This window comes from Equus przewalskii, chromosome 21, assembly GCF_037783145.1.
Source record: "Equus przewalskii isolate Varuska chromosome 21, EquPr2, whole genome shotgun sequence".
In the NCBI taxonomy this organism is placed as follows: Eukaryota; Metazoa; Chordata; class Mammalia; order Perissodactyla; family Equidae; genus Equus; species Equus przewalskii.
The window spans coordinates 20,945,655-21,089,833 of NC_091851.1; the positions used below are offsets into that span (position 1 = coordinate 20,945,655).

Below are 144,179 nucleotides of genomic sequence, written 5' to 3' on the forward strand. Positions count from 1 at the left end.
TTATTGAGGTTACGTTGGTTTATAACACTATATAAATTTCATGTGTACATTATTATATTTTGACTTCTGTATAGACTGTATCCTATCCACCACCAAGAGTCTAGTTTCCATCCATCACCATACATATGTGCCCCTTACCCCTTTTACCCTCACTCCACCTCTTTTCCCTGTAGTAACAACCAATCTGTTCTCCATTATCTATGCATTTGTTTGTATATCTCCCACATATGAAGGTACACAGTAATTGTCTTTCTCCATCTGACTTACTTCACTAGCATAATATCCTAAAGGTCCATTCATGTTGTCAGGAATGTCATGATTTCATCTTTTTTATGACTAAATAGTATTCCATTGTGTGTGTGTGTGTGTGTGTGTGTGTGAGTATAATTTTTAAAGAACTCTCCATACTGTTTTCCATAGTGACCACATCAGTTTACATTCCAGTCCTTGTGTATGAGGGTTCCTTTTTCTCCACATCCTCTCCAACACTTGCTATATCTCATTTTTTAAATAATAGCCATTATAATGGGTGTGAGATGATATTTTATTGTAGTTTTGATTTGCATTTCCCTAATAACTAGTGCTGTTGAACATCTTTTCACATGCCTGTTGGCCATCTGTATATCTTCTGTGGAAAAATGTCTGTTCATATCCTCTGACCATTTTTTTAATAGAGTTACTCATTTTTTGTTTTGAGTTCTGTGAGTTCTTTATATATTATAGATATTAACCCTTTGTCAGATATATGATTTGCAAATATTTTCTCCCAGTTGGTGGGTTGTCTTTTCATTTCGCTGATGGTTTCCTTTGCCATAAAGAAGCTTTTTTGTCTGATGTAATCCCGTTTGTTTATTTTTTCTTTTGTTTCCTTTGTCTGAGGAGACATAGTATTTGAAAAGATACTTCTAAGACAACGTCAAAGAGCATACTGTCTATGTTTTCTTCTAGCACTTTTGTGGTTTCAGGACTTACCTTCAAGTCTTTAATCTATTTTGAGTTAATTTTTGTGTATGGTGTAAGATATTGGTCTACTTTCATTCTTTTGCATGTGGTTGTCCACTTTTCCCAAAACCACTTATTGAAGAGACTTTCCTTTCTCCGTTGAATGTTCTTGGCTCTTTTGTCAAAAATTAGTTGTTCATAGATGTTTGGGTTTATTTCTGGGCTTTCAATTCTGTTCCATTGATCTATATGTCTGTTTTTATGCCAGTACTATGCTGTTTTGATTACTGTAGCTTTGTAGTATATTTTGAAGTCAGGGAGTGTGATAACTCCATCTTCATTCTTTTTTATCAAGATTGCCTTGGCTGTTCAGGGTCCTTTGTTGTTCCATAGGAATTTTAGGATTCTTTGTTCTATTTCTGTGAAAAACGTCATTCGGTTTCTGATTTGGATTGCATTGAATCTGTAGATTATTTCAGCTTTTAAGGACTTTTTAACTATGTTTATCATTCCAATCCATGAGCCCAGAATATCTTTCCGTTTCTTTATGTCTTCTTTAATTTCTTTCAATACTGTCTTATAGTTTTCTGTGTATAGTTTTTCATCTCCTTGGTTAAATTTATTCCTAGATATGTAAGTATTTTGCTTGTGGTTGTAAAAGAGATTGTATTCCTGATTTCTCTTTCTGCTAGTTCATTTTTAGTGTATAGAAATGCAACTGATTTTTGTATGTTTATTTTGCACCCTGCAACTTTACTCGTCATGTTATTTCTAATAGCTTTTTGATGAATTCTTTATGGTTTTCTCTATATAGAATCATGTCATCAGCAAATAGTGACAGTTTTACGTCTTGCATTGCAATTTCGATACATTTCATTTCTTTTTCTTGTCTAATTGTCTTGGTGAGGATTTCCAATACTATGTTGAATAAGTGTGGTGAGAGTGGGGATCCTTTTCTTACTCCTCTTCATAGAGGAATGCCTTTTTCATCATTGAGTATGATATTGGCTGTGGGTTTGTCATATTTGGCCTTTATTATGTTGAGGTACTTTCCTTCTATACCCATTTTATTGAGAGTTTTTATCATAAATGGATGTTGAATCTTGTTGAATGCTTTCTCTGTATCTATTGAGATAATTGTGTCATTTTTTTCTTCCGTTAGTGCATCACATTGATTGATTTGCAGATGTTGAACCATCCCTGCATCCCTGGAATAAATCCCACTTGATTGTGATGTATGGTTCTTTTAAAGTATAGATGCATTTGAGGATTTTTTTTCCTATGTTCTTTCATGATGTTGGCCTGTAATTTTTCCTTTTTGTGGTGTCCTTGTATGGTTTTGGTATCAGGGCAATTTTGGCCTTGTAAAATGAGTTAGGATGCTACCTGTCCTCTTTAATTTTTTGTAAGAGTTTGAGAATCATAGGAATTATATCTTCTTTGAATGCTTTATAGAATTCACCAGAGAAACCATCCGGGCCTCTGTTTTTGGTTTTTGATTACTGTTTCCATCTCTTTACTTACAACTGGTCTATTCAGGTTCTCTATTTCTTCTTGATTCAGTTTTTATGGGTTGCATGATTCTAAGAATTTATCCAATTTTCAAGGTTATCCAACTTGTTGGCATATAGCTTTTCATAGTTTTGTCTCATAATCCTTTGTATTTTTGTGGTATCCTTTATAATTTCTCCTCTTTCCATTCTGATTTTATTTATTTGATCCTTATCTCTCTTTTTATTAGTGAGTCTAGCTAATTGTTTGTCAACTTTGTTTATCTTCTCAAAGAACCAGCTCTTAACTTCATTTATCCTTCCTATGGCCTTTTACAACTCTATTCCATTTATTTATGCTCTGATTTTTATTATTTCCTTCCTTCTTCTGACTTTGGGCTTGATTAGTTCTTCTTTTTCTGGTCTTTTTAGGTATAGTGTTATATTGTTTGTTTGAGATATTTCTTGTTTTTTCAGGTGGGCCTGCATTGCTCTGCACTTCCCTCTTAGTACCACTTTTGCTGCATCCCATAAGTTTTGGTATCTTGTATTATCATTTTCCTTTTTCTTCAGATATTTTTTTATTTCTCTTTTTATTTCATCATTGATCCAGTGGTTGTTCACTAGCATGTTGTTTAGCCTCCACGTAGTTGTGACTTTTCCTGTTTTCTTCTTGTAGTTGATCTCTAGTTTTGTGCCATTGTGGTTGGAAAAGATGTTTAATACCATTTCAATGTTCTTAAATTTATTGAGACTTTTTTTTGTTTCCCAATGCATGGTCTGTCTTTGAGAATGTTCCATGTGCACTTGAGAAAGATGTGTATTCTGCTGCTTTTGGATGGAATGCTCTCTATATTTCTGTTAAGTGTATCTAGTCTAGTGTTTCATTTAAGGTCAATGTGTCCATCTTGACTTTCTGTTGGATGATCTCTCCATTGATGTAAGGGGGGTTAAAGTCCCCTACTATTACTGTGTTTCTGTGTATTCCTCACTTTAGGTCTGTCAATAGTTGCTTTATATACTTTAGTGCTCCTATGTTAGGTGTATACATATTAATAAGTCTTATGTCTTATTGATGAAAGGTCCATTTTATGATTATATAATGTCCATCTTTTTGTTATGTTCTTTGGCTTGAAGTCTATTTTGTCCAATAAAAGTAGGGCAACAGCTGCTTTCTTTTGGTTGTCATTTGCCTGGAGTATCACCTTTCATCCCTTCACTCTGAGCCTATGTTTGTCTTTAGAACTGAGATGGGTCTCCTGGAGACCGCATGTTGTTGGGTCTTGTTTTTTCAATCCATTCAGCTATTCTGTGTCTTTTGAATGGTGAATTCGATCCATTTACATTTAGAGTGATTATTGATATATGAGGGCTTAATACTGCAATTTTTTCTTTTGTTTTCTGGTTGTTCTATATTAACATTGTTACTTTTTCCTCATATGTCTGACTTCCATTTCACATTGGTGGTTTTCTATGATGTGTTTCTCAGTTTCCTCTTTTTATATATTTTTGACTCTGCACTGATTTTTTGTTTTGTGGTTACCATGAGGTTTCTATAAAAGATCTCACAGATGAGATAAGTCTTTTTTCTGTTGGTAGCATCTTATCTCCATTACCTATACAGCTTCTGTCCTTTTCATCTTCCCTTTTTATGCTTTTGTTGTCACAAATTATCCTTTTCTGTATTTTGAGTTTGTTACATTGTTCAAGTGGGTATAGTTATTTTTGATGCTTTCTTCCCTTTAGACTGTATGTTATAATTGTTTACTAACCTATTATGATGTAAAATTGCAATTTTCTGATTCTGTCTGTCTATTTATCACCATGCACAAAGGTTTGTATACCTTTGCCTTTTTGCTTCAGGTAGGAGGGCTCCTTTCAACGTTTCTTATAAGGTAGGTCTCATGCCAATGAACTCCTTCAGTTTTGTTTGTCTGGGAAAGCTTTTATTTCCCTGTCATATCTGAAGGAAAACTTTGTTGGACAGACTATTCTTGGCTGATAGTTTTTGTGTTTAATATTTTGCATATATCATTCCACTTTCTCCTGGCCCATAGAGTTTCTGCTGAGAAATCCAATGGTAGCCTGTGGGGGTTCCTTTTTAAGTTCTTTTATTCTCTCTGGCCACCCTTAATATTCAGAGTCACCACTGCCAGGGGAAGGGGCAGGGGCTGGGTCACCACCAATGCTGTGTTTCTTGAAGCATCAGGTGTAATCACCACCCACCACTGTTGAATGAGGGGTATGCTATGGCACGAGTGCCATTACTGCTCCTATAACTTCTAGTCTTTGGCACCTGTGCACCTTTTGAAACCCCAGATCAGGGCACCACTGCCAGTGCTCATGGTACCTGTCTTCTGGATCACCACTGTTCAGGGACTGGGAGGGGGTTGCTTCCCTGGTTCCACTGCTTCCCAGAAGTACAGTCCAGCCACCTTCAGATGTGTAAATGTATGGATCTTTCAGGCATTCTGGTTACCATGCATGGAGTCCTTTGTTGGTCAATGGATGCCCCTCTGGTTGTAGCTCAGAGGAGAAAGACAAAGGTGACAAGTCACTCCACCATGATGCTGATGTCAGCCAGTTTTTCTTTGGCTTTGAGATTCTTTTTGAAATCAGAGCTGGGAATCCAGCAACTTTCTTTTGTTTTTAGAACCTGTCTGGATCATAACTAGGACTGGAAACTTTCTTGGGTAGGAAAGGTCTGGAGACCCAGTTGGCCTGATACCACAGCCATTGCCTTTTCCAATCCCAATCATACCTTTGGTTCCAGGAACGAGGGAACTGAAAGTCTGAGTGACTCACCCAGTCACAAGGACAGACCTGACTACAGCCTCCAGAGATTGTTGGTGATAAAACTCTCAGGCATTCACCCTCAAATTCCACTCCTCCTCCCTCCTCCACTCCCCTAGAAGAAGGAGTGGGACTTCCCTTCCCAAATGCCATACAATCTTCAGGTTGAAAGATCTCTGCCTTAACACTTGACTGCAGGAAATGGCAGAGATTAAGGTCTGCTGGGATCCAAAGTCCCATCTAGGAAGGCTATTAATCAAGACAGCTTCAGCTGAAATTTCCAGAAGTCAATTTTAAAGAGAGACCAGAACTATTGGCTGAGCTGGGAACAGGTTGGATCCAGCTGCAGGATTCTTGTTCTCTCTACTACTCAATTCTCTCTCTCTCTCTCTCTCTCTCTCTCCTTTCTCTGCCTGTTTTTTTCTCTCTCCTTTTCATCCTCCTCTTCTTTTGCCTCTTTCCCTTCCCCTCATCCTAATCCTCTTTCCTCTCCTCCCTCCATCTCACCCTTTGTTTCCTCAGATGACTTTCTCCACTAGTGGGAGCTGCTCTCTAACAGTTCAGACCCAGCGGAGAGTGTTGCTGTTCTTGGTCCAGCTGGATCAACTTTGGAAAATGAATGACTGGCTGCGAGGAGATTAGGGGCAGGGAGGGGAGAAGTGAGGATTAGGGTTGGCCAGGCCTGGGTGAGCCAGGGGTAAGCAGGGTGTGGACTTACAGCTCTCCAGAACCACGTGAAGTAGGCAAGGACAACCTCCCACAGGAATGTGAGCCTCTGTGCCTGCCTGCGTGTTTCATAGCCCATGCCACTACCAGTGAAAGGGTGGGTGGGATGCCAGACTGGCGAAATAACACATCTTCACAACAGCGCCGTGACCTGCATTCTGTCTCTCCCTCACAGAACTGGCCTTCACCTGCCTGCTGTAAGAATTCTCAGGGGACGATCCCACTCCCTATTCAATTTATCTGTGCCCCTTTTTTGTTGTCCAACAGAAATATGAAAAACATTCACTCTGGTGGATATGCGGATCTGAGTGAAAAACTCCAGACTGGTCCTTCTGATGGGAAACAAATAACATTATTTCTTCACTGACTCACTCTGATTTTTTTCCTCTCTGTCTCATTTTTCTCCTGGCCTCTATACAGTATACCTGGCCCACTGCTGCTGGCGATGCAAACTTGGGCTGAGTGTGACCCCAAGGCTAAGCTCCTGACCTCTTCTCTGTGCCATCTGCTTTCACATGACCCGGGCTGCCAGCAGTGAGGGGCTTGTCCCTTTTCAGGGACTGAGGGCAGAGCTGAGCAGTGGTCACAGGCACAAACCCTGGGGCCAGACTGTCTGGCTAAGAACCCCAGTTCTGCCACTGACTAGTGTGGACCTTGGACCGTTTACCGATCCTGCTTGGGCCTCAGCTTCCTCCTCTGTGAAACGGGATGGTAATAGCTCCCCCTCCTAGGGCTGCTGTGAGAACTCGGTGAGTCAGGCAGAGCCCACAGCAGTGTCCTGGGATATGGGTGTTTGCCGTGAGCGGAGGGTGGGAATCAGCCCCTTACAAACTGCAGTGTCCCTGTAGTTCACTGTCTGGCCTCTGATATCAGCTTCAGAATCAAACTCCTATCAGACGTAACCCTTAAACCCTGTGGAAGATGAGGCACTGGGGCTTCTCGACAGAGACACTGAGAATTTGTTCACAGGGATTGGGGCAGTTCCTTGCCCTCTCACGGGAGGGGTAGCTCCTTGCAGGCAGGAATGGCCACTCTTACAACTTGCAAGGCCCCTTCAGTGATCTGAGCCGGGCACAAGCATCCAACTGAGGGACGCATCCTCAAGATGCCCCACACCTCAGGCTCCTGTGACCTGGCTTAGAAACAACCACAAGCTGACAAAGCCCCAGACCAGCGTCACCCTAGTGGAGACACCTGTGATGTGACCAGCATCATGCTCGTCCTGCTGCAGGCTGGCTACGTGCTCTGTCTCCTCCTCTGCCAGGTCAAGCACAGGTCAACACAGATTTTCCAGAAAAGCATCGGCCTGGACCAGTGCCTCCAGGGAAAGGACTTTCTCTTTGCTCAACACGGTTAGTGCACAGTTGGCTGTGGACATCTCTGAGCCTCAGTTTCCTTGTCTGAAAAATGTCATAGCCATCCCTTTTGTGGCAAAGATTCAATGCCATGATTCCTGTAAAGGACTTAACACATGACTTGCTCACGCTAACCACTCAGAAGTGGCAACTGTTGTTGTTACTATTCATTATTATTACCATTAACATCACCTCTCAGAACTCAGTTATTTCAACTTTAAAATGATGACAAAATATCTACCTGGGATTTAATTTTATTATCATCATCATCATCATCATCATCATTATTATTATTATTATTTTATACAAAGAGGTTGTAAAGGTCTTTGAAACATAAATTTTAGAGAATAAGATGTCTTTTGATCCTTACTCATACCTGGGTCAGAGCCTAATTTCTCATCTCTTTTTTTGTTGTTGATTTTCCTGGCCTGGACCAATGAGTAGCAGGTCTGTCAACTCAGTGAGGTCGTGACGTATCATGTCCAAAGGAATCCTAGTGATCGTCCCATTGTTTATGACAACTCTGAAGTCAGAGAAGGCAAGTGAGTGGCCCAAGGTTAGACAGCAGTAAAATTAGTTCCTGAAGTGTATATGGGACTTTAAAGTGTACAAAATGTTTTCCTCATAATTTGCTGTGTGTATATCATGGAAGTAAACACATTATTTTACATGGATAAAATATTGATGTTAATGTCTCTAACGAGCCCAGCACATGGTCAGTGAAGCACGGTCGTGTGGGTTGACTCAGTTACTGTGCACCGCTGCCCTCTGCTGTTTCCCCCATTCGTGGTTTACAGAAGGAACCTGGGATTCAATGATAGAGGGCTGCCCGAGGTTGTAAAGCTGGCGACTAGAGACTGACATGAATTCAGGCTTCTGACTCTGCCATTTACCAGCTGTGGGATCTCCTGCTAGTTGCTGAAGTTCTCTCAGCCTTTGTACATTTGACCATAAAATAGGAAAATGATAATTCAGGGGGTCCATTTTATCTCAGTATTTTTTATGTAATTCCCTCGGAATTAGGACAATTTTGTAGAGAAGCAAAAATTATAGAAAATACAAATATTCACAAATGAATTGCTTACTAATAAAATTAGCCCCCACTCAGAACCCCTCCCTGGTCTACACTGCAGGCATCTCAGTTGGGTCTCCAGTCACAGAAACATCTTTGTGGGCATCTGTATTTGGATTCCTCTGAAACCAGAGTCTGAACCTAGGACTTGGGTGCGGGTTTTTGGGAGATGATTCAGAGAAGCTGGGAGAAGGGATGGGGAGGATGAGACAGGAAAGGTGGGACACCCAAGAACCGGTGAGTTATTGAACTAGATGCCCCTGTGAATGACTGAGGCTCAACACTCTGGGGGACCCTCTGAGGAACTACATAGACAATTCCTCAGGATTGTCCCAGGCTGGAGGAAGGCTCGGATGTTCCTGCATGGGCTGGTGACATTTTAAGGTTATGGGGAAATCCTGAAGCAGAGCATCGGGCAAGTGTTTGGGAATTTGAGGTGAGATGTGGCACCGCCCAGCACCACCCCCTGAGATCAGGCACCTGGGGCAGGTGGTGTGGAGCCCAGAAACCTCTGCTCTAGGAGTGGGTCTTGCTTTGATTGAAGTGTGGCAACATCAGGCCACACAGTGCAAATGGAACCCACACCCCCTGCAAAGCAAAATCAGAGATCTGGCAAAAGTTGCTTTTAGAGAATCAATGCAAATGATGTTGGGGAATTGCTGGAATCACAGGTGGAGACTCCGAGTGGTTGAAGATGGAAGAAGAAGAGAACAATCTCTGAGCCTAATGATTCTGTGGGCACTTCAAAGGGGAACACTTGGATTAAAGGAAACCCCTGTGAAAATTGTGGAAACACTCAAATTTTTTCAAACCATTTTTCAAAATTACCTTGTAATAATTGTACTGTGAATGTAAACGTCCCATAGTGGATGTCCCACAGTAATTGCTTTCTCTGGGTTGTGTCAGTGCGCCCTGCAGTGAGAGTGTCCCAGTTTTCACTCTCCTCAGATTTGGTGGCTATAACCTGCCGCGTGCAGAGGTTCTATCCACAGAGTGTGCATCTCACCAGACTGGAGAACCGTCATATGTTCAACAGAGCTGAGCAAGCCACACACAAGCAGAATAGCGATGTGACCTACACCCTGGAAAGTTTGCAGTTGCTCAGTGGGTTGGTGCAGGGGTCTGAGTGAGTGCTCATGTGTAAAGTACAGCATGAGGCACAGACACTAATCTGGGCCAATCTCATAGTGTCCGCAGCAGCCTACACACATACAAGCCCACTGGGAGCTCAGGCAAGCGCACCTCTATTCTCATGAGCAGTTGGTTCACCTCTGTCCCCTGAGTAGAGTCAGGTATTTAAACTCACAGAGCACCATTTGCTGTCTCCTTCTGCCCATTGGTTTTTAGGTCCAAAGATGCCTGCCCTTATTTTTGTGGCTTTCCTCCAGGGCTTCAAGGTGCTTCTGGTGATGAGTTTTTAGTCACCTACATCCACTGGGGGCTGAAGCTGTAACAGGTGCATTGGGGCAAGCCTTATTCCTTAGTGAGGGAGGTCATCCCATCATGGGCTGGCAAGAGGAGTAAAGAGGGAGCCCACAGAGTCACATGGTACCTACAAAGGCGATCCAGCCTCAAGAAAAAGTTGTAAACATTCTTATTTTCTCCAAATGTCTCTTAGAATTCTCAGAGCCTTCCAACTCTCATGCATTGGTAGTTCCCTGAAATTTGAAGGGTTTCAAATGAAGTTCCTTGGGACCCTGAACCTGGGGGTCCAAAGTGTAGAGGTGGGATGAAAGTCAAAGCTTTGAGAGCCACACTCCGTAGTACACCTATAAACTGTTATGTATTTCAGTTTTTATATGATATGTCTTTGGAATGAATAAAGAACCTATTACTAACATCAACGACTAGAACTAATCTAAGGAACGTGGAGGTGCTGTCTAGCAGCAAAGATGAATGTGAGTATGGGAGAGAGTTCAGAAGTGAGACAGACGTGTTGGAGTATAATGAGCAGGGTCTTCATTTCTGATCCATGCCATTAACCTAAGACAAACAAAAATCCCTGCCACATAGTAGGTACTCAATAAATGTTTGTGGAATTATTGTTTGCATAAATGAATGAATGAATGACTATTTTTCCCTAAAACTCCTGCATGCCCTGTGATCCATTGCTTCCTGCCCTCTCCAAGGGGCTCAAGCGAGAAGAAGCTGCAGGGACCTGTAGGTAAACAAGACCCCTGACCTTCACTCTGCCACCCCCACCTCCACCACGGACGTGCTCCCTTCCACACACCCTCTTCATGTTCCTTCTCTCTGATATTCAGAGATGAGTCAAGGATGGACTTTGGTCATGGAGACTCTGGGATGTCTAGACCCTGATGCATTGAGCTTTCAAACTGACCCTACCTCCACCCAAAAGATAGGCAAGTAGATGAAGAAAATAAGTTTCCATCCTGCCCCCGACCATGAGGAACCCTTAATTTTCAGAGCAGTTTTTACTTTTGTCCAGAGCTTTTGAAGCATAATTTCATTTGAACACATACGTATTTTGAAATCACTAAGTCGAATAAGCAATTTTCTATTCTGAAATATATAAAGAATAATATAAAAAATATCCACAGACCTACCAATCTATCTTTGCAAAATACTAACATTTTTCCACTTTGTTCTTCCGGTCCTTTGAAAAACACTGTCTTCAATTAGCTGTTTATCATTCTCAAGTATGATTTTATACTTTTACAACATGTGTAGGAATCCTTAATGAATATTTAATATTACTTTGCATGTTTTGAATTTTATATAATTGCAGTTCTACTGTATTCAGCATTCTGGAACTTTATTTTTTTGCCTAACACAGTTTGTGAGATTTACTCGGGTTGATATATGTAGCTCCATTTTATTAATTTTCCACCACCCTATAGGTTTCTTTTGTGAGAATATCCCACAATTTATCAGTTATTCTCATGATGGATATTGAGGCTTTATCTGATGTTTTGCCAGAACAACTTCGCAGCAAACATTCTTATCTTTGTTTCCTTGGGCACACAGGGGAGAGTCCCTCTTGTTCCTCTAAAGTGGTCCCCAAAAGCAGCAATATTGGTATCATTTGGGAGTTTTTGTTACAGAAGAGAAGTTTTCAATTTTTTCATCAAGTTTTGTTCTTTCCAATTATGCCTTTTATCTAGCTGTATTTTTCTGCTGTGTGTGTGCCTGTGTATTATAGATGGTAATAGTCTTATTTCTTTTCTTCCACAATGATAAATTATCCAGCATCACTGATCTGCACTGCCGCTTTTGCCATACATCAGGTTCCCATAAATTTGTGCTCCTCTTTATGAGGTTTCTCTTCCATTGAGCTTCTTGTCTATCTCCCTGTCAAAACTGTACTCTCAATTACCATAGCCTTATGATAAGTTTTGATATCTCTTTTGGACAAATCTCTTCTGGTTATTCAAAATGTTGTGGCTATTCTTTGCCCAAGTGCATTTTTCAATTACTTTGTCAAGTTTCATGAAAGACCCAATTTTTTATTGCATTGAATTTATATATTAATTCTGGCAAATTGACGTCTTTCCAGTATTGAGTTTTCTCATTCATGGACATGATATACCTCTATTTATTTAAGTTTTCTTTTTTGACTTTCAATTCACAGTTTTACAGGCTTTCCCTCCCTATAATGGTCATATGCATCCCTAGTTAGAGCTATCTTGAATACTTTCTAGTTTATAGAATCTTTAAAAATTATTATTGTTTTCAGTAGTTTGTGACTTCTGTATAGGATTGTAGTTGCGTTTTGAATATCAATCTTATATCCAGCAAGCTTATAAAACTCTCTTACTAAAACTAATAGTATGGACATTATTTTCATGTGTAACTCTGATAACATTAATTAAATTACCTAAAATTAGCTTCAATTTTATCAAAGCTACATATACACATGGTTTAAGAATCAAATAGTTCTATATATGAAAACTAGAGTCTCCCTAAATTCTCATCATTTTCCACCTCCCAGAGGCAACCATTTTCAACTCCTTTAACTGATTATTTTAGATTTTACTGCCATATTGCACACAGCATGCTTATATTGCTTCTTCTTGATTACTCAGTCTTAGGCATTATTTACTGACTTCCCACCATGTAAGGTGCGGATATAATGTTCTGTTACTCCTGACCTCACGCCACACATGCACACTTTCTATTTCCCATCACCCTAATATAATTATAGCATAGTTTTGGATAACTTAATAGTCAGCATCTATGTTATAATGACTCTGAGAGAGTTATTTATACCTGAATATTGTAACATTCCCACCTTTTAGTTACAGTGGTCCTCTCATGTGTGTGTCTGTGTAACCACCACCCTAATCAGGATGCACAATTCTGTGCCCACAAGGTCTCCGTGGTGCTAGCCATTTAGAATGACACCCATCCCCACCATAGCAGATCTCTGATAAATGCCAATCTGTTCTCTGCTCTATAATTTAAAGAACGTTCTACAAGCAGAATCATACAGTATGTGACATTTTGAGATTGATTCTATTCACTCAACATAATGTCTTCAAGAAACCTACAAATTGTTGCACATGTAAATAATTCATTCCTTCTTATTGTTGAGTGGTACTTACTTGTAATGGATGCAGCACAGTTTGTTTAACCATTCCCTCATTACTGAACAATTTGGCTCTTTCTAGTTTTTTGACATTACTAAGAAAGCTGCTATAAACATTCATGCATGGGTTTTGTGTAGATATAAGTTTTTAATTCTCTGAGATAAATGCCTGGGAGTGTAATTGCTGGGTCAGATAACCCACTTCCTCTCCTGAGAGAAGTCAGGAAATGATTCCTTTTGTTGATGGGGAGGAAACATTATTTCTGCTAGGCCTGTCCAAGTCTCTCTGAAAACGGAAGATGAGTGACTCCTCACTTGTAGACACCTTCTCTGCCTGATTCCTATTTCACAATCTAGAAGCAGGAACTGTCTGAGGTCTAGAAGCTGGTTGCTGTCACAGCTGTGTCACCCCATCATAGGCGCTTCCTCTTATGTCTCAGGAGGCGGGCCTTTCCTCCCCTCCACAGAGCGCGGAAGTTGGGGTTCTTCCCAGCACACCCACTTAGACAGAGCAGCTCCTCAGGCCTCCAGGATGCCCGTCCCTGCCTCCCGGCCCCACCCCGCTCCTCCTTGCCTGCTGCTGACTCTGCTGCTGGGACTCACAGGTGAGCATTCCTTGGGGTAGAATCCCCTCCCTCTACCCCTGGACTTTTAGGGCCTCCAGGTAAACACGGGTACACCACCCAGAGCTACCACGGAAGGCCAAGGACTGGGCATAGTCTGAGAGCAGGAAATCAGGGATCTGAGCGTGTTTTCTCTGTGGATCCATCACCTGCAGCTGGTTACCAGAGGCGTCAAAATAGATGATGCTTCAAACAGCAGCAAGGAGAACTTTGTGCATATTAACTTGCCTAATCCTCACAAAAACGCTGTGCGATAGCTGAGACTTTATCACTGATTTGTAGGTGGGGAAACTGAGGCAGAGAGAGTAACTTGCCCAATATCACTTGCATGAGGCCGTGAAGCAGCTGGGATTTGATTCCAGGCCGACCAGCTCCAGACTTCATTCCTTTAACCACGTTATACTGCTCAGCTTCTCAGAGGAACATAATTGTAGAAAAACCAGAAAGCACAGAGAAGCAAACAGAAGAATAGCCATCAGCATCCTGGCACTGAGCGGTCAGCAGAGTCCAGTTCTGCTGTGTGCGCTCGCAGACCTGTGTTAGTGATGCCTGGGGTGGTTCCAGTGTGCCAAATTTATTACTGATTTCTTAATATGTATTATAATTTAATTTAATTCTGAAAACAACCTTGTATACTAGCACTAGGCCATGCTTTCATATCTATTTGTGAATGCATGTATTGTGTGTGTGTGTGTACAGGTGTGTGTGAGGAAGTGTACACACACAGACTCACATGAGATTTTTGAAATCATTTTTGAAATGATTTTCTTCAAATCATTTTCAATCTACCTGACATGCACACTGAACAGATGTTTAAATGTTTTTGTCTCTCAGCTGACATCCCTCCTTCTTCTCTAAATTTACCCCCTACCCTCCTCAAACTCTTAAGAGAAGCAAACTTCTCTCTTTCATGCATTACTATCTTGGAGTCCTTCTTCCATGTTGGACAAAGGTGAAGTAAGAGAAGGGGATAAAACATACAGAGACTCCTGCCTATATGATCTGTATCTATAATTATATCCATATCTGTGTCCATATCTATATCATCTAATGTCAGCTGAAGCCCCCATACCTCAGGATCTAATGAGTAATAACTTTAATTTCTTGAACATTCCCCGTGTCCATACACTGTTGGAAATACCACCAGCTGTTATCTCACATGATCATCATATCCAAGGTAGATTCTCTTGTCCCCTCTACCTTACAGGTGAGAAAACGGGAGCACAGAGAGTTTCACGGCCACTCAATGGTCAATGGAGGAGCCATGATTTGAAATCAGGCAGTTGAGTCTAGAGCTCATGGGTTTAACCATTACCCCACCTCCATCCCGTGAGATTTCTGCAGCTGCTGCCACTGCCTGTGGGGAAGGAAGGTGTGGGGAAGCAGGTTTGGGGTTTTCTTCTCCTGGCTCCACTGCTTCCTGCATATGCACAATTTGCTCTTGTTTCTCATAAAGTCGTCTATACGGGAAACTCAATTTCTGACAGAATTTCCATAAAGGTCACCCATTTAAAATCACCTTCAGGGTCTCAGGGAGGTGTCATACTGGGTAATTCACACATCATACAAACATTTATTGTATACCTACTATGTGCCAGGAGCTGCTATAGGAACTTGGGGTGTAGTGGAGAAAGAAAGAAACAAGGTAATTGCCCTCATGGAGCTTATATCCTAGTGGGGAAATGCTAACAAAGAATAGACATAATAAATAAGTAAAGAATATAGTGTATTAGAAAGTGATGTGTTAAGGAAAGAATTAAATTATTACTAGATAAAGAATTGGGAGAATCTGTAGGTTGGGGTGTATTTTAAATGGAGTAGTCTTGGTGGGCATCACCAAGAAGAGGAATTTAAGCAAAGAAAAAAGTAAGGGACAGACGTGAGCCATATGGTGATCTGGGGGACGAGCCTTCCTGACAGGGAACAGCATGTGCAAAGGCCCTGAGAGTAAGATCTTCCTGTTGTGTTCAAGGATTTGGGCTTTTGCTCTGAGTGACATGGCTGTAATTGCAAAGTTTTGAAGAGAGAAGTGACATGATCTGACATGAGTTTTAAATTATTCTAGCATTTGTTTGAAAATAGACTAAACAGGACATAAAGCAACTAGAACATTTAAGAGGTCATTGCCTTCATGCAAACAAGAAAAAGTGGCTTTCAATAGGACAGTAGCTAGTAGGGATAGGGGAAAGAGGCCAGATTTTGGATGTATGCTGGAGTCGAGGCAATACAATTTCCTGATGTGCAGAATTGGGGGTGGAAGAGAAAGACTCCAAGGGTTTGGGCCCTGAGCATCTGGAAGAATAAAGGTGCCTCAGCTGGGACACACAGGGCTGTGGGGAAATTCAGGAGCTCAGTTTGGGACATGTTAACTGTAGATGTTTACTTCTATCCAAGGAATATATCCAGTAGGCGGTTGACATACAAGTCCAGAGTTCAGAGAAAAGCCTGGGCCAAAGATGTAAATATGAGAATTATAGATACACAGATGACAGATGGATCTTGACCTCATCCCTATTCTGTCTCATCTCCTCCATTCCCTCCATTTCTCCCTCCAGGATTCATCCGTATTTCTTCCCATTTTTGCCTTAGCTTCCAATCTTCTTCTCTAAACTTAAAAACCCAAACCACCTGATGTTCTGGGCACACCAAAGGACCTGTCTCTAGTAGCGTGTGCCCTCCTGAGGAGGCAGGTTTGGGTACAAACAGTGCTAAGTGGGTGGGTTTCACCAGCTCACACTCTGCAAAGGTGAACCATAAATTTCTTCTGAGGAGAAGCTAAGAAGTAGAAAAGAACAAAGGATTCATTTGTGGTGCCACAAAAGCCTGCGCCTCTGATTTATGTCCCTGCCATGAGAACCCCTTCCTGATTTTTAAGACACTTCAAATAAGAAGGAATGTTTTTGTATTTCTCTATGTGTCCATGAACTGATTAGTCACCGAGGCAGTGAAATCGAGGTGGGAATTCTTGCACCTGCAGTTCAGTGATTGGCCCAAAGGTGACTTGTGTCTCTTCAACTCACAACTCATTGTCCAAACACAGTCAACCACCCACAATTCTTTTCAAAGCACAAGTTTGAAGTCTGCTGTTTCCTTGCTTGCTCCCATGGTTCTATCTTCCCATTCAAGCTCCGGTTTCTCAAATCCATCAGTCTTTGGAATCAACATTTTCTCTTTTTCCTCGAGCCATTTAGTTCAATTCAGAGGCTCTACATGAATCACCAATTTGTGTTAGTACATATTTTTGATTGTGATAAAATACACATAACATAAAATTTACCATTTTTAAGGATACAATTCCATATCAAGTACATTCACGATGTTGTGAAACAATCACCACCAGACATTTCCAGAGCTCTGTCAGCATCTTGAGCAGAAACTATTTCCATTAAACAGTAAGTCCCTTTTCCTCCTTCCCTCCAGCCCCTGGTAACTTCTGTTCTACTTTTTGTATCTATGCATATGCCTATGCCAGGTACTTCACATGAATGGAATCATGTATTTGTTCTTTTGTATGTGGTTTATTTCACTTAGCATAATATTTTCAAGGTCCATCCATGTTAGAGGATGTATCAAAATATCATTGCTTTTTAGGGCTGAATAGCATTCTATTGCGTGTGTGTGTGTGTGTGTGTGTGTGTATACTGCATTTTGGTTATCTTCATCTCTTGATGGAAATTTCGGTTGTTTCTACTACGTTTTGGCTATTGTGAATAATGCTGCTTGAACATGTGTCTGAGTCCCAGCTTTTAATATTTTGGGGGTATATACTAAGAGTGGAATTGTTGTGATCCTATGGTAAATTCTATGTTTAACTTTTTAAGAAACTGCTGCTGTTTTCCTCAGCGATCACACCATTTTATACTCCTACCAACAATGCACAAGAGTTGCAATTTCTCCATATTTTTGCCAACATTTATTTTCTGTTTTTTATTTTGTTTTTGATAATAGCCATCCTAAGAGACGTGAGGGAGTATCTTATAATGGTTTTGGTTTGCATCTTTCTAATGACTAGTGATGTTGAGCATCTTTTCTGGTGCTTACTGACCATTTGGATATCTTTCCTGGAGAAATGTCTTTTCAAGTCCTTTGTCCATTTTTTAATTGGGCTGTTATTGGTTGGTTATTTTGCTGTGCAATTGTTAGAGTTCTTTTTTTCAATATATTCTAGATATTAATCCCTTATGAGATATATGCTTTCCAAATATCTTCTCCACTCTGTGAGTTTGTCTTTTCACTCTCTTGATAGTATCCTCTGAGATATATATATCTTTTTTTAATATATTCTAGATATTTAGATTTAATATAGAGTTCTATATTCTATATTCTAATAACATAAATAAAAGGCATTCAAAATGGAAAGGAAGAAGTAAAACTATCTCTGTTTGCACATGACATGATTTTATACATAGCAGCTCTAAAGATTAGACACAGAAACACACACATTATTAAAGCTAATAAATGAATTCAGCAAATTTGCAGGATACAAAATCAACACACAAAACTCAGTGGCATTTCTATATACTAGTGATAAACAGCCTAATATAGAAATCAGGCAAACAATTCCATTTACAATAGCATCAAAAAGTATAAAATACTTAAGAGTAAATTTAACCATGGAAATGAAAGACTTGGACATTGAAAAGTATAAGACATTGAAAGAAATTGAAGAAGTCATAAATAAACGGAAAAACTTCTCATGTTCATGGGTTGGAAGCCTTCATATTGTTAAGATGAGTGTTGAATACTACTTAAAGCAACCTACAGATTCAATACAATCCCTGTCAAAATTCCAATGGCAGAAATATTTTTTGAGGAAATAGAAAGACACTTTCTAAAATTCATATGAAATTTCAAGAGACCCCAAATAATCAATCTTGAAAAAGAAGAACACAGTTAAGGGACTCACACTTCCTGATTTGAAAACTTCCTACAAGGCTATAATAATCAAAATAGTTTGGTATGACATTAGAACAGATATATTTATAGACACCAATGGACTAGAATAAGAGAGATTTGAAATATATCCTCATATATATGGGCAAGTGATTTTCAACAAGGATGCCAAGATCATTCCATGGGGAAAGGATAATCTTTTCAACAAAGGACACTGGGAAACCTGGATATCCATATTCAAAAGAATGAAGTTGGACCTTTACACCATATAGACAAATGAACTCAAAATGGCTAGAGGCCTACATGTAAGAGCTAAAACAATAAAATTCTGAGAAAAAACCATAGGTGAAACTCTTCATGACTTTGGAATTAGCAATGATTTTTTGGATATGACACCAAAAGTATAGGCAACAACGGAAAACATATGTAAATTGGACTTCCTCAAAATTAAAAACTTTTCTGCATCAGAGGATACTATCAAGAGAGTGAAAAGACAACTCACAGAGTGGAGAAGATTTTTGGAAAGCATACATCTCATAAGGGATTAATATCTAGAATATATTAAAAAAAGAACTCTAACAATTGAACATAAATAATATGAACAAAAGTCTAATTGCTTTTGCTGTAACGTCCAGTATTGTGTTGAATAGAAGTGGTGAAAGTGGGAATCCATGTCTTATTCTTGATCTTGGGGGGAAAACTTTCAGACTTTCTCCACTGAATATGATGTTAGCTGTGTGTTTCTTAGATATGATTTTATCATTGTGAGGAAATTTCCATCTATCCCTAATTTACTGATTGTTTTTATCATGAAAAATGCTGACTTTTGTCAAATGCTTTTATTTTATCAAATTAGATGATCATGTGTCTGTTTTTCTCATCTTTCTAATAATGTAGTACATTACATTCTTTGATTTTCATATATTGAACCATTCTTACATTCCAGGAATAAATCCCACTTGGTCATGGTACATAATTATTTTCATATGTTGTTGGATTTTTTTTGCAAATATTTTGTTTTGGATTTGTTGCATCAGTATTTGTAAGAGATATGTGTATGTAGTTTTATCGTAGTGCCTTTGTCTGGCTTTGGTCTCAGGATAATGCTCGCCTGAGAACGAGTCTCAGAATAACTCTAAATAAGTTAGGAATTCTTCCTTCCTCTTTAAATTTTTTTTGAAAGAGTCTGAGGAAGATTAGTGTTAGTTCTTCTCTAAATGTTGGTAGAAGCCACGTGGTCCTGGGCCTTTCTTTGTTGGGAGGTTTGATGATTGAATCAATCTCCTTCCTAGTTGTGGATCTATTCAGATTTCCTATTTCTTCATGATTTGGTCTTGGTAAGTTGTGTTTTTCTAGGAATTTGTTCATTTTATCTAGATTATCTAATTTATTGGTGTACCATTGTTCACAGTATTCTTTTATGATCGCTTTCATTTCTGTAAGATCATTAGTAATATCCTTCTTTTGTTTCTCATTTTAGTTATTTGGATCTTCTCTCCTTTTTTCTTAATCAGTCTAGATAAAGTTTTTTCAGCTGTCGTGATCTTTTGGAGGAACCACTCTTGGTTTTATTAATTTTCTCTTGTTTTTATTCATATTTTATTCATCTCTGCACTAATCATTATTATTTCCTTCCTTTTACTAGCTCTGAGTTTATTTTGCTCTCCTTTTTCTAATTTCTTAAGTTATATAGTTAAGTTATTGATTTACGATCTTTCTCTCTTTAAACGTATGCATTTACAGCTATCAATTTCCCTCTAGCACTGCTTTCAATGCATCTCATAAGTTTGGGCATGTCGTGTTTTTGTTTTCATATTTCCTGGGGTATTCTCTAATGTCCCTTGTGATTTCTTCTTTGGCTATGGATTTTTTAAGAGTGTGTTGTTTGATTACCTTGTGTTTGTGAGTATTCCGTCCCTCCTTCTCTTAGTGATTTCTAGTTTTATTTTACTGTTTCACCAGGGAACTGCTTGAATAGCCCTTTTTTTATATTCCAATACGTTGCCTTGTCGTTCAATCTGTGTCAAGGCCATATACATAGGTTTTTGTTGTGGAAACTGGTTTCTGAAACGGTCAGAAGAGATCTATGTGGTAGACACAATAATGGCCCCTCAAAATGGTCAATTTCCTAATACCTAGAAAATGTGAATATTTTGCTTTATATCACAAAGGAGATTTTGCACGAGTGATTAAGACTCTTGATATGGTGAGATTATTCCTAGATTGTCAATGTGGGCCCAATTTGATCACAAGGGTCCTTATAAGAAGGAGGCAGGAAAGTTAAAGGTAGAGGAAAACAAGTGACAACAGAAGGAAGAGCTTGGAATGATAAGAAGATGGGAACCATGAGGAAAGGAGTGTGGGCAGCCTCTAGAATTTGGGAAGGCCAGGAAGAGAGTTTCCAGAAGAAATGCAGCTCGGCTGACGCCTTGATGTTAGCCCAGAAACACCAGTTGTGGACTTCTGACCTCCAGAATTATATAATAAACTTCTGTTGTTTTAAACCACTAAGTTTTTGGTAATTTGTTACAGCAAGATTAGGAAAATAATATAACAAAATTATGCTATGGATAAAAAAATCCCAGGAACTTGAAACAATGTTTTAAATCTTATTTAAACTACAAGTTTATTATGTTTTGTGAGCTCTGCTCATCACTGTCTCTCAAGTATCCAGGCTGATGGAGCAGAGCCCATCATGAACATGTGGATCTCTGCATATGAGGGAATTGATGCACAGAGGATCTTGCAGATAAATGCATATCCCACAAAATTCCTTCCTCACTTCTACATGCAACTCACTGGTCTAAAAAAGTCTCATGGTCCCACTCAATGCAAAGGTCAGGAAATGCAACACATCGTCTGGCCAGAATGTGGACAGCCAGAAATATCTGGTGAAGCATGAAACCCCCAGAGAGGGCTCAGGCACGCAAAGCAGCTCTCTGCCACATCATTTATCCTCACTGTGCCTCAGTTTCCTCACCTGTACTAGGATCTCACATTACAGGCTTGTTGTGAGGGTTGCATGAAATGATGCATGCAGTGTGCAGAGCTCTAGGCCAGCTCATGACGTGCACTCAGTCAGTGAAAGCTGTTATTGACAAATAATTGAGAAAACCTACAGGATCACATAAGGATGGATAAATAATGGATTTGTTTCCCTCCAGGAGCGGCAGGTGAGGAGCTTCAGGTGATTCAGCCTGACAAGTCAGTGTCCTTCACAGCTGGAGAGACGGCCACTCTGCGCTGCACCATGACCTCCCTGTACCCCGTGGGGCCTGTCCTGTGGTTCAGGGGGACAGGGCTAGACCGGGAATTAATCTACAATTTCAAAGGAGGCCACTTCCCCCAAGTAACAAATGTTTCAGACAACACAGAGAGAAACAACATGGACTTTTCCATCCATATCAGTAGCATGACCCCAGCAGACACTGGTACCTACTACTGCGTGAAGTTCCGGAAAGGGAGCCCTGATGATGTGGAAGTTAAGTCCGGACCAGGCACCCAGCTCACCGTGAGTGGTGAGTACAGCGTGGGCCTCCTTTGTCCCCTGGTGTGTGACAGCAAGTCAATGATAATACCCTCCATTCTTTGAGCAACAACAAGAATCACATGTGGCAGTGAGTGCTTATACTCATGATCTGATTTCACCCCCTTCTATAGATCAGGGAAGTTGAGGTCTACAGAGGTCATGCTTGTTTCTCAAGGCCCCACGGCTGTTAAATGAGGGGAAGTCTGGAACCACCATCTGCCTGGCTCCACAGCCCCTGCCTCTTCCAATCCCATCCAGCCCTTTGGAGTCAGGGACGAGGGAACTGAAAGTCTGAGTAACTTGCCTGGTCACAAGGCCAGACTTCACTCTGCCTGCAGAGAGTGCCCCTCAATTTGGCTGAGTCTCCCTTTACTCAGCATTTACTGAGCACCTACTGTGTGTCAGGCTCTGCTCTGGGTGCTGTGGAAGCCACAGTGGACACAACAGGCAAAGGATCTTCTCCCTGGAAGCTCACATTCTCTTCCCTCCCTGTGAGGGAAATCCATGCAGGGCAGGAAGGGGAGGGGAGAACGTGTGTTTCTTCATTTCATCTTCAAAACATCAAACTGAGAAGAATCCATGAGAGCCACAGACTCTCTGTTTACTCTGACAGCCCGGCTGGAGGAGATGCACAGGTTGGGTGTTTGCTTTGTGTCTGTCCAGAAAACCCTTAGGTGATTCAGGGATGGAATCACACAGCCACCGAAGGCTCAGGGCTGAGCCGGGTCATCTCAGAATGTCCTTCACCCAGCGAAGAGGTTCCTCACGTGAATGACTTAGGGTTTCCCCGTTGAGGCAGCAAAGATGCTCATTTAGGGTTTTCTGCCAGAGGCCCAGGATTCTGAATCCTGAAATGTCAGTGCACAATGGACATTTAGACCCATCCATGCCAAACTTCCATGTATACACGTGGAACCTGAGGCCAGGAGATGACAGGTGCCTTGCCCACAGTCACATGGCCAGGCAGTGAGGGGATCTTTCCAGAACCCAGATCTGATTCCAGGCAGGCTCCTTCCTACCCTGGCATTGGACATTCTTTCCTAGAAGAACTTGGCCCACAGCAATTGCTGAACAAAAACTTGTTACAGCAAACCACTGAACAGGGAGCCAGCATTTCTCCTTTTTGGCGGTTTCCTAAAGGTTCAGAATGCCCCTCATTCAGACCCTGAGGCCCCAGGTGATTGAGAAACCTTGCCTCATCGTCAGGCACATCATCCCCAAGCAGGCATTCCATATCAGCGCCTAGAGCTGGCATTGTTTCCACAGCTGCATAAAATCCATCGTATGGAGACAGCATCCTTCATTTTACAATCTTCTGTCCATGGATATAAGCTGTTCCCAACTTTGGGATATTAAACCAGTGCTGCACCACTCTACTGAAGAAGGAGATGCCCACTGGAAGTGGCACTGCTAGGTCACTGGGTGTGTGTATTTCAATTTGTGTGGATGTTGCCAAATTTCTCACCTAGACGCGGTAGCAACTGAGTCTCCCCACAGCACTGCCCCTTACTCAGAGTTCACCTCTGGAACCTGTGCATCCTCTTCCATAAGACGAGGATAATGACCCACCCTCCCAGCACCATTAGAAGGAGTAAAACTAATATATGTGAAATTTCTTAACAGTGTCACCCACTTATGATCAGTGATGTAATCACATCATGTTTATTGTTTATAAATGCTCCTTTTGTAGCCAAACCCTCTCCCCCCGTGGTATCAGGCCTCACGGCGAGGGCCCTGCCCGAGCAGACAGTGAGCTTCACCTGCGAGTCCCATGGCTTCTCCCCCAGAAACATCACCCTGAAATGGTTCAAAAATGGCAATGAGCTCCCAGCCTCCCAGACCAACGTGGACCCAGAGGGAGACAGCGTGTCCTACAGCGTCTCCAGCACAGCCCAGGTGCTGCTGGCCCCGGGGGATGTTCGCTCCCAGGTCATCTGCGAGGTGGCCCACGTCACCCTGAAGGGGGTCCCTCCTCTTCGTGGGACGGCCAACTTGTCTGAGACCATCCGAGGTAGACGCCTCTCACCCCCAGCCCAAGCCCGCACCTGCCCCCAAGCCCCCAAGCCAGCTCCTCCCCCTGCTGTTTCCTCCAGGCCTGAATTGCCTGGAACCCAATTCCTGACAGTCCTTCCCAATCACCAGGCTCCTGGATGTGCTGGTCATTCACTCCTGTTTTAGTGGTGGCTGCCAAGTGAACACCTACTATGTGCCAAGCTCTGTGCTAGGTAGTGTCATCTACTTAGCAATAGCAGCTCCAGTCACTGAGCACCTACTCTAAGCCTAGTCCCTGTCTGCTTGGTGATTTCATTTACTTTGCTACAATTATTATGCTTCCAGTGTATGCCAAGGGCTGTGCTTGTTGATTTCACTTATTATGACCCTAATAGGAGCTACCAGTCCCTGAGCACCTACTGTGTGCCTGGCCCTGTGCTCATGATTTCATTCATATGCAAAGATAGCCTCAGTGTTTGAGCACCTGCTGCATGCCTGGCACTGTCCTGGGTGAGTCCCATCTGTGGTGGTGGGAGCTAAGCTATGGAGCCCTCCTCTGTGATCTGTCTGTTCCATAAGGTCAGAGCTTCTGCCCTGTGCTGTTTCAGTTCCGCCCACCTTGGAGGTTTCCCAGCACCCCATGGCAGGGAACCTGGTGAACATGGTCACCTGCCAGGCGAACAAGTTCTACCCCCGGCACCTAAAGCTGACCTGGTTGGAGAACAGAAACATGTCCCGACAAGAAACAGCCTCAACCCTCATAGAGAACAAGGATGGGACCTTTATTCAGATGAGCTGGCTCCTGATGAACTCATCTGACCACAAGGAGGATGTGGTGCTCACCTGCCAGGTGGAGCATGATGGGCAGCCGGCGGTCACCAAACACCTTACTCTGGAGGCCTCTGCCCACCAGAAGGTGCAGGACACAGGTGGAACCACTGGTAAGGCCTCCACTCCAACTGACCTGGTGCTTTCTAAATTTTACCTTTTTTTAAATGTTAAAAGTAGCAATTAATGCTTATTATAGGATAATGTAGAAGTCTATAAATATAAAGTAGAATTTAGAAGTGAGCTCTCCTCCACCAAATCCCACCCTCCAAGAGTCAGCACTAGTAAGAGTGGTGCATATCTTTACAGATGTTTGGACATAAATGCACATTAAAGGAAGAAGAAGGGAGGGAGGGAGCTCACTTGTTCACAGCATCCTGCCTCTTACTTTCTTCACCTGACTATGATTACGTCACCATCCATGTCAGCCCACCTCCCACCTCCTTGCTCTTTCTAACCTCCGCCAGTCTCTATTCCATACTAGACTTTTCCATCCACATCAGTAATGTCACCCCAGCAGATGCCTACACCTACTACTCTGTGAAATTCTGGAAACGGAGCCCTGAGTACAAGGGGTTTGAGTCTGGACCAGACATGCAGGTGATCCTGAAGGATCACACACAGGCCTCCTTTGTCCCCTGACTTCTGACAATGGACCAAAAATAATCACAACCGTTCACAGCACATTTACTATATGCAATTCCAGTTCACCTGTGATCTCCTTTCCTGCTTCAACCACCCTGTGAGTCTGGAGTTTTACAGATGAGACTCAGGGAGCAATGGCGGGATGTTGTTGAAGACATCTTGCCATTAGACCAGGTGATTGGGCTAAACTAGTCGGGCAAATCTGAGTCCCCAAGGACAGGGACCACAAGCATGTACAAGGAATATGTGCTAATTAAAGATACCTTCCCCCTCAGCTGGACATTGTCTCAAGGACCTACAGAGTCCCCTTTTCTATGAACAAAATATGTGTTGTTTCTCTCTCATGTAACATCAGAGGGAGTTGAGTCAGGTTTCTAAGAATCTTTACTCCAGAAGTCCTTTCAAAGGCCAACGTTCCTTCCATCTGCCAATTGTGTTGCCTCATCTGATGGGACAACCCTGGGACACCAACTGTCCATGTCCCTGCCTGCTGGAAGAGGAAATATAGGAAAATGAAGACAATCTTCCTCAAAACAAAAGACTACCGAAGTTGCATAATTGTGTCCACTAATATCCTAGTCATGTATGTGCATCCAAATGCAACTGGAGTCCACTATTTTGTGGTCATTTGACCACACATTGGTTTTTCTACAAAGCCAATGCTATTACACACATAATAAAAATAACGATAATTCCTTCATATGGCCTAAAATGGAGTATATGTTCACATTTTCCCAAATTTCTTTTATAGGTGTTTTTTTGCACCAAAATTGCTTTTAACTCATCTGTAAATGTTTGGTACAATATTCCTGTGAAACCATCAGGGTCTCAAGAATTCTTTTTCATTTGTTTTAAATTATGAACTCAGTTTCCTTAATAGATTAGGGCTATTCAAATTATTCATGTCATATTGGGTGAATTGTGGTTGGTTGTGTTTTTTGAGGAATTTGGTCCATTTTCTCTAGGTTGTCAAGGATGCCTGTAGGGTTGTTCACAATCTCCCTGTATTATCCTTCTGATGTCTGCAGGGTCCGTAGTGATGTCCCCTTATCCATTCTGGATATCTGAAATGTGTCATTTCTCCTTTTTTCATCGTTAGTCTTGCTAGAAGTTTCTTCAATTTTATTGCTCTTTTCAAGGAATCTGCTTTTTTATTGACCTTTTCAAACAAATGGGATTTTCTCTATTACTTCTCTGTTTTCAGTTTCATTGATTTTTCTCCTTTTTTCTTTACTATTTCCTTCCTTCTGCTGTGTGTATATTTTACTCCTCCTTTTCTCATTTCTTGAGGCAGGAATGTGATGACTGATTTTACACTTCTCCTTTGTCTAGTGCCATCCTGGTCTCCTCCTCTGGCGGGCAGTCCGGAGTGTGGAATCTAGACCCCCAGCCACTGTGTTTCCCCTCCAGTCCTCAAGTGCCAGCCAATCTGCTTCCTCGTGCTCTTTCAGAGGCCCTCTGTGCTTGTACCTCATGTTTCTAGGGGTCGGAGTTGTACTAAATGAGGAGAGCAGGGAGAGACAGGTCTATGCCATCCTGTCTGGACCAGCCTGGGTTTGCTCCTTTGTCTCCATCTCCCACTGAGGCTCTGACCAGGGTTGTTAGTTCTGGGTGCTCTCAGTGTGCGTGACTAAGCATGTACACTAGTTTACCAAGGCCGGAAATGGTTTTGGGTTGTCATGATTGTCAGGCTGGAGCAAAGTGCCAGATGCATATGTGACCCTGCTGCAGCGGGATGCCCAGCCTGCCCTGGCGTCTGAGGGCTTCAGCCACTGCAGTCCTGGGTCCAATGGGTCTGGTGTTAGGATGCATATTTTTGTGTTCATTTCCATGGTGTTGGGGTGTTTTACAATATTTCTAGCTTAATAGACCTCTCTTCTCTAGGTATAGCATAACCCAGATATGTTCATGGAGTTTGGGTGAGTCGGTTTTGACAATGGGAGAAGGGTTCTGAGAACTCTAAGCTCTTCAGTTCTCTTTTTCTTTCAGAACCTTAAATTTCCCTCTTCTCTTTTTCCTTTTTCCCATCACTACTCAATTGCCAAACAACACTTCTTCCTTCTCTTATGGCTTTTCAACCAAGAAGTTATGCACTTTAAATTGAGCCTATTCAGGGCCGCCCCGTACTGAGTGGTTAAGTTTGTGCACTCCACTTTGACAGCCCAGGGTTGGGATCCCGGGCGCGGACATAGCACCTCTCATTAGGCCATGTTGAGGCAGTGTCCCACATGCCACAACTAGAAGGACCCACAACTAAAAATATACAACTATGTACTGGGGGGACTTGGGGAGAAAAAAGCAGGGAAAACAATTGAGCCTATTCTTTCAGCAACATCTATTTGTTCTTTTAAAATACCACAGCCTCCTTGGTTAGGTTCTTATTGCCACCATAAAGAATTGCCACACTTTTAGTTATTTAAAACAACACAAATTTATGACCTTACGGTTCTAGAGGTCAGGGGTCTACAATGGGCTCAGGGCTGTGCTCCTTCTGGAGGCTCCAGGGGAAAATCCGTGTCCTTGCCTTTTCCAGCTCCTAGAGGCTGCCCACCTTCCTCGGTAAGGGCCCCCCTCACTCTGACCTCTGACTCTGTCTTCACATCTCCTTCTCCGACTCTCCTGCCTCCCTCTTTCTCTTATGACGATCTTTGCGATCACACTTGCTCCACTCAGATAACCCAAGATGGTGTCCCCATCTCGAGATCCTTAATCACCAAGACTATGCCTTTTACCATGTAAGTAACAGATTCACAGATTCTGAGGAGTCTGTGCCAACTTTTTTCAATCGGGTGGACTTGAAACTCCTTCCTGTGATCTGTGCTCTGCTCTGCAGGACACTTTTCCAACTTTTCAAATTTAGGGTGGATTTACTCTTGGTGGTGGGATTTCCAAATAACTCTCAGGCTCCTTTGCTAGCAGCCCTGTCGTTTTTCCTGGTAGCTGGGTGAGGCTGAGATGACAGCCTAGTGACCAATTGTGCACGGGGGTTTGGTGATTCTTCTCTTTTGACTCACAGTTATTTTGAAGTTTTAGCATTTTCTCTTCAACTAATACTGAGAGCCAGTTTTGTGTAGAATTTAACTTCCCCTTTTTGTTCTTTCTTCTGGTTTGGAGACGCCGTTTTTGGAAACAAGGAGCTGTGCTGCTCTTTGTCCTCAGTGCCCGGAGCTCAACTGAAGATTCCTGAGTGCTTTGTCCCATATGACCCTGTCCCACATCTCAGGGTCCATCCTTCCCCATTAGGGCCCAATTCTGGCAGAGCAGGCCACTGAAGCTGAGAATTCAACCTCCTCTGCAGCTCTGCTAATGTAATGATGTCCTAGGCCCATCCTCACTTCTTCTGCCCTCTGGCTCTAGGAGATAAGACTCTAGGAGATAAGGCTGCCAGGTAGTCCTCTGGCCCTCAGACTTGACCTTCAACTTGTGATTAATTGCTCTTACTTTTCATTATCTTTCTCCGAAGGATTGATGCCCCAGCAACAGCCATCCAACTCCACAGTGCTTATAATTACAATTTTTCAGCTCAATTTCAAATGCCTGATGCCAAGGTATTCCCTTCCTCTGGTTACACCTTCCCAGTTCAACACTGGTGAAGTATGAACATTTGCACCACGAGGGGAGGCCAGGGCCTAACCTGTCTCCACTTCCCACCAGTGCTGGGGTCCTCTTGGCCAGCCAGATGATGAGTTATCCAGTTCCATATTTGCATTTAGAGTTTGCTTTCCAGAGCACTCCCAGAGGAACTCCCTTAGGTCAGTACTCTGGGAAGCAGACTCTGAAATAGATATAAGAATGTAGAAGCTTATTGTGGAGTGCTGCCAGGATCAACATGCCTGTGGGAGTGAAGGAGCGGGACTGGGAAAGGGAGCTGTTCACCTTCAAAGCAGGCACAACAAAGGCTGGGCTGCTATCACAGAGCTGTAGAGTCAGGTGGCCTTTCAGCGCTGTTCTCAAAAGAGGGGAGAGGGCTGAGCCTCTATACTCCAGTTCAGCCAGTCCTTTGATGGGAGCTGCCCTCCAGAAGGAGGTGCAAACCTGGGCAATGCAGCTCTCTTCACCTGAGAGAAAATCCCAGAGAGCCGGTCAGTAAGCACTGTCATCCTGCAACAGCCAAAGGAGCAAAAAGGGTGAAGTCTCCTCTCCTTCCTTTAGGAGAATTTTATTTATAAAAATTTATTTTAATATATTTATTTATTTAATTTCAAAAGCAAAGCTGCTCATAGTAAATACAAAGAACCCAAAAGTGTGCTTCCCCAGATACAATTTTCTGGGTCCAACAGAAAGATTTCACCTGCCATCTTTGCTGGGATCAAAGAGGGCTGGATGGTATTGGAAGACCCTCCCCAGTGTGAGACCCCATTTTCTAGACTCACCTGGGTGTTCTCCAGCCAGGCCTCATGAGGTCAGCTCACCCTGAGGGCTCCCTCAGCTCCTGAGAACTTGGGACCACCCAGCCTCACCCCTGGTACAAACGAGGGCAGCCTTGTAGCTCTCTCACCCACCGTGAAACCTGTCCTCACTCCACTTGCATGCTGTGTGGACATTCATTCCTATGGCCGTAAGAGACTGAACTTGTCTTGGTCCAAATGGCAAAGTCTCTGGGTCATTCTACAGGACAACAATGATGAATTTCTCTGGGTTTGAATCCCTCTAATATCGTGACCCTCCCTAAACTCTCTGAGCCTCAGTTTCCTCATCAGAATGAGGATAATAGTACCTGTTCCATAGATGTACGAGGATCAAGTACACACTTACAGGTCACTGAGGACACATTCTCTGCCCTTCCCTCAAGCCTTCCTGGCAGCCTGAGAAGGAGGTTGGTGAGAGTGAGGAACCTCTGAACCCTGATTTCTGCCTCGAGCCTGAGCACAGGGCAGGACGCAGGTTCAAAAGCTTCAGAATGCTGATGGCCCAGGTAGCCTCAGATGTTGTCAGTGGAGACCTGGGAATGACTCCTGTGTGGCCCCTCTAATGGCTCCCCCTGTTGCTTGATTTCCAGGCCAAGAGCTGTCCACTGCACCTCTGGTTGTCCTCCTCCTAGGCACAAAGGTGCTGCTGGCCATCGGGGTCTCTACCATCTATGTCCACAGGAAGCGGAGGGCCTGACTGTAAGTTGTGGGGCAGGGAGGGCAGGACAAGGCCTATTCCATAAAGGGCAAGGTAAATAAACGGCTCAGCCCACAGGTCACACACGGTCAGGGCCCACATGGAGTTAAGAGACAGTGATACTCCTCCCTCAACACTCAGGAGTATCATGGGTCCCTCTAAGAGGTTCTCAATCCCAGGAACCATGTGGGGTCCTGCAGGGGGTCGGCTGGATCAAGAGTTTTCAAAGGGTGTCCCCAGAGTCCTAGGGGTTCTGTGGAGGAAGTGGGCAGAAGGGGGCCAAATGAGGGGCACCTGCGTGGGTGGCTCCCTTGGAGACCATCTCTAGATTATTAGAACACTGTGGCTCCATGGGGCAAAAGGACTCCACATTTTAGAACAAGGCTGAGAAGTCTCGGATCTGCTGCTCTGAGGGCTGTTCCCACTCTGACCCTCTGAGTGACAGAGTGGCAGGGCTGGGGAAGGGGACCAGGTCTTGGGAAGGAAGGCTGAGGCGGCAGGATCCTATCTCAGGGGCTGTCTGTCTTCTCATAACAGGTGTCCCAGGAGACACCAGGGACAAAGGAGGCACGCAGGGAACATTTTTTGAATGCTGAGCAGATAATTCAATGAGCACATGTTTCCCACAGCTCCAACCTTCCTTTCCTGCTACCTGCCGGCCTCAGTCTCTGCTGCTTCCCTTCCTTCCTGAAGTGCCCAGCCTATGAGAAGGGACTGACTAGAACCTTCCACGACTCTGCTCCAAATGCCTCCCCTCCCTGGAGACCTGCCTGCTCACATGCTCCTCCTGCTCCTTCTTATAGTCCTTCATGTCTCCAGAGCTGGGTCCTGAGACCCATGGTCCTGAGCCAGAGCCATGGGTACTAGCTCTGGGGACTCTATCTCCCTAGAATATAAGAAACAAGTCAAACCCACACATATCAAGATGTCTCTCATCCATTGCCTTGAGTCTCGGCCATGAATTACACACTCATGTCCATGCTCTCAAGAGTTATTCTGTCTTCTGCATTCCTGCCTACCTTCGACTCCCCAGCCTTGTTGAGGTTCTCTATTGCCTCCTGAGTACAAATGAACCCCCATCCTGATTTTAAGAGGAAAATGTATTCTCTTTCCTCTTTGCCCAAATATCCTACTCCTCAAACCCAGAAAGAAGTTTCCCCCTCTCTCTGTGGTGAAAACATTAATGCTATCGTCTTGCATCCTTCACAACCCTGTTGCTCATGGTACACATGCTGTCAGTCCAAACAGCTTGGAGACATCTTTGATTTCTCTTTCTTTTATATCCCATACTCAATTCTACCTTCGACATGTTTATATCTAGTGATGAAATGGCAAATGTTTAACCATTGAGTCTCCAAAAGAGAAAGAAAAGCCTGATTTGTAGCGTTTGATCATTTCTGTGGTGTAAACCCTCCCAGGATGGCCAATTTCAAGCTGCCAACAGTTTACCAACCAGTTTGCAAAATTCCTGAAAATATAACTATCGGCTCTTTTGAGCCTGTCCAGGCCTTCCCCTGCACGCCACTGAGTTATATCCATAATCTGCACACTTCTCGCCCACCACTGCTCCCTGGTCCCAGCCTCCATCATCTCTTCCTGCACCATCGCTATGTCTCTAACTGGCTTTCATGTTTCAACCACAGAGAGTCTTTGGAAACGTAAGTCAGATCCTGTCACTCCTCTGCTTCTCCCCCAACATACCTGCAGAGTTCACTCTCTCCCTTCTTTCAAGCCTCGGCTCAAATGTCACTCCATTAAAGGCACCTTCCGTAAACCACCCTATATAGAATATCAATTCCTCTCTCTCATCTGGCATTCCAATTCCTCTTGACCTGATTGATTTTGTTCCTTAGCACTTGCTACCATCTGACATACTAAACACGGGCAGTGCTCACTTTGCATGGGAGTGCAGGACCGTAAAAATGACCCTGCAAACTGAAACCATGGAAAGTGACCTCAATACTCAATGGAATTAATAATGATTGTGCTATGACCTTTAACGTTTCTTCCAAATATTAGAAACTCTCTTACTGTCAGTTTTAAATATAGAGGGAAATTAAAAAATAGAAAAACTAATATTTGTTTATATACTGTCATTTGAAACATGAGAAATATTGAGAATTAAAGGGTTTTGTTAATTTGTTTAAACTTTTCAAGAGCAGTTTGAACAGTGTTTGCCTTCTTGTTGTGTAATTTACGATACAGAGCGAGCATCTTTTCTGCGCCTTGGTGACATCATCACACTCCTTTCTAAGTTTCCATCAGCTTCCAATATTTCATCCCTTGTGCCCTCACTGTTGTGAAATCTTTACAAAGTTCCTTTAATTTGAAGTATTTGCTGGTTTCAGTGCCTCTGGGACATTTTCACCCTTTTTCTCACCACCACTTTCCTCATTTATGTGGTAAGTTTGCCTTCACTGAGTTCCTCTGGCTGCACACCTAGAATCTTTCTAACAGCATCAGTGTCAACATCCCCACGGCCAGCTGTTTCTTCTATAACTCCGCTTACCTTCTATTTGAATTTCACTTCCAGCATTATCACTTTTCATGTCTCCATTGCATTTTCATCTCTCTTGCCCACTTTCTTTTACAATAATTCGTTTTTGTAAAACGTCATTTGGAGTCATCACGTGGTGACAAGGAGGTAACACAACTACTTGCTTTGCAGCCTGTACATAAACTGAGTAACAGTCGTAATAATGAATCACTAGAATGGGAGGAAGTCATGTGATTGGTTACTGATCCTGATAAGCATCTGTTTGTTACACAGTGATTTGTGGACTGAAGAACAGCTAGCAGCAAGTCTGTACTTATGCAATTGCTCACCATAAATATATTGTGGTAAATGGAATTTGAACCGTGTGTTGGGGACTCATTGTTTAACTGAGGTTATGGTAACTGAAATTCATGCTTATCAGCACCAGGCAAAGTGAGATCTGCCTGGGTGTGTGTCTCTTCCCCAACAGCATGTCAGTCCTAACAGAAAAGGGACTACCTGTGTCCTCAGCAGCCACAGTGTTGACTGCCACACAGTAGATCCTCACATTTCTTTTTTAGATAAATTAATGACTACTTCACTGAGGACACTAGTTTCTACTAGATGTTGGGTTTCAAAATAAAATTTGTCTTCATTCAACCACCTGATTCTTGTCTTCTGAAGTCCTTTTGTTAAAGACTACTCTTCTTTGTGTTTCTAAAGTGCCATCAAACATTCAACATTGAGGCCGGCCCCGTGGCTTAGCAGCTCGGTTCGCGCACTCCACTTCGGCAGCCTGGGGTTTCACCTGTCCAGATCCTGGATGTGGACCTAGCACCGCTCGTCAAGCCGTGCTGAGGAAGCATCCCACATAGCAGAACTAGAAGGACCTACAACTGGAATATACGACTATGTCCTGGAGGACTTTGGGGAGAAGATGAAGAAGAAAAGAAGATTGGCAACAGATGTTAGCCCAGGACCAGTCTTTAAAAAAAAAACAAAAAGTCAACATCCTCTAGAAAATAAGGATGTGCCAAAAAAAAAAAAACTTCATTGATTGGAGTATGTCAAAAGGGTGCAGAACCAACTGAAAAAGCTCCCAGAGGCCAAAGCTGGAATAATTTGAGCAAGAAAATAAAATTGCATTCTTGTATTGTCTGAATGTTTGTGTCCCCCTGAAATTCATGTGTTAGAACCCTAAGGCCCAATGTGATGATGTTAGAAGATGAGGCTTTTGGAAGGGGATTAGGCCATGAGAGCTCCATCCTCATCAATGGAATTAGTGCTCTTATAAAAGAGACGCCCCCTAGCCCTGCCCCCAAGAGATTCCTAACTCTTTCCACCATGTGAGCATACAATGAGAAATCTGTGACCGGAAGAGGGCCCCACCCAACCATGCTGGCACCCTGCTCTCAGACTTCCAGCCCCCTGAACTGTGAGAAATAAATTTCTGTTGTTTATAGCCATCCAGACTATGGTATTTTGTTATTGCAGCCCCAGCTAAGACAAAATCTAAATAAACTGTGGACTTTGGTTAATAATAATGTGTTAATATAGGTTCATTAGTTGAAATAAATGTACCACACTAATATAAGATGTTAATAACAGGGGAAAATGTGCACAGCAGTGCATGGAACTCTCTGTATTATCATCTCAGTTTTTATGTAAATCTAAAATTGTTAAAAAGAATAAATCTATTTTAAAAATTCAACATCTTTTGCTCAACTGGATCTCTGCTTCTTGCACCCTCTAGGGGAGCAACACAAGGAATGCGTGTTGGGGAGACTTCCGTGTTAATATATCCAAGTTTTATCTCACTCCATAGATCTGAGCTTCCTTCTCCTCCTTCCTCTGTCCTCTGCTAGACCCAGACCCAGGCACTCAGAGATCCCAGAGGAAGCTGCTTCTCAGTCACCCATGATACTCAGCCTAAATTTCTCCAATTAGTAAAGCCCAGGTCAGACCAAGTGGGGTCAGAGAACTTTGGGTTACCTGGGTAAGGTGAGGTAGCTTTGAGGACCTAACTGTGGGTGAATTACTACCTGTCCTGATGCCAATGATTCCCAGATGGAAGATTTTCTGAAAAGCCTGATGGATGTTGTGACACAGGAGGCTGGAAAAGATGGCCCTCAGCTGTCAGCCCTCTTTGGAATTGCCTCAGCTGAGGAGAACCACCTTGCCCAAGGTCATGGCTGGTAACACGCCACATCCAATGACTCATCCACATGGTCATGTAAAGGCCCCGCCCTCTGACTCCAGCTCAGGACACTCTGAAGGAGCATCCTAGCACCAGAGCTCCATGGGGGTCAGCTGAGGTCTTCACTGGGACTTCATTGCAGCTCAACTCCTTCTATCCAATCCGCTTCCTTCTCCTCCCTTTCATGGATGTTGATCCTAAATATACTCCCCAAAAATGATCTGCTTGTTAATCTTCAACTCAGAGTCTGTTTCCCAGGGAACCCGACCAGGGACAAAGAGGCTGAGTTCTGGAAGTTGTGGTTATCGCTTTGTCTCTAGTGGCCAGACTGTGATGGAAGGAGGGATTGTTTATACTACTACACACCATAGACCATATATTCTTACTCTACCCAGAGCAATCAGAATCCACATAAGTGTTTATGCAAGAGACGGGTGTAATTAGATCTGTGTTGTAAAAGGTCACTCTGGCTGAAGCAGGAGGAAGAGATTATGGGGGCGGGGGGAGAAGATGGAGGTAGCCTAGTTAAGAGGTAATTGTTTTCATTCAGGCAATAAATGATGATGGAGATGGAGAAATAGATTTAGGAGGTAAAATGAACAGGGTCTGGTAGGAGATAGACACAAGTGGATGAGCGAGGGTGTAGAACTTTGATCCCTTCTTGGTTTTACCCAATGGTTAGATGATGTGCCACATACTGAACAGGGTGGGGTGGGAGAAGAGAATCACTGAATGCAGATTTTGAACTCAGTTTTGAATATTTGAGGTATACAAATGATTTCAAGGTCAAAGGATATATAGGTCTGGATGATGGGCTCAAGGTTATTCAGATACTAGGAAGTAGATTCAGATTTTGAACGCAGTTTGCATCTTGACATCTGGTCAACGTCTGAGGAAGAGGCAGGGGTCTCAAGGAAGCAATGGAGAAACAGCCGTAGCAGCTTGTGCCTGGCTGTGGAGGCTTGGACATTAAAGGGTCTCCAGCTGAGTGCTTGGGTAGAGTCCTTTTCAGAGGTGAAGAGAAGGAGATGAAAAAGAAGGAGGCCAACATTCTGGTTCCTCTCTCTTTCTGAGAGTGTTTCTCCTTCCCTTCTCTCCCTTCCTCCAAAGCTGGCCCCAGACCCAGCACAGACAGGAGAGGCAGCCATCACCTTCCCAGGTATATTTCTAGGTGTGTTGCTTTCCCTCTCAGAGAGTGTTCTCCCAGTCTCACCTTCCCTGTAGGAACCCTCCATCCTCTAAAGCACAAATCATCATCATTTCCAAAGCTCTAACCTCTTCCACAAACATAATTCCTCTGCAGGAAGGAGAAGGAGGCAGCTTCCAGTATTGTATGCAGGGATCCATAGCAAAGCCAGAAGCCCACAGCAGACATCGCATTAGGGATGATTTTTGCCTCTGACAGCTCTGGAGTCGGGGGAAGGGGTCTCCTGTAAAGTTCAACTCTACTGCCAGAGACTGAGGCCGCAGAGATCCAGTGTCTTCCCTGCAGCTGTGCAGCTCAGTGAGGCCCAGACATCGGGCTCATGCAGAAGCTAGACCACATCTGCCCATTAGGAGGTCCCAGAAGCCCCTGGCCCAGACCATGTCTCTGGGGCTCCTAGATAGGCAAGGACTATGGGGTTGGGGAGAACCTTAGATGGAACAAGTCTCGAGAAGAAGCAAAAGCCTGCAGGAGTTGCACTCCTCCACTCTGGAAACCCCACACATTTCCCGCAGCAACTTCTCAGCTTGTAGCAACCTTCTCTGTGCAATTTATGATTGTAGAGAAAAACTGTCAGAGTCCCATGGCCTTTCCTCTCATCACAATCCCCTTCCTCTGACATCATGCTGGTGGGAACTGTCCTCTCTCCTCAGAGCAGAATCCAGGGCATCTCCAGGACCACGTTCCGACAGAGCAGGCTCCAAGGGCCACAAGGATGCCTGTCCCTGCATTCCTACTCCACCCATCTCTGCACTCCCTGCTGCTGCCTCTGCTGGTGGGACGCGAGGTGAGTGGGACCTCAGGTGTGCTTGGTGGAGACTCCCTCTGCCTGTTTACTGCGTTCTCCCCACCTGTTCCTCTAGAATTTCTTTTGGGAGGGTTTCCCCTCCCATCCCAGAACAGGCAGAAGTTGGAGAACTAGACCTGGATGGCCCCCAGCTCACAAAATCTCCCAGTGGCCATGTCTGTCCCACACCCTCTGTGCAGAGAATGGACTCACCTCCATGGTCACAGGGCTGAGCAAGCACACACATCACAGATCTCATCCCCAAACCCCTGGGGACCAAGATTCTGTCTTTCAAATTTATTACCACCACACAAATGCTCCCTGCTCAGTGGAGAAAGACATGTTGGAAACATAAAATTATAAAGAAAGAAAAGAATGCACAATGCCTCCCTCCAGAGAGAATCACTGTTAACATTTTGCAGAGGTTTGAGTGCTCATGGAACACTGGCCAGCAGTGGTCGCTAGAGGTCTCTTTGGGTCAGTGATGGAAGCTGAGCCCCGTAGGGTCCCCGACAGAATTGCACAATTCTGTCTCTACTTGCTGAAAAAGCTGAACAGGTATGTGGAGTCCACTCCCCAAGGCCACTGGTCCATGTTGGACCAGATGGTTTGAGGGGTTCAGGCCAGATGACAGAGGAAGGAGGACCGTTGTCTGAGCTTGAGGACGGAGAAGGAAGGTGTGGATGTTCGAGGAGAAAATAAAAAATCTGAGACATCCAGGCCCGCTGGAGAATTTTAGCAAACACTTAAAAAAGAATTAACACCAATTTTATACAATCTCTTCCAGTACATAGATTGGGAGAGAACACTTCCGTATTCATTTTATAAGGCCATTATTCCTTTGATAGCAAAACCAAATGAAGACTGTATCAAAAAAACAAAACAAACAAACAAACAAAAAACTAGAGACCAATATCTCTCATGAACTTAGATGCCAAAATCCTCAACAAAATATTGGCAAATAGAATTTAACAATGCGTAAAGTTATACACTATGACCAAGTCAGATTTATCCCAGGCATACAAAACTGTTTCTGAAAATCAATCATTGTAATCTATCACATCCACAGGTTAAAGAAGAAAAATTGCGTGATATAGCAACTGATGCAGAAAAAGCATTTGACAAAATCTAACGCCCATTCATGATTAAAACTCTCAGCAAAGTAGAAATAGTAGGGAACTTCCTCAACTTGATAAAGAACATCTACAGAAGAACCTACAGCTATCATTATACTTAATTGTGAAAGAACGAAGGAAGGGAAGAAGGAATGAAGGAGGGGAGGGAAGGAGGGAGGAAGGAAGAAAAGTGTGGAAATTGATACAACAAACCTCAGCTAAATTGGAGCAGTGAAGGCCTGTACGGGGAGCTCTCAGGTCCTATCAGACATCGTTAATTACTCCAAACAGGAAGAGACTTACCCTTGCATCTTACACAGAAAGTAAAACTACTTTACTACTGAAGGAGGATTTCTCTCTCCACCCAGCAACAGCCCAGTCAACGAAAAACTTACAGAGTCAATGTATGTAATGTATACATAAGAGTATACATATTTTTTATTTATTCTTATGTATGTTTAGTAATTTGTGCATTTGAAGATGTCCATTTTATCTACATTTCTGATATATTAGCATCAAATTGTTTTTAATGTTCTCTTACTATCTTTTTAAAGTCTATAGGATTTGTAGTGCTGTCTGCAATTTAATTCCTTGTACTTGAAATTTGTGCCTTCTCTCTTTTTTTCTTGCTCACTTTGACTAGGTTTTATAAGTTTGACTAACGTTTTCAAGAATGAACTATTTTGGCTTTATTGATCTTTATTTTTTTGTTGTCCTCATTAGTAGCTAGTCATTATTATTTCCCTCCTTCTACCCTAATTTAGATTAATTTGCTGTTCTTTTTCTAAATTCTTGATATAATACCTAAGATCACTGATTTTTTAGGCTTTTCTTTCTTCAAGTAATTTTTTTTGAGATCATAATGGTTTATAACATTGTGTAATTTCAGGTGTACATTATTATTTATCAATTTCTGAATACACTGAATTTCTGAATATACATTGTGCTCACCCCCAGAAGTCTAATTTTTATCCATAACCATAAACATGTGCCCCTTTATCCCTTTCACCCACCTTCCAACCCCTTTCCCCTCTGGTAATCACTAATCTGTTCTCTTTATCCTGTATTTGTTATCTTCCACATATGAGTGAAATCATGTAGTATTTGCCTTTCTCTGTCTGGCTTATTTTGCTTAACATCATACCCTCAAGGTCCATCCATGTTGCTGAAATTGGGACAATTCTGTCTTTTTTATGGCTGAGTAGTATTCATTGTATGTATATACACCACATCTTCTTTATCCATCCATCCGTAGAAGGCACTTGGGTTGCTTCCACATCTTGGCTGTTGTGAATAATGGTGCAATGAACATAGGGGTGCATAAATCTCTTTGGGTCATTGAATTCAAGTTCTCTGGATAAATACCCAGGGGTGGGACAGCTGGGTCGTATGGTATTTCTATTTTTAATCTTTTGAGAAATCTCCATACTGTGTTCCACAGTGTCTGCACCAATTTACATTCCAACCAACAGTGTATGAACGTTCCTTTTTTCCCACATCCTCTCCAATACTTGCTATTTCTCATCTTTTTAATAATATCCGTTCTGACAGGTGTGAGGTGGTATCTCACTGTAGTTTTGATTTGCATTTCCCTAATAATTAGCGATGTTGAACATCTTTTCATGTGCCTGTTGGCCATCTGTATATCTTCTTTGGACAAATGTTTGTTCATATCCTCTGTCCATCTTTTGATCAGGTAGTTCATATTTTTGTTGTTGAGCTGTATGAGTTCTTTACATATTTTGGATATTAATCCCTTATTGGATATATGATTTGCAAATATTTTTTTCCCACTTGGTGGGTTGTCTTTTCATTTTCTTGCTATTGAAGCTTTTTAGTTTGATGTAGTCTCATTTGTTTATTTTTTCTTTTGTTTCCCTTGCTTGAGGATAAGTGATATTCAAAAAGATGCTGCTAAGATCCAGATCAAAGAGCATGCTACCTATGCTTTCTTCTAGGAATTTTGTTATTTCGTCTTACATTCAAGTCTTTAATCCATTTTGAGTTAATTGTTTGCATATTAGGTATAAGATAATGGACTACTTTCATTTTTTGCACATGGCTGTCCAGTTTACACAACACCATTGATTGAAGAGGAACACCATCAATGTTCTGGCTCCTCTGTCAAATTTTAACTCTCCATAGATGTGTAGATTTATTTCTGGGCTCTCGATTCTGTTCCATTGATCTGTGTGTCTGTTTTTCTGCCAGTATCATGCTGTTTTGATTAACATAGCTTTGCAGTACATTTTGAAATCAGGGAGTGTGATACCTCCAGCTTTCTTCTTTTCTCTCAGGATTTCTTTGGCTATTCATGGGCTTTTCTTGTTCCGTATAAATTTTAGGATTCTTTATCCTATTTCTGTGAAAAATGTCATTAGGATTATGATTGGGATTACGTTGGATCTGTAGATTGTTTTAAGTAATATCGATATTTTAACTATACTTATTCCTCCAACCCATGAGCATGGAATGTATTTCTATTTCTTTATGTCTTCTTCAATTTCTTTCAATAATGTCTTACAGTTTTCAGTGTATAGTCTTTCAGCTCCTTGGTTAAATTTATTCCTAGGTATTTTATTCTTTCAGTTGTGATTGTGAATGGGATTGTATTCTTGATTTCTCTTTCTGCTAGTTCATTGTTAGTATACAGAAATGTGACTGATTTTTTATGTTGATTTTGTACCCCACAACTTTACTGTAGTCATTAATTATTTCTAATAGTTTTTTGTGGATTCTTCAGGGTTTTCTGTATATACAATCATATCACTCACCAATAATGACAGTTTTACTTTTTGCTTTCCAATTTGGATCCCTTTTATTCGCTTTTCTTGCCTAATTTCTCTGGCTAGGACTTCCAATATTATGTTGAATACGAGTAGTGAAAGCGGGCATCCTTGTCTTGTTTCTGTTCTTAGAGGAATAACTTTCAGTTTTTCACTATTGAGTATGATGTTGGCTGTGGGATTGTCATACATGGCCTTAATTTGTTGAGGTAATTTCCTTCTATACCCATTTTATTGAGAGGCTTTTACATAAATGGATGTTGAATCTCATCAAATGCTTTCTCTGTGTCCACTGAGATGATCCTGTGATTTCTATTCCTCATTTTGTTAAGGTGGTGCATCACATTGAGAGATTTGCAGATGTTGAACCATCCCTGCATCCCTGAAATAAGTCCCAATTGATCATAGTGTATGATTCTTTCAGTGTTTTGTTGTATTCAATTTGCTTATAGTTTGTTGAGGATTTTTATTTCTATGTTCATCAGCAACATTGGCCTGTAATTTTTCTCTTTTGTGTTGTCCTTGCCTGGTTTTGGTGTCAGGGTAATATTGGCCTTGTAATATGAGGTAGGAAGCATCCTGTCCTCTTCAATCTTTTGGGAGCATTTGAGAAGGATAGGTACCAAATCTTCTTTGAATATTTGGTAGAATTCCCCAGAGAAGACTTCTGGGCCTGAACTTTGTTTCTTGGGAAGTTTTTGATATTGTTTCAATCTTTTTACTTTTAATTGGTCTATTCAGGTTCTTATTTCTTCTTGACTCGGTCTTAGGAGGTTGTGTGATTCTGATAATTTATCCATTTCTCCTAGCTTATCCAACTTGTTGGTGTGTAGCTTTTCATAGTCCTCTCTTATAATCCTTTTTATTTCTGTGGTATCCATTGTAATTTCTCCTCTTTCCATTCTGCTTTTATTTATTTGAGCCTTCTCTCTTTTTCTTTTAGTGAGTCTAGCTAAGGATTTGTCAATTTTTTTTGTCTTTTCAAAGAACGAGCTCCTACTTTCATTTATCCTTTCTTTTGTCTTTTTCTTTTTTGAGGAATATTAGCCCTGAGCTAACAGCTGCTGCCAATCCTCCTCTTTTTGCTAAGAAAGACTGATCCTGAGCTAACATCCATGCCCATCTTCCTCTGCTTTATATACGGGATGCCTACTACAGCATGGCTTGACAAGAGGTGTGTAGATCCACACCCAGGATCAAAACTGATGAACGCTGGGCTGCTGAAGTGGAATGTATGAACTTAACTGCTGCGCCATCAGGCTGTCCTCTCTTTTGTCTTTTTAGTCTCTATTTCATTTATTTCTGCTCTGACTTTTATTATTTTCTTCCTTCTACTGACTTTGGGCTTCACTTGTCTTCTTTTTCTAGTTCTTTTAGGTATAGTGTTGGATTGTTTACTTGAGATGTTTCTTCTTTTTGGAGGTAAGCCTGCATTGCTATATACTTCCCTCTTAATACCAGTTTTGCTGCATCCCAGAAGGGTTTGGTGTGTTGTGTTTTCATTTTGTGTCCAGGTATTTTTTTATTTCTCCTTTGATTCCTCCATTGATCCAGTAGTTGTTCAGTAACATGTTGTTTAATCTCCACATATTTATGACTTTTCTAGCTTTTTTCCTGTAGTTGATTTCTAGTTTCATACCATTGTGGTTGGACAAGATGCTTGATATGATTTCAATCTTCTTAAATTTGTTGAGGTTTTTTTGTTTCCCAGTGTATGATCTATCTTTGAGAATATTCTATGTGCACTTGAGAAAGATGTGTATTCTGCTACTTTGGGATGGAATGTTCTATACATATGTATTAAGTCCATCTGGTCTAGTGCTTCATTTAAGACCAATGTGTCCTTGTTGATTTCTGTCTGGATGATCTATCCATTGATGTAAGTGGGGTGTTAAATTCCCCTACTATCATTGTGCTGCTGTCCATTTCTCCCTTTAGGCCTCTTAATACTTGCTTTACATATATTTTGGTGCTCCTATGTTAGGTGCATTTATATTATTAAGTGTTATATCTTCTTAGTGGAATGTCTCTTTTATCATTATATAATGTCCATCTTTGTCTCTTGTTATCTTTTTTTGGCTTGAAGTCTATTTTGTCTGATATAAGTATGGCTACACCCACTTTCTTTTGGTTTCCATTTACTTGGAGTATCACCTTCCATTCCTTCACTCTGTGCCTGTGTTTGTCCTTAGAGCTATGATGGGTCTCCTGGAGGCAGCATATTCTTGGGTCTTGTTTTTTAATCCATCCAGACACTGTGTCTTTTGAATGATAAGGTCAATCCATTTACATTTAGAGTGATTGTTCATCTGTGGGGGCTTAATATAGCATTTCTTCTTTTTTTCTGGTTGCTCTATATTATCATTGTTTCAATTTCTTTGTATTTCTGTCTGCCATTTCAATTTGGTGGTTTTCTGTGATGTGTTTCTCAGTTTCCTCTTTTTTAATATTTTTTGACTCTGCACTGACTTTTTGTTTTGTGGTTACCTTGAGGTTTGTGGTAAAGATCTCATAGATGAGACAGGCCTTTTTCCTTTGGTAGCATCTTATCTCCATTAGCCCATGCAGGTTCTGTACTTTTCTTCTTCCCCTCCTGTTTTTGTTGTCACAAATTATCCATTTTTGTATTGTGAGTTTGTTACCATATTGAAGTGGTTATTGTTATTTTTGATGCTTTCTTTCCTTTTAGCCTTTATGTTATAATTAAGTGTTTACTAACCTATACTGATATAGAATTGCAATATTCTGATTGTGTATCATTGTGCTCAAAGCTTTGTAAACCTTTGCCTTTTTGTTCCAGTTAGGAGGGTTCCTATCCACATTTCTGGTAGGGCAGGTCTAGTGTCAATCAAAGCTTTTATTTCTCCTTCATATCTGAATGATAACTTTGCTGGATAGAGTATTCTTGGCTGATAGTTTTCATCATTCAATACTTTGAATATTTCATCCCATTCTCTCCTAGCCTGTAGAGTTTCTGCTGAGAAATCTGCTGATATTCTGGCTGGGGTTCCTTTGTAAGTTATTTTCTCCTCTCTGGCTTCCCTTAATATTCAGATTCCCCACTGGTAGGGGAGAGGTCAGGGTTTAGGTCACCAGCACTGCTGTTTTTCCTGAAGCCTCAGGTGTTCGTGCCCCCCTGCTGCTCCAGGAGGGGCAGGTGCTAATCCACGAGTACTGTAAATGCTCCTCCAGCCTCTGGTCTTTGGCACCTGGGCACTTTTTGAAATCTCAGGTCAGAGTACCACTGCCACTGACAGAGGTATCCATGTTTTGTATTACCAGAGCCAGGGGAATGGAAGGGGGCTGCTCCCCTTGTTCCACTGCTTCCTGGAGTCCAGTCCACCCACCTTCAGATGTATAGATAGATAGATCTGTCAGGTGTCCTCATGTGCTGTGCATGGAGTCCTTTGTTGGTCGGCTAATGTCCTCCTGGTTTTAGCTTATAGGGGAAAGACTAAGGGTACAACTCATTCCATAATTATGCTGATGTCACTCAGGAGGTATTCTTTGACTTTCAGATTCCTTTTGGAATCAAGGCTGCAAATCCAGCAGCTTTCATTTTTAGATATATGCAGGGATCAGGACTAGGACTCTAGCAGCTTTCTTGTGTGCAAAAAGTCTGGAACCCCAGTTGCCTGGCTCCACAGCCCTTGCCTTTTCTAATCCTATCCAGCCCTTTGGGTCCAGGGATGAGGAAACTGAATGTCTGAGTGACTCATCCAGTCACAAGGACAGACCTTATCTCCTGCCTGCAGAAAGTGCTAGCAATAAAGCTCCCAGGCATTCACCCCTAGATTCTATTCCTCCTTCACTCCTCTACAGCTCCACCAAGAAGAAGGGGTGGTACTTCCCTTCCCCAATTCCATACAATCTTCAGGCTGAAATATCTCAGCCTTAACACTTGACTGCAGGAAATGGCAGAGATTAGGGACTGCTGGGAGCCAAAGTCCCTCCTAGGAAGGCTATTATTTAAGACTGGTTCAGCTGGAAGTTTCTGGATGTCAACTTTAAAGAAAGCACAGGATTCTTTTTTCTTTTTCTTTAAACCTTTTTTTAAACGATTGGCACCAGCACTCACATCTGTTGCCAATCTTTTTCTTCTTCTTTTTCTTCTTCTTCTCCTCCTCCCCAAAGTGCCCCTCCTCCCCTGACCCCAGTACATAGTTGTATATTCTATTTGTGAGTGCCTCTGGTTGTGCTGTGCTCTATGGGATGACACCTCAACATGACCTGATGAGCAGTGCCAAGTCCGTGCCCAGGATCTGGACCAGTGAAACCTGGGCTGCCAAAGCGGAGCACGTGAACTTAGCCACTCAGCCATGGGGCCAGCCCTGAGAGAGAAGAATTCTTGACTGAGCTGGAAACAGGCTGGGTGCAGGTGCAGGGTTTTCATATTCTCTACCTCTCTCTCTCTCCTTTCTCAGCCTTTTTCTCTCTCCTCCTCCTCCTCTTTCTCCTCCTTCCATCTTCTGCCCATCTAATCCTCTTTCTTCTCCTCCCTCTGTCTCACCCTTTGTGTCCTCAGATGACTTTCTCCACTAGGAGGTGGTGCTCTCTAGCAGTTCAGACCCAGACGAGCGTGGAATCCCAGGCTCTCAAAATAACATGTCTTCACAACAGGGCTGTGACCTGCATTCTGTCTTCCCTGACAGAACTGGCCTTTGCCTGCCTGCTGTAAGAATTCCCAGGGGATGATCCCACTTGCCATTGAATTTCTCTGAGCCCTTTTTTTGTTAACCTGCAGAAATAAGAAAAACCTTCATCCAGCGGGATATGCAGATTTGTGAGAAAACATCCAAACTGGTCCTTTCTCATGAGAAGCAAGCTACATTGACTCTCTGAGTTTTCTCCTCTCTGTCTCATTTTTCTCTTCGCCTGCATACAGAATATCTGGCCCACTGCTGCAAGGATAGCCCCGTGAGCACATCACTTTGATTCCACCTCTCCTATGCAGCTCTTCCAGGCGCCCTGTGCTCTGCACCTGGGAAGGGCCACTTCCCTGCCTGGCCTTCAGGCCCCCTTCTGTTTGGTGTTAACCTACCTTTGCAGCTCCATGTCCCAATCTGGCCCATAAAACCCTCCTTCAGCCCCCTTTCCTCATGCGCTTCCACCTCTGTGCCTCTGCTTATGTTTCACTGACACCTGTAAATTGTCCTGTGTCCCAGGCATCCTCACATGTGTTATCTGACATACGACAGCCGAGAAAGGCAAAAGAGGAACCAAGGTCTCAGAGGTCTCAGAGCTAGGATTAGAAGGCAGTGCTGTGTGTTCACAAATTCAATGTGCTATTTTGTGCTATTCTCTTCCATCCTGCCTGAGAATACAAACCTCAGTGTTATCTCAAATTTCACCCTTAAATACTCCATTTCTGATGTTTATTTCTTCCTGAACAGTCATATCTGTCCACATCTTTCAGTTCTCACAATTGCCACTTAACTTATGGGACTTTCTGCAAGCCCTCGACTAGGGGTTTCATCCTGTTTCTGCGTCTCCTCCATGAGGAGACCCTCACACCCTCGAAGCAGACACTGGCTCTTATGTCTGGAGGTGGCCAAACTTTGGAGTCAAACAGATCAGTGTCACATGGCAGAGCTGCAATAGGCCATCTGTGACCTCAGGCAAACACTTCCCTTTCTGAGCCCAGTGTCCTCATCTGTGCAATGACAACTGCTATGCCCACCTCATGGGGACCTGCTGAGAATCCTCCTTGACTCCTGCTTGACATCTGGACAATGGGCACACAGTTGGTGCTCTGTGATGACTGATGTAGTCTACATGGTGCCCAGCCTGGGTTGGGCTCAGACTAGGAAAATGCTGAATTTCACTGGTTATTATGGGGCCAACTGTGGAGAAGTCAAGACAGCTGTGATGGAACAGAAAGAGCCTTGACTTGGATCAGAAGTGCTGGGTTGGAATGTGGGTTCTGTTCACTGTGAGGCCCTTGGGTGAGTCACTAACCCTTTCTAGTTCTGTTCTTTCTCTGTTAACCTTAGAAATATGATTAATAACAATTCCTCAGATGGTTATTGTGAGTATATGATGCTGATAGTTAGCATTAATAGAGTGATCACTCTGTGCCTCATATTCTGCACTAGTTACTTTACTAACTTACGCATTAACTCTGAGAATTAAGAATTTTCCCCATTTTACAGAGGAGGAAACTGAGGCATAGAGATTTGAGTTGCTCAGGCTCGCCCAGTGGAGGGGCTGGGGATGCAAATGAGCTGAGTGTGACCTGCAAAGCTTGAGCTCCTGACCTCTTCTCTGTGCCACCAGCTTTCATGTGACCCAGCCTGTCTGCAGTGAGGGGCTCATCTCTTTCCAGGGACTGAGGGCAGAGCTGAGCAGTCTTCATGAGCACAGACCCTGGGGCCAGACTGTTGGGCTAAAAACCAGCTCTGCCACTGACTATGTGGACATTGGACAATTTACTGAGCCTGCCTGGGCCTCAGTTTCCTCATCTGTGAAATGGGATGGTAATAGCTCCCCCTCATAGAGCTGCTGTGAGAACTCAGTGAGTCAGGCAGAGCCCACAGCAGCGTCCTGGGATATGGGTGTTTGCCATGAGGTGAGGGTGGGAGCCAGCCCCTTACAAACTGCTGTGTCCCTGTAGTTCACTGTCTGGCCTCTGATATCAGCTTGAGAATCAAACTCCTATCAGACGTAACCTTTAAACCCTGTGGAAGATGAGGCACTGGGGCTTCTCGACAGAGACACCGAGGATTTGTTCACGGGGATTGAGGCAGTTCCTTTCCCTCTCACAGGAGGGGTCTCTCCTTGCAGGCAGGAGTGGCCACTCTTACACCTTGCAAGGCCCCTTGAGTGATCCAAGCCAGGCACAAGCAACCAACTGAGGGACAACTTCTCCAGATGCCCCACACGTCAGGCTCCTGTGACCTGGCTTAGAAACAACCACAAGCTGTCAAAGCCCCAGACCAGTGTCCACCCTAGTGGAGACCCCTCAATGTGACCAGCAGTGTGCTTGTACCACTGCAGGCTGACTATGTGCTGTTCCTCCTCTGCCATGTGGAGCACAGGTCGACCCTGGTTTTCCAGAAAACATCAACCTAGACCGGTAACTCCATGGAAAGGACTTTCTCTTTGCTCAACACGGTTAGTGCATAGTTGGCTGTGGACATCTCTGAGCCTCAGTTTCCTCGTCTGAAAAATGGCACATCTCTCACTTGGTTGTGGCAAAGCGTCAATGCAATGATTCCTGTAAAGGACTTAACACATGACTTGCTCACACAAACCACTCAGAAGTGGCAATTGTTGTTGTTACTATTCATTATTATTACTATTAACATCACCTCTCAGAACTCAGTTATCTCAACTTTAAAATGGCGACGAAATATCTTCCCAGAATTTAATTTTATTATTATTATTTCATTATGAAGAGGATGTAAAAGTCTTTGAAACACAAATTTTAGGGACTATGATGTCTTTTGATCCTTACTCATACCTGGGTCAGGGCCTAATTTCTCATCTCTTTTTTTGCTGTTGTTGATTTTTCTGGCCTGGACCGATGCTTGGCAGGCCTGTAAACTCAGGGAGGTTGTGATCTATCATTCCCAAAAGGAATCTTAGTGATCGTCCCATTGTTTATGACAACTAAAAAGCTCAAAGAAGGCAAGTGAGTCATCCAAGCCTACACAGGCATAAAATTAATTCCTTAAATGTATATAGGACTTCAAAGTGTGAAAAATTTCTTCTTCACTTTTGTACCTATATCATGGAAGTAAACACATTATTTTACATGGAAAAAATATTGATGTTAACATCTCTAACGAGCCCAGCACACGGTCAATGAAGCACGGTCGTGTGGGTTGACTCAGTTACTGTGCACCACTGCCCTCTGCTGTTTCCCCCATTCGGGGTTTACAGAAGGAACCTGGGGTTCCATGACGGAGGGCTGCCCGAGGTTGTAAAGCTGGCGACTGAGAGACTTTGACGTGAATTCTGCCATTTACCAGCTGTGGGATCTCCTGCTAGTTGCTGAAGTTCTCTCAGCCTTTGTACCTTTGACCATTAAATAGGAAAATGATAATTCAGGGGATCCCTTTTATCTCAGTATTTTTTATGTAATTCCCTTGGAGTTAGGACAATTGTGTAGAGAAGCAAAAATCGTAGAAAATAGAAACATTCACACAAGAACTGATTTCTTATAAAATTAGTCCCCACTCCGAACCCCTCCCTGGTCTACACGGCAGGCATCTCAGTTGGGTCTCCAGTCACAGAAACATCTTTGTGGGCGCCTGTATTTGGTTTCCTCTGAAAGCAGAGCCTGAACCTAGGACTTGGGTGCAGGTGGATGGGAGATGATCCAGAGAGGCTGGGAGAAGGGATGGGGAGGGTGAGACAGAAGACGGACACCCAAGAAACGATGAGTTATTGAACTGGGTGCCCCTGTGGACGACTGAGCTCAACGTCACAGGGGACTTTCTGAGGAACCACATAGACAATTCCTCAGGATTGTCCCATGAACGAGGGAGGCTGGGATGTGCCCGCATGGGCTGGTGACATTTTAAGGTTATGGAGAAATCCCGAGGCAGAGCATCGGGCAAGTGTTTGGGAATTTGAGGTGAGATGTGGCACCGCCCAGCACCACCCCCTGAGATCAGGCACCTGGGGCAGGTGGTGTGGAGCCCAGAGACCTCTGCTCTAGGAGGCGGGTCTTGCCTTGATTGAAGTGTAGCAACGTGAGACCACACAGTACAAATGGAACCCACACCCCCTGCAAAGTGGACTCAGAGATCTGGGAAAAGTTGTATTTCAAGAATTGATGCAAATGATGCTGGGAATTGCTGGGCTCATAGATGGAGCCTCTGAGTGGTTGAAGATGGAAGGGGAAGAAAACAATCTATGATCCTAATGATACTTGAGCACTTCAAAAACGAACACTTTGATTTAAGGAAGGCCCTGTGAAAATTGTGGGAAGAGTCAAATTATTTCAAAAAATTTTTCAAAATTACCTTGTAATAATTGTGCTGAGAATGTGAACTTTGAAAATAAGGAATTGTTGGTACCATAGTATAAGTTTATGGAAAAATTACAGCAACTTCCGTATACTCCCAACATTTGTTCCTTCTGAGAGTTGGTGTATTTTGTGACTATATTCCATATTTAATTAAAACATAAATTAAATGAAATTATTTTTGTTATTGAAAGGTTTTTCAAGATGGAGTTTCAAGAAATTTATTTCTGACAATTTTATTGAAATTGACACCTGATCTTGTTAGGTTCCCTCGAAGTGGCTTTTTCTTGTTGCTGTTTTCTGATACAGTTGCTGTCTGTGTTTACTTCATTTGGTTTTGTAAGGATTAAATGAGATAACACGTGCACGTTGCCTCAAACACCACATTCAGGGCATGGAAGCAGTTATCATCAGCTGTGCCTGGGTCTCCCTCTTCCCGACACCATGACACTGCCCTGGAGACACTGCCCTGGACACCATACAGCCAGGAGAGCTCACTGGTGCTTGGGATGGGCAATCTAAGCCTCTCCATCCTTCTATTGGTCCTTGCCGCCCTCTAGAGCCCAGGACACCTGCTTGGTGGTACCTGACCCAGGCCTGTTCTCCATGGGAACCACCCTAGTTACCAGGCCTTCATCATCTGGGGTCCTTCCTTCTCAGGGTCCTGCTCTTTGCTTGGTATGAATACCTGCCTGAGTGCTGAGGGGGAAAGACTGAGTACAGAGAGTGACCTTCTGGGGACAATGTTTTGCCCTGGTTGTCCCACCCATTAGCAGCAGCATCAATAGAATTTTATAGGTTTTGGTGGGTTGAGTATGGAGAAAGGATTTTGGGGTCAGATGTCCCTAGGTCCTTTAAATAGCACTATATAAGGAGTTAGTTTCTCTTCAGTAGACAAAGAGCTGAAGTCTGTCTTAAGTAGACTGTGAGAGCTGTTCCAACTTTAGACAATCTCATAATTTAAGAGTCTTGGAAACAGAGCGAAACTGAGTTTGACAAGCTCTCACAGTTGGTTCTGGCGTCAGTGCAGGGACCAGAATCTGGATCTCCCAGCCCTTGGTTTAGTGTTAGTATGGCACCACGGTGTGTTCATATGAATTCTGTTGAAATATTTAATGTTTTAAAGTATTTAAATATCTCCCAATTTTCCTCCTTATGAATACATTCTATTGCATGGCTGAAAGTCTGGTTGAAAAAATTGTAGAAGTCATTAGACCATGATTTCAGACACCTGGAATCATAAATACTTATAGCCTTTGTTTTCGGTGTCAGAATAGCATATTGGTAAACCATACAATCTCTAGCATAATCCCAGCTTTGCTACTTGTGACCATGAGCAAACTACCTACCTCTCTAAATCCAAGTTCCTTCCATGTAAAAATATCAGTGTTTTGAAGTCATAAAGATTAGAATCTACGAATCTTCATCATTTCTTAGAGTGAGTTGACTAATTCTTATGTTCTTATATGGAATTCAAAGTGTACCTTTTCATCTATAATGGTCAAAGTAGAAAACAAAAGATTAATATGGCCTTATCCATCCCACCCATCCACCCATCCATCTGTCTTCCGCCCATCCATCCATCCATCTGTCTATCCGTCCGTCCATCCATCTGTCCATCCATCCACCCATCCGTCCATCCAAGAATGCATTCACTCACGCATTCACACTCTCATTCAATCATACACTTACTTATGCAACTGTTAACTGATACCTAAATCCTCTTCTGTGGCAGGCCCTGGGCAGATGACCATATCCTCAAGGAGCTCCCAGGCTCCCACAGTGGACTTCCCACACTAATTGTCTGCTATCTCTGGGCTGTGTCAGTGCCCCCTGCAGTGACAGTGTCCCAGTCTTCACCCTTCTCGGACACAGTGGCTACTACCCACTACATACAGAGATTCTATCCACAGAGTGTGCATCTCACCTGGATGGCGAACTGCCATAAGTTCAAGGGAGCTGAGCAACACACATTCAAGCAGAATAGCGATGGGACCTATGCCCTGGAAAGCTTGCAGTTGGTGAATGCATCAGTGCAGGTGTCTGAGTGGGTACTCACCTGTAAGGTGCAGCATGAGGCACAGATACCCATCTGGGCCAATCTTATACTGTCCTACACCACATACAAGCCCACTGGGAGCCCAGGAAAGCTCACCTCTACTCCTGTGAGCAGCTGGTTCACCTCTGTCTCCAGAGTGGAGTGAGCTATTTAAACTCACAGAGCCCCATTTGGTGTGTCCTTCTGCCCATTGGTATGTAGGTCCAAAGATGCCTGCCTTTATATTGTCTCTTCCTCCTGGGCCTTAAGGTGCTGCTGGTGATGAGTTTCAGTCACCTACTTCTGCAGGTGGCAGAACCTATAACAGGTAAGTTGGGAGCAGGTCTTATTCCTTAGTGAGGGAGGTCAGGGCCACCATCATGGGCTGGCAAGAGGAGTCCAGAGTGAGCCCACAAAGTCACTTGGTGCCAACAAAGGTGACCCAGCCTCAAGAAAAGGTTGGGAACACTCATTTTTCTCCAAATGTTTCTTGAAATTCTCAGAGCCTTCCAACTCTTATGCATTGTGTAGTGCCATGAAGTTTGAAGGTTTTCAAGTGAAGTTCTTTGGGACGCTGGAGGTGAGATCCAAGGAGTGGAGGTTGGATGAAGGTCAAAGATTTGAGACCCACACTTCAAAGAATCCCCTCATAAATTGTTTTCATATGATATATCTTTGGATTGAATAAAGAAACTATTACTAAAATCAACTACTAGAACCTGAGTGATTTGGAGGTGCTGACTAGCGGCAAAGATGAATGTGGGTATGGGAGAAAGCTCAGAGAGAGGTGTTGGGGTGTAGTGAGTAGGGTCTTCATTTCTGATCTGCACCGCAAGCCCAGGCCAAGTAGAGTGCCTGCCACATAGTAGCTGCTCAACAAATATTTGTGGAATGAATACATGAATGAATGAATGCCTGTTTTTCCCTACAGCTCCTGCGTGCCCTGTGACACATTGCCTCCTGTCCTCTCCAAGGGGCTCAAGTGGGGAGAAGAAGCTGCAGGGACCTGTATGTACCCAAGACCCCTGCCCTTCACTCTGCCACCCCCACCTCCACCATGGATATGCGCCCTTCCACACACCCTCCTGGTGTTCCTTCTCTCTGATGTTTGCAGCTGAACCAAGGAAGGGCTCGGGGAGATCTGGACTGTGATGCGTCGAGCTTCAAACCGGCTATTCCTTCACCCAAAGGAGAATCAAGCAGATCAAGAAAAGGGGTTTCCATCCTGCCCCTGATGATAAACAACCTTTAATTTTCAGAGCAGTTTTTACTTTTATCCAGAGTTTGAAGCATAATTTCATTTGAACACATATGTATTTTGAAATCACAGAGTTGAACGAGCATTTTTCTATTCCGAAGTATATAAAGAATAATATAAAAAATATCCATGGACTTGCCATCCTATCTTTGAAAAATATTAACATTTTGCCATTATGTTCTTCTGTTCCTTTGAAAAACACTGTCCTGAATTTGGTGTTTATCATTCTCAAGCGTGATTTTAACTTTTACAACACAGATATAAATCATTAAGCAATATTTAATATTGCTTTGCAAGTGTTAAATTTTATATAATTGCTGTTACACCATATGCAGCATTCTGGAACATTGTTTTAATTTTTATACTTAACACAGTTTGTGGGATTTATTCAGGCTGGTATATGTAGCTCCATTTTATTGATTTTCCACTGCTCTATAGTTTTCTATTGTGAGATTATGCCACAATATCAATTTGTATCATGATGGATATTGAAGCTTCATCTAATGTTTCATTTGTACAACTTTGCAATAAACTTTCTTATCTTTGTTTCCTTGGGCACATATGAGAGAGTCCCTCTTGTTGCTCTAGTGTGGACCCCAAAGCAGGTGTTGTTATCATTTGGGAGTTTTTGTCACAGAATAAAAAGTTTTTAACTTTTGATCAACTTCTGCCTTTTCCATTTATGCCTTTCATCTAGCTAGACTTTTCTGCTGTGTGTGTGTGTGAGTGTGAGTGTGTGTCTGTATATTAGAGCTGGTAAGGGTCTTGTTTTTTTCCTGCATATGATAAATTATCCAGCACTTACTGACCTGCCTACCACCCTTGCCATGTAGCAAGTTTCCATAAATTCGTGGTTGTCTTTATGAGGTCTTTGTTCCATTGAGCTTCTTGTCTATCTCTCTGTCAAAACTACACTCTTAATTAGAATGGCCTCATGATAAGTTTCGATACCTCTTTTTGGGCAAATCTTCCCACCTCTTCTGGTTGTTCAAAACTGTTGCGACTGTTCTTGGCCCAAATGCATTTTTGAACCACTTTGTCAAGTTTCATGAAAAACACTTTTAAAATTATAACTTGATTGCATTGAATGCATATATTTATTCAGGCAAACTGACGTCTTTCCAATACTGAGTTTTCCCATTCAAGGACGTGCTATACCTCTATTTATATAGGTTTTCTTTTATGACTTTCAATTCACAGTTGTACAGGGAGTTGTTTTTCCAATTAACGGTCTTACGTGTCCCTAGTTAGAGCTATCTTTAATACTTTCTAGTTTATGCAATCTTTAAAAATTATTATTACTGTTTTCACTGGTTTTTGACTATCGTACGGGATTGTAACTGAGCTTTAAACATCACTCTTATATCCAGCAAGCTTATAAAACTCTCTTACTAGTGTTAATAATGTGGACATTATTTTCATGTGTAACTCTGATAACATTAATTAAATTACCTAAAATTAGCTTCAATTTTATCAAAGCTACATACACACATGGTTTAAGAGTCAAATAGTTCTATATATGAAAACTAGAGTCTCCCTAAACTCTCATCATTTTCCACCTCCCAGAGGCAACCATTTTCAACTCTTTTGACTGATTATTTTAGATTATACTGCCATATTGCATACACCATGCTTATATTCCTATTTCTTGATTTCTTACTCTTAGTCTTTTTGTGTGTGTATGTGTGAGGAAGATTAGCCCTGAGCTAACATATGCGCCAATCTTCTGTCACTTTGCATGTGGGTTGCTGCCACACCATGGCTTGACGAGTGGTGTAGATCTGCACTAGGGATCCAAACCCACGAGCCAGGCCGCTGAAGTGGAGCATGCTGGTCTTAACCACTACACCACTGGCCTGGCCCCTCTTCAGCATTTTTTATTGACTTCCCACTATGGAAGATGAAGATATAATGTTCTGTTACTCCCGACCTCATGCCACACAAGCATACTTTCTATTTTCCATCACCTTGATATAATTATACAATTTTGGCTAACTTCTAGTCAGCGTCTATGTTATAGTGACCATGAGAGTGTTATTTATAGCTGAATCTTGTAACATTCCCAGCTTTTGCAAATATTGGTGCTCTTATGTGTGTGTTTGTGTAACCACCACCATTATCACAATGCAGAGCAATTGCATGACCGCAAAGGTCCTCCTTGTACAGGCCCTTTTGAGTGACACCCATCCCCACCACACCAGATCTCTGATAAATGCCTATCTGTTCTCTATCTCTGCAATTTCTAGAATGTTATATAAGCAGAATCATACACTATGTGACATTTTGAGATTGATTCTGTTCACTCAACAAACTGACTTGGAGAAACTTACAAGTTGTTGCACACATAAATAATTCATTCCTTCTTATTGCTGAGTACAATTTCCTTGTATGGATGCACCAAAGTTGTTTAACTATTCACTTATTATGAACATTTTGGATATTTCTTGTGTTTTGCTATTAGAAAGAAAGCTACTATAAACATTCATGCATGGGTTTTTGTGTGGACATCAGTTTTCATTTCTCTGAGATAAACGCCTGGGAGTGAAATTGCGGGATCATATAACCCACTTCCTCTCCTGAAAGAAGTCAGGAAATGATTTCTTTTGTTGACAGGGAGGAAGCCTTATTTCTGCTAGGCCTGTCCACGACTTTCTGAAAACGTAAGATGAGTAACTCCTCAAGCGTAGCCACCTATGCCTGATTCCTATTTCACAATCTAGAAGCAGGAACTGTCTAGAATCTACAAGCAGGTTGCTGTCACAGCCACATCACCCCATCATAGGCACTTCCTCTTATGTCACAGAAGGCAAGCCTTCTCTCCCCTCCACAGAGCAGGGGCGTCAGGGTTCTCCCCAGCACACACACTTGGACAGAGAAGCTCCTCAGGCCTCCAGTATGCCCGTTCCTGCCTCCTGGCCCCACCCCCCTCCTCCTTGCCTGCTGCTGACTCTACTGCTGGGACTCACGGGTGAGCATTCCTTGGGGTAGAATTCTTTCTCCCTGACCCTGGACTTTTAGGGTCTCCAGGTAAACACAGGTACACCACTCAGTGCTATCACAGAAGGCCCAGGACTGGGCACTATCTGACAGCATGAAATCAGGGATCTGAGCGTTTTCTCTGTGGATCCATCACCTTCAGCTGGTTGCCAGAGGCATCGAAACAGATGATGCTTCAAACAGCAACAAGGAGAACTTTGTGCGTGTTAACTCATCTAATCCTCACAACAACTCTGTGTGATAGCTGCGACTTTATCACTGATTTTCAGCTGGGGAAACTGAGGCAGAGAGCATAACTTGCCCAATATCACTTGCATAAGTCAGTGGAGTAGCCCAGATTCAAACCCTGGGCGACCAGCTCCAGAGTTCATCCCTTTAACCACGTTATGTTGCTCGGCTTCTCAGAGGAGGCTAATTGCAGAAAAACTAGAAAGTACAGAAAAGCAAACAAGATTAGTTGTCAGCATCATGGCGCCGAGAGGTCAGCAGAGTTCAGTTCTGCTGTGTGCGCTCGCAGACCTGTGTTAGTGATGCGTTGGGCGGTTCCTATGCAACATATTTTTACTGAGCTTTTAATATGTATTATATCTTCATTTAACCATCAAAACAACCTTGTATACTAGCATGCCAGGCCACACTTTTACATCTATTTGTGAATGCATGTATTTATGTGTGTATATGTGTGTGAGGGGGTGTGAGGAATTATCCACACATGAACAGGATTTTTGAAAAGACTTTCCTTATTGCTCTCTTCAAATGATTTTCAGTCTACATGAAATACACATTGAACAGATGCTTAACTTTCCCTTTCTCTCATCCAGCATCCTTCCTACTTCTCTAAATTTACCCCCTTTACACTCCCCCAAACTCTTCAGAGAAGCAAACTTCTCTGTTTGTGCAGTACTGTCATGGAGCCCCTCTTCCATACTGGATAGAAGTGAGGGGAAGAGAAGAGGATAAAGATACAGAGACTCCTGCCTGTATGATCTGTGTCTATAATTATATCCATATCCATATCTGTATCTATGTCATCTAATGTCAGCTGAAGCCTCCATACCTCAGGAAGCTAATGAGTAATAACTTTAATTTCTTGAACACTCACCATGTCCAGACACTGTTGGAAATACCAACAGCTGTTATCTCATAAATTCATCACATCCAAGGTAGCTACTCTTGTCACCTCTACATTACAGATAAGAAAACGGGAGCACAGAGAGGTTCAGGGTCACTCAGAGGTAAATGGTAGAGCTATGATTTGAACTCAAGCAGTCTGATTCTAGAACTCATGGTTTTAACCATTACCCCACCTCCATAACATGAGATTTCTGCAGCTGCTGCCACTGGCTATGGGGAAGGGTGGGGTGTAGGGAAGAGGGTTTGTGGTTTTCTTCTCCTGGGCTTTTCTGCTTCCTGCATATGTGCAATTTGCTTTTGTTTTTCACAAAGTCATCTATATGGGAAACTCAGGTTTTGACATAACTTCCACAGAGATTACCCACTTAAAATTGACTTCAGGGTCTCAGAGAGGAGTCACATGGGGCAATTCACACATCATCCAAACAATTTTTAGATACCAACTATGTGCCAGGAGCTGATATAGGAACTTAGGGTGCATTGATCTATAAAAGAGACAAAGTAGTTGCCCTCATAGAGCTTATATCCTAGTGGGGAAATGACAGTTACAATAGACATAGCAAATAAGTAAATAATATAGTGTATCAGAAAATGATGTGCTAAGGAGAAAATTAAATTATAGTGTGGGGGATCAGACTTGGCCACCCCAAAATGTGTCTCTTGCCTTGATTATTTTTAAGAACAAAAGACTGTGAAAGAAACTTTGATCTTCCCCATAACTGCCTAAAATAATTTAAGATAGAAGACCTGTCCCCAGGACGGGCTGTCACCATAGATAACTCTGGGTATCAGTAGACAGACTGTGAGGGTCCTTGCTAAGCTCATTCTTATCAAAGTTCTGTCTACCAAACATTTGGATTTTCCATCTCCACGTAAATTTCTTTCCTTCCCTTTGAAGTCCCAAACCACTACCCTCAACATTCTCCTTTGTCTTTAGCTGAAGATGCTACCTAATGTGACAGCTTTGGCCATTCTGGAGAGTTACTCAGTTTTCCTGGGTTTCTGCCATGTATACATGTTATAAAGCTTTGTTTGATTTTCTCCTGTTATTCTGTTTCATGTCAATTTTAATTTGTAGACCAGCCAGAAAGACCTAGAATGGGTGGAGGAATTGTCTTCCTCCCCTATAAGAGGTAGAAACAGAACTGGGAGACACTACAGGGTGGGACATGCTTAGTATGACAGTCTGCATGGGCATCAGTAAAAAGAGGAAATTTGAGTAAAGAGAAAAAGAAGGTGCAGAAGTGAGCCTTGTAGTGGTATGAGGAAGAGCCTTCCTGACTATGAACAGCACGTGCAAAGGCCCTGTGAGTAGGATCTTCATGCTGTGTTCAAGGATTTGGGCTTTTGCTCTGAGCGACTTAGGGGCCACTGCAAGGATTTGAAGAGAGAATAGATGTGATCTGCCATGAGCTTTAAATTATTCCAGCATTTGATTGAGAAGAGACTAAACAGGACGTAGATAGAAGCAACTAGAGCAAGTAAGAGGTCATTGCCTTCACGCAAACAAGAAAAAGTGGCTTGTACCAGGGCAGTAGCTAGCAGAGATGGGGAAAGAGGCCGATTTTGGATGCCTGCTGGAATCGAGCCAACAGGATTTCCTGATGCAGAGGATTGGGGGTGGGAGAGAAAGAGTCCAAGCCTTTGTGACCTGAGCATCTGGAAGAATAAAGGTGCCTCAGCTGAGACACAGAGGGCTGTGGGGAAATTCGGGAGTTCAGTTTGGGACACGTTAACTGTAGATGTTTATTTCCATCCAAGGAACAAGGTCAGTGTGCAGTTGACATACAAGTCCAGAGTTCAGGGGAAAGGCTTGGACCAGAGATGGAAATATGAGAATTACAGACACACAGCTGGCAGATGGGTCTCGACCCTCTGGTCCCTCTTCTCTCCTCCATCCTCTATTCCCTCCATTTCTCCTCCAAGATTCATCCATGTTTCTCCCCATTTTTGTCTGAGCTTCCAATCTTCTTCTCCAGACTTAAAAACCCAAACCACCTGATGTTCTGGGCACACCAAGACCTGCCCTGTAGTAGCGCGTGCCCTCCTTAGGAGGCAGGTTTGGGTACAAACAGTGCTAAGTGGGTGCGTTTCACCAGCTCACAAACTCCAAAGGTGAACATAAATTTTCTCCTGAGGAGTCGCTAAGAAACAGAAAAGAACACAGAATTCATTTGTGATCCCGCAACACCCTGCGCCTCTGATTTATATTCCTGCCACCAGAATCCACCTGTTTTTGAGAACACTTCAAATAAGGAGGAATCTTTTAGTATCTCTCTCTGAGTCCAGATACTGGCTAGTCACTGAGGCGGTGACGTGGAACTGGAGAGTCTTGCACCTGCTCTTCAGTGACTGGCCCAAAGGTGACTCGCGTCCCTTCAGATAATAACTCATTCTCCAAGCACAGTCAACCACCCACAATTCTCTTCAAAACACAATTTTGAAGTCTGTGGTTTCCTTGCTTCCTCCCATGGTCTTATCTCTCCATCCAAGTGCACGTTTCTGAAATCTATCAGCCTTTAGAACCACACATTTTATCTTTTTCCTTGAGCCATTTAGTCCAATTCAAAGGCTCTACATGGGGCGATCAGCTTGTCTTAGTACATATTTTTAACTGTGGTAAAATATACATAACATAAAACTTACCGTTTTAGCCATTTTTAAGGATACAATTCAGTGGCATCAAGTATATTCACAATGTTGTGAAAGCATCACTACTATACATTTCCAGAACATTTTCAACATCCTAAGTAGAAACTCTGTTCCCATTAAACAGCAAGTTCCCATTCTTCCTTCTCCTCAGCTCCTAGTAACCTCTGCTTTTTTGTTACTATGAATGTGCCTATTCTAGGTATGTCATATAAGTGGAATCAGTGGAATCAGTTATTTGTCCTTTTGAATGTGGCTTCTTTAACTTAGCATAATATTTTCAAGGTTTATCCATCTTATAAGATATATCAGAATAGCATTGTTTTTGAGGACTGAATAACATTCCATTGTATGTATATGACCACATTTTGTTTATCCATACATCTCTTGATGGAAATTTGGATTCTTTCTACTACTTGTTGGCTATTATGAAAAATGATGCTATGAACACTGAAACACTGATGTACAAGTGTCTGTCTGAGTCCCAGCTTTTATCATTTTGGAGTATATACCTAGGAGTAGAATTGTTGTGATCATATGGCAAATTCTATATCTAACTTTTTAAGAAACCACCACTGTTTTCCACCGCAGCTGCACTATTTTATATTCCTACCAACAGCGCACAAGGGTTTCAATATCTCTACCTCTTGGCAAACACTTATTTTCTGTTTTTATTTTGTTTTTGATAATAGCCATCCAAAAGGATATGAAGGACTTATCTCATAGGGGTTTTGATTTGCATTTTTTCTAATGACTAGTAGTGTTGAGCATCTTTTCATGTGCTTGCTGACCATTTGTATATCTTCTTTGGAGAAATATTTATTTAAATCCTTTATCTATCTTTTAATTGGGTTATTTGTTATTTTGTCATTGAATTATAAGAGTTCTTTATATATTCTGGATATTAATCCCTCATGAGATATATGCCTGCAAATATTTTCTTCCATTCTGTGAGTTGCCTTTTCACTGTCTTGATAGTGTCCTCTGATGCACAAAAGTTTTTAATTTTTATGAAGTCTAATTTACATATTTTTCTTTTGCTGTCTGTGCTTTTAGTGTCATATTGAAAAAAATCATTGCCAAATCCAATGTCATGGAGAGTTTTTCCTATGGTTTTTCTTAAGAATTTTATAGTTTTAGCTCTCATATTTAGGTCTTTGATCCATTTTGAATTCATTATTGTCCATAGTATAAGGTAATGACCAAAATTCATTCTTTTGTGTGTGGATATCCAGTTTCCCCACCATCATTTGAAAAGATCATCCTTTCCCCATCGAATGGTCTTGCCATCCTTGTTAAAAATCACTTGACCACATGTGTGAGGGTTTATTTCTAGGCTCTTTATTCCATTGGTCTCTATATCTGTTCTGATGCCAGTGCCACATTTTGATTACTGTGGCTTTGTAGCAAGTTTTTAAATTAGGATGTGTGAGTCCTCCAACTATGTTCTTTTTCAAGATCATTTGGTTATTTGGGGTCCCTTGAGATTTCATATGAATTTTCAAATAGGCTTTTCTATGTCTGCAAAGAACATCATTGGGATTTTGAGAGGAATTGTATTGAATCTGTAGGTTGCTTTAGGTAGTATTCAATACTCATCTTAACAATAGGAAGTCTTCCAATCCATGAACATGGGATGTTTTTCCATTACTTGTGTCTTCCTTAATTTCTTTCAGCAATGTTTTGTACCTTTCAGTGTACAAGTCTTTCATCTCTATGGTTAAATTTACACCTAAGTATTTATACTTTTTGATGCTATCATAAATGGAATTGTTTGCTTAATTTCCTTTTTGGATTGTTCATCACTAGTGTATAGAAATGCAACTGATTTTTGTCTGTTGATTTTTTTTCCTGAAAATTTAGTGAATTTATTTATTAACTCTGTGTTTGTGTGTGTGTGTGTGTGTGTGTGTGTGTGTGTAACCTCTAGAATGGCTACATATAAAATCATGTCATTGAAAACAGGAATAGTTTTACTTCTTCCTTTCCAGTTTGAATGTCTTTTATTTATTTTTCTTGCCTAATTGCTTTTTCTGGAACTTACAGTGTTGTGTTGAATAGAATTGGAGCAAGTGGGCATCTTTGTCATGTTCCCAATCTTAGGGGAAAAACCTTTCAGACTTTCTCTCTTGAGTATGATGTTAGCTGTGGGTTTTTCATATGACCTTACCATTTTTAGGAAATTTCCATCTATTCCCAATTTATTGGTTGTTTTGTCATGAAAAATGTTGACTTTTATCAAATGTTTTTTCTGCCTCAAATGAGATGATCATCTGTTTATTTTTCTTTTCATTCTATTAATGTGGTTTATTACATTGTTTGATTTTTATATGTTGAACCATTCCTGCATTCCAGGAATAAATACCAGTTGGTCATGGGGTAAAATTCTTTTAATGTTCTGTTGAATTTGGTTTGCTAATATTTTATTGTGGGTTGTTGCATCAATTTTCATAAGAGGCATTGGTCTGTAATTTTCCTATAGTGCATTTGTCTGGCTTTGGTATTGGGATAATGCTGGCCTACAAATGAGTCTCAGAATGACTCTGAATGAGATAGGAAGACTTCCTTCCTCTTCAATTTTTCCCCTCCCCAAAGCCCCAGTACATAGTTGTATATTCTAGTTGTCCTTCTAGTTCTTCTATGTGAGCTGCCACCACAGTACGGCTGCTGACAGATGAGTGGTGTGGTTCCGCACCTGGGAATGGAATCCGGGCTGCCAAAGCAGAGCATGCCGAATTTTAACCACTAGGCCATCAGGGCTGGCTCTCCTCTTTAAGTTTTTGAAAGAGTTTGAGGAAAATTAGTGTTAGTTCTTTAAACATTTGGCAGAATTCACCAGTGTATTCTAGTGCTCCTGAGCCTTTCTATGTTGGGAGATTTTTGATTATTGTTTCAAATCTCCTTCCTAGTTATAGGTCTATCCAGATTTCCTATTTCTTCATGATGTAGTCTTGGTAAGCTGCATGTTTCTAGGAATTCGTCCATTTTTATCTAGGATATCCAATTTATTGGTGTACAATAGCTCATAGCACTCTTTTGTGATTCTTTTAATCTCTGTAAAATTTTAGTAGTGTCCTTTCAATTCTGGTTTTAGTTATTTGAGTCTTCCCTCTGTTTTTCTCAGTCAGTCTAACTAAAGCTTTGTCAATTCTGTTGATCTTTTTGAAGAGTCTCTCTAGGTTTTGTTGATTTTCTCTGTTGTTTTTCCATTCGAGTTTTATTTATCTCTGAACTAATCCTCATTATTCCCTTCTTTCTGCTCACTTTGGGTTTTGGGTTTATTTTTCTCTTTTTCTAATTTGTGAAGAGGTATATAGTAAAGTTATTGATTTATGACCTTTCTCTTTTTAAATGTATGCATTTACAGCTATAAATTTCCTATTTGCCCTGCTTTTGCTGCATCTCATAAGTTTGGTATATTGTGTTTTTGTTTCCATTTGTCCCAAGGTATTCTCTAATTTCTCTTGTGATTTCTTTTCTGACCTAGTGATTTTTTTAAGAGTGTGTTATTTGACTTCTTTGTATTTATGAACATTCCATTTCTCCTTCTATTATTGATTTCTAGTTTTATCTTACAAACTGTTTCACCAGTGCACTGCTTGAATAGTGCTTCTTTCAGATTCTGATAAGCTGCTCTGTCATTCAATCTGTGTGACAGTGCCATATACATAGGTTTTTGATAAGCAATTGGTTTCTGTAACAGTGAGAGATGTGTGTGGTAGACAGAAAAATGGCCCCTCAAAGAGGTCCATGTCCTAATACTCAGAATCTGTGAATTTTACTTTATATGGCAAAAGAGATTTTGCAGAAGTGATTAAGTTAAGACTCTTAACATGGGGAGATTATCCTAGATTACCAAGGTGGGCCCAATGTAATCACATGGGTCCTTATAAGAAGGAGGCAGAAACATCAAAGGTAGAGAAGAATAAGTGACAATGGAAGCAAGAGGTTGGAGGGATAGGAAGATGGGAACTCTGAGAAAAGCCATGTGGGCAGCCTCTAGAATTTGGAAAGACAAGGAAGAAAGCCTCCAGAAGAAATGTAGCTTGGCTGCCACCTTTATTTTAGCCCAGAAACACCATTTTGGGGCTTCTGACCTCCAGAACTATAAGATAATAAATTTCTGTTGTTTTAAGATACTAGATTTCTGGTAATCTGTTACAGCAGGATTAGGAAACTAATATAACATGATTATGCTATGGACACAAACCCCAGGAACTGGAAACAATGTTTGACTTCTTATTTAAACTATATGCTCCTTGTGCATTGGAAGCTCTGCCCATCACTCTCACTCAAGTATCCAGGCTGATGGAGCAGATCCCATCATGAGCGTGTGGAAGAGGGAATTGGAATTGGGAAATTGATGTGCAGAGGTTCTTGAAGTTAAATGCAAATCCCAAAAGTACTTCCATCACTTCTGCCCATAAGTCAATGGTCTAAAGAAGTCTCATGGTCCCACCCAATGCAAAGGTCCAGGAACACACCAGGAGGCCAGAGAGTGAACAGCCAGAAATATTTGATGAATCATAAAATTCCCAGAGAGACACTCAGTGTGGCTCTCTGTCACATCAGTTAACCTCTCTGCACATCAGTTTCCTCATTTGTAATCGGGTCTCACATTACAGGCTCATTGTGAAGATTATGTGCAATGATACATGCAATGTACTCAGCTCAAGGCCCACTCATGATGTGTACTCAGTCAATGAGAGCTATTGTTGATAAACACTGGAGAAAACCTACAGGATCACATAAGGATGAATAATCAGTCTGTTTTCCTCCAGCAGCGGCAGGTGAGGAAGAGCTGCAGGTGATTCAGCCTGAGAAGTCAGTGTCCATCGCAGCTGGAGAGACGGCCACTCTGCATTGCACCCTGACCTCCTTGATCCCTGTGGGGCCCGTCGAGTGGTTCAGAGGGACAGGGACAGGCAGAGAGTTAATCTACAGTTTCAAAGGAGGACACTTCTCCCGGGTAACACATGTTTCAGACAACACAAAGAGAAACAACGTGGATTTTTCCAACCGCATCAGTAGTATCACCCCAGCAGACACTGGTGTCTACTACTGTGTGAAGTTCCAGAAAGGGAGTCCTGACGTGGAGTTTAAGCCTGGACCAGGCACCCAGCTCACCGTGAGTGGTGAGTACAGAGTGGGCCTCCTTTGTCCCCTCGTGTGTGACAACAAATCAGTAATAACGCCTTCCATTCTTTGAGTAACAACAAGAATCAGATGTAGCAGTGGGTGCTTATTCATGATCTGATGTCACCCCCTTCCACAGATCAGGGAAGTTGAGCCTGGAGAAGTCGTCCTAGTTGCTTAAGGCCCCACAGTTGGTAAAGGGAGGGAAAAGTCTGAACCCCCATCTGCCTGGATCCACAGCCCTTGCCTTTTCCAATCCTGTCCATCATTTTGGTTCCAGGGATGAGGGAACTGAAAGTCTGAGTGACTCACAGAGTCACAAGGCCAGACCTTGCCCCTGCCTCCAGAGAGTGCCCCTCAATATGAAGGAGGCTTCCTTTACTCAGCAGTTACTAAGCACCTACTATGTGCCAGGCTGTGCTCTGGGTTCTGGGGAAGCAGCAGTGGACACAGTAGGCCAAGGCTCTTCTCCCAGGAAGCTCACATTCTCTTGCCTTCCTGTGAGAAAAGTAATCCATGCAGGGCAAGGAGAGGAGAATGTGTGTTTCAACACTTCACCTTCAGAAACATCACATTGAGAGGAAAACCCTAAGAGGCACAGAATCACTGTTTACTCTGAGGAGATGCACAGAGGTTGGGTGTTTGCTCTGTGTCTGTCCAGAAAACCCTCGTGTGATTCAGGAACCAACTCACATAGTCACTGAAGGCTCTGGGCAGAGCTGGGAGATCTCAGAATGTCCCTCACCCAGGGAAGAAGCTCCCTATGTGGGTGATTTAGGGCTTCTCCATTGAGGCAACAACGTTGCTCATTCGGGGTTTCCTGCCAGAGGCCCAGAATCCTGAATCCTAAAACTTCACAATGGACATTTAAACCCACCTAGTCCAAGCCACTGTGTACAGATGGGGAGACTGAGGCCAAGAGGTGTTGGGGGACTGGCCCTCAGTCACATGGCCAGTGAGTGAGGGGATTGTTCCGGAACCTGATCTCATTCTGGGAAGACTCCTTGCCCTGGCATTGGACACTCTTTCCATGGAAGAGCTTGGCCCATAGGAAGCACTGAATGAAAACTTGTTAAACCAAACCATTGAACAGGGAGCCAGCGTATTTCCTTTTCATCAGTTTCCCAAAGGTTCAGAATGCCCATCACATTCAGCCCCTAAGGCCCAAGGTGACTGGGAACTTCTCCCAATTTTCAAGCACATCATCCCCAATCAAGCATTCCATATCAACCCTGAGAGCTGCCATTGTTTCCACAGCTGCCTAACACTCCATCGTATGGAGACAGAATCCCTCATTTTACAGTCATCTATTGATGGATGCAAAGTTGTTCTCAACCTTGAGATATTAAAACAGCACTGCAGTGGGGCCAGCCCAGTGGCGCAGCAGTTAAGTGCGCACGTTCCACTTCTTGGTGGCCCGGGGTTCGCCAGTTTGGATCCCTGGTATGGACATGGCACCACTTGGCACGCCATGCTGTGGTAGGCGTCCCACATATAAAGTAGAGGAAAATGGGCACGGATGTTAGCTCAGGGCCAGGCTTCCTCAGCAAAAAGAGGAGGACTGGCAGTAGTTAGCTCAGGGCTAATCTTCCCCCCCCCCCCCCCCCAAAAAAAAGAACCAGCACTCACCACTCTACTCAAGTGGGAGATGCCCACTGGAAGTGGCACTGCTAGGTCAGTGGGTATGTGTATTCTAATTTGTTGGATTTTTACCTAATTTCCTTCCTAGATGTGGTAGCAACAGAGTCTCCCCAGAACCCTGCCCCCTACTCAGAGTTCACCTCTGGAGCCTGTTGTCCTCCTCTGTAGGATGAGAGTGATGACCCGCCCTCCCAGCACTAATAGAAGGATTAAAAAATAATGTATGTGAAGGCTCTTAGTGTCACACGCTTATGATCAGTGATATAGTCACAGTCATGTTTATTGTTCATAAATGCTCCTTTTGTAGCCAAACCCTCTCCCCCCATGGTATCGGGCCCCACGGCGAGGGCCCCGCCCGAGCAGACAGTGAGCTTCACCTGCGAGTCCCACGGCTTCTCCCCCAGAAACATCACCCTGAAATGGTTCAAAAATGGCAATGAGCTGTCAGCCTCCCAGACCAACGTGGACCCAGAAGGAGACAGCGTGTCCTACAGCGTCTCCAGCACAGCCCAGGTGCTGCTGGCCCCGGGGGATGTTCGCTCTCAGGTCATCTGCGAGGTGGCCCACGTCACCCTGAAGGGGAGCCCTCCTCTTCGTGGGACGGCCAACTTGTCTGAGACCATCCGAGGTAGACGCCCTTCACCCCCAGCCCAAGCCCGCACCTGCACCCAAGCTCCCAAGCCAGCTCCTCCCCCTGCTGTTTCCTCCAGGCCTTGAATTTCCCGGAACCCAATTCCTGACAGTCCTTCCCAATCACCAGGCTCCTGGATGTGCTGGTCACTCACTCCAGTTTCAGTGGTAGCTGTGAGGTGAACACCCATCACATGCCAAGCTCTGTGCTAGGTAGTGTCACCTACTTACCAGTAGCAGCTCCAATTACTGAGCACCTACTCGAAGCCCAGCCCCTCTGTGCTTGGTGATTTCGTTTATTTCACTACAGTTATTATCTTCCCACTGTGTGCCAGGGGCTGTGCTGGTTGATTTCACTCATTGTGACCCTAATAGGAGCTACCAGTCCCTGAGCACCTACTGTGTGCCTGGCACTGTGCTTAGTGATTCATTCATATGCAGAGAGTACCTTCACTGTTTGAGCCCCTGCAGCATGCCTGGCACTGTCCTGGGTGAGTCCCATCTGTGGTGGTGGGAGCTAAGTTATGGAGCCCTCCTCTGTGATCTGTCTGTTCCATAAGGTCAGAGCTTCTGCCCTGTGCTGTTTCAGTTCCGCCCACCTTGGAGGTTTCCCAACACTCCATGGCAGGGAACCTGGCGAACGTCACCTGCCAGGTGAACAAGTTCTCCCCCGGCACCTAAAGCTGACCTGGTTGGAGAACGAAAATGTGACCCGAACAGAAACAGCCTCAACCCTCATAGAGAACAAGGATGGGACGTTTAGCTGGACGAGCTGGCTCGTAGTGAACTCATCTGCCCACAGGGAGGATGCGCTGCTCACCTACCAGGTGGAGCATGACGGGCAGCCAGTGGTCACCAAACACCATACCTTGGAGGCTTCTGCCCACCAGAAGGAGCAGGACACAGGTGGAAGCCCTGGTGAGCCCTCCACTCCAACTCATGTGGCTCTTTTTAAATTTTATCCTTTTTTTAAATGCTAAAAGTAGCAGTTATGGGGCCGGCCTGGTGGCGCAGTGGTTAAGTTCACATGTTCCGCTTCAGCAGCCCAGGTTCACTGGTTCGGATCCCAGGTGTGGACATGGCACCACTTGGCATGCCATCCTGTGGTAGGTGTCCCACATATAAAAAAGTAGAGGAAGATGGGCACGGATGTTAGCTCAGGGCCAGTCTTCCTCAGCAAAAAGAGGAGTATTGGCAGCAGTTAGCTCAGGGCTAATCTTCCTTAAAAAAAAAAAAAAAAGTAGTAGTTAAACTTGTTATAGAATAATCTAGAAGTCTATAAATATAAAGTAGAACTTGGAAGTGATCTCCCATCTGCCAAATCCCACACTCCAAGAGTCACCACTGGTAAGAGTTTCAGACATATCTTTACAGATCTTTTGACCTAAATACACATTAAAGAAAGAAGGGAAGGATGGAAATCATCTTGTTCAGAGCATCCTGCCTCCTGCTTTCTTCACCTGGCCATGATTACGTCACCATCCACGTCAGCCCACCTCCTTCCCCCTTGCTCATTCTAACCTCTGCCTAGTCCCTATTCTACCCTGGACTTTTCCATTCACATCAGTAATGTCACCCCAGCAGATGCCTGCACCTAGTACTCTGTGGAATTCTGGAAGGGGACCCCTGAGGTGTGGGGTTTGAGCCTGGACCAGGCACCTAGTCAACCCTGAGTGGCCACAGCTCGCCTCCTTTGTTCCCTGATTTCTGACAATGCACCAACAATAATAAGAACCTCTCACTACACATTTACTACGCGCAAATTCCAGTTCATCTGTGATCTCCTTTCCTGCTTCAACCACCTGTGAGTTTGGAGTTTTACAGAAGAGACTCAGGGAGCAATGGGTGGGGGGGGCGGGATGTTGTTGAAGACATCTTGCCATTAGACCAGGTGATTGGGCTACACTAGTCAGGTAAATCTGAGTCCCTGAGGACGGGGACCACCAGCCTGTACAGGAAATATGTGCTAATTAGAGACACCTTACCCCTCAGCTGGGCATTGTCCAAGGACCTACAGAGTCCTCGTTTCTAGGAAAAAAATATGTCTTATTTCTCTCTCAGGTAACATCAGAAGAGAATCGAGTCAGGTTTCCAGGCGTCTTTACTCCAGAAAACCCTTCAAAGGGCCATATCCCTTCCCACATGCCCGATGGTGTTGTCCTGATCTGCTGAGTCAGCCCTGGGACACCGAATGTCCATGGCCCTGCCTGCTGGAATAATAAAGATAGTAAATTGTCTAATTCCCCTCAAAAAAGGAGACATACAGAAGTTACATAATTGTGTCCACTAATAACTTGTCATGTGTGCACATCTAGATGCAAGTGGAGTCCACTACTGTGTGGTCATGTGATTAACAACGTTGGCTTTTCTACAAAACCAATACCATCACACACTTAATAAAATTAACAATATCATCTAAAATGCATTATATGCTCACATTTTCCGAAATATCTTTTATAGCTGTCTATTTGAACCAAAATTTGTATTAATTCATCTATAAGTGCTTGGTAGAATATTCCTGTGAAACCATCAGGGTCTTGAGAGGTTTTTTTCATGGATTTTTAAATTATCAATTCAGTTCTCTCAATAGTTTAGGTCTATTCAAATTATACATTCATATTGAGTGAATTGTGGTAGGCTGTGCTTTTTGAGGAATTTGGTCCATTTTCTATGGTTGTCAAATCTGCCTGTAGGGTTGTTCACAATCTCCCCATATTATCTTTGTGATGTCTGCAGGGTCTGTGGTGATGTCCCCTCTTTCATTCCTGATACTGGAATGTGTCATTTCTCCTTTCTTCATCGTCAATCTTGCTACAAGTTTTCAATATTATTGATCTTTTCAAACAACCTGTTTTTTGCTTTAGAGGTTTTCTCTATTGCTTCTCTGTTTTCAATTTCATTGATTTTTCTCCTCTTTTCTTTACTGTGTCCTTCCTTTTGCTATGTTTACTTTGCTCCTCCTTTTCTCATTTCTTGAGGCAGGAACTGAGATGGCTGACGTTACACTTCTCATTTGTCTGGTCTCCTCCTGTGCTGGGCAGTTGGGAGAGTGGAATCTAGACCCCCAGCTGCTGGGTTCTCCCTCCAGTCCTCAGGAGCCAGCCAGTCTGCTTCTTCATCCTCCTTCCAGAGTCCTCCTGTACTTGTACCTCATGTTGTTTCTAAGGGTCAGAGTAGTACTGAACAGAGAGAGCAAAGAGAGTTGGGTCTATGCTGTCCTGTCTGAACCAGCCTGGTTTTGCTCCTTAGTCTCTATCTCCTGTGGGGCTCGGAACATGACTGTTACTTCTGGGTGCTCTCAGTGTGCCTGACCGAAAACGCTCACTAGCGTAATGAGGCTGGACATGGTTTTTGGGTTGTCCTGGTTGGCAGGCAGGAGCAAAGTGCAAGATGCATTTGAGATCCTGCTGCAGAGGGATGCCCAGCCTGCCCTGGGCATCTGATGGTTCCAGCCACTGCAGTATTGGGTGCAATGGTTTTAGCATGAAGATGCACATCTTTATGTTTGTTTTTATGGTATTGGGATGTTTTACCATATTACTAGTTGAACGTTCCTCTCTTCTCTCAGTACAGCACAATCCAGGTATGTTAATGGAGTTTGTGTTGGTTGGTTTTGACAGTGGGAGAAAGGTTCTGAGACCTCTGAGTTTTTTGGTTCTCTTTGTCTTTTTAGACCTTACATAACCCTCCCCTTGATTTCCTTTTTCTCTTCACCGTGAAATTGCCAAACACTACTTCTTCCTTATTTTTAGCCTTTTTGCCCCACAAGTTATGCACTTTAAATTGAGCCTGTCCCTTTAGTCACATCTGTCCTTTAAAATGTCCCAGCCTCCTTGTATTAGGGTCCTATTGCTGCTGTAACAAATCACCACAGTTTTAGTGGCTTTAAAGAGCACAAATTTATGACCTTACAGTTCTAGAGGTCAGGAGTCTACAACGGGCCAGGGCTGCACTCCTTCTGGAGGCTCCAGGGGAGAATCCGTGTCCTTGCCTTTTCTAGCTCCTAGAGGCTGCCCCCATTCCTCAGTAAGGGCCCCCCTCACTCTGACCTCTGATTCTGTCTTCACATCTTCTCCGAATCTCCTGCCCCCCTCTTTCACTTATAAGGATCTTTGTGATCACACTGGCTCCACTCAGATAACCCAAGATGGTGTCCCCATCTCGAGATCCTTAACTTAATCACCAAGGCCAGTGCCTTTTACCATGTAAGTAACAGATTCACAGATTCTGAGGATTCTGTGACAACCTTTTTCAATTGGACACAATTTGAAACGCCTTCCTATGGTCTATGTTCTCATGTGCAGGACACTTTTCCAACATTTTCAAATTTATGGTGGATTTACTATTGGTGGTGGGATTTCCAAATAACTCTCAGGCTCCTTTGCTAGCTGTCCTGTCACTTTTCCTGGCGGCTGGGTGAGACTGGGATGGCAGCCTAGTGACAGATTCTGCACTATGGTTTGGTGATTTTTTTTATTGACTCAGTTATTTTGAAGTCTTAGCATTTTTCTCTTCAACTAATACTGAGAGCCACTTTGAGTAGAATTTACTTTCCCCTCTTTGTGTTTTCTTGTGGTTTGAGAGGCCATTTTTGGAGATAAGGAGTTGTGCTGCTGCCATTGTTCTCAGCACCCAGAAGTCACTGAAGATTCCTGAGTGCTTCGTCCCATATGTCCCTGTCCCACATCTCAGGGTCCATCCTTCCCCATCAGGGCCCAATTCTGGCAGAGCAGGCCACTAAAGCTGAGAATTCAACCTCCTCTGTAGCTCTGCTAATGTAATTGTGTCCTGGGCCCATCCTCACTTCTTCCACCCTCTGGCTCTAGGAGATAAGACTCTGCAGTGCTGCCAGGTAGTCCTCTGGCCCTCAGACTTGACCTTTCCCCTGTGATTAATCTCTCTAAACTTTTCATTATCTTTCTCCAAAGGATTGATGCCCCAGCAACAGCCATCCAATTCCATAGTGCTTATAATTACAATTTTTCAGCTCAATTTCAAATGCCTGATGCCAAGGTATTCCCTTCCTCTGGTTACACCCTCCCAGTTCACCACTGGTGAAGTCTGAACACTTGCACTACAAGGGGAGGCCAGGCCTACCTCTGCTCCACTTCCCACCAGTGCCGGGGTCCTCTTGGTCAGCCAGTCCAGTGATCCAGTTCCATATTTGCATTTAGAGTTTGCTTTCTAGACCACTTCCAAACGAACTCCCATAGGTCGGTTACACTGGGAAGCAGACTCTGAAATGGAGATGAGAATGCGGCAGCTTACTGTGGCGTGCTGCCCGGATCAACATGCCTGTGTGAAGGAACGGGACTGGGAAAGGGAGCTGTTGACCAGAAAGCAGGCACAACAAAGACTCGACCCCTCTCACAGAGCTGTACAGCCAGGGGGTCTTTCTGAACTGTTCTCAATGGAGGGGAGCGGGCTGAGCCTGTTGACTCCAGTTCAGCCAGCCCTTGGATGCAAGCTGCCCTCCAAAAGGAGGTGAAAACTTGGGCAACACCGCTGCCTTCATCTGAGAGAAAGTCTCAAAGAGGTGCTCAGTGAGAACTGTCATCCTGCAACACCCCCAGGAACACAAAAGGGTGAGGTGTCCTCTCCGTCCTTAAGGATTATTTTACTTACAAAAAATTATTTTAATACCTTTATTTATTTAATTTTAAAAGCAAAAATTGATTATTGTAAAAATGCAAAGAACCCAAACAGTGCTTCCTCAGATGACTACTTTCCAGGTCAAACAGAAGGATTTCAGCTGACATGGGCACTGGGCTCCTGGTGGGCCGGATGGTGTCTGAAGCCCCTCCCAAGCATGAGATCTCTTCCTAGACTCACCAGAGTGTTCTCCTGCCTGGTCTCAGGAGATCAGCCCACCCTGAGGGCTCCCTCGGCTCCTGAGAACATGGGGTCATCCAGCCTCACCCCAGTCTGAAAGGGGGCACCCTTGCAACTCTCTCACCCACCGTGAAACCTGTCCTCTCTCCACTTGCATGCTGTGTGGACATTCATTCCTATGACCCTGAGACGCTGGACTTGTCTTGGTCCAAAAGGCGAGGTCTCTGGGTCATTCTACAGGACAACAATGATGGATTTCCCTAGGTTTGAATCTCACTAATCTTGTGACTCTCTGAGCCTCAGTTTCCTCATCAGAATGAGGATAATGGTACCTGCTCCGTAGAGGTGGGAGGATCAAGTAAGTAAACCAGGTGCCACAATTATGAGTCACTGAGGACACATTCTCTCCACACTTCCCTCAGGAGGACAGCCCTGGCAGCCTGAGAAGGGGGTGAGTGAGAATGAGGAACCTCTGAACCCTGATTTCTGCCTCAAGCCTGAGTGCAGGGCAGGATGCAGGTTCAAAATCTTCAGAATGTTGATGGCCCAGGTAGCCTCAGATGGACTCAGTGTAGCCCTGGGAACAACTCTTGTGTGGCCCCTCTAATGGCTCCTCATGTTCCTTGATTTCTAGGCCAAGAGATGTCTTCTCCACTTCTGGCTGTCCTCTTCCTAGGCCCAAAGGTGCTGCTGGCCATCGGCGTGTTTGCCATCTATGTCCACAGGAAGTGGAGGGCCTGACTGTAAGTGCGGGGCCGGGACAGCAGGATAAGGTCTGTCCCAGAAAGGGCAAATCAGCAAGAGGGGCCAGCCCACAGGTCACACAGGGTCAGGACCCATGTGGAGTAAGGAGAAGGTCACACATCTCTCTCAATACCCTCAGGAGTATCGTGGATCCTCTAAGAGGTTCTCAATGCCAGGAACCGTGTGGAGTCCTGCAGAAGGTGGGCTGGAATAAGGGTTTTTAGAGGGCATCCAAAGAGTTCCGGGGGTTCTATGCAGGAAGTGGGCAGAAGCGGGCTGAATGAGGGGCAGCTAATGGGATGGTTCCCTTGGAGACCATCTCTAGATTATTCTAATGCTGGGGCTCCAAGAGGCAAGAGGAATCCACACTTTACGTTAGTGTTGAGAAGTCTCAGATCTGCAGCTCTGACAGTTTTTCCCACTCTGACCCTCTGAGTGACATAGTAGAAGGGATGGGGAAGGGGGACCAGGATGTGGGGAGGAAGGCTGAGGTGGCAGAGTCCTTCTCAGTGGCTGCCTGTCTTCTCACTACAAGTTTCCCAGCAGGAGAACAGCACCAGAGACATAGGAGGCACTCAGGGAAGATTTCTGTAACGATGAGCAGACAATGAAATGTGGACATGTTTCCCACAGCTCCTTCTTTCCTCTCCTGCTACATACCACCCTCAGTCTCTGTTGCCTCCTTCCTTCCCTGAGGGGTCTAGCTTAAGAGAAGGAGCCTACAGGAAGTTTTCACGACTCTGCTCCTAATGCCCCCCATCCGCAAAGACCTGCCTGTTCACACACTCCTGCTGTTCCTTCTCTCAGTCCTTGATGCCCCCAGAGCTGGGTCTTCAAATACGGTCCTGAACAGGAGCCATGGGAACTAGCTCTGGGGACTGACTCAAGACATCTCCCCAGAAGGTGAGAAACAAGTCAAACCTACACATATCAGGATGGCTCTCATCCATCATCTTGGGACTTGGCCACGAACTACACACTCATGGCCATGCTCTCAAGAGTTCTTCTGTCTTCTGGATTCCTGTGTGGCCCCAACTCCCCAGCCTTGTTGAGGTTTCCTATCGCCTCTTGAGGTCAAAGGAACCCTCATCCTAGTTTTAAAATAAAATTTATTCTCCTTTCCCTTTGCCTAAATGTCCTACTCCTCAAACCCAGAAAGAACATTTCCCTCCTCTCTCTCTGATGAAAACAGTGATTCTTCTATCATCCTGCATCCTTCCCAACCCTGTTGCTCATCGTACACATGCTGTCAGTCTAAAAGCCTTGGAGTCATCTTTGATTTCTCTTTCTCTTCTACCCAATATTCAATTCTGCCTTCAACATGCTTATGTCCAGTGGTGAGATGGCAAATGTTTAAAAATTGATTCTCCGAAAGAAATTTTTTAAAAAACTGATTTGTAGTGCTTGCCAATTTCCGTGGTATTTCAAGCTACCAACAGTTTAACAATCAGCTTGCAAAATTCCTGAAAATGTAACAATCGGCTTGCATGAGGCTGTCCAAGCCTTCCCCTGCACACCACTGAGTTATAGCCCTAATCTGCACACGTCTCACCCACCACTACTCCCTGGTCCCAGCCACCATCATCTCTTCCTGCACCATCGCTATGTCTCTAACTGGCTTTTGTTTCAACCAGTGATTCTTTGGAAATATAAATCAAATCATGTCACTCCTCTGCTGCTTCTCCCAATATGTCTGCATGGTTCACTCATTCCCTTCTTTCAAGTCTCTGCTCAAATGTCACTCTATAAACTTTCCATAAGCCACCGTATGTGAAATATCAATTCCTCTCTCTCACCTGGGATTCCGATTCCTCCTAACCTGGTTAATTTGTTTCCTTAGCACTTATTACCATCTGACATACTAAAGATACGCAGTAGACTTTGCACAGTAGTGCAGGACCATAAAAATGACCACGCAAACTGAAACCATGGGAAGTGATCTCCATAAACGGTGGGATTAATAATGATTGTGCTGTGACCTTTAACGGTTTTTCCAAAACATTAGAAATTCTCTTACTGTCAGTTTTAAATGTAGAGGGAAATGAAAAAATAGAAAAACTAGTATTTATTTATATACTGTCATTTGAAACATGAGAAACGTTGAGAATTAAAGTGTTTTATTTCTTTGTAAAAACTTATCCAGAGCAGTTTGAACAGTGTTTGCCTTCTTCGTGTTGTGTAATTTATGATATAGAGCGAGCATCTTTTCTGCGCCTTGGTGAATCATCACACTCCTTTCTAAGTTTGCATCAGCTTCCAACATTTTGTCCCTTGTGCTTTCAATGTCCTGAAATCTTTACAAAAGTTCCTTTAATTTGAAGTATTCGCTGGTGTCACTGCCTCTGGGACATTTTCACCCTTTTCCTCACCATCACTTTCCTCATTTATGTGGTAAGTGTGCCTTCACTGAGTTCCTTTGGCTGCACATCTGGAATCTTTCTAACAGCATCAGTGTCAACATCCCCACAGGCAGCCGTTTCTTCTATAACTCCATGTACATTTTATTTGAATTTCACTTCCAGTATTACAACTTTTCATTCCTCCACTGCATTTTCATCTGTTTCCCATTCTCTTTGGCAATAATTGATTTATGCAGAATCTCATTGGGTTCATCACTGGGAGACAAGAAGACAACACAACTACATGCTTTGCTGTCTGTACATTAACTGAGTTACAGAATCACAGTGACCAATTACTACAGACTTTGAAAGAAGTCATGTGATGTGTCACTGACCATGATGAGCACCTGTTCGTTACATAGTGATTTGTGGACTGGAGAACAGCTAGCAGCGAAGTTTCTACTTGTGCAACTGCTCATGGTAAATTTACTGTGGTAACTGGAATTTGAACCATGTGAGGGGGACTGATGCTATTTAACTAAACTGTAGTAGCTGAAATTCATGCATATCAGCACCATGCAAAGTGAGATCTGCTTGTGTGCATGTCTCTTCTTCAAATAGGATGTCAGTTCTAACAGAGAAGGGACTACTTGTATCCTCAGTTGCCACAACGGTGACTGCCGCATAGTGTTATCATCACATTTTTGAAAAAATAAATGAATGAATACTTCATTGAGAACATTAGTTTCTACTAAATGTTGGGTGTCAAAATAAAATGTTTCTTCATTCAATCACCTGACACTTGTCTTTTAAAGCCCTTTTGTTAAAGACTAATCTCACCTCTTTGCATTTGAAAAATCCCATCAAAAATTCAACACATCCAAAAAACAAATAAGTGCCAAAAAAAAAAAAAAGAACCCGCCACCAAAAAAAAAAAACCACCCATTGATTGGAGTATGTCAAACGAGTGCACAAACCAACTGAAAGAGCTCCCAAAGGCCAAAGCTGGAACAATTTGAGCAAGAAAATCAATTAAGTATTTGATTATTCTGTGGTATGAATGTTCTTTTCCCCATGAAACTGACATATTATAATCCTAATGCCCAACGTGATGGTGTTAGAAGATGGGACCTTTGGAAGGTGATTACATTATGAGGGCTCCATCCTCATGAAGAGGATTAGTGCTCCTATAAAAGAGACCCCACAGAGATTCCTAAACCCTTCCACTATGTGAGGATACAATGAAAAACCTGTTTTCTGGAAGAGGGGCCTCACCCATCCTTGCTGGAACTCTGATCTCAACTTCCAGCCTCCAAAACTGTGAGAAATAAATTTCTGTTGTTTATAGCCATCCAGTCTATGGTGTTTTGTTATAGCAGCGCCAGCTAAGCCAAAATCTAAATAAACTATGGACTTTGGTTTATAATAATGTACCAATATCAGTTCATCGATTGTAACAAATGTACCATGCTAATATGAGATGTTAATAACAAGAGAAACTATGTGCAGCAGTGTATAGGAACTCTCTGTATTATCTTCCCAATTTTTCTGTAAAATCTAAAATTATTAAAAAGAATAAATCTATTTTAAAAATTCAAAATCTTGTCCTCAGCTGGATCTCTGCTTCTTGCTCCCTCCAGGGGAACAACACAAGGAAATGTGTGGCAGGGAGAATTCTGTGTTAATACATGCAAGTTTTATCTCACTTCACGGGTCTGAGGTTCCTTCTCTTCCTTCCTCTGTCCTCTGCCAGCGCTCACCCCAGAGCCAGGCACTCAGAGATCCCAGAGGAAGCTGCTTCTCAATCTCCCATGATATTCATCTTGAACTTCTCCAGTTAGTAAAGCCCAGGTCAGACTAAATGAGGTCAGAGAACTTTGGGTTACCTGGTTATGGTGAGGTCACATAAAGACCTAACTCTGGGAGAGTTAATTTGGAATTGCCTCAGCTGAGAAGAGCCACCTTGCCCAAGGTCATGCCTGGTAACATGCCACATCCAATGACTCATCAACATAGTGATATAAAGGCCCAGCCCTCTCCAGCTCAGGTCAACTCTTAAGGAGCATCCTAGCACCAGAGCTCAATGGGAGGCCAGCTGAGGTCTTCACTGGGAGTTCATTGCAGGTCAGCTTCTCCTTCTATACAATCCAGCTTCCTTCTCCTCCCTTCCACAGATATTGATCCTAAATGTAATCCCTGAAAAACGGTCTATTTGTTAATCCTCATCTCAGAGTCTGTTTCCCAGGGAACCAAACCTGGGACAAGTAGGCTGTGTTGAGTACCAGACAAATTGGGTACCCCTTCGACTCTAGGGGCCACACAGTGATGGAAGGAGAAATTGTTTACGCCACCTTATTTCATATGCCATGTAGTCTTACTATACCAAGAGCAATGAGAATCCACACAAGTGTTTATGCACGAGAGGGGTGTAATCAGATCTGTGTTGTAAAAGACCCCTCTGGCTGAAGTAGGAGAAAGAGATTATTGGGGGGGAGGCAAAAGAAGATGGGGGTAGCCTAGTTAAGAGGTAGTTGTTTTCATTCAGGCAAGAGATGATGATGGAGATGGAGAAACAGATTCAAGATATATTTCAGAGGTAAAACTAACAGGATCTGGTAGGAAATAGATACAAACGGACAAGTGAGGGTGTAGAACATGGGTCCCTTCTTGGTTTTACCTAATGGGTAGATGATGTGCCACATACTGAACAGGGTGGGGTGGGAGAAGAGAATGTCTGAGTGCAGATTACGAACTGAGCTTTGAATATTTGAGGTAGACAAATGAAGATTTCAAGGTCAAAGGATATATAGGTCTGCATCATGGGCTCAAGGCTACTCAGATACAAGGAAATAGATTCAGGACTTGAACCTAGATTGCATCTAGTTCCAAAGTCAGTGTTCTTGAACATCAAGGCACTAAAATTCCTACACTCTGAGAGGTTAGAGTCCGATGGAAGGTGTGAAGATTGCTGGAGATTCCTGACCCTGGACATCAATCACAGATGCTCACAGCCACGTCTTAGCTTCTGGATTCAGGATGGAACCTCAACATGGATGAAGTCTTCCGCCCAAATGCCCAATATCTCCCGATCCAAAACAAAGGGATCCTCAGGCAGGCAGAATCTCTACTAGTCTGCATGATTCCACTCACCCGTTTCCAACTAGAATGTGGCCACATCCTGGTGGCAGGTATCTGAGAGGTCTCCACAATCCAGTCAGGAACCTCGTTCACCACACAGGAAGTCAATGAGTGTGTCTGCTCTCCCATGATGGCCAGGATTCTCTTCTGGGAAATGGTGAGACCAGAAGGAGGGGCCCTGTGAGTCCCTAACTCCCAAGTCTTGTTTGGAAAAGCCCTCTTGGCGGGGATGAGTCACTCTCCTGAAACTTGAGCTTCCCCTGGTCTGCCCTGAGAGTTCTACTCCCAGCTCTGCTGTCTCTTATTCTCTGAGGACAACCAGTGTCTCCTCCTCCTTACCCCTCCCTGAATTAATTTCACAAAACACAGTGAGATTAGGGAGTCCCTCTGTTCTGCCAGAAAAACTGGTCTATCTCAGTAACGTTTTCCTCCAGTCCAGCCACATTCTACTGTGTCCAAGTGGCTGTGGAAAATTTACACATTTCTCTCAAACTGAAAAATGTGAGCGTAGGTGGCTTACCTGCCATTCTCTCCTGGCCTCATCAGCCAAGAGTTCCATTGTCTTCCTAATCTGCATCTTAAACCATCTGTGATTCTGATGATTTGCCAACCTGAAAGGAGAGATTATTACCAGGACCTGACACAGTTTGGGGTAATGATGTTGGTGGTAGTGGGGGTTGGGGACAAGTGGTGGACCTTCCAAAATGGATCAGTTCCTTGAAGTTCTACTCTCTCTTTATTTAGAGAATAAACTGTCCCTCTCTTCCCTCTTGAGGAGATAAGCAGAGGAACCATACTCTACCTTCATGGACATAGTAGTCCCATATGCACACCTGATTCTTTAGGTTTCCCATATCCTGATTTCCCCTTTCTCCACATCTCTCAGCACTAATTTTTCCACAAATTCAGTAGGAGAGATGAAGGTCAATCCCAAACTCCCTGGGGGTGTGCGATGGGCAGAGAGTTTTGATGTAGTAGTCACTCAATACATCTCCAAATGTGTTCAGTGATTTTTGGCAGTTAGATGGAGGAAGAACTAGTCTCTCTCTATGAACAATGCCCATTCATAATACTAGCCCTCTCACTCCATATCCTCCTCTTTCCTTAGTTAGAGGCTGGGAAATGTAACTAGGGAGGCGAAGCATCCTCTGGACTGACTCCCCTCTGACAGCACTCAGAGTAGGAGCTGCCTCCACTTGCAGAGGCCTCTCAAAACTCTGTGTGTGGCTGCTCATATATGTCATTAAAAGAACTAATGGATGAGGCTCGAGCATGATCTAGATCCATGTTCCTCAGTCCTGCCTAGGCCAGAGCATGGGAAATGGGATTTGATTTTGAGTTTCTTTCCTGGAACCATAGATGACATATTCCAGGTGCAATAAGATGTCACAGACTGCATCAACTGGGGAGACAATCACCTTGAGTTGCAGTGTACCAGATTCACTCCCAAATGGACCTGTCTTATGGTTCAAGGGGACTGGGCCAAACCAGGAATTAATCTACAATTTCGAAGGAGGTCTTTCTCCCAGAATAAAAGAAATTGGAAACAACACCAAATCTGACAACACAGACTTTTCTATCTATATCAATGAGATCTCTCTTGCAGATGCCAGCACCTACTTCTGCGTGAAGCTCAAGGGAAACCTGATAGGGAGTAGTAGTCAGCTTGGGACACTCAGGTGCCTGTTATTGGTGAGGATGTCTCCTCTACCCCTTGGTGTGTGATATCATCTCAGTAATAACGTTCTCCATTCATTGAATAATTGCAATATGCCGAATATTATTGAGACTACTATGTATATTTGATCTCGTTTAGTTCTCTCAGCAGCTTGTCAGTTGAGTATTTTACAGGAAGGGAAACAGACTCAGAAAAGTTAATGGAGTGATGAAGAATATTTTTATCGATTTCTTAACATTCAACCTACTCCCAACAGCTAGACTAAAACAATTAAGATAACTTCATGTCCCTTACAATTAGTTGACTCAAATATGGGACTGGCTTAAGCCAATTTGTTTCTAGAAGAGAAAAGGACAACCCTGCAGAGAAATCTTGGAAACTGATCGATCCTCTTTCCTATTGGATGGAACAAGCAATTGTGTTGCTCATATGCCCCAGACAGACATCATCTCATCATGAAAGGAATCAGTTGAAAAATCTGCTCTAGATGAAAGCAGAGATGTAGAGAATGTGGGTTGACGACACGGCATGGCCATATTGTCCTGGTTTCAACTCCACCTCCAGACTCCCAATTAAGAGAGAGAAAACATTTTTTGTTAAGCCAGTTTGTGTAATGTCAGCACTGTCTTAAGAGATGCCAGGTGATAAAGATCCCACATTCAAAAAGTGTTGAAACACAATTGCAAATTTTTTTTTGCTCCCAAAGCATTAATTTTTCTTAGTTTTGCTACTTGTAATGACCTCTGAACTCTGAGCAATACCAACCTAGGAAATGATTAAATTCATGATACTCTAACACTGTTTATTGAGCATCTACTATATCCTACGCACTTTTCCTACATTATCGTATTTACTCACATAGCAAAGTGAGTATAGGAATGTTTGTCCTCATTGTACAGATGGGGAAACTAAGACTCAAGGAGATTCAGGAGTACAGACAGTAGGACAAAGAGGTGAGGTTATTCTGGGCTCTGTCCAGTAGGCTCTATGTTAGTGAAGAACCTTTTCTTACAAGGGATAAGAACTCAACACATTAATTTAAGCCAAAAATAGGAGTTGAGTGTTCCTGTAGCTGAGGAGAATTCTAGCTTTGTCACAGCACCCTAGGCAGAGCTTTAGGAATCAAGGACTAAAGCTCTGGACTTAGGGCTCAGTGACTCCAAGATTCTTATTCTCTAAAATTCTCTCATCTCTTTTCATCTCTGCCTGGTTTCATTCTCACCTGATGCGCATGGATCTTCTCCATTTTATGGGGAAGACAAATGAAGAAAATGTTAGCATTCATTCCCCCAGCTTTGCAACCAGGACGGAAAGAGAGCTTCTTCTTCCAAGCCTCCATAGATGAGTTCCAGGGAACTATTCAAATTAGCCTTCCCTGTGTCATTTTCCCAACATGTCATTTAATCATTGTTGCTACAGAGGAGGTGCTGTGGTAAGGAACCCATCAACCCAAGGAAACAAATGCTAAACAGACTGAAAACGATATATATCCACTACAAATTCCAATCCCTTCACTTAACATGAGGAAGTTGAGAACCAGAGATTGGACTTGCCTAAAGTTACACAGGCTATGAATACTGGACCCACATCACCTATTCCCAGAATTCTTTGGGTTTTTGGCTTTGCCTCCTTCCTAATGACATTCTAGTTAGAGTGGAAGTGTGGGAGTTTATGAAAGTTGTTTAGAGTAGGAATATTGTGAGAGAATTCAATGCCATTTCTATATAACAAATTTAAAAATACATACTTTTTTTTAAAGATACTGAGCTATGTATTAGTATCCTGTGGTTGGCGTAACTGACAAAAAACAAAGTTGGAGGACTGATACTATCCAACTTCAAGCCTTTTTATAAAGCACAATAATCAATACAGTGTAGTATTGGCAAAACAGTAAACAAATAGATCAATGGAGCAGAATAGAGAGCTCAGAAATAGACCCCCATGAGTATAGTCAACTGATCTTTGACAAGGGAGCAAAGGCAACACAATGGAGCAAAGAGAGTCTCTTCAACAAATAGTGCTGGAACACATGCACATTCAAAAAAAATGAATCTATACACAGACCCTCACAAAATTAATTAAAAATGGATTATAAACTTAAATGTAAAACACAAAACTATAAAACTCCTAGAAGATAACACATAGGAGAAAACCTAGATGTCCTTGGGTATGATGATGCCTTTTTAGATACAATCTCAAAGGGACGATCTGTGAAAAAATAATTGATAAACTGGACTTCATTAAAATTTTAAAATTTTACACTTAAAGGTTTAAAATTTTAACATTTAAAATTTTAAATGTTCTGCCCTGTGAAACAAAATGTCAAGAGACTGAGACGACAAGCCACAGATTAGGAGGAAATATTTGTTGGGTTTTTTTGTTGGTTTTTTTTTAATTTTTATTTTTTTGGATGTACATCATATTTCAAATTCTGGATACGTTACATCATGTTCACCACCCGAACACTAACTATAGTGCATCCCCTCACATGTGACCCTAATCACCCCTTTTGCCCTCCCCCCTCCCCCCTTCCCCAAACATATCTGATAAAGGCCTTTTAGGATGAAAAAGAGCAATAACAAAAATTAAGAACTTAATCAATATGTTTAAAAGCAGATCGGAAACAGCTAAAGAGAGAATTAATGAACTGAGTGAGAGATCAGAAGATACTAAACTGAAGCACAGAAAGAGAAAAGGATAGATACTAGAGGAAAAAAGTGTAAGATATTTAGGACAAAATAAAAGTGTAACAAAATGGAACTCATTCCTCAAAAAGTAGCAGAAAAAGAAGAAAGCAGAAGCAATAATCTCAAAAGTAATGGTCAAATTGTCCAAAACTGAACAAAACTCTGGAAACCAAAGACAAACAGAAAATCTTAAAGCTGTTAAAGGATAAAGACATTACTTAAAAAATAACAATAACAAACCCTGATGGTTGACTCTTCAACAGAAAAACGGAAGCCAGAAGACAATGAAATGATATTTTTCAAGTGCAGAAAGGAGACAACTATGCCCTATGATTCTATAAACAACATAAGTAGCTTTCAGAAATAGAGATGACATTACAATATTTTCATTCAGGAAAAAAAACAGATAATTTAGGTTTGATGACTTTCAATAAAAGAAATACTCAAGAAACTTCTTCAGACAAGAGAAAAATAACCCGAAGCATAAATAGAGAAATGTGAAAAGGAATTAAGAACAACTAAAAGAGTAAATATTGAGTAAATATAAATAATTACTATAAAAGCGACTATAATAATATTATAACATATCAATTGTAGAAATTAAAATGTTTATAGAACTTAAGTATACAACAATAATAGGACATAATTGAGGAAGCCAAAGTACCCTTTGCTCCTTGTCCTATCTAGGAAGAGATAGATGCTAATTTAAATTATTCTTTGATAAGTTAAAGTGCCTTTTGTGATCACTAGGTAATCACTAAATAAATGTATAACTATAAGCCAATAGAGAGAGAAAGAAATGAAGTAATTTAAAAATAACTATATGGCAAGAAAGGAGAAAAAGAGGGACAAAGAATAGACTGTGAAAATAGAAACCAAATGCAAATATAACAGATTTAAGCCTAAATATCTTTGTATTTATATTAAATGTAAGTGGGAAGAATGTTCTAATTAAATGATGAAGATTGTCAGACTAGATAAAATGAAAACACAATCCAGCCATGCACAATCCAACTACTTGCAAGAAATGTGATAATATAGCAACACAGGAAGACTGACCAGAAAATAACAGAGAAAAGTATGTCCCGCAAACCAAAAGAAAGCTCATGTTGTTATATTCACACCAGGCAACATAGATTTTACAGAAAAAATTACTGTAAAATGTGACATTTCATAATGATAAAAGGTTCAACTCACCAGGAAGTTGTAACCATCCTAAATGCATATGCATTTAATAAGATAGCCTCAAAATAGGCAAAATGACAGGAATGAAAGAATAAAGAAATTCACAATCATAGTAGCAGGATATTGACAAATCTGTCTTAGCATCTATGCTGCATAACAAATAACCCCAAAACTTAGTGGTTTAAAGCAACGAACAGTTATTATCTCACAGTATCTGTGGGTCAGGAATCTAGGCACCACTCAGTGGGGTGGCTTTGGCTTAGGGTCTCTCACAAGGCTGCAGTCAAGGAGTCAGCCAGGAACGCAGTCATCCAAGGGCTCAACTAGAAAAGAATTCACTTCCCAGCTCACTCCCATGGCTGTTGTCAGGCCTCAGGTCCTTGCTGGATACTAGCTGAAGACATCATTTACCTTCCATGTGACCTTAGGGCAGCTCACAACATGGCAGCTGGGTTTTCTCAAGGAACAAGAGAGAGAGAGAGTGAGGAAGATAGTAGGACAAGAAGACAAAGGTTATCTCTTTATAACCTAGTCTCAGAGGTGGCATTCCATCATTTCTGCTCTTCTATTCGTTAGAAATAAGTCACCAGACCTGGGGAATTATAGAATGGTGTGATGACCAGAAGGTGGCGGTCATTGGAGACCATCTTAAAGGCTGCCTACCACAATAGCTCTCTCAGTAACTGTAGCCGCTGTAGCTGAGCCCAAATGTGAGTGAAAGGGCTACCTAGCTGAGGCTGGCAAAGCATTTGGGCCAGATCAGTCAGGCACATGAGAAGAATGTTTCAACTTAAAAGTAGTGAAGAGCCACTTGGAGTGACATAATCAGATCTCTCTGTTCAAAGTACCACCCTGGCTACAGCAGGAGGAGAGACTGAAATAAGGAGAGATTGAGCAAGGCAAATTGATAGACTGTCCAAGCCAGAGATGATAGAGGAGAGAGAAACACAGGAGGATTAAGACGTATTGACATGAAAGGATGGGGGCAGTGAGGGAGTTGTCAAAAATGACACCAAGGTTTCCTGGTTTGACTACCGGGGTGGATGTGGCTGTCAGACACCGAAATAGGGACACAGGACCAAGACCCTGATGGGAGAGGTGAGTGATAAGAAAAGTTTGTAGATGCTAAGTAGACTGTAGGATTAGACAAGTAGATGACTTGCCCACTGTCATGCACGTATCAGGTGGGTCCAGGCTTCCAACAGAGGTCCTCTGGGCCCCAAAGCCTGTCTCTTAAGGTTATGTTCAGTGGTCCCCGCCAGCAAGGAGAACCAAGCCCAGTGAAGGAGAAAGATACTAATAAGCGAGGATTGGGAACAAAGTCATCAAGGGTGGTGTTCTGGTTACTATTGCTACATAACAAAGCACTCCAAAACTCAGGGGCAATAAACAACCATTTCATTATGATCAGTGATGCTGTGAGTCAGAAATTTAGACAGGTCACAAGAATGGCTTGTCTCTGCTGTTTGTTGTCTGGGGTCTCAGTTGGGAAGACTCAGTTTGGGGGGCAACTTCTATGCACTGAAATCATCTAGAAGCTTCTTCATTTATATGTCTAACAATTGATGCTATTAGCTGGCTCCTTAGCCAGGCTTTCAGCTAGAACTCTTCCTTGTGTCCTTGCCATGAGGTCTCTGTGTGTGTGCTGGTTTGGGCTTCCTCATAGCATGATGGCAAGATTATAGAAATGAGCATCCCAAGAGAGCAAAGAGGAAGTACATGGAATTTTTACGGTCTAGCCTCAGAAGTCATCCTATCATCTGCTGTAGTCACAAGCCTGCCTATATTCAGGGAAGAGGGAACATTTACCTACTTCTCCATGGGAGGAGTGTCAAAGAGCACAAGGGGATATTTCTGCAGTCAGCTCTGGAAAATACAATCTGTCACCATTGAAGAGAAAGAGCGGGTTGGGATGATGGATGCTAAAGGGAGCACCAGCCAGTTCCTCCTCAAGGGCCCCACGTGGAAACTCAAAGGAAGAAGGAGCTTGTCATGTGACAGAACAATGTAATCTTGTCTCTCACTTCCTCTTTGGTTCTGCCCCTTCTCATTACCAATGCACAGTCAGCAGCTGGGAAGGAGGCTAGGGTTGGGAGCAGCAGGGAAACTGAGTCACAGAAGGCAGTATCTGGCATGGATCTCACAGAAGGAAAGGGCTCATGGCTGAGAGGCTCTGGATACAATCTTGTGTGCTGGCTATCACTGCTCAGAAGAAAAAAGGAGGTGCCTTCCTGATATGGGAGTTTCTCCTGCTCATCCACTCCCCTCTGCTCTGAGCTGGACCCAGACTGGGGCACACAGAAGAGGCCCCACCCCTCCTCCTGGCTGTGATTCTGGGTGGGCTGCTGTCCCTGTAAGATGAGTGTGCTAAGGCCCCTCCCCTCTACAGGCCTCCTCCATTTTCTAAAACAGAAGCCATCCTCCCCCTCCAAAGACGTAACTCCTTGCTCACCTTAAGCCACTTCCCCCACAAGTGTGCTCTCAAAGTCAGAGGTGCTCATAAGACACAGCTCATTTACCACTGACATCTTGGGAGTGGGGAGAAAAGGACCCCATTCACTTGCGGCCCCACTCCCAGGGGTTCTCCCCCTGAACAGGAGCACACTTCATCAGAGCCCAGTTTTTGGACTGTTACAGAAGACTGAACATACCCTCCAGTACAGCAAACTATGCTCCTGGGGCTCTGGGGTGAGGAAGGGCCCCCAGCACCTCTGAGATGGAGTGGGGCCCAGGGGACAGAGCCTAGGCAGTAAGGGGGTCCGCCAGGGCCTCTCCAAGCATCCTGGGACCCTTATATCAGTAACTTCTTAGCTTGTGTCTGATTTCTATTTCACAATCTAGAAGCAGGAACTGTCAAAAGCCCACAACAGCACTTTTCCCCCATTATAGACACTTCCTCTTATATCAGGGGGTTAAGGCTTCCCCTCTCATCCCAGAGCACAGAATCCTGGGTTTCTCCAGAACAACATTCAGACAGAGCAGGCTCCAGTGGTCATCACGATGCCCGTCCCTGCCTCCCCGCCCTGCCTGCCTCTGCCATCCCTGCTGCTGCCTCTGCTGCTGGGACTCACAGGTAAGCACCACGCCCTCGGGCACCACTGTGCAGGGAGGCTCACCTGACTTCCGCAGCGGTGCTGTTTCCCCATTGGCAGTGGGTGGATGGATCTCTGTTCCAGGGCCTCTTTCTTTGCTGCCCCCCTCCCCCTCAAGACTTTTCTCTGAATGGTTTCTTTTACAAGAACGACCTCTCAAACAAATCCGCCCCAAATTCTAATTACTTGGAGGGTCCTTTCCTCTCCCACCCAGGTCCAGACAGCATTTATCCTACCAAGATATTTCTCACTGACAGGGGATTCCCAGCCCCTCCTCGCCTTCCACACCCCTGACACCCTGTGAGGCTCCCTGACCCCCTGGGGCCTGATCTGCAGGACTGGGGGCCATCCTGAGGGAGGAGATGGAGGTGCAGCATCTGACTCCTCTGTCCTGCTGAAGACACAGACCTGGGAGGCAGGGCTGCCTTAGTAAAGATGGAGATGGATAGATAGATAAGTCACAAGTCCTATATACGCAATACGGAACTAGTGAAAAAAAAAAATTAACTGGTTCTGTTTAGACTATTAAGTATCCAGAATCTCAGAATCCTAGGATTATATTCTTGATGTGGCAGTTTCTCCTGCCTGTCCTCTCCCTTCTCCCCAGAACTGGACAGAGAGGCGAGGCACCCTCCTCCTCCCAGTGGTATTAACATTTCGGTTGAGAGGACATCTAGTAAAGTGGATAAAACCACAGATATTTCTAGAAACAAACCTGCCAGGGTTGACATCCAAGTTTCATCACTTATGGCCTGTTTGACTTTGGACAAGTTGCTAAACTTCTCTGTGCCTCCATTTTCTTGTCTTTAAAATGGGGATAAATAGCAATGCTTTCAAATAGGGTTGTCATGAAATTTAATCGAGTTATTAATATATTTAAGTGTTTAGAGTGATTTGTGTTACACAGAAGCTTCTATGGAAAGTCTGGCTGTTATATCCTTCCAGGGTTTAGTAAATGCAAATACAAACATATAAAAATGGTCTCGCTGATTCTGGCCATGACAGCACTCCCTCTGTGCCCCTACAATGCCCGTGTCCTCATTTAAAATTCACAGCAGTCATGGAAAAATGCAATGACCCCCACGCTTGACAGAAGAGGAAACTGAAAGCAGAGGAGGGGAGTGGGAGTGGCCTTCCCAGAATCACCAGGCTTCTCAGCGCTGGAGCCGGGCCCGAGCCCATGTCAGCCTGGTGCCCAGGCCAGGAACCTCCCATTGGACTGAGAGGGAAGAAGGTCATTCAGGCACAGTCCTAGATGTTTTTCAAAGGTTTTCAGTTTCAGTCTGACAACAAAACCAGAAGAGAAGTCCCCTGGGCCAGGCAGGGGACTTGGAGCTGACCTGTATTTCCTTCCAGGAGCAGCAGGTGAGCAGCTGCAGGTGATTCAGCCTGAGAAGTCACTATTGGTGGCAGCTGGAGAGACGGCCACTCTGCGCTGCACACTGACCTCCCTGAACCTCGTGGGGCCCGTCCAGTGGTTCAGGGGCACAGGGCCAGGCCGGGAGTTAATCTACAGTTTCAAAGGAGGCCACTTCCCCCGAGTCACAAATGTTTCAGACAACACAGAGAGAAACAACATGGACTTTTCTATCCACATCAGTAACATCACTCTAGCAGACGCTGATATCTACTACTGTGTGAAGTTCCGGAAAGGGAGCCCTGATGTGGAGGTTAAGTCTGGACAAGGCACCAGGTTGTTTGTTGGTGGCACCAGGATATTTGTGCGTGGTAAGTCCAGATCCCTGAATATCCAGCCCACTGTTCTAAGACAAATCACAAGGCCAACGTCCTCAGCGCAAGGCTCCCCTATCATTAGCACGTGTGTCAAGACTGATGATAGAAGAGCCAGTTCTGATGGCCAAGTGGTTAAAGTTCAGCATGTTCCACATCAGTGGCCCAGGATTGGTTCCTGAATATGGAACCACACCACTCATCTGTCAGTAGCCATGCTGTGGCAGCAGCTCACATGAAAGAACTAGAAGGACTTACAACTAGAATATACGTTTTTGGTGGGGTGGAAAAAAAGGAAGATTGGGAACAGGCATTAGCTCAGGGCAAATCTTTCCCAACAACAAAAAAAGACTGAGTACAGAAGACAAGGATAGCAAGAAATCATAGTGAAGGAGCAGAGAGAAATGTAAGCCCAGGGCCATATATAAATAGAATCCTAACCCTTTCGAACTTCACAATTTTCAAAGGCCACAAAATGGGCTGGACAGCAGAGCAGATGAACGCACAGACTCCAGGGGCCAAATGGCCTGGGTTCAACTTCAAACTCTGCCATTTGCAAGTTATGTGACCTGTGTGAGATTCTAAAACTCTCTTGCCTCAGTTTCCTTATCTGTAAGATAGGGATAATAATATTACTCACCTAGTACATTTGTTGTGAGAATTAAAATCTAAATAAATTTACAAATGTAAAACATTTAGAAGAGTGCCTGTAACATTACAATTATTATATTAGTGAATATTGTTAGCATTCAGGTATCAGAAACAATCTGACTTAAAAACATAATTTAAAAAACTTGGAACCATAGATTCAAAGAAACAAAGAATGATAGAATTATTGAGGCAGAAAATTATAAAAATCACACTTTTAATGTGCAATATGTAATCCTTACATTTCCTAAATTTTGTCCTTATTTCTACTAGTCCTATCTATTCTTGGATGTGGTCCTGGCTGATAGAGTAATACTGAAGACAAAGCCTGCAAGACTCTAAAGAGCATCCACAAAGGGAAGCCTGGGAAGCAGAGCAGTTAGCTCAGGCCTGTTTGTGTTGATGAAGTAATGATTGTAATGTTTTTTCTGTAAAAGATGAGCATGATAACTTACTCTAACAGAATCATAGAAACATACATCAGCATAATTTCTGAATCTGTAAAATTTTAGCATGTCAGGGCAATGGAGAAACAAAGAGAATGATAGGCAGCCTTTGGGGACAAAGAGAAGGTCATATGATTTTCAAGAACTGAAAATAAAAGGCAAGTTGTACATGAACCATTTGAATGTAATCAGCATGAGATCTCTAAGGACGAAATTGGATGCTAGAAGACAAGGAGTAGTGCCTTCAAAATTCTTAGGGAAAATTATTTCCAATCTAAAATTCTATACCCTGTTTGCCAAGTTTGCAAGATCACTAAGAACTACCTTTCATGCACACTTTTTGCTTTACCAAAATAGGGGTTAACAAAGAAAAAGTAAGACTTGGAACCAGAAATAGGGAATTGGAGACCCCAAGATAACAGCCATGCAAGAGGCATAGGAATAGTCACTGGGCCATTCCAAAATGGGAGGACTGAGCACTTTCACAGGGACATCTCAAAAAGATAGAATTGCTAGAATATTAAATAGTCTTCAAACTCATGCCCACCATTTCTAACACTATTTAACATTGCATTGAAGTATTAGCCAATGCTATTAGAAAGGAGAAAGCAATGCAAAGCATAAGAATTATAAAGGAAATGGGAAAACTATTTCTCTTTGTAGATGATATGGTATCTGCAAAACTTAACAGAATCAACATTAAGCTTTACAAACAATAAGATAATTTAGTATGTAGCATGTTATAAAATCAGCAAACAGAAATCAATAACTTTCATATATACAAATAAAAACTAGTTAAAAGATATAAGGGAAAGGATGACCACATAGACAATAGAAAATTTAAATGAAATTAAACACTTAGGACAATTTCTACCAAAACAGTGATAAGGATTGGATTTAATGTGCACTAAAAGTCTGGGCAAACTATATGGAACAATGTTTGACAAGACATTGGATATCAGGCAACAAATGACAGCGATCTCTGAGAGATGAGAAACAAGTGAGGTGAGACCCAAGACTGCCTCTAGCTTACTCTCTGAGAAAGATTCCAGGCCTCCATGCAGGAAGAGAGAACTGAGGCGGAGCCTGGAGATCTCCCTAAGTTGATAAGAAGGAGCTGGATGTCCAAGGAGGGCAAGGTGGCTAAAATCTTCTGAGTAGAGAAATAAAGAGGACAGAGCTTCACACGGAGAGAACTCCAAAGATCTTGAGTATTCAGTTGAGTACTGAAGAGTGTATGTACATGAGGACATACATATACATGAGAGTAGGTACATGGCCTCAGGGAAAAAAAAATCCCTGGAGTGTACCGAAGGCCAAGAATACAGCCTTATCCCACCAAGCTGAGTGAAAAACTTCATAATTCATGGAACATCAGGGAAAGTACGCAGAGGCTTCTGCATCAGTAGACTTAAAAGAATTAGCCCTAGACCAAATGATGCTGTGGTCCTGCCTCACAAAGCTTAAATACAACATATGAAGACAGCAAACTGTTTCCAGGTAATTTAGCCATGTCCCAAAACAAGCTCGAGCATATTTATAGAAAAACAAAATATGCAACACCCAACAAAATGAAATTCACAACATCTGGCATGCAATAAAAAATGACCAAGCATGTAAGAAGCAGAAAAATACAATTTATAATGAGAAAAATCAATCATCTGAAACCCAACTAGAAAAGACAGATGATAGAGTTAAAGCGCAAGGGCATTTAAGCTATTATAAGTACACCCTGTATGTTCAAGAGGCTACAGGAAAGATAGAGTACGTGAAGTAGAGGCAGGGAAAATATTTTTTAAAGATCCATATTGAACTTTTAGAGGTGAAACTGACACATCTATGATAAAAATAGACTGGATGGGATCAATAGGCAGATAAGAAATTGAAGAAAAAATATTAGTGAACTTAAAGACACAGCAACAGAAACTATCCAAAATTACACACGGAGAGATAAAAGACTGAGAAAAGGTAAACAGAGTATCAATGAGCAGTGGGGAAACTGCGAGTGACCTAATAAGTATGTATTGCAGGCTCCAAAGGAAGAAGAGGACAGAAAGACTATTTGAAGAACTAACGGTTGTACATTTCCAGGTATGATGAAAACTATGAACCAAACTATGAACTACGAACCACGGATCCAAAAAGCTCAATGAACCCCCAGCACAAGAAACATGAAGAAAACTACACCAAGATGCATCATAATCAAATTGTATAAAATCAGTAATAAAGAAAAGATCATTAAAACAGCCAGAGGAAAGACGAAATATTAGCTACAAAGGAACTAAGATAAATATGACAGCAGATTTCTCATCAAAAATGATGCAAGACGGAAGACAGTGGAGAAACACTTTTAAAACATTGAAAAAATATATAACGGTCCTAAATATTTATGCACCTAATAAAAGAGCTTCAAAACACATGACAGAAAAACTCATAGAAATGCAAGGATAAACAGACACATCTAAAATTGTAGTCTGAGATTTCAACACTCCTCTTTCAATAACTGGCAAAACAAGCAGACAGAAAATCAAAAAGGATCTCGAAGACTTGATCAGCACTATAAACATATTTGAGCTGACATTTCTAGAACACTCCACCCCAAACAGCAGAATACATGTACTTCCCAAGTGCAAAGGGAACATTTACCAAGATGCACAGTGTTATGGGACATAAATTAAGTCTCAGTAAGTTTAAAATGTCAAGTCATACAACCCGTGTTCTCTGACCACTGTAATTAGATTAATAACAAGAAGATTTCTGGAAAATCCCAAAACACTTGGAAATGAAATGACACACTTCTGAATAACGTGTTATAAAAGAAGAAATAAAAGGAAAATTAGTGAGTATTTTAAACTGAATGAACATGAAAGCACAACATACAAAATGTGTGGGATGCAGCCAAGACAGCACTCAGCAGGAATTTATAGCACTAAATGCCTTCATTAGAACAGAAGAAAAGTTTGACTCAGTCATCTTAAAAATTAGAAAAAGAAGAATGAGTGAAACCCTAGGCAAGTAGAAGAAAGGAAATAACAAAGCAGAAATCAGAAATAAGAAATGGAAAACTACAGAGAAAAATCAACGAAATCAAAGCTGTTTCTTTGAGAAAATCAATAAAATCGATAAACTCCTAGCCACACAGTCAATTAGGAAAAAAAGAGAGAGAGGACACAAACTACCAGTATCGGAAGGAAAGAGGTGACATCACTGCAGACTCCACTGATATTAAAAAGATTATCAGGGAACTTCATGAAAAGCTTTACACCAATAAACTCCACAACCTAGATGAAGTAGACAAACTCTTTGAAGACGCAGACTACCAAAGTTCACTCAAGAGGAAATAAATGGCCTGATTATCTCCACATTTATTAGAGAAATGGAATTTGAGTTTAAAAAGCCTACCACAAATGGTAGTCCAGGCCCAGATGACTTCACTGGGCAATTCTACCAAACATATAAGGAAGACATACTAACAATTCCTCAGAAATTCTTCCAGAAAACTGAAGAAGTGAAACTCCTCAATCAATCTGTTAGGCCACCATTACTGTGATATCAAAGCAGGTGAAGAAAACTGCAGAGCAATATCCCTCATGGACATGGAATTATTACAAAGCTACAATAACCATACAGTGTAGTATTGGCATCAAGGCAGACAAGTAGATCGATGGAACAGAACAGAGATTCCAGAAACAAACCCATACAGTGGTGAATCGAATTTTTTTAAAAAGCGTAAAGATAATTTAGTGGATAAAGGGAGTCTCTTCAACAAGGGTGCCAGATGAGCTGGAGCATTAGAAGGCAGACCAATGGAAAAGAGTAAAAAATCCAGAACTGTATATAGTTCCTCTCACCATACACAAAAGTAAATTCCACATGGATCAGAGATTTAAATGTAAAGAGTGACACTGTGCAAGTATTAGAAGAAACTGTGTGTGACTTTTTTTATAATCTGGAAGCGAGTACAACATCCCCAACTATAATTCAAAATGCAGAAACAAAAGAGAAAAAAATGATAAATTTGACCATATTGTCAAAAAGAAACTTGTGTATGGAGGTGTGTGTATAATATTTTGCAAAATAACATGTAGACAAAGAATCACCCCTAATATAGAGAGAGCTTCTAAATTTTTAAAAGAAAAAGATAAACAACTTTATAGAATTATGGGCAATAAATGGAAAAAGACAATTCATAGCAAATGAAATACGAGTGTCTCAAACGTATAAAAATGTGTTCAACCACCTTTGTATAAAAAGAAATATATATTAAAACTACACTGAGACACCATTTCTCACCTATCTGCATTGGCAAAAATCCAAAAGTTTAACAGCATATTGTTTTGGGGATGCTATGGGGAAACAGCTACTTCCTATTTTGTGGGCAGAAATGCAAATTCATATAATTCATAAGGTGGTGAATTTGGCAATATCTAGCAAAATTGCATATTACATATGCATACTAAAAAAATAACACATTACGCATACCACATGTTAAAATTACACGTTACCCAATACCCAACAATCCCACCTGTAGAAATTTATCCCAAAGATGTACTAACATAAGTGCAGAATGACTTATGCTTAGGCTTTTCATTACAACACTATTTTTAAGAACAAAAGATGAGCTGCTAAATAAATTGTGGTACAGCCACATAATGGGGCACTTTGCAACTTTAAAAGAAAGTTTTAAAGGAAGAACTTAGCACACTGCTTTAGAGGGACCCATGGATACCATCAAACAAGAGAGCAACATGTAGAATGGTGTGTGGTGCACAGCACCTGTTATTTTAAGGAGAATAGGAATGACAAGCATATACATATTGGTTGATATTTTTTTTAAAAAAAGAATAAACCAAAATCTAATTTTAAAAATTTACCTATGGGGAGGAAAGGAAAAGGATACATGGGATAGGAATGAAACAGAGATTTTCTGACTGTCCTTGATTTAGGTTTTGACTTTTTAAACATATGAACATTTTAAATACTTAATAAACAAAATTCAAAATGAAAAAAGTACTCCTAAATATCTAAGTTATTAAATCAACAATGAAACTCATTTAGCTACCTATAAATTGACGGCTTCATCAGACAAAGACAAATCATTTCAAGAGACTTTAAAACATAGAATTTTACCTTGGATTCACCAAGCAGCAGACCCCAAGACAAGTATTTGAGTGAAGGACCAACAATAGGAAAGTGGTGAAGTCAGACAGTCAATAAAGGGTGTCCTCATGCCCACCACCACCGTGAGCGACTGGAGCGTAATGCAGTTGGGAAATGCTGGGGATGATACAGATACAGAACATCAGTCTCTGATTTATTCCTCTCGAGAGGAAAGGAATTTGGGGTAATTATATACCAACTCCTTCTCACTCACTGATTGAGAGCTGCTCCCAGAGGGTCTTAGATGCCCAGTGCTTCTAATGTGCCATGTGCACAGGCAATCTTCCATAAAAACAAACTTCCAAAAAAGTTTTCAAGCAAAAACATGCAAATAGTGACATTTGCAAGTAGACCTGAGTGCACTGGAGTTGTGAAAGGCAAGGAATTGGGGTGGACCTTGGAGATTGTATGCTACACATAATAATGTGCATCTGTATCTCCAGTGAAACAAAGCTAAGGACAACAATAAACACAAAGAAATCTCAAACTCTGTTCAATATTTATACTGTTTGGAAATAATATTGCTCTTGGTGGTTATAAGTATTATATGTATATTGTAATACAAAGCAAATAAGTGATTGTGTTGATGTCCTTGGGAACTGGAATTTTCAGTATAAGAGACATAACAGAACAGAATCAAAGAAGTTAGGTTAAACAGCTGCATTAAATTTGAATTAGAACTACCAGTATTAACCCATTTAATTGTCTTTCTACTAGAAAATCCTTACTTCATACCCTGTTCACCAAAAAGACCTGGAAGCAATGACAACCCAATAGTAATGAGCACTACTCGTACACAGAGTCTGGTCTCCAAGTAGCAGGTCTCTAAAAAGAATCAGGGCTCCTTAGGGAAATGACTGGTTTCAGATCTTGAAGAAGAAATGTGAAAAATGAGTCTGGAATATTTTGTTGTACCAGAAAGCAAGGAAGTTACCAATGTCTACCAAAGTCATTTCAAAAAGACTCAGGAAGTAACATATAGGAGAATCCCACCAAGATGGTTAAATTTGAGCATTAAAAAGGATAAAGATTACAATAGATTGAAATTCACCAAATATGTTAAAATCCATGATTTCATAATAATACAAAAATAGAAGAAACTTCATTGGTCAACTTTGGAGGTGCTAAGGCACCAACACATTGTTCTGAAACTCAAAAGATGGTAAACAAAGGCATTTTCCTGCCTTTCCCCAATGAACTGTATGTCAGAGTAACCAAAAATAGTTGATGAGGGAAAGAATAATTGCAACTAATGAAGACAGAGGAATAGTAATATTAGGCTATCACCACTGTGAAACCCCCAATGAAAGGATGGAGCTAGACAATAATTATCTATAGTTGTTAAAGACATTGGGCTAAAGGTTGAATGGGGAACTTTATAACAGGTGGATCAACCTCACAGCACCCAAAGCCATTAATCAATCTGAACACCATAAAAAGAGAGACGGCCAGATATTACATCTCTTAATATAATGCAATAAAAAGTTGTCAGCACCGCCTATGAAGTAGTCTTGCCAAAATTATGAACCTGGTTTAATCAACTAGATCCTCCAGATCCAACTACAGGCAATACATATAATAATAAGCAATTAGGAATTATTATTAATTATTATTAAATTTTTAAGTGTGAAAATGGCATTTGGATTATGTTTTTAAAAATTCTTAACTCTTAGGTATACATGTGGAGGTAGTTGTGAATGAAATGATAGAGTGTCTGTATTTACTTTAGAATAAACCAGTGATGGTAGGAGAAGTATAGATGAAACAAGATTGGCCATTTGTTGAAGACTGTTAAAGTCCCATGATGAGTACTTTCTATTCTTATGCATTTACAAATTACCAGAATAAAAGGTTTTCTATTTTATTCCAAGCCTGTATATCTTCCCAAGAAGTCTTTATGCAGTCCCAGGTACACAGATACCCTAAACTGAAGTCCACTACAATACTTAGCAGATTCATACATACTGGGAGGAGTTATACATATCTGGCAGAAAGTTTAGGGATGAATTTATCATAGATTCCTAGGAAACCAAGCAAATGGAAAAAACAAGACCATACACCCAAAAGAACTAGAAAAGGAAAAACAAAACCAAAAGTTAGTAGAAGTAAGGAAATAATAAAGATCAGAGTGGAAATAAATGAAATAGTGACTGAAAAAACAACAGAAAAGACCAGTGAAACTAAGAGTTGGTTCTTTGAAAAGATAAACTAAATTGACAAATCTTTGTCTAGACTCACCAAGAAAAAAAGAAAGAGGGCTCAAATAAATAAAATCAGAAATGAAAGAGAAGTTCCACCTGATACCAAGGAAATACAAAATATCATAAGACACTATTATGAACAATTATATGCCAAAAGTTGGACAATCTAGAATAAATGGATAAATTTCTAGAAATATACTATCTTCCGAGACTGAATCATGAAGAAATAGAAAATCTGAATATACCGATTGCTAGTAAGGTGATTGAATTAGTAACAAAAAAAAACTTCCCAACAAACAAAAGAGCAGGACCAGACGACTTCACTGGTGAATTCTACTAAACATTCAAAGAAGCTGTAATACCTATCCTTCTCAAACTCTTCCAAAAATTGAAGAAGAGAAAACATTTCAAAATTCATTTTAAGAAGCCAGCATTACCCTGATACCAAAACTGGACAAGGATACCATAAAAAATACAATTATGGGCTAATATTCATGATGAACATAGACGCAAAAATCCTCAACAAAATATTAGCAAACAGAATTCAACAATACATTAAAAGTATCATACCCCATGACCAAGTGGGATTTATTCCAGGGATGCAAGCATGGTTCAACACCCACAAATCATGTAACATGATACACCACATTAACAAAATGAAGGATAAAAATCATATGATCATCACAATAGATGCAGTAAAAGCATTTGAAAATAACAACACCCACTTATGATAAAAATTCTCAACAGTGTGGGTATAAAGGGAACATAACTCAACATAATAAAGGCCATATATGATAAACCCACAGCCAAGATCATACATCACAGTGAAAAGATGAAATCTCTTCCTTTAAGATCAGGAACAAGACAAGGATGCCCCCTCTCGCCACTTGTATTCAACATAGTATTGGAAGTCCTGCCAGAGCAATCAGGCAAGAAAAAGTAATAAAAGGCATCCAAATCAAAAAGGAAGGCATAACACTGTCACTATTTGCAGATGACATGTACTATATATAGAAAACCCTAAACACTCCACCAAAAAACTGTTAGAACTAACAGATGAATTCAGTAAAGTTGTAGGATACAAAATCAAAATACAGAAATCTGTGGCCTTTCTATATACTAATAAGCCATCATAAAAAGAAATTAAGAAAACAGTTTCATTTACAATTGCATCAAAAAGAATTAAATACCTAGGAACAAATTTAACAAAGGAGGTGAAATACCTGTACATCGAAAACTATAAGACACTGATGAAAGAAATAGAAGAAAACACAAATAAATGGAAAGATACTCCGTGTTCATGGACTGGAAGAATTAATAATGTTAAAATGCCTATTTAACAAAGCAATCTACAGATTCAGTGCAATCCACATCAAAATATCAATGGCATTTTCACAGAACTAGAACAAATAATTCTAAAATATGTATGGAACCACAAAAGATCCCACATAGCCAAAGCAATCTTGACAAAGAAGACAAAGCTGGAGGTATCTACTCCCTGATTTCAAACTAAACTACAAAGCTATAGCAATCAAAACAATATGGTATTGGCATAAAAACAGACACATAAATCAATGGAATAGGAAAAAGAGCCCTGAAATAAGCTCTCATATACATATATATGGACAATTAATTTACTATAAAGGAGCCAAAAACATACAAGGGGAAAGGACAGTCTCTTCAATAAGTGGTGCTGTGAAAACTGGGCGGCAACACGCAAAAGAATAAAACTAGATCACTAGCTTATACCATGCACAAAAATTAACTCAAAATGGGTTAAAGACTTGAATGTAAGTCCTGAGACCATAAAATTCCTAGAAGAAAAATAGGTGATAAGCTCCTGGACATCAGGGAGAGATATTTTAGCAATACCTTTTGGATCTGACTCTAAAGGAAAGGGAAACAAAAGCAAAAATAAACAAATGGGTCTACTTCAAGCTAAAAAGCTCCTGCACAGCGAAAGAAATCATCAACAAAGAGAAAAGTCAACCTACTGAATGGGAGAAGATATTTCCAAATCAGATATCTGATAAGGGGTTAATATCCAAAATTTACAAAGAATATGAAAACATTAATCTGAAAAGATATATGCACCCCTATGCTCATTGCAGCATTATTTATAATACCAAGACTTGGAAACAACCCAAGTGCCCATTGATGAATGCATGGATAAAGAATATGTGGTGTATATATATATATATATATATATATATATATATATACACACACACACACACACACACACACACACACACAATGGAATACTACTCAGCCATGAAAAAAGAATGAAATCTTGCCATTTGTGACAACATGGATGGATCCTGAGGGTATTATGCTAAGCAAAATAAGACAGAGGGAGAAAGAAAAATACTATATGATTTCACGTATATGTAGAATCTAAAAAACAAAACAAATGAGCAAACAAAACAAAACAAACTCATAGATACAAAGAACAGATTAGTTGATACGAGAGGGAAAGGAGGTTGGAGGGTGGATGGAATGAGTGAAGGGGCTGAATTGTATGGTGATGGATGGTAACTATACTTATGGTGGTGATCAATTTCTAGAGTATACGAACATCAAATTATAATGATGTATGCATGAAACTTATATAATGTTATATACTAATTTTCCATTAAAAGAAATATAAACATGAGACCACTAAAAATTCTCCTGAGAAAACAAAAAGCTGTTAACAGAAAGGAAATGTAATCATGATGTATTGCATGGCCCAGTTATGAACGATGGTCCTTTGGTCATAATAATATAAATGTTGAATTCTGACAAAATAAAAGATTTTGCTGTGTCTATGATAGGAGGCTCTGAAGAGGGAAGTGTGATTGGCAGGTGGAGGGAGATGGAAGAGAGCTAAAAATCATCTCCCCTAGTAGTAGGTCTATCAGTAACACATAAAACTGAAAAACAGAGAAACACCGGTATAAGCAAGTTATTTAGAAACACAGAGAGAAATGTCCCAAGAATCAGGCAAAATAGTTAAAAGTGGTTGATCTGTCATTTTTGCAAGGAGAGGAAGATAGAAGTCTGATGTTCTTCATTATATACCTTATATGACTTTTATACAATGTATTTTGGGAAGGAAGGGGAGGAGAATGACAAGGTCAGATCTTCATTTCAGCACGATCACCATGGTCTGGTTTCTGAGTGTGGGCGGGAAGGTTGAGAAGCAAAGTCAGTGAGGCCAGTTGGCAAGCTGTTATGATAAGAAGAGTCATTAAAAAGTTATGAAGAAAAGAAAGAAGACATGAGAGATTGGGGTAAGTCCAGCTGGCTGAACGATAAGGGCAGGAATTGTACTAGAGAGTAACTTACCGTCTTCGTTTCTCTCTTCTCTCCTCCTTGCCTTGATCAAAGCTAAGCCCTCTCTTCCCGAGGTCTCTGGCCCTTCCAACAGGGCCAGCCCAGGCCAAGGAGTGAATCTAACCTGCAAATCAACTGGCTTCTTTCCCAAAAACATATATCTGAAATGGTTTGAAAATGGAGTGGAGCTTCCAGCCCTTCAGACTGACATCTTCCCACCTGGAGACGCTTTCTCTTACACCGTCGTCAGCACCACCCTGGTGACTCTTGCCTTCTCCTCACTCCACTCCCAGGTCACCTGTCAAGTGGCTCACAGTGAATTGCAGAGCCCCCTCAGTAGCCATGTGAACATCTCCAAATTCCTCCAAGGTAAGGATCTCCCACTCACCCAGAAGGCCAACCCTAGGTGACCACCCCATGTCCCTGCTTGAAGCACTTCCCCTGCGTCCCCCTTTTCACTCTTCACTCTTCAATAAGCCCTACATGAGGTGGTATGAGGTTCTCCATCTTATATGACCATCCTCTGCTCACACAATGCCTTGATCAGGTCCTTCTTTTTCAGAGCTCCCTTCCCTCTAGTGTATTTGAGAAGTGGAAGTTAAATCATTCATTCAACAAGTCTTTCTTGAGCATCTGCTGTCTGGCAGCTTTACTCTAGGTGTTGAGGAATCCATGAGAAACAGAATACACATGGTTCTGCCTCACTAAGTCCACAGTCCTGTAAACCCCATCAACCAAGATGCAAACAACTATATGGTTATGACTTCTAACATTTGTTGAGAGGGGAAAGAACAGAGTACTGAATCAATAGATAAAAACAGGAGAAATCTAGGGGCTGGCCCCGTGGCCGAGTGGTTAAGTTCGCGTGCTCCGCTGCAGGCAGCCCAGTGTTTCGTTGGTTCGAATCCTGGGCGCGGACATGGCACTGCTCATCAGACCACGCTGAGGCAGCGTCCCACATGCCACAACTAGAAGAACCCACAACGAAGAATACGCAACTATGTACCGGGGGGGCTTTGGGGAGAAAAAGTAAATAATAAAATCTTTAAAAAAAAAAAAAAAAAACAGGAGATATCTAATTAACTCAGGAAATGCCTCTTTGAAGAAGTGATGTTTGAGCCAAGACATGAAAGACAAAAAGGAGTCAGCCAAGAGAAAAATAGAATGTTGCAGGCAGAGGATGGGGAGTGGTGGAGAGCAAGTCATGTTTGAAGCTCAGGGATAAAGCTCAAGTGGGTTAGTGTGAAGAAGGTGCATGGAAGGGAAGAGGCTAGACAGAAACGAGTAGGGACCAGATCATACAGGGCTTCCAGGTCACAGCAAGGACGTTTCTGCCACTTGGACTCTTCATATGGACTCTTAACACGATTGTCCAAACCACCACACCACCACTGCTTTGCTGTCAGTCACTGCCTTTGAAACAAGCTTCTTAAACCCACCTTGGCATCAGGGGAGGGAACAATGCAGACAAGACTAAGCCTCCACCTTTCTTACTCTGACCCCATAAAGCCAAAGCCCTTTACTGTTGTGTTGAATAAGACTTTGCAGAAATATGAAACAACAGGCAAAGGAAATGAACCTCACTCCTGGGTAAGTCCATCTGCCCAGGCCTTCACAAGGAATTTCCTAAGGGGTCTGTACTCTTAGCCACAGCACCTCCCCTCAATAACCTCAGCATGGCAGAGTCCCACTTATCTCCTGCAGATGATGAATTCCTTCCAGGGGTCCAGAGACCCAACTCTCCTTCTCTCCAGCTCCAGCAGAGACAACCAAAGAGCACCCATTAATAATATCATAACACAACACCCCCTCCTCATTGCAGACAGTATGTGGTATGATTGTAAAGAAGACTTTAACTCCTTCTTAACCAAATTCCTCCAGCCCAAAGTAGGAGTTGGGCTTTGCTTAACCTAAAGACACCACGTGAGAGCTGCAGCCTGGAAATGGAATTCTAGCCTCCACCTCGAACATCCCAAAGAGACTGTGTGTCCCTGCTTCATGCAGATGACGAATCAAGGCCTAGACAAGAGAAGGGACTTGTCCAAGGTCACATGGCTCTTTATTAGTGAGCTTTAATTCGAATCCAGTAACACACCTCTTCAGAAGACCATCTCTGACCTCCCTCCTGTAAGAACTCCCCAGGCAGAGCTCCCAGAGAAGGGCAGGGTCCCCTTCCCCAAGAGGGATGGTTCAGTCATGATCAGCCCAGAGATGGGCATTGTGCTGCTCTCTCCACTTTCTCTAAACCCTTGGCTCCTCCTGTTTCCCCATGTCAATGAAGAGACTCTCCATCAACCCAGTCAGCCAAGCCAGATACCAGTTCTTAGCCAATTCATCTCCAAGTTCTATCAGATTTCCTTCCAAAATCTCCTCTCAACCTACTATCTACTTGCTATCTACTACCACTACCCAGGTTAATACCCAAGGTCAAGCCAACATCACCTCTTACCTGTATCCAACAGCCCCACACTCATATCCACCATGACCCTCCACAGTCCATCCCCCAACCCCATAGCAGCCGAGGGCATTTTATCAAGGAAGTCAGGTTGTGTCCCTCCTTTGTTTAAAACCTTTCAGTGTTTCACCACTGCTCTTACAAGAAAGAAACAAAATCCTTACCAGAATGTTCAACAGTGATCTTCACCCATTTTTGTTCATTTACCCCTAAAAAAATTGTGAAGAACTATGTGGCTCATCATATATTTTAAAGTTATCATCTAAATTGTTCATCGTATGCTTAAATAGTTGCAGAGCACATAACTCCTGGGGTATTACAAATGTTACATCATTCTGAAAATACTCAATGGAAAAATAACATCATACAGATTTGATTTCCACCATAATTCATTTCAACGCATGTAAACTAGCTCTTCTTTATAAATCAGAAATTTTATATCATTCCATTTTCATCCTAAATTTGTATTTGCATTCTAACTCCAGGGAGAACTTTATCCCAGTGTAGCATATTTTATATTTGAAAGTCTTTTATCGACCACAACATCATCCAATCATAGAGGGCTATGAGAACACAGGTAACTAGCACAAAAAAATATACAAAGTGAATTTCTTAAAGTTTTTTCTTATAACCATAAGGATCTAAGTGTTAAAACAGATTCTTTTGGATTGAATTACACAATGGATCAAAAAATCTAAATATATGATAAATTTTGATAAATCATTATTAAAATAATCCTTAAAATGTTGACAGAAATTCAGTGAGATAGATGGGGAAGCTTATGATGCTTTGATTAAAGCTGGCTTTCTGGCCAGTGGTATTTTGAACTGCCCTTTTATTTTGTGTCCCAAAGTCTTTACACCAAGGACAATGTACCACAGCTAGATTCGGGATCTGTGCAGGAAGGCCTTTCTTTTGTAACAATGGGAGAAGGAGAATTGAGTAACAGCAAGCAGGAGAAGGAACCAACCTCAGTGTTCATTCTCAACCAGATCAACTTCAGGAAAGAGTCATATGAGGGTTCGGCATCTGGAAATTAGTTGTATTAAATCATCAAGGTATATCTCCTTAGGATGTCCTTGTGTCCCCCCAGGGGTATGTGCAGCACCAGTAAGTGCAGACGGGCTTCAAACTGGCTATGAGTGTGGCTTCATCTCGCCCACGCTTCCCCTCACTCACTTTGGTCATCTTTCTGCCCTTGGAACATCCTAGGCTTCACCTCAGGGCCTCTGCCCAGGCCCTTCCCTCTGCCTGAGATTCACTTCCCCACAGTCCACCTTTTCCAGTGCCCTCTGGCCACTGACGCTCCCCCAGCCCCTTTGCCTAAAGCTCCAGTTACCAGGACTGCATAACAAATTATCCCCAAACTTTATTCCAATATTCTAAACTTACTCCAAATCCCCAAAATTATCATAACCACATATTCTATAGGTCAGGAATTTGGATAGGGCCTAGCGGGGACGGCTTGTCTCTGCTCCACGACTCTGGGACCTAAGCTGGATGATTCACAGGCTGGAATCATCTGAAGGCTCCTTCACTAACATGTCTGGCCATCGGTGCTGGCTCTCAGTTTGGGACATCAGTTCTTCTTGACATGGGTCTCTCCTTATCAACTTTCCACATGGGCTAGGTTGGGCTTCCTCATAGCTTGGTGGCTGGTTCCAAAGGTGAGTGTCCCAAGAATCCGAGGTGGAAGCCACATCAACATATCTGACCCAGCCTCAGAAGTCACAGAGTGTCGCCTCTGCTAGGGAGTGGCAAGGTCTGGAAGACATTGCGGGGCTCGCTGTGGCCATTTTTGGAAAATACAATCTGCCACATGTAGTTAATTCCTCTTCATCCTTCATATTTCTGCTCAAAGTTCACTTTTTCCAGACACTCCCCCTAACCTGCCCCACCTCCAGACCAGGTCAGGTGCCCCTGTGTAGGCTCTCAGACCCCTTATGGGGTTGTGCAACTGCTTTTTTCCTCAACGTTATTCCCCCCAGAGCAGGAGCTCCATGACGCAGGGCCTGTGTCTGTTTTGTTCACTGCTGTATCCCAAGAAACGAGTGTAATGCCTAGAAATGTGAGATGCTCCTTGAGCATCTTTCGTGTGAAGGAAGAAAGTAACAAAGGAAGGGCTATTATTTCAGTTGTACCCACAGTGAACATATCGACACACCATGTCCCAAGTCTCCAGGCGGTCATCCTCATCTGCCACGTGCAAAGGTTTTACCCTGATGGCATACAAATCACCTGGCTGCAGAGGAACAGATGGTCCAGAACCTGTGAGTCCTTCGCCCCCACCAAGAACCCAGATGGCACACTCAGCCAAGACTGTCATATCCTGCTGAATGCCTCAGAAGACCAAAGCCTATTCACCTGCCAAGTGGAACTTGAGGCTCAGACACTGGTCCAGGCCAGCGTGCAGCTTAGCGAATTTAGAGAAATTCAAGCAAGTTTGGGTGAGTAGGGCTGGAAAAACCAAGCAGTTCAAGGTTTGGACCTGCAGAGAGACAGGCCGGGTTCAAATGCTGGCTCTGTGTGTTCCTCATGTGTGACCTTGGGAAAGTCACTTCACCTTTCTGAAACTCAGTTTCTTCATCTAGAAAATGGGACAACAATTATAGCAACCTCTTCAGAGAGTGATGCCTTAGGTACCAATAACAGTGAGTGCTGCTCTCATCACACAGCTGCATCCTGAACATGCACCCATTCTGTCAGATATTGCTGTGAATAACTAAGATAATATGAAACATCTTTCCCCAATTCCCACCCATCCTCCCCAAAGCCGTTCATATTCAGTTACTGAGCATCTATTAGATACTTTCCTTGGGTGCTCCCATTTGATACAAAAATATTATAAAGTACATGTTACAATTCCCCTTTTAAAGGTTAGGAAAATGAGGTTCTGAAAGGTGAGGTGACTCTCTCCAAGACCAAGGTACAGTCTTGGTACCTGAATCTGGGGTGGGGCTGAGCCTGCCTGGGGGCTGATCAATGGAAGCAGGAAGCAAGCTCATCCTGCTATCTTCAGTCACAGGCGCCAGAGAATGCAGCTCCCTCTTTGGGACCCTCCTCCTGCTTGGCTGGAAGTTGTTTGCCCTGACTGCACTTTCCATCATCTATGTCCTCAGGAGGAGCCTCCTTTCCAGGTAAGGGGGACCCCAGGTAGGAGTTGGACCCCCAGAGGTGGGACTCCAGGCGAGTAGGGGGCATTGTGAGGAGAAGGCTTAAGGCACTCCAATTTCATCTCCACCTGAACGCATGTTGAATCCAGAGGGTTCCTGAGAGTTGCAGCCCCAAATCTTCCTCCTTCCCCTCTGCCTCTCACAGCTCCAGTCTGAGGATAAACAAACATGCAGGCTCCCTGGTGCAGGCGGGGCGGGGGGCGGGGGGGGCATTTAAGGAGGGAGACAGATTGGAGCCAGTATGAAGGGAGCACTCTTGAGGTGGCCTCTGAGCAGAGGTCTGAGAAGAACAAGAGTTCACCCAGCTCCCTGATTCCTCTGCAGGTTAAGGCACTGCAATCCCCTCCTCAGCAACATAGGACCCAGAGCTCCCTCCCAACCTTTTCAGGAGGACTGACCCAGGAGGGATATTTGCTATGACGCCAGTACTGCTATGCCAGCTTCTCCTGCTTCATCAGCCTTCTGAGACCTGTCCATCACTGGCTTCCCCTCCCTGTCTCCTGCAGCCCCCAGAGCAGGTGACAGCCTTGGACCAGGAAGGTCAGTAGTGAGAGGTGGGCTCTCACATCCTATGCAGGAAAGAAGTTTCTCTCAAGATTCAGGGCATGAAGTCCATGACACTGAGCAAGAAACCAGCAGAGGCAGGACAGGCTCCTGCCCAGGGGGAGACACACACTTGCCGTTCTGAAAGCCCCTGCCTGGCTCCTCAAGGAAAGCACACTGTGGGCACCCAAGATCTGCCACATAAACTTTATGGCCCCGTCGTTCAAATGGGGTTAAAGGAAACACTTGTGGCCAATAAACATGTGAAGAGGTATCCAATCTCATCACCAGTCATGAAAAGCCAAAGCCAAACCACACTGAGACGCCATTTTGTCCCTATTCAAACAGCAAAAGTGAAGAAGCACCAGGCTCTTTTTTACCTTGCTGATGGACATGTAAAGTGGCACAGCTGCTTCAGAAAACAGTCTGGAAAGTTGTAAGTTGAACATTCACATACCCCATAACCAGGCATTTCCACTCTTGGGTTACACCCAAGAGAAACTCTTGTACACGTGCACAGGAGATACGTACAAGTACATACATGGTAGCATGGCTTAAAATTAGGAAAACCTGAGAGCAGCCCAAATATCCATTTAGAGGACAATGGGCAAATAATTGAGTACAATCACAGTATGGAATGTTGTACAGCAGTAAAAATGAATGAACTACAGCTACACACAATAATATGGATAAATCTGGGCAAAAAAATATTAGGGGTGAGTAAGCCCCAAAAGATTTCATGCAGCATGATATTCTTTTATAAAGCTAAAAACATCTAACAAGTGACCTTTGTGAATACACATAAATATGATAAAGCCATATTTTCTTCAAAAAAGGAACAATGAACCCAAGATTTAAAATAGTAGTTGTCTTAGGTTGGGGAGGGAGAGGGATGAGAAGGGTGGGTACATCTAGGTAGACGGAAGTTAATATCAAGATTCTAGCTTCCATACTGGGTGGAGGCTTCATGAATGTTTATATCACTATAAAGAAAAAAATAGACAGAACGACAATATAACATTGATAAATAGGTATGTAAGGAGGTAGATAGAGAGATGGATGGAATATTGGAAGGGAGAAATGGAGAAAGAAAGGGAGAGAAAAAAGGAGACAGCAAGAATGGATGGATGGATAGTTGGATAAATGGATGGATGAGTAGCTAAGTGGATTAATAAAAGAGGATCATGCAAGTATCAATGATGAGTGTTTTATGAAACAAGATTTATGATATGTACAGTTCTATGTACTTAAGATCCAAAGGAAAAGAATAAATGGAAGGGTGTTACCTAGAAAGCCCCAAGTTTCCTTCTTATTATGACAATCGGCAATTCTACATAAGGAGGAAAACACGGTTAATAGGTGCACCATGGGTCTGGAACTTCACATGCTTTATCTTATTTCATCCTCATATCAATCCCACAAGGTGGACACTCTTCCCCAATTTTCTCAGTGTTACTCAGATAACAAGGAGTGGAAAAAGAAACCCGGGTTCAAACCCAACTCTGCTCAGTGTTTTCCAAGGAGCCTCGCTGTCTATGGTTCTAGGGCCAGATGGGGAGATCCTGACGCATCCTCATCCTACAGCTTCCTGACCTCTCAGGCCTGCTGTTCTGCACTCAAGCCCACTCCATGTCTCCGGGTGGGGAGAAGGAAAGAATGCTTGTACTTCCAGGTTTGACAGGTGGTCCTGGAGTAGATTTAGGATTAGTCCTGAGCCCCAGCATGGCCCTGGTGAAGATCTGGGGGAAGCAGTGTAGTCCTAGTTCTGGAGAAAGGATCTCTATAAAAGGACAGATAAGCCCAGGGAAATAGGCATCTTACTGTATTTGATTCACTGTGGCCTTGAACCTCTGTAGTCACAGAGATGGAGGCACTGAGCCCACTTCCATCACCCCTCAGACATGAATCTCCTCTTCAACATTTTCTATTCAAAGCAGAGCAGCTTCAGCCTTAACATCTCCAAACCTGACCTCCAATACGGGGAGCCTTGGGGATGTGCTGGCCTCCTTCTCCTTCACCTCTGTCCTGGAAGCAGGACCAGGACAAGAATGAGGCAAGCAAAGTGTTCAGGGAGCAAAATTTGAAAAGATTCTTTATTAGGGTTTACAAGGACAGCATCGGCACTTGTACAACCTCAACACCTCACATTTTGAGTCCTAGATGCCCTTGGTCTCCAAGTCCCATGAATTCTGTTCCCTCCCATTTATCTTCATGGTTGCTCCAACCCTCACTGGCACTTACCTAGATCGTTCCAACTTCCTCCTCACAAGTCTCCCTCTGGAGTCTCCAAATCCATACGCTAAACACACGTGAGAATAATTTTTATTTAACTTTCCTCAAAAACTTTAGATAGTTATTCATTCCCTAAATTATACCTCAAGAAAGTGATAGGGAATGTCCCAGGTGTCCCATACCTTGAAACCAGAAAAAAAAATGATGAATCAGCCAGCAGAGTCCCAGCTTGGACATGAAGATTCCTCACCCCTTTAAGGTAATAGCTCACGTCCCAAGCAAGCCCAGTCCAGAGCTTCCACACAAATAATTGCTCATTGAAGAGGAGGTTTTGTCTTTATTTATTCCACAAATATTACTGAGCTTTAAACTATGTAACAGGCACTATGTTAGACACAGAGAAAATATTTTGAACATTGGTATAAACAGTCCCTACCATTGTGGAGTTTACAGTCTGATGAATACAAACAGAAAAGAAACGATGGAGACAGAGCAGGAGGGAGGGAGAGAGATAGGAAGAAAGAAAGAGAACGTGATGAGTATCCTGAAGAAAATAAAAAGGTGCAGAAAATAATGTAGATTGTAATGACAGAGATCTCCACAAGCATTAGGAATTAAGTGGCTGCTATCTAGAAAGAATAGTAGAGAAAGCATTTCTGAAAACAGAATATTTGAGCTCATATCTGAAAGTCACAAGAGCCTGGGGAAACACACTCTTGTCACAGGGAACCCACTGGCCCAAACCCCAAGGTATGAAGGGGTTTGGGATGTTCAAGGAAGAGGAAGGGGGCCAGTGGGGATGGAATATGAGAGTGATGGGACATGGAACAAAGGCGAAGAGATGGAGAGGAGACAAATCAGACAGGGCTATCAGCCAAGGAGGGAGTTGGGATGTTATTTAGAGAAAAATGGAAAGACATTGGAGAGTTTTAATCCACAGCGTAAATGATAAGATCTGATTTATATTCTTTGAAATCATCATGATTTCTGTGAGGTAAGTAGATTAGAGGAAAGCAAGTAATCAGAAAATTCAGATGTGAAGCTACTGCAGCAAACCAGGGGTCATGAAGGTGCCTTGAGCTATGATGGTGCCAGTGGAGAGGGAGAGAAAATGACTAATGGGGAGGTGTATTTATGGGTTGAAATGAGGGGACGTGTTTGGGGACTGAATGTGAAAGTAATGAATGGGGTGGAATTGGGTATGGCTTCCTGGCTAGGCTGAGCCATGGATGAGATGCGGAAAACAGGTGGAAGAATAGGTTTTCTGGTGGGAACTAAGGTTTCAGTTTCAAAAACGTTAAATAGAATGTTTGTTGGTCATCTAAGTGCAGATGTTGAGTAGGTAGATGGACATACACATCTGGAGTTCAGGAGAGGGGTCAGAGCTGCAAAGATATTTTAGACTCGCTGAGTCTGTAAAGCCGGTTGCCAGGGCAGCCAATCAGCAGAACTAAAATAGCCATTGTTCCTTTTCCATCCTTCTCGCCTCTCAAAAGCCCTTGGGTACAATGCGGTCTCCAGGATCTGGTACAGAAGTGGTACTTATGTAAGCATGGACTGGAAGGAGAAGCAGAAAGCCAAAATGTTTCCATTTGCCCTGATGGCATGATTGTACATATATTATTCTCTTGCATTTTCATATGATCTCTGAGAGAGCTGGGAACATCCCCCTTGTCCCTGTCACCTTGAGCTATCCTGGAGATTTTCAGGAGACTGGAGACTGGGGAAAGGACTGCAAAGAGAGTGTCTTATGGGGAAAACTTTCACAGGTGGGCAGTGAAACATCGGAGATTCCAAGACTTTAGCATCATGATCAATCTGAGCTGGAAAAGCTCTTGATACCACCTAGTCCAACTCATCCTCCTCAACCCTAGTTTACACATGGGGAAGCTGTATTTTGGAGAAATAGGTGTCATGATCAAGATTTTAAAAACGCAACTCTAAAGCCACCATCCCAGGTGTGAAAAAAACATTACATTTTAAATTTTTTCCATAATTTAACATAAGTTCTACTTTAAGCACCCTTTCCATGGACTTAATCTTGGTCAATTCAAGATCTCCTCAATCAAATCAGTGTCATCCCCCCACCCCCACCCTCTCCATCCCCAGTGGTGTCTAAGATGTCTTTGTGACATCAGTCCATGCAGGCAGCTGCTGAAAGGTCCATCACCTTCTACTGCCCTTGACTACAGATCCATACAGGTGCCCCTAGCATCATCATCTTCCTCATCTCAGGGATTCCCGGCATCCACTCACTTTCAGCTCTGCTCACAATCCTCTCAAGCGCATGGGAAAATCTGGCTACCTGGGACCTCTGGAAAGGCTGCAAGGTGATCTCAGGTCCTCTCCACTTAGTAAGAGCACCCATACCATTCTGCTCTTCTGTTGCCAGGCCAGGCTGTAGACAGGAACTCCACAAGCCACGTCACCAGGAACAAAGGCAGAAGTCCTCCTGACTCTCCAATGCAAATTGGACCTGGGGTTTGAGGACCCTTCTCAGGACCCCACCAGTGTTGGTTCCCTCCAGTTCCCCTCTCTCTCCCACATATCCCAAAGTGTTGTCTACTCTCAAAAGGTAACTGGAGTGTGGGGGAGGGAGGTGGAAACGGAGGGGCTGCCTCTACAGGAGCCTGTGTTTTCCCAAACTTTTGCGTCTTTCATCCGGCTCTCAGCTTGTGAAACTCAAAGGTGCATTTATCCCCCATTTCTGCAATGGCAGTCTCCCTTGAGACAGACGCATTACATTTAACTGCTGCCTAATTTGGTCACAAGAAAACACAACACTGAGAGGAAGGCAGCTGTGAAAACTGGACAGCAGAGTCCTGCAGTGACACCAACAGGCACGTTATACAGCTACATGTCAGAAGTACATACACTAAAATCCAGCACATCCCAACCCTAGGAACACACTCAAAATCATTGAATTGTGCACTTTACATGGGTGACTTTTATGCTAGGTGAATTATATCTCAATAAAACTATAAAAGAAAAAAGATGAAGTTACAACAACATGCGGATATTGTATAAAGTTATTTAGGTTTATTTTCTTTTTTTTTTTTAATAAACACCAATTTGACTTTGGGGGAAAAAATGTAACACATCCAACCATACAAAACATCAATTCCCTATGTACCTTATTCCTACAAATTTTTTAAATTCTCCGTTATTAATGGGCAGGAAGAGAGAAAATAATGAGTCTCCTGAAAACCATTGGACTTTCATTTTTTTCCCAGATTCCCTGATGGAACCGATCTCAGGATCCTGGGAAGAAGCAGGAAAGTCATGTAGAGGGCAAGTTCAGACAGTGGGATATATTACCTGGTTCTCAGACCTGAAGCTCTGCATCTTCCGTTTCTATGATGCTGTAGTAAAGGTAATATTAGACTCGCCACATAGAAGGTTTCTTACCAAATCCACTGTCTGTGCACAGAGGCAGGCAGCTAGTGGAATTTTTTTGGCCTGAAGCCGCCTGCCGACTTCCTTTCAAATCTGATTGGCCAGAATCTCAACACGTGTCCCAGCCTCAACCAATCACTCAATCAATCACTGGCCAGGGGGTGAGGCTGCTTATAAATTATTGTGGACCAATGAAGATCCATCCCCTGGGACTGGGGAAGGGCCTAGGTACTGCCGAAACTCATTGCCGGTGGAATTAGGGAGTTCTGTTAGCAAGGCCGGAAGGGGATACGGCTGCGGAGCATACACAAACAAGGGCGGTTCCACAGAGTGGGTGGTGAAAGAGTGAGCAGTGGAAAATTGCACCCTGGGAAGATGCAGCACTCCAGAAGTGTTGGACCTGGGGGCAGGCTGCCAAGTGCATGCCAGAGAAAATTTGGCTCCAAGAACCACAGCTCTTATACTACAGCCCAATGGCGGGGTGAGAAGCCAAGGAAAATATCTACTATTCCCTCTCTCCAACCTTGGTGGGGGAAGTACTCAGACTGGATTTAATCGGAATTAGAAAAAAACTGTAAGTGACGTATTTACTCATTATAAAGAAGAAAAAAGAGTAACAACAGTGTTAATGCCTGGCAGACACCATCTTAACCAAGCAATCAAAGTGAACATCACCAGCGATGAGACAAATTGAAATCGTGTGCTTCCTGATTGCATGCAATGAGAAGAACACAGCATCACTTCTGGACATTTCTGCCAAAGATGCAGAGCCTGACTCTGATCATCAGGAAGTATCAGAAAAATTCAAAATGATAGACATTCTACAAAAGAACTGCCTGTGTTTTCAAACATGTCAGGATCATAAAGTAAAACAAAGAGGAATTGTTCCATATTAAAGGAAACTAACAAGACATGACAATTAAATGAAGCCAGAACCTTTTTGTATAAAAGACATTTTGGGAACAATTTTAAAAACTTCGATGCCATCCGAAGATGAGATAATAATAATGTGTCAATGTTAATTTCTTTATTTGAATGGTATCATGGTCATGTAGGAGACTGTACTTATTTGGAGGAAATGTACACAAATATTTAGGTTAATAAGGGAACATGTCAGCAATTTATTCACAGATGTTTCTGAAAAAAATATATTTGTCCTCTACTTGCAGATTTTAAGGTTGAAATTATTTCCAATTTTCCAAAAGTTTGGTGACATTCTGGTGTCATGGAGAAATTCATATCTGTTGCAAAAAGAATAACCAGCTAGCGTGTGCTGAAAGCTTACTGAGTGCTAGACTATTCTGAGTACTTTACATGAACGAACTCACAACAACCAGATAAGGTATGGCCTATAATCATCCACATTTCAGAAATGAGGAAACTAAGGCACACAGCCGGTAAGTGGCTGGCTGAGTTTGAACCCAAGCAGTCTGCCTCAAGCTCCCCAACACTTAACCACCACAAGATGTCCTTTGATGCTCTTGTCCAGCCCAGTGACCTTAAGTACCATTGATAGCCCAAGGACTCCCAAATTTATTTCTGCAGCTGGGGACTCTTTCTGGAATATTATCTCTACCTGCCTACTCAGTAATTCCACTTGGATGCCCAATAACATTTCAAAAGCGACATTTCAAAAAATGACCTTCTCATCCTCCCAAACCTCCTCCACCCACACACTGCCCCATTTCAGTTGATGGGAGCTCCATTCCTCCAGGAGTCTGAGACAAAAATCTAGGAGGCATCCTTGTCTCCTCTCCTCTCTTGTCTCACATCCTTTCTATCAGGAAATTGTGTAAACTTGACCTCAAAAGGTCTCCAGAATCCGACCGCTTGTCTCCATCTCCACGGCCTGGATTCACCCACCGTCCTCTTTCTCTAGTTGCTGCAATTAGCTCCTCACTGGTCTCCTGCTTCTGCCCTTGCCTCTCTCATCCTTCTCAATACGGCCAGCAGGGGATCCTTTAAAAACGAGAGTCACATCCTGGCCCTCTTCTACTTCAAACCTTGCAATAGCTGCTCACATCACTGAGTAACAGCCAGAGTCCTTTCCTCAGTCCCATGGTCCCTCACCACCAACACGCCTCACCCCTGCTTCCTCGCTCTATGCTTTCTCCATAGGACTTACCACTTTCTGACATACTGCATCATTTACTTATTTGCTTTATTCGTTATTTATTCTGTATTGCTGTCTTCCTCCCACCCCTTGGAATGTAACTCCAAAGGGCAGTGAGTTGTGTCTGTCCTCTTCACTGATGTCTCCTAAGCACCAAGAACAGTACCTGGTACATAGTGGGTACTCAATAGTTGTTGAGTGAATGAATGACTGCACTATACAATCTCTCGTGCTGAATAGGTGAGAGAAGAAATGAAGAGAAGGATAAATGGAGGGCAGGAGGCAGAAAGGGAGGAAAAGAAAGGGGCATCCTATGGTCTAGGGCTGCAGAAAATATTCCCTGATCCTGCCAGCTCCAAAAGCTTATCCCGTGATCTGTGACTAGAAGTTTCTAGGAGACCACAATATTTAGGCAAATCATTCTTTTGGAAAAGCAGCCATGAGTACTAAGCAATGAAGAGGATTTGTGAGGTAGTTCTGAGCTCAGATGCAGGGCTCATCAATGTCTGCCATTCCTCTGGCTACTCAAAGACACATTCTCTGATGTGGGACATTGTCACCTGCCATCACCAGGTTCTGGGAGGGAAGACAGGGAAAAAGTAGCTCTTTACTTCATCTTCTCTGAGGGGTAGGGCTGAAATCCTTCATATCTCCTCTCTGGCCCCAGACACTCTCCTGTCCCTGCCCCTTCCTTCTTAGAGTAGATCTGGTTATCAGAGCATGACTCCCTAAGCCCTATGACAGGCCACATCCAGCCCACCCATGCCAATGCCTCTGGTCATCTCCGCTGGTGACACTACTCACAGGACCCTCCTGAGAGTAGGATAAGGGACAGAACAGGAGTACCAGGGAACTGAATCCAGAGGCCCCTCACGTTGCAGACTAAGAGAAGAGTGAGAGAGAGTGTGTCTACTCAAAAGACCACGACGTTCCCCGACCTCTGTCCAGGTGAAGTTCACCCAACCCCCTTGAAAAGACTCCCTTTGTGTTCCTGTTCTTGTAGCCAGTTTGTTGGACGTACTGGACTCCGAAAGGTTCAAGGTGAAAGTTGCTTCGTTCTTCCTCACACCGCCTTTCAAATAAGCTTAAATCATCCCTCCTTCTAGGTAATAATGGTACCTGTTATTCAGGTAATAGAAATTGCAATCTCTCTTTCAGTAGGTTCCTCTCCCCTGGGGGGACCAACCTCAGGTTGGGAAACCTGTGTGGGGCTGAGTGGTGGATGGGCTTCTTGGCCATTTCCCACCTTGGTTTTCCATTCATTCTCCCTCCCACTGCTGCCTCTGGCTTCCCCATGATTGAGAAAGATGAAGGGAAGAGAACGAGGGAGTTCTCTACCCACTTTCATTTCTTTCTTCCCCCTTCAGTGAGACCTTAGTAACCAACTGGTGGTAGAGAAGTCCAAATATAGTTCTTACAAGCGACACTTTTGTGAGTTCTTGGGCATGTCCCCCAGGGAACTCCAAGCTGCTTTCTGAGCAGGTAGCCAGCCCCTCACTCTACATTGTCTGGGTGTGAAACACTGAAAATTCCAGGATACACATGTCAAGCTTGCTGAGGGTCCTCTTAAAGCCCTCAGTCAGCCTGAGGTGGGGTTAAGCTCTCTTCTCTCCCCCAAGCATGTCTGTAATCCATGCTCTAAAGAAATCCCATTCTAATGTCTCTCATGATTAATAGCCCAGCCTCCCCTTATATACTGTCAGGGTAGGCATCGGGGTATCACCAGCAGAGGTAGTCTTTGGCCATCCCTTTTGCTAATCCTGTGTAGATGGGCCGGCTCCTCCATTTGCAGAGATGCCTGACATCACTTTTTCTCAGCTTTGGGGCCTCAGTGATAGAGTCTCATGAGCTTCCTGTTGTAAAACTGCATTTAGTATTGATGCTGTGCCAGGCACTTTGTTATGTCATTTTATCCTCATAAGGGGACATAGAGGCAGAGGATATGAAGATATTTTTCCAGAGGAGATTTACAGATGGCCAACAAGCACATGAAAAGATGTTCAACATCACTAATTATTAGGGAAATGTAAATCAAAACTACAATCAGATATCACCTCACATCCATCAGAATGACTATAATTAACAGGACAAGAAATGACAAGTGTTGGAAAAGATGTGGAGAAAAGGAAACCCTCATACACTGCTGGTGGGAATGCAAACTGCTTCAGCCATTATGGAAAACAGTGGGGAGATTTCTCAAAAAATTAAAAACAGAACCATCATATGATCCAGGCATTCCACTTCTGTGTATTTATCCAAAGAACATAAAGTCAACAATTCAAAAAGATATATGCACCCCTATGTTCATTGCAGCATTATTCACAATAGCCAAGATGTGGAAGCAACCCAAATGCCCATCAACAGACGAATGTATAAGGAAGATCCAGTGTGTGTGTGTGTATATATATATATATATACACACACACACACAATGGAATACTACTCATCCATAAAAAAGACAAAATTGTCCCATCTGCAACAACATGGATGGACCTTGAGGATATTATGCTGAGTGAAATAAGTCAGACAGGGAAAGACAAATATCATATGATTTCACTAATATGTGGAAGCTAAACCAACACATAGATAAGGAGAATAGATTGGTGGTTTCTAGAAGAGAAGGGTGTGGGAGGAGGGCAAAAGAGGTAAAGGGGCACATATGTATGGTGATGGATAAAAATTGGACTGCTGGTGGTGAACACAATACTGTCTATACAGAAACTGAAATATAGTGATATACACCTGAACTTTACACAATGTTGTAAGCCAATATGACCCCAACAAAGCAATAAAAAGATATATTTGTACATAGATGGAGGTTCTGAAGAGAAACAGATTATGACTTAGCACCACACACATGGAGTTTAGCTGGATTTTATTTATAATTATATACAGTATAGATAATAAATCTGCATAGGCACATGTGTTCAATAAGTATGAATATTAGCATACAAAAAAAAGCTTTCTGATGAGAAGGGGTGATGCCAGTAAGATAGTGAAATAGGAAACCTCAGACCATCCTTCTCACAAAGATACAGATCTGACAAGAATACAGGGACTGATTGCCTTTGTGAGAAATCCAGAAACCAGTTAAGAGGTTCCTGTACCTCAGGCGAGCTATAAGCCAACCACTGAAGCAGGAGAGGAATATTCCTGACGTTCATGCATCACAACCCCTCCTCCTGGCATAGGGCAGCGTTATTGGGAGGAAACCCTGAACTCCCAACCTTTCCCTGGAGAGGGAGAGGAGTGGAGCGAATCAACATTCTGACTTTTCTGGGTGCTGCCAGAGGGGCTGGTTTCTGTCTTGCCTAAATACTGACAAGAATGGGACGCAAAGCTGGGGGCTGTTGAGAACAAGAGCAATCAACACGGCTTGGTCTAGCACCAGAGTTTGCGGGACCACAGATATACATTAGGTGGCGCTCCAGCACTGTGGCTTACTACAACAGGAGCGAGGCTGCAGTACTGCAGACAGACGCAGGGGGAGCTCCTGGGTAGAAACGCAAAAACCTCTTCTTTAGGAGATAAGTACAAACCCAGAGAGGACACATCCCCAGAAAAGGCTTGGGACGTCTCCGAAGCTCCAGAAGCACCAGACTACAAAGACGGAGAGGTAGCTGAGTTTTCAAATTCCAAAGTGCCATGGAAGACAAGACATGCAAGGAAACCAGGAAACATGGCCTATTCAAACAAATAAATCTTCAGACATTGACCCTAAAGAAACATAGATATATGAATTATCACACAAAGAATTCAAAATAACCATCATAAAGATGCTCAATGAATTCAAAGAGCACAAATAGACAACAAAATGAAGTCAGGAAAATGATGAATGAAGTGAGAATAACAACAAAGAGAGAGAAACTATAAAGAGGAAATGAACAGAAATTGTAGAACTGAAGAATATGGTAACTGAATTGAAAAGTTCTCTAGAAGGACTCCACAGCCAATTTGACCAGGCAGAATAAAGAATCCGTGAACACAAAGACAAGACTTTTGAAATTACCAAGACAGGGGAGCAAAAAGAAAAAAGAGTTAAGAAAAGTGAAAAGAGCCTAAGGGACTTACGAGACACCATCAAGAGGAACAACATACAGATTATGTGAGTCTCAGAATAAGAAAGAGAGAAAGGGGCAGAGAGCATATATGAAGAATTCGTGGCCCAAAACTTCCCTAATCTGAGGAGAAAAATGGACATACAAATTCAAGAATCGCAAGAGACTCCAACTAGGATAAATCTAAAAAGACCTGTACTGAGACATCATGATTAAACTGTCAAAAGTCACACAAAAACAGAGAATCTTGAAAGCAGCAAGAGAAAAAGCAACTCGTTATGTACAAGGAGATCTGTTAGAGGATCAGCTAATTTCTCAGCAGAAAATTTGCAGGCTAGAAGGGAGTAGAATGATATATTCAAAGAGCTGGGGGAAAAAAACCTACCAACCAAGACTATATCCAGCAAAACTGTCCTTCAAAAATGAAGGCAAAATTAAGACTTTCGCAGATAAATGAGAACTGAGGTAGTTCATCACCGTTAGACCTGCTCTACAAGAAATGCTGAAGAAAATCCTTCAGGTTGAAGCAAAAGGATGATAAACAGTGACATAACTCCCTGATAAAGGTAAAATATACAGGCAAATAGAGTTTTGTAGTGTGTAAGTCACTTTTAAATCTGGTGTAGAATTTTTAAAAGAAAAGCATAAAATAAATATAAATCTAGATGTTAATAGTATGCAATATAAAAAGAGGTAATGCGAGTCATCAATAACATAAAATGGGGGGGCAGAGATGTAAAGAACTCGAGTTTTTATATGCAATTGTTAAATTAAAATTAAAACAAATTAAATTAAAAGTTCAGTTGTTGTCAGTTTAAAATAGATTATTTTAACTTTGAGATCTTTTGTGTAGTTGCAATGGTAACTGCAAAGAAAATATATATAAAATATACCCAAAGGGAAATGAGAAGAGAATCAAAATGTATAACTTCAAAAATCAGCAAAAGCACAAAAGAAGGCAGCATGGGAAGGAAAGATAAGTCCAAAAAGCTACAAGACATACAGAAAAAAATTTTAATAGTAGTAGTAAGTCCCTCCATATCAGTAATTACTTTAAATGTAAATGGATATAACACCCCAATTAAAAGATATAGATTGGCCAAATGGATTAAAAAATAAGATCCAACTATATGCTGTCTACAAGAGCCTCACTTTAGATCTAAGGACATACATAGGCTAAAAGTGAAAGGATGGAAAAAGATATTCCACACAAATGGGAACCTAAAGAGAGTAGAGGTGGCCATAATTAGACAAAATAGACTTTAAGACAAAAAATGTCACAAGAGACAAAGAAGGATGTTATGTAGTGATGAAAGGGTCAATACACTAGGGAGATATAACAATTATAAATACATATGCACCTAACATTTGAGATCCCAAATATATGAAGCAAACATTGAAGAACTGGAGGGATAAATAGACAGAAACATAGTAATCATAGGAGCCTTCAATACCCCACTTTCAGTTAGGGATAGAACAACCAGACAGAAGATCAGAGGACTTGATCAACACTGTAGACCTGTTGGACCTAAGAAACATATACAGAACCCTCCACCCAACAGCAGTCTAACACACAATCTTCTCAATCACACATGGAACATTCTCCAAGTCAGACCCCATCTTAGGCCACAAATGAATCTTAACAAATTTAAGAAGATTAAAATCATACAAAGTATCTTCTCTGACCAAAGCAAGATGAAACTAGAAATTAACAGCAGAAAGAAAACAGGAAAATCCACAAATATGTGGAAATTAACTCATCCTTAAACAAACGATGGGTCAAAGAAGAAATGACAGGAGAATTTGAAAATATGTGGAGACAAATGAAAACAAAAACACAACATACCAAACTTATGGGATGCAGCAAAAGCAATACTAACTGGTAAGATTATATGGTCAACACTTACATTAAAAAAAAAAAAAGAAAGATCTCAAATCAACAACCTAGCTTTGTACTTCAAGGTACTAGAAAAGAAGAACAAACCCAACCCCAAATTAGCAGATGGAAGGAAATAACAAAGATTAGAGCAAAGATAAATGCAATAGAGAATAGAAAACCAATACAAAAAATCAACAAGACTAAGACTTAATTTTTTGAAAAGATCAACAAAATCAACATCTGCTTAGCTAGATTAACTAAGAAAAAAGATAAAAGGCTCAAATAACTAAAATTAGAAATGAAAGGGAACGTTATAACTAATGTTACAGAAATAGAAATGATTATGAAAGACTACTATGAACAATTATACACCAACAAATTGGATAACCTAGAAGAAATGGATAAATTCATAAAAACATACAGCATACCAAGACTGAATCATGAAGAAATAAAACATCCAAACCAACCAATAATAAGTAAGGAGACTGAAGCAGTGATCAAAAACCTCCCAAGAAAGAAAAGCCCAGAAACACGTGTCATCATTGGAGAATTCTACCAAACATTTAAAGAAGAATTACCACCAACCCTACCTCCAAAAAATTGAAGAGGAGGGAACACTTCCGAACTCATTCTATGAGGCCAGCATTACTCTGATACCAAACCAGGAAAAGACACCAGAAAAGAACTACAGACCAATATCCCTGATGGATATTGATGCAAAACTCCTTAACAAAATACCAGCAAACCAGATTCAACAGCATACTAAAAGGATTATACATCATGACCAAGTTGGATTTAAACCTGGAATGCAAAGATGGTTCAACATACGAAAATCAGTCAAAGTAATACACCACATTAACAAAATGAAGGGCAAAAACCACATGATCATTTCATTAGAGGCAGACAAAGCACTTGGCAAAATTCAAATTCCTTTCATTATAAAACACTCAAAAAACTAGGACTAGAAGGAAACTCCTTCAACATAGTAAAAGCCATATATGAAAAGCCAACAACTAATGTCATACTCAATGGTGAAAGACTGACAGCTTTTCCTCTAAGATCAGGAACAAAGCAAGGATGCCCACTCAAGCCACTACTGTTTAACACAATACTGGAAAATCAGTTAGACAAGATAAGGACATAAAAGGTATCCGTATTGGAAAAGAAGTGAAATTATCTCTATTCTCAGATGTCTTGATCTTGTATGTAGAAAGCCCTGAAGATTACACACACACACGCATGCACACAGTTTACAACTAATAAATTAGTTCAGCAAAGTTGCAGGATACAAAATCAACACATGATAATCAGTTGCATTTCTATAAACTAACAATGACCAGACAAAAACAGAAATTTTTTTTAAATCCTGTTTACTATACCATCACAAAGAATAAAATACTTAGGAATAAACTTAAGCAAGGAGGTGAAAGACTTCTACAGTGAAAACTACAGAACATTGCTAAAAGAAATCAAAGAAGATACAAATAAATGGAAAGACATTCCATGCTCATGTGTTGAAAGACTTTGTATTGTTTAATGTCCATATTACCCAAAGCAATCTGCAGATTCGGTGCAATTCCTATCAAAATCTCAATGGCATTTTTGAAGAAATAGAAAAAAAAATCTTAAAATTGATATGGAATCCCCAGGGACCCTGAATAGCCAAAACAATCTTGAAAAAGAGCAAAGTTGGAGACCTCACACTTCCTGATCTCAGAACATACCACAAAGAAATCAAGACGGTGTGGTACTGGCATAAAGACAGATATATAGACCAATGTAACAGAATAGGAAGCCCAGAAATAGACCCTTCCATATATAGTGTCTTTTGACAACAGTGCCAAGACCACTCAATGGGGAAAGGACAGTCTCTGGAACCAATGATGTTGGGGAAACTGGATACGCACATACAAAAGAATAAGTTGGACCCTTACCTTATACCACATACAAAAATTAACTAAAAATGGATTAAAGGCCTAAACTATAAAACTCCTAGAAGAAAACATACGGGAAATGCTTCATGACATTTAATTTAGCAATGATTTTTTTGGATAAACACCAAAAGCCAAAGCAACAAAAGCAGAAACAGACAAATGGGACTATATCAAAACTTAAAACTTCTGCACATCAAGAAAACAATCAACAGGGTGAAAAAGCAACCTATGGAAGGGGAGAAAAGATTTGCAAATCATAAATCTAATAAGGATTAATAGCTAGAATATATAAGAAACTTCTATAACTCAACAGCAACAACATCAATAACCTGATCAGAAGTGGGCAAAGGACTTGAATAAACAAATCTCCTAAGAAGATATACAAATGGCCAACAAGCATATGAAGAGATGCTCAACATCACTAAGCACAAGAGAAATGCAGATCAAAACTGCAATAGGATATCACCTCACACCCAGTAGAATGGCCACTATGAAAAGAACAGAAAATAACAGGTGCTGGCCAGGATGTGAAGAAATTGGAACCACGTGCACTGTGGCTGAGAATGGAAAATGGAAAACAGTATGAAGTTTCTCAAAAACTTAAAGCTATGATATGAGTCAGCAATCCCAATGTATACATCCGAGAGAATTCAAAGCAGGATCTTGAAGAGATGCGTGCACACTCATGGTCATCACAGCATTATTCCCAATAGCCAAGAGATGGAAACAACTCAAATGTCCGTCAACAGATCACTGGGTAGAGAAAATGTAGCATATCCACAAAACGAAATATTATTCAGCCTTAAAAAAGAAGGAAATCCTGTCACATGCTATGACATGGATGAACCTCGAGGACATTATGCTAAGCAAAATAAGCCAGCCACAAAAGGACAAATACTGTATGATTCTGCTCATATTAACTATCTAAAGTAGTCAAAATCATAAAAACAGAAAGTAGAAAGGTGGGTTCCAAGGGCTAGGGAGAGGGGAAATTAGTGTTTAGTGGGTACAGAGATTCAGTTTTGCAAGATGGAAAAAGTTCTAGTGATCTACTGCACAGCCATGTAAATAGACCTAACACTATAGGATTGTATGCTTAAAACTGGTTATGATGGTAAATTTAATGTTGTGGGGGTTTTTTTACCACAATAAAGAAAAAAGAACCCACAAATAAAAAACCACCTTAAGATGAATGAATTAATCCAGACACCACTCATTGCATGACTCTATATGAAATTCAAGAACCAGTAAAACCAATCTATGGTGATAGAAATGAGATTGGTGATTGCTAATGGGGCCAGAGATTGAATGGGAAGGAGTAAGAAGGAAGCTTCTATGTCTTGGGGTTGTGGTTACACGGGTGTATACAGACATGTAAAGCCTAAAACTTCAGTGAGCCACTCATAATATTGGTGCACTTACCTACAGTAGTATGTATAATGCTCAATTATTTAAAATTTAAATGAAAATAAAATTTAAATTCTGTTTTTCAATAAGAATTTAAAACAACACCAAAAAGCAGGTCATGGGATTTGACGCAAAATATCAAAAGGGGTCAAGAAAGGCAAAGCAAGCCGCAGGACAGGACAAGTTGCAAATAGTAGAAAGTCAGGTTCCAGGACTTTAGAGGCTTCAATGAAACACCAAATGCTTCCCCCTAAATGAAGAGAGTGGCAGAAAGGATGCCAGATGAATTCCGAGGTTAGGTCGTAAAGCCCTGCACTCCTGCTCTGTTCTGGTGGAAGATGTGGGATTTGGTGCTTACAGAGCACTGGAAATCCCCCACGGCTTCAGCTGCCCAGTTCACTGCTAGCCCTCGGAGAATCAGGAATCTGCAAGACTCGCAGAAACCCGCCACCAGCGATCACAGCTGCCTGTGATTTGCAGGTAATCTACAGAACAGCGTGGAGACCACTGCAAGACCCCACGTTTGCATCCGCTGACGCACACACACCTGCCCCTCTCCATGTCTGGAGGAGCAATCACGCCTCTCCTCATTCACCTTCCAAGTCTAATGCAAGCTTCTCTCCTCAGCAGAACCAAATCCAGACTAAATCTGGCAAGGAGTTCCCGGAAAATACAGTTCCCAGGCTTTCAGCCCTTCCAATAAAGAGAAGAGCAGCGAAAGGAATGGAGATGAATGCCGATTGCAAAAACATCTGTATCGCTCTTTTTTTAATTGGTGTTTATTTGATCGCTAATGAGGTTGAATGTTTTCCCTAGACTTACTGTGTTTTCCATTTTGTGGTAAAGAAGGAAGAAATTGTTGTTTTAACAAAGTTCCATTTCTGTAGGGAGTAAACAGCTCATGCAAATGAAGACTTGTGTTTTATTTGTACCTGAGGTGCCCCTGTTGAAAACAATTTAGGCTGACTTCTCAACATAGTGACAGTCACTGCTGTTCCTGCAAAGACCAAGCCCCCTGACAAGGGGAATTGCTGTTCCTTGTCACCGAGCCCTTGCTGGGAGCCAGTGCCCCCCCCACACAGTGTCACATGGCATGTATTTTACAGATGAGCAGGACAGGCCTGATATTTTTTAAGCACTTCCACGTTCATGTCCCTCTCCTGGGAGTCCAGTTCCCTCCAGCGCAGCTCTGTTTCCTTCAAAGCTGGAGCCTGCAACTTGCTGCCTCGAGGAGGTGGCTGGAGAGATTCCAGCCAGAACAGAGGAGACTATCTGCTCAGAAGAGGGCTGAGGTTAGGAAAGTCCCTGCAGAAGGAAAGAAGGGAATGCCTCCCCTTATGACTTGGTGAGGGTGGCAAGAAAAGGGGGGAGAAGGGCAGGAGTTGAGATGACAGACCCTGGGGTCAAAACTGGGGTGGGGTAAGAATGGAGTATAGAACTCTCAGGTATGTTTAGAGACTCCTAGAGCAGAAGGGACCATGGCCTGTCTTCCTAGGGTATCCAGGAGGCCACCCACCTCAGCAAGGGGCCATGTCCAACCAGGCTTCTGAGCAATAGATCAGAAATAGTGGAGGAATTAAATATCTCCAGAAATTGGTGCCTATGGATAACCCTAAGGAAGGTAATATCTGGAAGTCCTATAAAGAAAGGAGACTTTGAATCCTGTGGATTCTGAGCCCTGTAGATGCCCATGGTAGACAGATTGTAGTTCCTCACCCACTCCGTGTATCCATGCCCTTTGCAATCTGATTTTGCTGCTCCTCCTATCAAGAGCTGAAGTCTATTTTCCATGCCTTGAATCTGCTCTGGTCTTGTGACTTGCTTTGTCCAAAAGAATGTGGGAGAAGTGACGTTGCATCCTGCAACTTCTGCTCTCTCTCAAAACTGCCCATCTCAAGTAAACAAGCCCAGGCTAGCCTCCTGGAGAATGAGAGACCCATGGCGGAGAGCTGAGGTGGCCCAGGTGACAGTCAGCCAGCCCCAGTAGCAGAGTTACCTAGCCAACCTGCCGCTAAGCTCAAGTGCATGAGCGATCCCAGTCAAAACCAGCTGAGATGAGAACTGGAGAGCGGAGCCCAGACAAAATCATCAACATACATACCGAAGCACGAATTAAATGTGTGCTTGTTTTAAGCCACAGCCTTTTGGGGTGGCTTGTACACAGCAATAGTTAACCACTGCAATGCCTTTCCTATTAAAATAAATAAAATTAACTTGAAGCAAAACTTGAGAAGAAACGACACAGCTGAAAAAGGGATCCGCACAGGTGGGCAGGTGATTCAGAAGTTCCCCTGGGAGGATGGTGCTGAGGGTCTGTTGGAATTTTCGAGGCCTGTGGTCAGTTAAAAGAGGCTCCAACATATGGGTCTCCTCAACAGGAGACGAAATAGAAGGAGCAATGGGATTTAGCAGCAGTCCCAATGCAAGGCCCCAAGCAACCAGACGGGACCAGCCACCTCGGCAGACCCAGTGCACAGTGGTCAGGGACCAGGTGCACCAACCTCCTCCTGGCAGACACCAGACCCCAGACAGTGCTCAGACCCAAGGCCCGGCCTCCTGCCCCAGAGAGAAACTCCAGCTTCCTCTGCACCCAGGACCAGCTGGAGTAGGACTGAGAGAAGGAAGCGCTGAAAGCCTCAGCTTCCCTTTTTTTCCTGGAAAATACTAAGTTAACCTAAAAGAGAATGACAGTGGCTTATCCAGTGCTTACTCCACCCGTACGTCCAACCATGTTTTCGTTCCTGTTTTACAGACCAGGAAACTGAGGCACCAAGTGCTCAAATGATTGTAATGATTGGGTAAAGCCAAGATTTGAACCCCAACAGTGCTGCTAAAGAGGCTGTCAGAACATAGAAGAGCCTGGCATTGCTTAGTAGGCAAACTTCAGCTTTGCCTTCCTGATAGCCAGTGTGATGGGGGCTCCTGAGGAAGTTTAGATCAGTTACAGAAAATTAAGATGCCACAAACACAAATTTTTGTACAATCTGAGTGTCTTACATTTGGACTCCAGGAAACGGAGATTTAGAGAGTTGTCCACGATGATACATTTAGGAGTGGCATCTGTGCCCTCCGTGTGCTGCCAAAAAGAGGACTCCATGGGGCTTGCTTTATAATAAATCCTTCTTAAGCAAATGTCACCTCATCTATTTCCTACCCTTCATGAATAATGATGGCCAATATGTTTAGCATTTACCTTGTGCTGAGCCCCCACACATGTATCTCGTATAATCCTCAAACACCTTTCTGAGGAGGGGATTGCAACAGTTTGTGATTTGCAGATGAGGAAACAAGGTCACAGAGACGGCAAGTGAGTTTGAAAGGTCACACAGCCAGGAAGAGACAGACTCAATACTTGACGGAAAGTCTGGCTGACTCGAACAGACGCTGTGACAGCCGTGTCCTTCTCTCTGCCAGGGTGCCCAGGACAGGGCCTAGGGCAAGAGGTCATTAAGATTTTGACAGAGTGATTATAGGAACTACTGCCAAGATGTGGAAGCCGGAAACCCCTCCACCCAGCTCCTTCCTCTTGCACCAGCAGCCTTGTCTTGCTGTACTGAAAACACTTCCCCAAGGAGCCTTGGCAACAAGAAGCAGAAACAGCCTTGATCACGGGCCCCACTTCAGACACCAGCACCCATCAGAGAGCAGACCAGCGATCAGTCTTAGGAAGCACAGAAGGCGCGTGTGCCCCTTGCGATGCGCACCCCCACCCACCCCTGCTCCCGACTGCTCGTGCTGCTCCTTGTCCTCTCAGGTGAGTGGGGTCCGGGACAGAACAGGATCCACCCCCGGCTTGTCCCAGAGAGGGGCGCCACATGCTCTGGCATGCCTGGAGGGGCTGGACCGCACCCAGATAGAGCCGGAGAGGGGAGCTGAGAACATTCCTGTCCCCAGCAGAGCCCAGACCCAGTGTCCCGAGAAGCAGGACTTCTTGGGAGGCAGCACAGTGAAGTTAAGCTGCCAGGCTCTGGGGTTCCAGCTGGGACACTTGTGTGCCCCTGTCAGCTGCCCTGGCTTGTCAGTCTCCTGCAAGACAGGCCTGCTAATAGGACCTTTCCGTAGGGGTGCCATGAGTATTCAACACAAAAATGGTGAGGCTCAGCCCAGGACCGCTACATAACTTATGGGGGCCCAATGCAAAATGAAAACGCAGGCCCTTGGTGCAAAACGTATTAAGGATTTTAAGCCAGCAATAGCAGAGCATTCGCGCGAGCGTGGGGACTCTCTAAGCACAGGGCCCTGTGCGACCATACAAATTGCACACCCTGGAGCAGCCCTGGCTCAGCCTGAGACAAAGCCGGGCTCAAAACTCACCACTGATTACTTTAAATAACTGCTCTTCAAACCTCTGTGCCTCCACCTCTGCGGAATGGGGCTCATTGCAGGACCCACCTCACGACTTTGTTTAGAGATTCAATAAGGTAATACCTATAAGCACCTGGCACGATGTAAAGATTTAATAACTGTTGGCAATTATTATTGTCATACCCAGGTCTCCTCTAAGTCATTGTCAGGCTGATTTAACTCCTGAGTCTTTGGGCTCCTGGGTACAGCTCAGCCTCTGAGCCCAGAACTCTCTAATCCACCAGGCAAGATGCTTGGCTCTTAGTTGGCTCATTCCATTCCCTGCCCATCTGAGTCCCTCCCTGCACCAGGCCCTTCTGAGAGCCAGATTCTGTTCATCACACCTTGGGTCCTCCAGGTTGGTCACCCCCAGGAGAGGCCTTCGCGGGACCCAGGTGTGGGGTCAGACCTGGATGCTCCTTCGCTCACTGGCTGTGACTTGGAGCACCGCTTCACTTCTCCGAGCTGGCTTCTTCGACTGTAAAATGTGAATCGAAATTCCTAGTCATTCATTCCACAGATACTTTTGAGCGCCCACTACGTGTTAGGCACTAAGCTAGAAAATCATATATCTAAACTACCCAGGATGAAATAGTTTTGAAAAATATTGATTGTCTGCCAGACTTCCGAAAGGGAGCCCCTCAACAAAGATTATGAAAGACAGGGGACGCAGATAGAAATAGATGGAAAGGAATCCCAGAGCGGTAGGGAAGGGGCTGGTCGAGTTCCACAGACAAGGTACCCAGGACATTTCCCAAAGTCCATGAGACAACATGGAAGAAGAACCAAGAAGGAGAGGGGAGGAGTAGGGGTGTGGGGCGCGGGGCCTCATTCTAGGCTCCACTTTCCTTCCTGCTGTTTCACTTTCCCAAACTCACCCCTAGCTGGTGCTTTCTGAGGCCTCACGTCCTCCCACTACCTCTTCTCCATTAGTTTTCCCTTTCTCATCACACACATGCAGGCTTCATCTTCATAAATTTTTTTTCTTTTTTATAACAGCTTTATTGAGGTAGGGTTGACATACAATAAATTATATACATTTAACATGTACAATTTGATATGTTTTATAGGAAATTGGATATGTTTCACACTTGTGAGCTCAACGCCAAATTCAAGATAATGAACATTTACAACACACACAAAAATGTCCTTGTGATTCCTTTTCGCCACTCCTCCTCCCCAGGCAGCAACTTAGCTGCTTTCTGTCACTATAGAGGAGTTTGCATTTTCTAGAACTTTATAAACAAAAATCATACAGTATGTCCTCCTTTTTGTCTGGCTTCTTTTACTCCACACGATTATTTCAAGATTCATTCATGTTGCTGCACATATCAATAGTTCATTTGTTTTCCTTTCTGTCCATCGTCTGGATAAACCAGTTTGTTTTTCCATTCACCTATTGACAGACACTTGGGTTGTTTGCATTTGAGGCTATGACAAATAAAGCTTCTAGGAACATTTGTGTACAAGTTTGTGTGTGGACATATGCTTTCCTTCCTCTTTGGAAAACGCCTAAGAATAAAAGGACTGGATTGTATGGTAAGTGTATGTTTAACTTTTTAAGACACTACCAAATGGTTTTTCCAGAATGGTGGTACCATTTTACATTTTCATCAGCAATATATGAGGATGACATTTCCTCCACATCCTCACTGACACTTGGTATGATCAATCTTTCTTTTTTTCTGCTTTTTCTCCACCAATCCCCCCAGTAAATAGTTGTAAATTTTTTAGTTGTGGGTCCTCCTAGCTGTGGCATGCCGGACACCGCCTCAGTGTAGCCCAATGAGCAATGCCATGTCTGCGCCCAGGATCTGAACCAGCAAAACCCTGGGCCCCCGAAGTAGAGTGCACAAACTTAACCACTTGGCCATGGGGGCCAGCCCCCAATCTTTTTAATTTTACTCATTCTAATAGATGTGTAGTAAGATCTCATTGCGGTTTTAATTTGCATTTCCCTGATGTGTAATGATGTTGAACGTCTTTCACATGTGTCCTTTTCGGTGAAGTGACTGTTCAACTCCTATTTTTAAATCATGTTTTTTATTATTGAGTTTTGAGAATTCTTTATATATTCTGGTTACAAACCTTTTATCAGATATATGCTTTGAAAACATTTTCTCCTACTCTGTGGGTTGTCTTTTCATTCTTTTACCAGTGCCTTTTGAACAGAACAAGTTCTTAATTTTTATGAAGTGCAGTTTATCAAATTGTTCTTTTATGGATCATGATTTTGATGACATGTCTAAACGTAAGGTAGAATTCACTAGTGAAGCCATCTGGGCTTGGAGTTTTCTTTGTAGGAAGGTTTTTAATACAAATTAGGTGTTTTAAATAGATAATAAGGCTATTCAGGTTGTCTATTTCTTCTTGAGGTAACTTTTTGGTAGTTTGTGTTTTTCAAGGAATTTGTACATGTTGTCAAAGATATATAGCCATGAACTTGTTCGTAATATTCCCTTATTATCCTTTCAATACACTGATGTCACCTCCCTCATTCCTGATTTTAGTAATCTAAATGTGCGCTCTCTCTCTGTCTCTCCGTCTCTCTCTCTCTGTCTGTCTCTCTCTCTCTCCCCGCCCCACCCACCCCCCCATTCAGTATGGCTAGAGGTTTATCAATTTTAATGATTTTCTCAAGATTTTATTCTTATTGATCTTCTTTATTATTTTTTCTTTCCTACTTCATTGATTTTCACTCAGACTTTGTGGTTTCCTTTCTTTTACTTACTTTGGGTTTAATTTGCTCTTTTTTCTAGTTTCTTAAGGTGAAAACTCAGGTCACTTAAGTCCTTTCTTCTTTCCTAGTACAAGCATTTAGCTATAAATTTCCCCCTGCTTTAATGGCATCCCACAAATTTTAATGTTGTGTTTGCATTTTCATTCAGGTCAAAATACTTTCTAATCTCCCTTTTATTTTGTCTTTGACTCAGGTGTCACTTAGAAGTGTGTTATTTCATTTTCAAATATCCAGGGGTTTTCTGGGTACCTATCTGCTATTGATTCCAGTTTAATTCCATTGTGGTCAAGGACTATGCTTTTCATGACTTGAATTCTTTTAAACTTATTGAGACTAAATGACTCAGAATACGGTCTGTCTTGGTAAACGTTTCTCTTGCACTTGAAAAGAACTGTAGATCCTGCTATTTGGGCGTCCAGTGCTCTATAAATGTCAGTTAGGCTGAGTTCATTCCTAGAATTTTTCAAGCCACCTATATTCTTTCTGATTTTCTGATTACTTGTTCTATCAACTACTGAAAGAAGGATATTGAAACCTCAAACTGTAACTCTGGATTTATCCGTTTCTCCCTATAGTTCTATTGGGTTTTGATTCATGTATTTTGAAGTTCTGTTATTAGGTCCATAAATGTTTGGGATTTGTATGTGTTCTTGATGAATTTACGCCTTTATCATCATGAAACGACTTGCTTTATTCCTGGAGATATTCTTTGCTCTGAAATCTATTTTGTCTGATATTATATAGCCACTCTAGCTTTCTTTTGATTAATGTTAGTATGCTATATATTTTTCCGTCATTTTCCTTTTAACGTATTTGCACTTTTATATTTAAAGTGCATTTCTTGTAGGCAACATATCCTTGGGTCTTACTCTTTTATTCAATCTTACAACCTCTAAATTTTACTTAGGATATTTTGATCATTTACATTTAAAGTAATTTTTAACATGATTAGATTTAAATCTGTCACCCTCCTATTTTTTCTTTATTTCCTTTTTCCATCTTCTTTTGGTAATTAAATATTTTTATAATGCTATTTTATCCTGCTATTGACTTATTAGCTATAACTCTTTATTTTGTAGTTTAGTGGTTGTTTTCGGGTTTGTAGTACACTCAGCCCTCCCTATGTGTGGATTCTGCATCCAAGGATTCAACCAACTGTGGATGAAAGGCCTATGATGGTTGTGTCTGTACTGAACATGTACAGATTTTTTTTTCTTGTCATTATTCCCTAAATGATGTAATATAACAACTATTTACATTGTATTAGGTATTATAAGTAATCTAAAGATGATTTAAAGTATTCAAGAGAATGTGTGCAGGTTATATGCAAATACTGCCCCATTTTATATAAGGGGCTTGAGCGTCCTCAGATTTTGGTATCTGCAGGAGGTCCTGGAACCAATCCCCCAAGGATACTAAGAAACAACTGCATACACCTTTAATTTATCACGGTCTACCTTTAAGTGATATCTATAATTTCCCATGTAGTATAAGAACCTTACAACATTTCCCCCCTCCCAGCCTGTATTCTGTTGTTGTCTGAACTTTACTTATACATATATTATAAGCCTCACAATAGAATGCTATTATTTTTTATCATTTTGGGGCCTTGTGTTCCAGATTGGTTAGGTGGGACCAGAGCACTTGTCTGTGGGTAGAGTGTCTCTTCCGGGTGGTCTACCCATTGCCCTGTGGATCATGAGGTTTTCCAGGTAGGCAGGTGGGAGCAGGTGCTATTCTCAGGCCCATGCTGAGTGACGGGCACTGTTCAGTGCGTGTGTAAGGAAACTACCTGAGGTCAGGGAAAGAAACACCACAAGGGATTAGAAAGAAGAGACTCAACTGACTCAAATAACAGTGTGTGGGAGTGGGAGGTGATGAACTTCTCAGAACTGAAGACACCAAGGACAAAAGGAATCCACAGAATTGAACGTGGGGTATCACTTGGTCACAAACATGAAGCTGTTCTTAGTGGCTCATAGCACATGCCTGGCTGAAGACGAGCAGGAAAAGAATTTAGAATTCCACAACCCTTCCCCAGACCCTCCTAGAAGGGAAGGTTTGCTTCACCTCCCTACTCCCTCAGCTCACTGGCAACTGAGAAGCACCACAATATAAGTCTTGGAGTACGACCGAGTTATTCACAAGACCTAAAGGGAGCACAAACCAAGCGAAACTCAGGTCACAAAGCTGATGCCCTTGTGTTGAGCAGAACCTTATGTCACCTGATCTGAGTTCATTTCCCAGCCATGGCACCTACTGAATGCGTGGTTCACCTCAGGCTTATTCACCTCTCTGAGCATTAGTCTTCTCATTTCAAAAATGGAGGTGGTAATAGCATCCACCACGTGGAGCTCTTGGAGGGAGTGCTTGTGACCACGTTCGTAACCCAGGTATGCAGGGACTGCCATGGGAGGCCCCAGTGCTCTTTCTCTGCTCCCAGTCCTAGGCCAAACTCAGCACTCCAACCCATCCGCAGAGTTGACCCGCAGAGTCATGGGAGGCAGGGAGGGTATGTGAACACCACAGCACACAAGCTTTGTGTGACACATTGGAGGGTTAAGAGCAGAGACTCCAAAATCAGGCTGCAAGGGCTTGAATTGAGGCTCTGTCACATTCTTTTTGGGTAAGGCATTAGTTTGCTTGGGCTGCCATAACAAAGCACCACAGGCTGCTGGCTGAAGCAGAGAAACTAATTTTCTCACAATTCTGGAGGCCAGAAGTCTAAGACAAAGGTGTGAGCAGGGTTGGTTTCTCCCGAGGCCTCTCTCCTTGGCTTGGAGATGGCCATCTTCTCCCTGTGTCTTCACGTGGTCTTCCTCCTGTGTGTCTGTGTCCTGATCTCCTCTTCTCACAAGGACACCAGTCATGTTGGATTAGGACCCACCCATGTGACCTCATTTTATCTTAATTACCTGTTTAAAGACCCTGTCTCCAAATGTAGTGGCAGTCTGAGGTCCTGGGGATTAAGACTTCAAGATACAAATGGGGGATGTGTGGCCACAATTCAGCCCAATGAAAGGTATGTAATCTTTCTGGGCTCTCAGTGTCTTCTGTTGTAAAATGAAGATGAAGCTGCCCACCTCGTAGGAGTGTTGAGAGGAATAAGTGAGATAATACATGCAGTGCCTGGCATGTGGGGAGCATTCAAGTGCCATCTATTATTTGTAAGTTCTCCATTTGATAACTGTGTTCTCTCTCTCCAGCCAGCTGCCTCATGTCCTCTTTCACTTCCCTCTCCAACAACACCCTTCGAGTGTCCTGAGCAATTGTTCTTGGCCTCTAGCTTGCCTCTTAGGGCTCCAAGTTCTTCCTGCCCAGCCCAAGGCGCTTCTTCCTCTGTTGTAGGAGCCTCTGAGCAGAGCGATGGGAATGAGTGGCAGGTGCAGCAGCCGGAGGGCCCCATGCTGGTGGCAGAAGGTGAGACTCTCCTACTGAGGTGTACATTCGTTGGCTCCTGCCTTGATGACATGATAAAATGGGTCAAGGTGAGCAATCAGGACCAGCAGGAAATTTATAACTTCAAACACGGCATCTTCCCCGGGGTGACACCCATGATCCAGAGGACATTGGAGCCACTTAATTGCGACTATTCCATCTATATCCACATTGTCACCAGGGAGCATGCTGGAACCTACCACTGTGTGAGATTTGATGGCTTAAGTGAGCACCCAGAAAAGAAGCTGGATGAGGGCACCTCAGTGCTCGTGAAGGGTGAGTATCAGCCCTTTGGGTGCCAGCATTCTGCTCGGCCCTGTCTCCCTGCATCAGTCACCTTTATCCACAGTCACGCAGTACACACAAAACATCAGGGGAATACAGTTGGTATATCTCACTCACACATTTACAGGCAGCTGAGGGGGCTCTATCCCTCATGGGTCATTCCAGGGCCCAGACTGGCTGGAGTGCGTTTTTCTCATGAAGCTGGCAGATGCACAAGAGGGCAAGTCCCAAAGCCCCAAGCACATTTCAAGCTTCTACTCGCATAATGTCTGCTAACAGCCCATTGACCAAAGCAAGTCACACGGCTAAGCTCCAAATCAAGAGACAAGGAAGTGTCCCTGCCACCATGAGGTCACGGCAAGCATATGCATGTGCCATGATACCAGAGGAGAGTCAAGAACTGGGGCTGATAATTTAATCTACCACACTCCCCGAGTAATCAGTCATACCGTCTGTAAGTCCGCCAACAGTGACCTGGATGCCAAATCCTGGGTCTCTCTCAACAGGAGTGTGTTCTTAAATTGGTCACTCCAGCTCTATATAATTCAAATGCTTAACTTGTAAAATAGGTAACATAATTCCCTCTTCAAGGGCCATTCAGGTGATGAAATGGAAGAATGGATGTTTATGAAAATACCCCCATAAACTGTTGACAAGGAGAGTATCTGGGGGTGGGAGTTCATTTTAACTTGATGCAAGCATTTCAGGACAGCTTCTCTGACTCCTTCCGAGCTGTGACAGGTGTCTTCTCCGTGGTCCTGCAGTCCTCTGGGTTTCCAACCTCAGGGGGATTTTCTGGACCATCTCCACCACCAGACTGGGAGCTTTCTCAGGGCAGGACATCTCTGTGCCTTGCTGAGTTTCATTTTCCCCAGTCCTAGCATCAGCACACAGTAGGCACTAAGAACCTCTTTACTGACTGAATCAGCTAGTGAGTAATGAGGGAATGCGGAAGGGAGGGGCTGAGTGAGGAAGTCAGGGGGAAGGGAGGGAAGATACGGGGGAAGGAAATGCATGGGCGATGGAGGAAGAGAGGGCACTCAACAAGAACCTCTCTTTGGCTTCAGGAGCTGGGGACTCAGAGCCAGACCTCTGGATCATGCAGCCCCAGGAGCTGGTGTCGTCGACCACTGGAGACACTGTCCTCCTGAACTGCACAGTGCTTGGAAATGGTCCCCCCGGACCCATCAGGTGGTTTCGGGGGTCTGGTCTGAGCCGGGAGGCCATTTACAACTTTGAAGGCCTCTCCCACCCCAACGTGACAGCGGTCCGGGCCTCCAACAGCGATTTCAGCATTCTTCTACACGGCGTCTCCACTGAGTATGCAGGCACTTACTACTGCGTAAAGTTTCAGAGGAAACTCAACAGGCAATACCTGTCTGGACAGGGCACCAGGCTGAGAGTGAAAGGTGAGACGGGTAGTCTAGGAGGTGTTGGGAGAGAGGGGGAGGTGGTCCATAAGGACCTTTTCACCATGTCCCAAAAAAAGCCAGCTCTTCTCAGCCTCCATACCTTTACATATTGCCGTTCCCTCTGCCTGGAATGCATTCTCCTTTTCTCTGGAGAACTCCTACTCATCCTTCAAGGCCCAGCACACATAGCCCTCCCCTGTAAAACCTTCTCCTTCTCCCAGGCAGTTAATTTCTTCCTCTTCCGGGCTCCCCCTTCTGGGCTCCACAGAACTTTTTGTAGACCTTTAATGATTCAACAAACATCTATTGCCTACTGCCTACCCTGCACTGTACTAGGTACTGCAACACAGCAATGAATCAGACATTGACCCTACCCCAGAGATGCTCAAGCAGGTCTAACTAGTCCTTCATAGTTATAGGGTTTGAATTCTAGCCCCCATTCCAGGTAGAAACTGGAAGACTCGTCTCAGTAACCCCAGCTCCTAGAACAGGGCTCAGGAACTGGCAGGACAGACAGAAAGGGGGAATGCAAGACCACCTCTCTCCCTTGCAGCAAAGCCCAGTGCTCCCCAAGAGACAGAGTTCATCAATGAGCGTGTAGCCAGGATATTTCCATCAGGTGAGTACACCTACCTCCAGAGGAGTTAACCAGTCCTCCCCAGGCAAAGGGGGCCAGAAATGGCTGGTCCGTGGAAAGGGAGCAGTGCCGGACTTTTAGGGCCCATATGCCACCAAGAAAGTTCCCAGGACTCCATCTCAACTACAGAACCAGGAACCCGAGAACCACGTTAAAGCTCAAACAAAGAAAAGACTTTCTTGGGGGCCGGCCCGGTAGCTCAGCGGTTAAGTTCCCACGTTCCACTTCGGTAGCCAGGGTTCACCAGCCTGGATCCCAGGTACGGACATATGCACCACTTGTCAAATGATGCTGTGGCGGGCGTCCCACATATAAAGTAGAGGAAGATGGGCACGGATGTTAGCTCAGGGCCAGTCTTCCTCAGCAAAAAGAGAAGGATTGGTGGCAGATGTTAGCTCAAGTCTAATCTTCCTCAAAAAAAAAGAAAGAAGGAAGGAAAGGACTTTCTAACAGCCAGTGCTAACTGTTCAGTGAGTGGTCTTGCTTGAGAGGTAGTGAGCTCCCTGTGATTCAGTGCAAGGATACGGTGAAGCTGTGCCTAACAGTGCTGAAGAACAAGCCTTTGTAGCCAGCCTCCTGGATTAGCCCCTTTCTAGCTGTGTGATTGTGGGCAGGTTGCCTCGCTCCTTGAATCTCTGGTGTCCTCCTTTAAGAACTTGGGGGAGGGAGGATAAGAATCCAAGAGCCTCCCTCATGGGGTTGTATGCAGATCCACTGAGAACCCAGAACTGTGCCTGCCACATCACCTGTTACACTCGGGGGTGCTCGGTAATGGGGGGAGGGATACAGGCGGCCAGGTTAGCCCCCCGATGCTCACCCTGTTCCTGCCATTCCTGGGAGCCAGACCACCTGGTCTCATCATTTCTTTGACACATGGGGCCCTGAGCAAGTCACTTCCCCACTCTGAGTCTGTCTCCTCATCTAAGCAAACTGCATGGTTATCCTACTTCGCAAGATTAGTTTGAGGATTATATTAGGCAATTAGGACTGCTTAGCTCAGCGTCTGGGGCAGAGAGCAGAGCAGCCAATAGATATAAGCAGTTTTCTATTATTATCAGAGGTCAGGGATGCTGTCAAGATGATTAAAGGTACAGATAAGATATTGGGCAAAGCCTCTTCAGCCCAGGACAGAGGGAGGGGAGGTCTTTGACTCCCCACAACGTAGAAAGGATGTGGCCCCAGAGGTTATACAGCAGTTGGGCCCAACCTCACCACGGGGGCACTGAGGTGTGGGCTGTGGGGGATTCACCCGGGGGTCCTCCCTGAGCTCTCCCCTGTGTCCCCTAGGCCTCCTGTCTGTGCTCACACTTGTGGTCCTGGGGCTGAAGGCAGTGACCTTGGCTGCCTTCCTGCTGGCCCTGGCTGTCCGCCGGAGGAACCCTCGGCAAGAAGACTGCAGGACCCCAGGCCCAGCAGAGCTGTGCTCATTTTAGCATGCGGCGTGGGGCATGGGGCGTGGGTGAAGGGTCAGCCCCTGAGTGGGTTCTCTGAGTAGGAGAGGGGCTGGGCTCCCCAGTCATTTCTCTGCCTCCAATCCCAGCCTCCAGATACCCCCAGGCCTCATGATGAACTCCAGGATCCCTACACGTGGTTTTGGTTCACCTGGTGAAATTCCCCACTTGGCACAGCGCTCCCCTCCAATGTGTCTCCCTTTCCTTGTCCTTCAAGGCCTTGCCTGGGTCTCTCCTCAAGGCCCTTGCTCCTGCTCAAGCCTCTTCTGGAATGCCTGCCCCCTTTCTCCACCTCCCCACATTTTCTTCCCCTTCAAGCTCCAACTAGAGTCCTTCCTGGAAGGTTTCCCTGAGCGTCTCTAAGCTCGCCCAGCCAGACACCCTGTGCCCCTCCATTTGTGTCCTCTGTCCCCCTTTCCTGCTTCCCTCCTTCCCCACCGTGGCTGGTCTAGGTGTCTGTAATAGTCAGAATGCAGGTTTGGCAACTTGAACAAAACTTTTAAATAACAGTGGCTTAAACCACAAAAAAAATTGATTTCTCTGGTAATATCTAAGCACAAGCAGGCCAGGCAATATGGGGACTCCCTGGTTTTGAGATCCAGGATTCCCAGGTCTTGGCGCTACGAGGTCCACATTCTAGGCCTCAAGACCAGGGAAGAAGGCAGTGAAAGGGAGCATGACCCTCCCCTTCAAGGGCACAGCTAGGAATCACCCACATCACCTCTAATTGGCTGGAATGTGGTCACACGGTCACACCTAGCTGCAAGGAAGGCAGGGAAATGTAGTCTTTATTCTGACCACAACGTGCCCAGGTGAAATTTGTCACTAGAGAACCGGTGGGCAGATATGTGTAGATAATCAATAATCTCCACCTCAGGGGCATTGAGGCAGCCTCTTACTTCCTCTGCGTGACACCAGAGTTCGATTCCCATCTGAAACGACCCCTCTTTGTACCACCAGCTCCACTAGGGCTGCGTAAGGGAGGGTGGTAGTTCTCAAGAAGGGGAGATTTTGCCCCCACAGGGGACATTTGGCAAAGTCCAGAGACATTTTCCGTTGTCACAACTTGGGGGCTGCTATCGCCATCTAGTGGGGAGAGGTCACCGATGCTGCTAAACATCATATGATGCCCCCACCAACATAGAGTTGTCTGGCCCAAAGCATCAGCAGAAGCCCTGATGCAGGGAAAGCGTGCATTCCCCGGGGTCAGACACGCCTGACTTCTAACCCTGAAGCCCCGCCTCCCTCCCCGTGTGGCCTTAGTGACCAATCAGTCACTTCACCCCTCGGAACATCGATGATGGTAACATGGACTTCCCTGCATTGTATGAGAACCAATTCAGGTCGTTTACTGAGGGCTTACCATGTGCTGTGTGCTCTGTGTACCCTCAGATCACGTGAACTCCCTTTCCATGCGCACATTTACTAGCACCTACTATGCGGGGAAGTGGATTCCTCTGGATGATTTTGTTATAATAAACAGAAAAACAGCTTGAACAAACCTAAGCCAAACGGGACATTAATTTAGGCCGAGAAGTGAATAGATCATTGAATTACCAGACATCGGAAGAAAGGGCAGATATGGTAAACTCAATAACGTCTCCCCCGCAAAAGATACCCACATTCTAACCGCCAAACCTGTGAATGTTACTTTATACCACACAAAAGGACTTCGCAGATGTGGCTAAGGATCTTGAGATGGGGAGGTTATCCTGGGTCAGCTCTAAATGCAGTCGCAAGTGTCCTGATGAGGGAGAGACAGAGGGAGATTGACACAGAAGAGGAGACAGCAGTGTGACCTCAAAGGCAGAGATGGGAGTGATGCGGCCTCAAGTTGAAGGATGCTGGCAGCCACGAGAAGCTGGAGGCAGCAGGAACAGAGTCTCCCCAGAGCCTCTGGAGGGAGTATGGCCGCTGACGCCTTGATTTCAGCCCAGTGATGCTAATGTCAGGCTTCTGGCCTCCAGAACTATGACAGAATAAATTTCCACTGTGTCAATCCACCAGGTTTGTGGTTGATTTCTTACAGCAGCCGCAGGAAACTAGTAGCAGGGAAGCCCGGAAATGGACCTCCGAAAGAACTGGAGGTGGTTCCCTGCTCGGCCCCGGAAAACCGCCTCATATGGCAAGGCCCTGATGAGCTGGTCCTTGTCACCCCCAATCTCATCTCCCATCACCACCCCTTAAACTGACCCCCCTCCAACGCCCACCTGAGCCTTGACGGCGCCAAGTTCTCTAGTTCACCCAAGTCTCCGCCCACCCGTTTCTTTCAAGAGGCCTCCCCAGCCCGTCGTATCCACCATGACATCTTCATCCCTCTCAGTTCCCTCAGGCCGCTTACAGTTCCCTCACAGCACTTACTGCTGCCGCTTGAAATAAATGTATGTGTGTGTGCGCGTGTGTGTGTGTGCGCGCGCACACGCAGTTGCTTGATGGCTGCTAGTTGTCCCCGCTAGAATTTGAGCTCACTGAGGGCAGGAACCTAACTTTTCACCGTTGTAGCCTCTTTCGTCCAGTCATAAAAAGTGGTTGAAGGCAGACGATAGCCCAGGCACTAATCAGCATGCCGAGAATAAAGCAGAAAAGTCAGCTCTCAGAGCTCACTTCCTACTGCAGCGAGACAGACAATGGGTGACTAAACATAGATAAGTCGTACGTCACACGGTTGTGAGTGCTGAGGGAATAATAAAACAGTGGTCGGGGTGGAAGTTGCCAGAGATAGGAGGAGGTGATGCTATTTTATTTAGGGTGGTCAGAAGGGGGCTGATCAAGAGATATTTGAGCAGAGACCTGAAGGAAGTGAGGGAGAGAATCTTGCAGATATCTGGGGGAAGAGCTTAATAGGCACAAGGAACAGCAAGTGCAGAGGCCCTGAGGGAGGAGTGTGCTTGACATGGCACAGGCAGCAAGCAGAACGTTTGGCACCTGTTAAACCCCTGTAAACATCTGAGGGGAATTCAGGGGAGAGGCGAAGTTCGTGATCTTGGGAACCTGACTGCTCAGGTTCAAATTCCAGTTCTCCTGTTCATCTCTTGGGTGACTTTATTTCTCTCAGTGTGGCTTGGTTTCCTTATCTGTAAATTGCTAATGGCATTAGCACCTCTCTTCTGAGGCAGTTTTGAGGCTAAAATGCATGAATGCATGTTATCTGTGCCTGGCACCTGGGAGGCACCAAATAATTGTCACAATGTGTTGATGGAATAAACTGCAGTCAACGTCCTTCACATGGCAGGGAGCAGGGCAGCCCACGGTGCCTGAGTCCCTCATCTTGTGACGTCAGCCACCCTCCTCAGATTTCATTGGAAAATCCTAGGGAAAGACACTGACGTGACTTATAGGGACACGGCAGGGCAGGGGGGTCCAGGCCCCAAAAGAAGTGGAGAGGGTGCTGGCAAATAAAACACATGGTGGATAATTCAGGGCCCTCGGGGAAAACCTGGTCCTGACAGATGGAAAGAGCAGGAAATGAACTGGAGTCAAAGTTCGCAGTCCAGCCCCTGCCCTGCTTTGGGGCCTGGGGCGCTGCACAGGCAAGATGACAGATCAAAGACAGAGAAGGGGGCAGGCCATGGGGTGGCCGAAGCTCCCATCAGGGCCAACAGGCCGCTGGCGGCTCATCCTGCTTGGGTCTCGGGATCTGAGGCAGGAGGTCAGTGCCCATACTCCAGGCCTCCCTGCATCGGAGCGTCTGTTTCTCTCCCTCCTCTTCTTCTGTTCTCTCCTTTCCTGCGCTCTTCTCTCTCTTTTCTTCCCTTCCCATGGTTCTTGCCCCTCTCCTCGTCCTGCCCTAAGGAGACCCTTGACCCCAAGGAGTCAAGGCTGCCCAGGGCCCAGTCTGCATGGCAGCTCCTTGTGAGAGAGACGGGTCTATTCACGTCGCTCTCCTCAGGCCGTGAGGGCCTCTCACTTCCTCCTGCAGAGAAGGCCCAGAGCTGGAGAAAGAGGAGGGACAGACACTGCTCCACAGGGAACTCCTGTATCCTGGCATCTGGAGCACGGAGGACGGCAGCCCTGAGGGTTCAGTGTTGGGCTGGGGTGAGAAGGGACGCCAGGCCTGGTCAGGTGTGCTCCACCACCATGCACAAGACACACACTCGCACAGCTCAGAGGGCAGCTGTATAGCTTTGGGCTGGGGGTGAGGGGGTGCCGGGCCTAGTCGAGCATGGTCTTACACATTTCTAAACTCTAACTAAATGGCACTATATAATGGCACTTCACTACACATATCATCCCAACCTTGCTTTTTCAGCTCAACATTTGAGATTTAGCCAGATTGGTTACCTATAGCTCTGATTCGTTCATCTTCACAGCTGTATAGTATTCCATTGTTTCACTATATTCTAGTTGTGATTTCTATTGATGGTTGGAGACTTAAGTTGTTCCAGTTTCTCACTGTCACCACAGACAGTTTCAATGTGTCTCCTGAGCACGCATGCAAGCATTTGCCTAGGATATATGCGCACAAGTAGAGCTAGTTATATAGATTTTGGGCTTCTTCAACTAGATTTGCCAAATTGTGTTCCAATGCCTTTGAGCCCACATTCACTCCCACCAGACATGGGACGATTCCTGTTGCCTGACATCCACACCACTACTTCATATCATCGGACTTGTACACTGTTTTGCTGGTTGGCTGGGGCTAAAGGGCATGTTGTCATAGTTTTGCTTGGGTCTCACTGCCAACTAGTGCAGCCAAGCATCTTTCCATACACAGGGTGGCAGTATTGTTATATTATTATTACTATCATTAGTTGGTTTGGGGAAGTCATGAAAAGAGAGAGAAATAGTCCCGACTTTGCTGAGGCAGTGATGGTAGGGAGAGGGGAGAGGTGCCTCTATGTATAGAAGCCTCTGGAAGATTTGAGTATCAGTTGAGAAATCAATAGGATCCTCCACCTGGCAGCTCTCCCTGAGCCAC

At 43.0% G+C, this 144,179-nt stretch overlaps 4 protein-coding genes and 1 long non-coding RNA gene across 12 annotated transcripts; all 5 read left to right on the forward strand.

Moving 5' to 3' along the window:
* Positions 1-13,371: 13,371 nt before the first annotated feature.
* On the forward strand, positions 13,372-34,730 carry LOC103567260 (signal-regulatory protein beta-1-like). Of its 4 annotated transcripts, XM_070588991.1 has the most exons (6): positions 13,372-13,532; positions 21,608-21,961; positions 23,663-23,983; positions 24,573-24,905; positions 30,437-30,545; positions 33,743-34,730. In XM_070588991.1, exons 1-5 carry the CDS (start codon positions 13,460-13,462, stop codon positions 30,541-30,543), a joined length of 1,188 nt encoding a protein of 395 aa, XP_070445092.1. In that variant the 5' UTR covers positions 13,372-13,459; the 3' UTR covers positions 30,544-30,545; positions 33,743-34,730. The 4 variants fall into 4 exon arrangements, with proteins under 4 accessions (XP_070445092.1, XP_070445094.1, XP_070445093.1 ...); XM_070588993.1 differs by lacking the exon at positions 23,663-23,983 and having other exon boundaries at positions 13,373-13,532; XM_070588992.1 differs by lacking the exon at positions 30,437-30,545 and having other exon boundaries at positions 13,373-13,532; positions 33,743-34,028.
* Positions 34,731-56,154: 21,424 nt separating this feature from the next.
* LOC103566101 (signal-regulatory protein beta-1-like) lies at positions 56,155-77,380 on the forward strand. The gene is given in 7 exon segments (XM_070588995.1): positions 56,155-56,346; positions 64,940-65,293; positions 67,243-67,563; positions 68,155-68,229; positions 68,232-68,483; positions 74,032-74,140; positions 74,688-77,380. Coding segments are annotated over 6 exon segments (1,182 nt in total). The 5' UTR covers positions 56,155-56,273; the 3' UTR covers positions 74,139-74,140; positions 74,688-77,380.
* Positions 77,381-88,050: 10,670 nt separating this feature from the next.
* On the forward strand, positions 88,051-109,228 carry LOC103566100 (signal-regulatory protein beta-1-like). Of its 3 annotated transcripts, none has more exons than XM_008542364.2 (6): positions 88,051-88,241; positions 89,617-89,988; positions 101,819-102,133; positions 106,355-106,666; positions 107,239-107,356; positions 107,717-109,228. In XM_008542364.2, the coding sequence occupies exons 1-6, from the start codon at positions 88,169-88,171 to the stop codon at positions 107,787-107,789; spliced, it is 1,263 nt and encodes a 420-aa protein (XP_008540586.2). In that variant the 5' UTR covers positions 88,051-88,168; the 3' UTR covers positions 107,790-109,228. The 3 variants fall into 3 exon arrangements, with proteins under 3 accessions (XP_008540586.2, XP_070445097.1, XP_070445098.1); XM_070588996.1 differs by having other exon boundaries at positions 88,054-88,241; positions 107,781-109,228; XM_070588997.1 differs by having other exon boundaries at positions 88,108-88,241; positions 89,316-89,988; positions 107,781-109,228.
* Positions 109,229-112,355: 3,127 nt separating this feature from the next.
* LOC139078187 (uncharacterized) lies at positions 112,356-114,733 on the forward strand. The gene is made up of 2 exons (XR_011531030.1): positions 112,356-112,742; positions 113,401-114,733. It is a non-coding gene; the product is annotated as an uncharacterized lncRNA (long non-coding RNA).
* Positions 114,734-128,496: 13,763 nt separating this feature from the next.
* On the forward strand, positions 128,497-141,264 carry SIRPB2 (signal regulatory protein beta 2). 3 transcript variants are annotated; one of them, XM_070588998.1, is made up of 6 exons: positions 128,572-128,708; positions 129,657-129,785; positions 135,387-135,752; positions 136,829-137,170; positions 137,727-137,792; positions 139,098-141,264. In XM_070588998.1, the coding sequence occupies exons 3-6, from the start codon at positions 135,443-135,445 to the stop codon at positions 139,241-139,243; spliced, it is 864 nt and encodes a 287-aa protein (XP_070445099.1). In that variant the 5' UTR covers positions 128,572-128,708; positions 129,657-129,785; positions 135,387-135,442; the 3' UTR covers positions 139,244-141,264. The 3 variants fall into 3 exon arrangements, with proteins under 3 accessions (XP_008540594.1, XP_008540595.1, XP_070445099.1); XM_008542372.2 differs by lacking the exon at positions 129,657-129,785 and having other exon boundaries at positions 128,497-128,708; XM_008542373.2 differs by lacking the exons at positions 129,657-129,785; positions 137,727-137,792 and having other exon boundaries at positions 128,497-128,708.
* Positions 141,265-144,179: the final 2,915 nt, after the last annotated feature.

Coding starts and splice junctions, on each gene's coding strand:
- LOC103567260 (XM_070588991.1), top strand. CDS start 13,460: ATGCCCGTCCCTGCCTCCCGGCCCCACCCCGCTCCTCCTTGCCTGCTG. Junction 21,962..23,662: donor CACCCAGCTCACCGTGAGTG/GTGAGTACAGCG, acceptor CTCCTTTTGTAG/CCAAACCCTCTCCCCCCGTG. Junction 23,984..24,572: donor CTTGTCTGAGACCATCCGAG/GTAGACGCCTCT, acceptor GTGCTGTTTCAG/TTCCGCCCACCTTGGAGGTT.
- LOC103566100 (XM_070588996.1), top strand. CDS start 88,169: ATGCCCGTCCCTGCCTCCCCGCCCTGCCTGCCTCTGCCATCCCTGCTG. Junction 102,134..106,354: donor CATCTCCAAATTCCTCCAAG/GTAAGGATCTCC, acceptor CTATTATTTCAG/TTGTACCCACAGTGAACATA. Junction 106,667..107,238: donor AGAAATTCAAGCAAGTTTGG/GTGAGTAGGGCT, acceptor TGCTATCTTCAG/TCACAGGCGCCAGAGAATGC.
- SIRPB2 (XM_008542372.2), top strand. CDS start 128,651: ATGCGCACCCCCACCCACCCCTGCTCCCGACTGCTCGTGCTGCTCCTT. Junction 128,709..135,386: donor GCTGCTCCTTGTCCTCTCAG/GTGAGTGGGGTC, acceptor CCTCTGTTGTAG/GAGCCTCTGAGCAGAGCGAT. Junction 137,793..139,097: donor AGCCAGGATATTTCCATCAG/GTGAGTACACCT, acceptor TGTGTCCCCTAG/GCCTCCTGTCTGTGCTCACA.